Source organism: Furipterus horrens, unplaced genomic scaffold (genome assembly GCF_987537825.1).
Source record: "Furipterus horrens unplaced genomic scaffold, mFurHor1.1.pri manual_scaffold_3, whole genome shotgun sequence".
NCBI classification, from domain to species: Eukaryota; Metazoa; Chordata; class Mammalia; order Chiroptera; family Furipteridae; genus Furipterus; species Furipterus horrens.
In genome coordinates, this window is record NW_028327173.1 from 139,442,301 (window position 1) to 139,546,465 (window position 104,165).

General features: G+C 43.1%; 7 protein-coding genes across 9 annotated transcripts; 4 read left to right on the plus strand and 3 right to left on the minus strand.

Annotated features, from left to right (window-relative positions):
* Nucleotides 1-5,981: 5,981 nt before the first annotated feature.
* RNASE10 (ribonuclease A family member 10 (inactive)) lies at nt 5,982-6,632 on the minus strand. Its single transcript, XM_090271916.1, has one exon. It carries the CDS (start codon nt 6,630-6,632, stop codon nt 5,982-5,984), a length of 651 nt encoding a protein of 216 aa, XP_090128042.1.
* Nucleotides 6,633-40,126: 33,494 nt separating this feature from the next.
* PNP (purine nucleoside phosphorylase) lies at nt 40,127-47,140 on the minus strand. Its single transcript, XM_090271917.1, has 6 exons — nt 47,012-47,140; nt 45,079-45,248; nt 43,058-43,161; nt 42,692-42,867; nt 42,407-42,597; nt 40,127-40,800 (listed from the first exon to the last, which is right to left on the minus strand). Exons 1-6 carry the CDS (start codon nt 47,020-47,022, stop codon nt 40,583-40,585), a joined length of 870 nt encoding a protein of 289 aa, XP_090128043.1. The 5' UTR covers nt 47,023-47,140; the 3' UTR covers nt 40,127-40,582.
* Nucleotides 47,141-59,535: 12,395 nt separating this feature from the next.
* On the plus strand, nt 59,536-63,473 carry PIP4P1 (phosphatidylinositol-4,5-bisphosphate 4-phosphatase 1). Of its 2 annotated transcripts, none has more exons than XM_090270362.1 (7): nt 59,536-59,839; nt 60,156-60,346; nt 60,708-60,814; nt 61,216-61,321; nt 61,519-61,571; nt 61,674-61,764; nt 62,622-63,473. In XM_090270362.1, exons 1-7 carry the CDS (start codon nt 59,677-59,679, stop codon nt 62,763-62,765), a joined length of 855 nt encoding a protein of 284 aa, XP_090126488.1. In that variant the 5' UTR covers nt 59,536-59,676; the 3' UTR covers nt 62,766-63,473. The 2 variants fall into 2 exon arrangements, with proteins under 2 accessions (XP_090126488.1, XP_090126489.1); XM_090270363.1 differs by having other exon boundaries at nt 59,537-59,818.
* An 85-nt stretch (nt 63,474-63,558) lies between these two features.
* APEX1 (apurinic/apyrimidinic endodeoxyribonuclease 1) lies at nt 63,559-66,189 on the minus strand. Its single transcript, XM_090270361.1, has 5 exons — nt 66,104-66,189; nt 65,697-65,816; nt 65,299-65,492; nt 64,501-64,693; nt 63,559-64,357 (listed from the first exon to the last, which is right to left on the minus strand). Exons 2-5 carry the CDS (start codon nt 65,752-65,754, stop codon nt 63,840-63,842), a joined length of 963 nt encoding a protein of 320 aa, XP_090126487.1. The 5' UTR covers nt 65,755-65,816; nt 66,104-66,189; the 3' UTR covers nt 63,559-63,839.
* Nucleotides 66,190-66,269: 80 nt separating this feature from the next.
* Nucleotides 66,270-72,930, plus strand: OSGEP (O-sialoglycoprotein endopeptidase). Its single transcript, XM_090270360.1, has 11 exons — nt 66,270-66,855; nt 68,682-68,801; nt 68,984-69,159; nt 70,751-70,846; nt 70,988-71,037; nt 71,185-71,263; nt 71,830-71,895; nt 72,004-72,094; nt 72,330-72,405; nt 72,503-72,601; nt 72,744-72,930. Exons 1-11 carry the CDS (start codon nt 66,474-66,476, stop codon nt 72,781-72,783), a joined length of 1,275 nt encoding a protein of 424 aa, XP_090126486.1. The 5' UTR covers nt 66,270-66,473; the 3' UTR covers nt 72,784-72,930.
* A 13,361-nt stretch (nt 72,931-86,291) lies between these two features.
* KLHL33 (kelch like family member 33) lies at nt 86,292-94,883 on the plus strand. Of its 2 annotated transcripts, none has more exons than XM_090270364.1 (4): nt 86,292-87,474; nt 91,231-92,155; nt 92,276-92,443; nt 92,553-94,883. In XM_090270364.1, exons 1-4 carry the CDS (start codon nt 86,907-86,909, stop codon nt 93,103-93,105), a joined length of 2,214 nt encoding a protein of 737 aa, XP_090126490.1. In that variant the 5' UTR covers nt 86,292-86,906; the 3' UTR covers nt 93,106-94,883. The 2 variants fall into 2 exon arrangements, with proteins under 2 accessions (XP_090126490.1, XP_090126491.1); XM_090270365.1 differs by having other exon boundaries at nt 87,461-87,506.
* Nucleotides 94,884-95,171: 288 nt separating this feature from the next.
* On the plus strand, nt 95,172-96,187 carry LOC150016173 (thymosin beta-4-like). The gene has a single exon (XM_090270366.1). The coding sequence runs from the start codon at nt 95,653-95,655 to the stop codon at nt 95,782-95,784; it is 132 nt and encodes a 43-aa protein (XP_090126492.1). The 5' UTR covers nt 95,172-95,652; the 3' UTR covers nt 95,785-96,187.
* Nucleotides 96,188-104,165: the final 7,978 nt, after the last annotated feature.

The window sequence follows — 104,165 nt, forward strand, 5'->3', positions numbered from 1 at the left end:
AAATTTCAAGGTGAAATAAATTCAGAAATGCTGAAGTATCCTCTGCTTCTTAGAGACTCATGAGGCATGTTAATATTAAAGGTTGTGAGATCTGCATAAAAGAAACCTACTTCACTCTGTTTAACCCAGCATCTCCCAAACCATTTTTGCATCTCTGTTAATAGGTTTTGAAACACCAATTTACAGAAAAATTGTCATAGGAAGAGTAGTAACAGAAGCCCCGAGATCCTTGGGCTTCCCCTGATGCCCAGGTCCCAACCCAGCTTAATTAAATCAGTATCTCTGGAAGAACCCTGGGATTATACTCATGGTGTTTCTTGAGCTCCCCCAGAGTGATGCTAATGAGCAGCCAAGGTCGAGAAAAACTTGTATAGAGTGTCCTGAAGATAATATCTGAGGGTCTTGCGAATAGTAAGGGAGTCACTTTCTGGCTTTGGTTCTTCCCTCTCACTTGTCTTTATTATGTTCAGAGCTACATTACCCAACACTAGCAAAGCAGTGGCCAAAAAGAGAGCAAGAATGATAGTGAGAGAAAGAAGGAAGATAATTTTTTTTTAAAAAGTTTTGTATTTTAAAAAGGATTAAATTAGTAATCCTGGTAAAAATCCAAACTTTGTTGAATTTTCTTACACATATCCTGTGATCTAATTGTTTGTTTCTTTCTTAATATGAAGTTGGAGAGTACCCACAATCATCTAGAATGCTGGGCCTCTAAAGTCATACAATGGCACTGTGCTCACATCCTGAGAGAAGGACTCAGAACCTAGAGATTCTCTCCTGTGCCCGCACAGGCTCTCACTCCTTTTTCTATAGTACTTAGTACATATATACTTTGCACAATAAATGCTTTTTGACTGACACACAGGCAAAGAATCCAGAACCCAAATCCCAAACTCCATTTACAGTTGAATCTCACTCTTTGGGGTGCAAGTGAGCAAACTGAATGGGGCCTCAAATTGGGAAGCAGCCAATGGAGAGAAGGGCAAGAACCATCAATTAAATTACAGATCAGCCAGGTATGAGCTGTGTGATCTTGGTCAAGGTAAACTCGGCCTCTCTGAATCAGTTACTTATCATCTGTAGAATGGATGTAATATAATATCATCTCCTACAAGGATTACATAAAATCAAATATGTGACACTATTTAGTAGAGTACCCAGTATACAATCATAGTTTTTTTCCTAATTGTCTTGAAAATTATTCATATTGATCCCTCTGAACAAGGATTAGGCAACTCAGGTATTTTAATTCGACTGTGCAGTATTTGACAGGAGTCAGAAAACCCACTCCTCTTAAATAATTTTGCTTTATGCAATTTTTATAACTTCTGAGGAGGTACTGGATAATATCAATAAGCAGGTAATGACTGATCAATAAATATATTGAAGAATATAGTTGATCCCATTAAAAAAAACTGCTTATGACTTAACTAAGGTAATATACTGTACATGCAAATTAATTAAAGACTAATTAAATAATATGTATAGATCCATGATCCCTTACTTGAAACTTTTGGGGCCAATGCATTTTGAAATTTAGAATTTTTAAGATTTCAAAAAGCAGTATTATGTGAGTGTTTGTGTGTCATGTATTACTTTTTTCCTTTTTTATTGCATTTATTGGGGTGTCATTGGTTAATAAAATTATACAGGTTTCAGGTGTACAATTTTATAATACAATATCTGTATATTGTATTGTATGTTCACCACCCCAAGTCAAGTCTCCTTCTATCACCATTTATGCCCCCTTTACTTTCTTTTACTTCCCCTATTCTCCTTTCCTCTGGTAACCTCTATATTGTTGTCTGTGTTTATGAGTTTCTTTTTTCCTTAATCCCTTCACCTTTTTCACCCAGCCCACAAGCCCTCCTCCCCTCTGACAGCTGTCAGTCTGTTCTCTATCTATGAGTCTGTTTCTATTTTGTTTGTTAGTTTATCTTGTTCATTAAATTTCACATACAAGTGAGATCATATAGTATTTGCCTTTCTCTGACTGGCTTCTTTTACTTAGCATAATGCTCTCCAGGTCCATCCATGCTGATGCAAAAGGTAAGATTTCTTCTTCTTTTTTTTAATGGCTGAGTAGCAGTCCATTGTGTAAATGTAACACAGCTTTTTGTATCTACTCATGTACTGATGGACACTTGGGCTGCTTCCAAATCTTGGTTATTGTAATGAACATAGGGGTGCATATATTCTTTCAAATTAGTGTTTTGGGTTTCTTTGTATATATTCCCAGAAATGAACTCACTGGGTCATAAGGCAGTTCTATTTTTAATTTTTTGAGGTAACTTCATACTGCTTTACACGATGGCTACACCAGTCTGCATTCCCACCAACAGTGCACTAGGGTTCCCTTTTCTCCACATCCTTGTCAAGACTGTTGTTTGTTGATTTATTGATGATAGCCATTCGGACTGTGTGATGTGATATCTCATTGTAGTTTTAATTTGCATTTCTCTGCTGATTAGTGATGTTGAGCAGCTTTTCATATGTCTATGGGCCATTGTTATGCCCTCTTTGAAGAAGTGTCTATTCAGGTCCTTTGCCCATTTTTCAATTGGATTTTTTTGGTGTTGAGTTGTTAAGTTCTTTATAAATTTTGGATATTAACCCCTTACCAGACACATCAGAGAATATGTTCTCCCATTCAATGGGTTGTCTTTTCATTTTGTTGTTTATTTCCTTTGCTGTGCAAAACTTTTTAGTTTGATGTGGTTTCATTTGTTTATATTTTTGTTTGTTTCCCTTGCCTGAGGTGATATATCAGAAAAAAATATTGCTATGAACAATGTCTGAGATTTTACTGCCTATGTTTTCTTCTAGGATTTTTATGGTTTCAAGTCTAACATTTAAGTCTTTAATCCATTTTGAGTTTATTGTTGTGTATGGTGTAAGAAGATGATCTAGCCCTGGCTGGTGTGGCTCAGTGGACTGAGTGCCAGCGTGTGAACCAAAGGGTCACTGGTTTGATTCCCTGTCAGGGCACATGCTTGGGTTGCGGGCCAGGTCTCCAGTTGGGGAAGTGTGAGAACCAACCGATCGATGTATCTCTCAGTCATCGATGTTTCTCTCTCTCTTTTTCTCCTTCTCTTCCCCTCTCTCTAAAAATAAATAAAGTCTTTTTAAAAAGAAAAGAGAAGATGGTCTAGTTTCATCTTTTTGCATGCATCCATCCAATTTTCCCAACACCGTTTATGAGGAGACTATCTTTACCCCATTGCATGTTTTTGCCTCCTTTGTCAAATATTGACTATAAAGGCTTGGGTTTATTTCTGGACTCTCTATACTGTTCCATTGATCTCTATGTCTGTTATTATGCTAGTACCCAACTGTTTTATTTACTATGGGCTTGTAGTTGTCATGTATTACTTAAACACCCCTAGAAGAGTTTATCTGAGGCAGTATTCATAATCAAACACATTATTTCCTCAGTAAAATGTAGAATGATCATATAGTATAACTAAAGATAATGAGCAGCCTTGTTCATCAGTTCAGTCAGATTTTGCATCTAAATGAGTTTTAAAGCCTCAGTTTTAGAAACAGTGGATAAGGGACTGAGAAATTATATGACCTAAAACATATACACTGGAAATGCAGAGAAGGAGCTACATCAGAGCTGAAGAAGTTGGTGAAAGTTTTGTGAATAAGGCAGCATTTGGACTATAATATTAATTTTTTGTCCCTGATGAGTGAGGTGTCCACCTCTTGTTATATGTTCCATCAGCCGTAGAAACTGTGTTTTCCTGCTTAAGCCACTAGGTACCCTCTAAGTGTTCTGTAAGTTGCTTTCCTGAGATCGTATTCCCAGTCAGATAAAAGCCTGACCACTGATAATTGTCCAAAGTGGAAGCTGGAAGGGGGAAATAGGAGGACAGTGTGGGAATCCTTCCTGTAAGAGAATGTTGTGTTACCTGTGAATGAGAGAATCTAGGCTTCAATTCCTTGTTCATTCTAGGGTCTTAATAGTTCACCATACAATGAATCCTTTGGCTTTTGGTTAAGAAGAAGTCAAACTTGGAACCCTGTCACATTTCATTACCAATCCTAAATGCTTTTGATTTACCTACTGGACTAATTCCTAACATGGCTCATTTTCTCTTTCACCCTCCTTTCCTCTCCTCCTACCTCACTTCTCATTTTCTCCCTTGCCTTCCATAATCTTCTGCCTGTTTGCCCTGAAAGGGATTTCCCACCAGGAAGAGTAGGAAACTGCCTTGACCAGTTCCTCACCTCCTGATACTCCTCCACCAACATCTAAAATGTCAAGGCAGCCCACAGATGCAGACGTACCTCCTGCTCTACAACACTGTTTCCAAGAAGTCATTGCCAAGAGAGGAGAATCAGAGATATAAAGGGAAATGTTAAATCAGAGGAGTCTGAGAGGCTACTAGAGTCAGCACATTTAGGTGATTGCCTGCCTGCAAGAACAGGAAGGATAAAGGAAACTGGAGACTCAATGAGGAAAGTAAAAGCCAGGTTAGAGTAAGCCAAACCTTTTCTTCTCTCCAGTCTCCCATTTATCTATGTCCCTGACTCTTAAGTATGTTACAATCTAAGAAGGTGAAGCAGAGAAAAACCCTAAAGTGAGGATCTCAAAATTAAGTCCTTATAGCCATTTCCTAGAATTCCCTCCTACGCCCATACATGTCTGACTACACTATTTCCAGTTGATTTAAATTCAGAGATAATAAGCTAAGGGCAACCACTTACATCCTGTATTTATTCAACACCATAGCTTTCCTCCCTACCCCACTCCCCTTGAGTAGATGCAAACCCTCTCTGCTGAAATTATTCTTTCACCAACTTTCTTGTTCTTTAGAGCAAAAAAGGGGAAGAGGTGCTGAGTGAGAATGAGAGTCCATCTGATCTCATTCATTCTACATCTGTTGAGCTCCAGTGTGAACACCATTCTACTTTCTTGACCTAATGTGGAAAAATGGCTCTCTCTCTTCATCTCCTCATTAGTCTCTTCACTCACCTTCCCTCCAACCCCCTGTGGCAGACTCTTTGACTCTGTGACCAACATCTTCTTACATGGCATTCCACAAGCAATCCATGTTGGCTGACTGAATTTATAAACGTATTTGAAGAAAGCATAGGGAGGGCCCAAAAAGAGAGGAAAAAGAGAACAGAGGAAACAGAGGGAAAAAAGAAGCAAAGCAAAGAGACAAGTACTAAAAGATGAGAGGAAAGAGAAAAGGGTAGCGGAATGTCAAGAAAAAGAGGGCTTCCTTGCCCCAGCACAAGTTCTGTCTTCATCTGCAAGACCATAGAACCTTACTAGAACACCTAGGCCTTATATTCAGACTCAGGAAAGAAACCTGTTCTCTTTAGGGTGGTGAACACACAATACAGTGTACAGATGATGTGTTGTGGAATTTTGCACCTGAAACCTGTATAATTTTGTTAACCAGTGTCACCTTAATAAACCCAAATTAAAAAAAGAAAAGAAAAAAAAAGAAACTATCCCACATGGTTGTCCAGATGCAGTCAGAGATGTAATTACTTTCATTTGCATCCACAGCACAGAAGTGTCCATGTGGCAAGTCCAGGAAGTTTATTGTCCTAAAGGCTCAGGGTGGGTAGCAGGAAAGAACAAGAGTATAGGTTGCATTAAAGTCTTGTAGTCCACACCCAGAGGCAAAGAGACCAGGGAACAGACTAGTGACCAGGACCACAGGAGAGCCTAGAGCAGTTCCTCACTATTCTCTTTCCAGGGCAGGAGAGGATCTGAGAGAGGAAGACCCTAGAGAATCTAGATATTGTTAACCTATTCTGCCACTTCTAATGCCACGGAACAAAATGCAAGTTAGGTGAACTCTCGGGCAAAGAAGAATTGTATATTCATGGGGGAATGATAAAGAAGGTTCTTCCCAGGACCTTTTGTGCAGAATACCTAAGAGGAGGAAAACAATATGAGAAAGAGAAAGTAGAAAGAGGAAGAGGAGAAGGTGAAAAAAAAGAAGAGGAAAGTTGCTTCATTTTCCAGATGTTACCTGGACCTTCATGTCATTACAAGATATAATAATGAACTTTTCAAAAATGAAAGTTAGGTAATTGCAGTGAGGAGTGACTTGGCCTGGTTGGGATAACTTGCAAAATGTCAAATCAAAAGGACGGGAGCTTTTGTGACATTTGCCTCCCTGGAGTTCACAGGCAACAGCAGGACCATTACAGACAGCTCTGACTGTATCTAGCTCCTCATGGATGAACGTGTATTGGGTTACGCATGTGCGGTTCTGCTCCTTCATCTTGTGTGCCATCAAGGCATTGCAATCCCGGGCCATCAGGTCAAGCCTGGAATAGTCTTTGTTGCTCTGAAAGAGAGCCTCAGCTCTGAGCATCTTGTTTCCTCCAACTTCATCTTCACTGAGGATGGTGTCTTCTGGCCAGCCAGATTGTACCACCCCTCTGTTGCTAAGCAGCAGGGTTTCTGTTGTTTGGGTGTCCTCTCCTTCCTTCGCAGCCTCGGCCTTGTCCTGTGAGTCACTGGACCAAAATTCACTGAGTGATTGTTCACTATCCTCCAGGACTGCTGCGGCCATCCGAAGCCCCATCCCCAGGCCCACCCCAAGGCCCAGCAACAGCAACAACATTATGAAAAAGATGTGCACCAGAGTCAGCTTCATTTTGCCTGGAGGAGTGGAAGGAAAAGGAAGGACTGACTTTGAGATGAAACTTGGCTCCAGTAGAGACCTTAGACTCCTTAAACCCTGACAGCATAGCCTTTGGGGTTTCCTCTCCTTTACCCCACATTACCCCATCCCCCTCACGGCACTTCCTGTCCCTCCCCACCACATTCCCTGCTGCTGTGTAATAATGTGTGGATCCTGCAAAACAGGAAGGACCAGGGGAAACAGTTCTGAAATTGGTTCACAAGTTGGGCAACAGTGGCAGAAAGTTAACATTAACTGACTCTTAAACAGAAATTAGTTCCAAGTAACCTCGCAGACTGGCTGAGAAGACAAACAAGTAGTGTCACACTTGCCTTCAGAGAAGTTCTTGTAGATAGCCTTATTCTCAGTGAAGGACTAGAATTACCATAGGAGACCATTTTTATCCCAAATATATTGTTGTTCATTTAAGTCTCTATTACTTTCCTTGCTACCCACTCTTCCCAAAAAAAGATTAAAAGGAGGGGAAAAAGTACAATAGTCCATTCTTGCCCCTAAGCTGAGGCAAGGCAGGGAAGTAAGAGGTGGAGGTGAAAGGGGAGATGCTTAGTGTCACATCTCAGGACCCTTGTCACACCAGATCCCTTTCACTACTAAAGCTCTCTTAGCACTTGGTGTTTTATACTCAGTTTTGTGCTCTTAGGGGAGAATGGAATAAGAATGAAATCAAAACAAACCAAACAATTGACTTGCTGGTGTTCCTCTACTAATAAAGATGCGAATGAAAGCTGAGCAAAGGAGCTAGTATTTTTTTCCTACTAGGCCAGTCACAGTTCCCTATCAAAGAGGCCTTCCCTACTGAAAAAAAAAAAAAAAAAATTGCCATAGTCTGGTGAATAGGCAGAGATATAGCAATATTTGATGTACTGACTTTGAAAATTGTACTATTATTACTTAATATATTTGTCCTTAGAAAATGAACCCTGAATTATGAAGGAGCCAAGGGGCATGCAAACTATTCTCAAACCCCAAATGGTTCCAAATAGAGATTATATGTATGTGTATACATGTGTGTTTAGAGAGAAGGGAAAAAACTATTTTAAAAAGTGGGGAAAAGTTTTTTAACATAATATATCTGGATAAAGGGCATTCAGAAGTTCCTTATTATTGTAATTTTCTTTAAAGCTAAAAATATTTCAAAAAAATTTTTTTTAGTTTTTTTAAAAGAGAAGGAATAGTCCATGTTATTCTCTGGGGCACCCAAAACCACTGTGACTTACCTACTACACACTTAAGTAGCTTCAAAGATTCTTGTTTCCTCTTGTTGAACAAGTTCTTCCCTCCCAGGGTTTCCTTCCCTCTGAGACTTGCCCTGGAGGTTGGTCTTCAGAAAAATGATCATCACTTGTGTTCCATCTGCTCTTAAACCCAGACTTATTCCTCAGCCCACTCTCCTCCCACTCCCCCCACCCAGCACTGAATAAACACACTCACCCATGTCTCCTTTCTGCTCCCACAAATACTTTGAAGTAAGGCTATTTGGGTATTGAGACAGACCCAGACATCCAAGACAGGAAATGTCTCAAGTCTGGGAAATTGCTATTTAATTTTTTCAATAAGTTGATCCACTCCTTAGTTACACCCACTCAAGTACCCTGATCTTATGCATGAATTTTAAACCAAGTCATTTCCTTATATTCTCACTTCCTTAACTCTTTCCTGTCATTTCTGGAATTTCAAGGTTTTTGGCCTTTATTTGGGTCATCTCTCCAAAATGGCTATTTTGGGTGTTGTTTTTTATTAAAGAATATTTGGAGTATATAAGTCAATCATGAATTTTTACATACCTTTCTTATGAAGGCTATCTCAGCTTTTCACTCTCCACTCCCTCTTTCTAACTCTTAGCCAATAACCAGATCCCCATAAGAATATTCAGATATCTACGATCTGATGATTTGGCTCTAGATAAGAGAACATGCAAAGCAGCAGCAGCATTATCAGTCCCCATAGCCTGGGTGAGTAAAACCAGGGAAGTTACAATGTTGATTCTAGTCACTTCTTTCACTAAAAGTGACATCATGAGGTAATACTTTTAAAAGCACTCTGGAAATTATTAAAGCACTATACAAACCCTCTCTAGACATAAACAAGCCCCTTATAGGATGATGTTTTACTTTGTCATTCAAGCAGGAGTTTTCAAATGGTGGTCTGGGAGCCTCTTCTGTGATCTACAAAGTCTACCAAGCTGATCTTTTGCAGTGCTGAAATATATAATTTAAAAACAATAACATTAAAAACAACTATCAATATTGAGCACTTATTTCACGCAAGGCATTTATTGCATTTCACTTTCACAATTTGCTTGTACTATTCCTCTTTGGTGCCATTCTGCCCACTCATTCTGGTGAGGTCTATTTCAAATATGAAGAAGGAATGAAAAATCCTCTCCTGAATCCAGTAGTTGCCTAGAGTCAGCAGGGATAACACATTCAACTACATGAATCACCTGCCTCTTTATAATTGTGGCGGTTTTGTTCCTATTAGGGATTGTTTGAAAGTAACATTTGATTAAATATGAATAAAAAACCTATGTGTCTGTTCTAAGTATAACATTTAGAATGGACAGATTTTTATTTTTGTTTTTCCTCTTATGACTAGATGTTTCTCATCTCTCAAATTTGAGTAATACTTCATAGGGATGTTATTAATATTATATAATATAATGCATACAAAGGATAAATGTATTAGCTATTGTTATTTTTATTGCTATTATATAGCAGTTATTGACACATGCTCATTACTCTATCAATGCCATTTTCCTATTTAGAAATAGCATATACTAAGTACAGCAGCTACCAACATTGCTCATTGTTTCTAGAATAAGTCAACAATGTCCTAGAATTTCAGCAAAGTAATTAAGGCTCATATAGACTGATGTTTCATTTTACAAATAAAGGAAGTGACTCAGAGGGGTTAATATCTCAGATGCCATAGATAAGTAATGGTAATTCTGATAGTAGGACCCCTGACCTTTAACTAAGCAAAATGTATGATGATAGATAGATAAATAGGTAGACAGATAGACAGAAATATGGATAGTAGTCATATAGATACAGAGATATAGAAGAGATACTCTGATTAAAAAATGGACAATTAATCCATTTAAGACTTAGATTCTAAGCATAAGTACTATTTCTCATTGTAAATTAATCTAAAATATGGACTTCTGCTAACAGTCAAGATGGAATAACAGCAACTGGAATTTTCCAGAAACTCCTATAAAAATGAACAAAGTGTATGGAACAACAGATTTTCAAGACTTTGGAAAACAGGCAATGAAGGACAGCAATCACCAAGAGGTGGGAAACAAATCAACTCCCTGGAGTTTCTAGGCCATGTGGCAAGAGAAGGAGAACCTAAGCAGAGTCTGTCTGTCTCCCTAAGTTGAAAAGATAGATTAGCAGTCTAAGCAGGTCAATGCAATTAGAATTCACAGGGAAGAACACAAGAGGGGAAAAGACTACAGAGGAAGAACTCCAGAGATATCACTAAAAATTTTATCAGAATGGCTCATATTAAAAAGCAATTTAAAAAAATAGTGACAATATCAAACATGACAAGGGTGCAGGGAACTGGATCTCTCATACATTACTGTTGGAAATGTAAAATGGTTCAGTCATCTTAGAAAATAGTGCAGACATTTTCAGTTGTTATTAAGAATCATAACAGACTTCTGGCCAGAATGGGTAGAAACAGGGTTTACCTCCTCACACAACCACATCAAAATCATAACTAAATCATAGAACAACCATCACTCAGAACCATGAGAAATTGAGTTGAAGGAAAGTCTGACAACTACAGAATTAAGGAAACCACATCCATCCAGACTGGCAGGAGGGACTGGGGGACAGCTTTCTCCCAGACAGAAAGGCAGCCAGAGCCACAGAGCTGGCAGAGACATGGAACAGCCTGGGCCCACATCAGAAGGAATATTTCAAGAGTGAGGAGTTCCAGCCCCACACCAGGCATTTCACTGGATTGCATATCTGAGACTCCATCAACCTGGCTAACACTGCTTGTCTGGCCCTGGAGATCCTCTGATGCTCTGTCCCACCCAACTTACAGCTGTTAAAGGTGGATTTTCTGTATGAATGGCTGGTCTTACCTCATGCTTTACAACTTCCTAAATTATTTCAAACAAGCAACAGCCAGCCTCATTGAGCCCCTAGCCCCATACCTCTTGCTAAGTGGCCCCAGGCATGGCACTAGCAGAAGTTAGTCTAGATTTACAGCTTAGCTTCAACTGGGAATCTCCAAGCCCAGGACAAGTAGCAGCCATTTCAGATCGCTCTATAGCTCAGTCAGGGTGGCCCTGGGCAAAACGCAGATGAGGGCTGACCTTAGTCTGACCACCCAAGAAACCCCAAGGCCTATTTATCCAGTGGGAAGCTACAGACCACATCAGATTATCACCACCATGGCCCTGCACAGCTAAACCTCCACAGAAGGCAGAGGCTGCTGGTTAGTGATCACAGCCAATCCTTGCAGCTGACTGGCCTTGGTAAATCCCTCCCATTGACCTGCCAACAGCAACCAAGGCTCAACTACAGGAGGAGATCTACTAAGCCCACATAAAGGGTGCACCTTGAGTACCCAGCTTGGGTGATAGAGGAGGCTGTGCCTCTGGACCCTACAGGACACCTACTACATTAGTCCATGCTACCAAAACATGGAGTCAAAGCAGCTCTACCTAATACATAGAAACAAATACAGGGAAGCTGCCAAAAGGAGACAAAGGAACATGGACCAAATGAAAGAACAGATCAAAACTTCAGAAATGTACTAAATGGTAATGAAAAAAAAATACAATAAAGATTAAATTTTTTTAAAAATGTAATCTCCAGAAAAAGAACTAAACAAAATGGAGATAAGCAATCTGTCAGATACAGAGTTCAAAACACTGGTTATAAGGATGCTCAAGGAACTTGGTGAGGACCTCAACTGCATAAAAAAAGATCCAGTCATAAGCGAAGGATATAGTAATTGAAATAATGAATAATTTATAGGGAAAAAACAGCAGAGTGAATGAAGCTGAGAATCAAATCAATGATTTTGAACATAAGGAAGCAAAAAACGACCAATCAGAACAACAAGAAGGAAAAAGAATTTTAAAAAATGAGGATAGTATAAGCAGCCTCTGGGACAACTTTAATCTTTCCAACATTCACATCATAGAGATATCAGAGAGAACAGAAAGAACAAGAAATAAAAAATCTATTTGAAAAAATAATGAAAGAAAACTTCCCTAATTTGGTAAAAGAAATAGACATGCAAGTGCAGAGAGCACAGAGATTCCAAACAACATGGATGCAAAGAGGCCCACTCCAAGACACATCATAATTAAAACGTCAAAGGTTAAAGATAAAGAGAGAATCTTAAAAGCAGCAAGAGAAAAGCAGTTAGTTACATACAGGGAAATCCCATAAAACTGTTAGCTGATTTATGAGAAGAAACTTTGTAGGCTAGAAGGAATTGGCAAGAAATATTCAAAGTCATGAAAAGCAGGGACCTATAGCCAAGATTGCTCGAATCAGAAAAGCTATCATTTAGAATCAGAGGGCAAATAAGTAGCTTCTCAGACAATGAAAAACTAAAGGAGTTCATCAACACCAAACCGTTATTACATGAAGTGTTTAAGGGACTTATTTAAGAAAAAGAAGATCAAAACTATGAATGAAAAAAGGCAAAAAAAAAAAATACAAATCTCTCAACAATTGACTCTAAAAGACAAACTAAACAAACAAGAACAGAGACAGAATCATGAATACAGAGAGCTTTTTGACCGTTGCCTGATGGAAGGAAATGTAGGGGAATGTGTGAAGAGGTGAGGGGATTCAGAGGTACAAATAGGTAGTTACAGAATAGTCATGGGTATGTAAAGTACAGTATAGTAAATAGAGTAGCTAAAGAATTTATACACATGATCCATGAATGAACATGAACAATGGTGTGGGGATTGCCTGAGGATGTGGGCAGTGCTGGGTGGAGGGAGAGAAAATAAAGAAAAATTGGGACAACTGTAATAGCATAATCAATAAAATATAATTTTTAAAAAAGAATCATATCACTTCTTTATTTGTAAAATGAACTTACACAAGCCTGCTACAATCCACAGAACCCAGCCCTTCCTATCTCTGCCAGATCTTTTACTGTTATAATCTTTATATCCCCTCTATAATCACTGCAGTTCCCCTAATTTAAGCTCTTATTTGTTCAGGCCCTCCATATAGCCTTGATTCCATCTGTTCTATGACCCTCTGGTAGAGTTATCACACTACGTCTTGTTCTTTCTAACTCAGTGATGTTGGCAGTTTCTGTAAAGTTGGAGGAGTTTTGTTAATAACTTGTGATCAATAAAACAGACCACAACCACCCCACTAGTCAGGAACTTTCAGAACCAATAAAATCTACCAAGGGAGCCACCCAAAATAATTTCTAACCTATGAATCCCTGCCAAGTTCTCTGTCCTCTCACAACCTATGCCTCTGCTAAGGATGTTGGATAGCATGCTCTATAAAAGTTATAATCATTCATTTTTATGACTCAGTGTAACATTCACTGACTTCTTAGAAATAGGCTTAATAATTATCTTTAGGGACATTTTGTCTAAAAATATTTTGAAATGGATTTATTTATGAGCTGGTTTTGCGTGCCAAAGAAACAACTAAATTTTCCTAAAGTTGTATTATTCTTAGGAATTTTCATAATGTTTCACATTTGAAACTTATCAGATTAAATTAACCCGGACATTTTAAGAGTGTCATATACACATAGTTTTTGTTTGACTCTAATGTTTGACTTAAGGCTCTGCTATAACTCACAGGCCAGAATTTATGTGTGTCTTCAACAAAAGGCAGTCTCACAGTCTCAAGAAAAAGGACTGTACCAGATACTGCAAACTATTAATGCTTTGAAGCATAACTTTGAGTTAAAATCACTTAAACAACTTTCATACCAAACCAAATAATTAAGTCAAGATTTCCAGAACTCTTTTTAATCAAAAAGCAGATAGTTTTATGAAATTTCTAACTCAGGATCTGACAGAACAAGAATTGGTTCTATAGGACTAAATAAACTGAAAAGGAAAATTTGTGGTTATTTGTTAAGAATATTGTTTTAGTTTTCTGTTTTAATGTTAATGTTGTTTTAACAGTCTATTCTAAATATATAAATACAGGATGTTTTTTTCCCTTAAACTTTCTGTAATTCATAACAAATTGCTAGGTTCTGCTTTTTTTAAAACTGGAATAAACATTTCAAAATGATATCTGATTCTCACTGACCCACACACCCCAACCAAGAATTCAGAAACTCTTACCAAGGCTCCTTACTTGTCATCTCAGTATAGTTATTTGCATAGGTTCAGTAATAACTTGTCCTCCTTTTTACCAGGATATAATGGAAAAATCAGTTATGCAACCACAGTCTTGCACAGAATGTCATTTTTGAGAATGATGCTCATTTAATCCATTATAATGTACCAATTCCTACAAAGTCCTCTTAGGAAAACTTGCCTAGGACCTGGCTTATAGCACCCCAGCTTTGCAGGAGGTAAAGAAGATCACTTTCTGGTAGGCCAAAAACTTTGAGAAATTGTGGGGATTTTGAGAAGAAAAGTATTTATCCAGATTTATAGATTCTATGGGTGAAATCAGGTGGAAAGGGTTTATTTGGCTTGGTTTCTCTATACTCAAGATAGCAAATAATAGGGGCTCTAGCATATAATACAAGGTATTCACACCAGCATCATCTGTTAATAATATTCTTCACTGGTTAGTGCAGCTTTTCTTTATATTATGGTTGGTCTCATAACTAGGTTGAGGTTTTTCCTCTACCAAGAGGAAACTATTTGAGTTCTTTTCCATGTGGAATTTGTATTATAATAACCTTAGAGTAAATGTTGTCGGGGAGGGGCATATAGCTCCAGCTTATTGAATCTGCCAGTTAAAATAGCATTTAGTTAGGTTACATCTGATATATGGTCCTGGGAAAACCACTTTATAGAGATAGTCTTGCAAGTGGTTTTTAAATTTATCCTTCTATTGAAGTTTTTATTTTTTTAGGTCAATTATGTATGTTGACTAAATTTACAGATATACTTGTTTATCAAAAAATAAAGAAAAGATCAAGGAACTAGTGTAGATGACCCATGGACATGGACAACAAGGTGGGGATTGACTGTGGGAGTAGGGGGCAGACGGTGGAGCGCAACAGGGAAAAATTAGGACAACTGTAATAGAACAACAATAAAAAAAAGGGGGGAAAAAAAAGAAATCATCCACAAAAGTATTGACACATTTAATTGAGCTTGTAGTCATATTAACTTAGTGTGATTTCCTATAAGGCAATGCGTTGCCTCTGGGAGATGAAAAAAATAAGCACTAACATTTATAAAGTGCTGATTAAGTGCCAGGGAATTGTGTTAAGCACTTTGTTTACATTATTTCATCTCACACTGTGAGGTAACTGATACTCTATCCCCATTTTATAAACATGGAAACAACGCATTAGGAACATTCAATAAAATACCCAAGATCATATAGCTAGTAAATGACAGTGGCAGCATGTAAGCTCAGATCTGTCTAAAACTATTGTCTTGGAAGTTGCAATGTAAACAGGAAAAACTATAGAGATATGGAGACAGACTGTCAGGGGAACCCCAATGAGATTCTTGGCAATCCCTGAGGTACAGAATAGTACTAGACATAAGGAGTGAGAAGAAAAGAACACTAGCAAAGAAATGCCTCTGTGTGTGTGTGTGTGTGTGTGTGTGTGTGTGTGTGTGTGTGTGTCTGCCGGAGGAGGAGATGACCATTTGCAAAATAGCTGACAGATAATAGTAACACAACTTTTAAAAAATGGCCACAAAATACTGAAACAGTGTACTTCACAGAGAAAGGACAAAACTCTCAAACAGTTGTAACTATATATGACATTTCAATCTGAGGTAGACCTCTAGAACTTTTAGTGAAACCACACAATTCAATTGTCAGAAGCCTCTCAAGTCAAAAAAAGATACACAAGCTGAACTGATGACTTAGTCTTTTAATCACCAAAGACACTCCTTACTATTGGGTCTTTATAAGCTACATTTGTTAAATTACAATTAGTTCTCTTGCTTAGACTGAGGTAAGATAACAAAGGCATCCAGGAAGGGCTTCAGGAGGCGAAGGCAGCACAATTACCCAACCCACACTAGGTCCTGTTCTCAACTCACAGGTCCACACTTGATTTTTTTTTTTTTTTTGGTTATTTTTTTTTTTTTATTGATTATATTGTTACAACAGTTCCAATTTTCTCCCCCTTGCTCCCCTCCACCCAGCACCCCCCTCCCCCAGCAATCCACCCCAAGTCCATACCCCTGGTTCATAAAAATTAACTATCCCCCCCCTCTCAAATATTAGGACCCTTTGTAATCTTGTAAAGGACAATGGGCGAAGGTCTCAAGCTCCTCTAGCTGCTTCAAGCTGGACATGGTCGTCGTCCTACCTACCCTCGGGTCCAGAAAACCCTAATAAGAGTGGGAGTGCGGAGGGGAGGGTGGCCTTCCCACATGGGGAAGGATCGTGCAGACTCCAGGTCAGTTGGCTGTCTCCAGTCAACGGCGTGCTTGGTTTAACAGGTTGGTGTCCTTGTTGTGTTCTGGGGGCAACAGATTTGGCGAAAAGGGTTAAAAGACATTATTCACTCCATAACTACTAGATGACAAAAGGCAGGGATTAATTTTTCAATGTTCCATATTAGGAAAAAAAAGGGGAGGCTTCTTTGTAAGAGGGTGTGCTAGGCACATCTTACCTGTCTAAAACCCTTTTGCCCATTATACTTAGTTTGGGCTCAGGTAAATAGTTTAGGTTTTCCCCCTTTCAGACCTCTGGGCCTTTTCTGTCCAAGCCATTAGGATAGAAAAGAGAAACCAGTTTTAAAGTGAAGCCCACAGACCACCCCATTCTTCACCAACCCAGCCATTTAGTTCAGCCAAACCATTGAGTCTCAGGAGGCAGCGCTGCAGAGAGGATTAAGTGAGGCTTATGCGTACAGACAATCACTCAGGTAATGCGATCATAGGCTTATGTCCTTTGAAAACAGAAAACACGTGTTAATTTATGTAACATAACCCACAAACAAGTCTCTAAATCTGTAAGACTGTCTTATTGGGAAGACATCCAGTTGCAAGGCACTTGAAATTCTATTTGCCTGCAACTTGAATATCTTTGATGATATCACAGACATGGTTTAATTTTCAAGTGAAACCATATTTTAAATGAGAAGAAACTTTTAAGATGGTTAGTTGCCCTATTTTATAGTTTACTACTGATCATTGTGATTTTCCTTGAATAATAATTTTTCTCCCTAAGGTTACCCTCCTTGTCTTTAAAGGGACTACATTAAGTCCATTTTTAATTTATCCTGTTCATTTGCATAAACATAACAAGAGCAGCAAATGATCACTTATGATCTTTAGTTCTGCTTTGTTGGAACGTACCCAAGGAATATTTGGGGTGACCCTCAGTCTGTTCTTCAGGGCACAGAAGCTGAGCCACATATCTGGCATTCATCCTTGCCTGTACACACCTGTTTTTTCCAAGTCTTTCTGGTTTTTCATTGTGTCTTAAGGTCCCTTCTAGCCATCTTTCAGGAAAACAACCTTCGTTCCTTCCCTGGAAAGATTGCTGTGGACCGCACAACCAACCATGGTACCAGGCCTTTTATCTCACGGGCTTTTATTACCTTTGAAAGTCATTCCCAGTTCCTCAGGGCTTTTTGGTAACATTCTGAGCCCAAGTATGTTTCCTTTAGGCTTGACATTCCAGTCAAAGACTTGGTCAAAAAAATAATAATAATAATAAAATAAAAATAAAAAGGAACCTCTATTAACAACTGGTCTTATTAGTTCTATGCAAAGAAACTTATGTCATTACTTATTTGTTTAGAATGCCAAACTCTGGAGGGATCAAATAGGGAGAAAAATATACAACGTGAAGGAAAATCTTTGTCCTAATATTCACTGAACTGGCATTTCCATTTTTCATATTTTCATTTTTCCCCCACTAAAAAAAATTTTTTTGTTTGTTTTTCCATTACAGTTGTCTCACTTTTTTACCCCTCTTGCTTCCCTGCACTCTGTCCCTCCCTTCCCCCACATTTAGTCTCCACTCAGTTGCCCATGTCCATGGGTCATTCATTTTTTTTTTTTTACTTGACCCTTCCCCTTCTTACACCCTTCTCTTCCTACCCCCCTCCCCCCTACACACTTGATTTTGTTGTCCAACCTAATTCACAGGATTGACTCACACCAATCAATTCCAAATTAAACTATAAACTTTCAATAAAGAGCTACATTAAAAAAATATGTTCAATCGGAAACAAACCTGCTCCACCTATTCTCTCTCTGACCTAAGTGGGAGACCAAACCATAGAAATGTTTGCTTGATGAGCAGGGCTGGGAGTAATGTTCATTCAGGCCAGGATGAGAGTGGGGAAATATTTCTGACTCAGAATTAAGGTCTGAGTCAGCAGCTTACTCCTGAACAGTGATGGTTTATGAAGAAGCAATTACAAAAATTAGAATTTTTCTTTCTAATATCTAAGTCCTCCAAACTCTTTCTTAAAATATATTAGCATGCTTGTTAGTTTGTATTCTTTCATACTCTGCCTTGCTCCAAGACAGGTTTAAAGGGAGCTTGAAAAACCATCTATAATAAATCATGACATAAATCAAATTAAGGTAAAAAAATAATAATCAGGATACAATTTGATTGATTGTATTTAACATTTGAGAATGTTAAAAATCACTATACTTCCCCATGCCTGCATTTTGATCCCCCAACCTAGAGTCTGTGGGTTCTGAGTGCCCCCCACACACACTTTTTGGTGATAGATTAAGAGTTTGGGTGGCTTGATTTTACAAATGGTGGCTACTATTTACCAAATGCTGAACTGACCTGATTTAATTATCAGTATCAAAATTTCAAGTACTGAGGAAATTTTGCTGTTATACTTGTGAATAACCACAGTTTAATTTTCCCATTTGTATTAATTTTTTTAAAAAACTTATAAGAATGAGATAACCAGGGTTGCCACAAGGGTTGCTATAATTCAAATAAACTTAGTTGTAGCATGTTGTAGTCCTTTTCAGAGTAAATTTATGGTTTTCATTAAGATTTCTGAAATGTTAAAATTAGTCCACATACCTCCATGCTCACATTCTTACATCTAGGAACAATCTTGAAAGAATAGCCAACAACTGCCTCAAACAAAAATAAATAAAGCTTATGTCAAGAAAGTAGATATGGGTGCCACTCAATTTGCAAATCAGATCTTTTTCTGCACAAAAATCATCCCATGGGAGAGCAATTAAGCTGAAATTTCAAGGTAAAGAGACTTACTTTCTCTTCATGAAACTGTGTCTGGTGCTCTGGTCAGGTAATGATGACAGTCAGAGAATCTATATATCAAAGGAGCAGAGATTTTTTTTACATGAGAAACATCACCAGATGAACAAGCCAGTTATATGGGCATGATTCTCCTAAAGGCAGGTTACAGAACCAAGAAAAGGAACCACTCACCAAGGAGAAGATCTGCCTTTTCTACACATTTTGTTGAGATCAGAGACCAAGTTCACTTGGCTCAGCAGGCCCTGGTTCAGAAGTTAGCATTTGGTGAAGCACAAATAAGATTTATTAGCGCACAGTAAGTTATGGTGAAGGAGTGAAGAAAGGGAGGGAAGGATCCCCAAACTAAGCTCTCGCCCACAGCCCAGAGGAGAGCAGTTGAGGTGAGCTCAGGGAAAAGGAAGAATCCTGAACTGTGGGAGATGCCCTTCTGACAGGCTTCCAGGTTCCCATGCTCTTGGCTAGTCTCCTTTTTATGTCCCCCGGTATGCAGTTGCTTTGGTCTAGCTGGCCAACTAGACAGGTGATTGAAATGCTGCCTTCCAAGACGAGCAAGAAAAATAAGAAGAGGAAAAGCCCTTAAAATCTGTAGTAAGACATATTGATAAATAAGACATATGCTATGCAGATCTTACTGAATCAATATGGATCTTCTTAAGTGAGATAATAGTAACGGTGTTATGTAGGAACTGACCTTATTCTTAGAGATGCACACCGATGTATTTAAAAGTGAATTGACATGATGTCTGCAACAACTTACTTTCAAATGGCTCAGGGGGAAAAAAGGAAGTGTGTATGTGGCAAAAGGTTAACAATTAATGACTTAGATGGAAGATATGTATACTAGTGTTCATCACAATATTCTTTCGAATTTTCTCTAGGCTTGAGAATTTTCAAAGTAAAAAGTTGGGACAAAGTAGAGATTAGAAATTTCCAAAAAAGTATATCAAATCCATAGTAAGTACACCAAACTGTAAGAGTGAGGGAACATAGGAGCTCTTTATTTCTTTATATTATCCCATTGTTCTATAGCATTTTAATATGTATTGTTTCATAATCACAAAAGATTTTAATTTAAAATTTTAAATATGTTTATTTAAATCTATATACATTTAAAGGCCACAATTAGGACACGTCCTTCTGCCCCTGTGGCCTCTCTCATTACACCAAACCCAGACCCAGCAAAGCAAGTTTCCCACAAACCACATTTTTCAACAAGTGCTTTCATTCACTTCACTAGCCCCATAATCCTCTCCCTGACAAACACTTTCCTCTTAAACTACTACCCACACAAAACATCCTCCCTCTAAATTGCCTCCTGGAACAAATGACTCCTTTAACCATTGGCTGAACCTCCATGCAGGGCTTCTACCCATAAACCACTCCTTCCCCAAAGTTCCTGGTTAACCCTTCCTCCTTCCATCCTGCCTGAGACACTGCCTCCGACCCTCCCCGGGTGAATTCCTCCTGCTATGCTACTGCTGATTTTTCTGTTGCTAAATGAAATGTTGCCTTCCCTGCTAATAAAGCAGTGAATTGCTTCCACATTTGTCTAGGATCAGTTACAGTTCCTTACTCTTCCTAACCTAGCCAGCCTCTCATCCCCAACTCCCACCCCAGACCGTTCCTCTCCCAGCCTGCAGAGGATCTGCAGAAATGGACATACTTGGATATAAATTATTGCCACATGAAAGTACAGTTAAATATTATACCTTCCTTTTGAATAGCTAGAGTGCTGGGGAACTGTACTATTGTTATTCAGGCTTTTGCAAAGTTCTAATATTCCAAAAGACTTGATTTGAACAAAATTTTAAAGGATGTATGGTCAAAGATTTCCCTGTATAGTTTTGCCAAATATTCATCTAACCTCTGCTTCAACACTTCAAAAACATAATTCAACAACTTCTTTTCTGTGGAGATCTTCCTAATATTGAAATCCATCACCCTGTTCTAGTCCTAACGCTTCAGAGTTGCAGAGAATAAATTTGATTCTCCTTTTACATCAACAATACTTTTAAAATAATATAAGACAGTTCCTCACTATCCTGTTCATCTCTAATGTGCCTCCCAGCTTAACTCCCCTCAGACCTTTCATATTCAGCCTAAACATGCAGTGTGTGTTGACACATTATCCACCCACATCATTCTCTGTAGTTTCAAAGATACAAAGACAAAAGTCCTGAATCTGAGTCCTAGCTTAGCCACTCCTTTGCTTTGTATGATGGTGGAAAAGTCAAGTAACCTTTATCTATGCCTCTCTTTTCATTTGAAAATAAAAATGAGAATAATATTAATGATGCTTAATGGTCTCTATAAACATCAAAACTAAAAAGGATAATGAATGTAAAATCTTTTGTAAACAGTAATGCATTGTATAAATCTACATGCTGTGGTTATGATCTTACTTTACATAAAAGGTCCAGTGTCTTCCTCCCTCTCATCTTCCTCTTCCTCCACTTGGCCTTTTTGGGTAAATTTGGCCACACAGTTCTCAATTCAGCATCAATAGCTCTTTTGTGACAGTGATTACTCCCAGGGGAATCTGTCTATTTATAATATCAGCGGTACAGCCTCATTTTAAAAAATGCTTCAACAGACTTCCGGCCAAGATGGAGGCGTAGACAGACACGCTGTATCTCCCTCCACGACTAAGAAGGAATACAACTACCTAAAAACTAGAAATAACCAGAAGTTCCAGAAAATAAAACTACACAGAAGTCCAGCAAACAAAGATATAAAAAAGAAATATTCATCCAGACAAGTAGGAGGGGCAGAAAGAACACAGAGTGGTGGTGGCGGTGGCAGCGGTGGCAGCAGCAACAGCAGCAGTGGCTGGCAGCAGTGGCAGGCCAGCAGAAAGCGCAGTCACACATTTCTAAAAGTTGGGAGGCACACCTGGGGAGCATTCCCAGCTCCTCACCAGACCTCGCAACTCACGGTCCCAACACCAGGAAAAGTCAAGCCTCATTGCTTCTGACTATGCAGACCAGTGGGGGTTGGGGCGGAGGCAGAAACTGCTGGTCTTTCAGCAGAGTCCACTTGTTTAAAGGGCCCCCATGGTCCTAGAACATCCACAGTCCCACCCACTCTGGGAACAACAGCAGGACAGCATCTAAAGGGATGCCAGTCCAGTGCGGAAGTGGGAGAGGTGCCTGGAAAAGGGGCGAGTGCTGGGCAGGTGGCATTGTTCCTTCTCGGACCCCTCCCCCACATAAAGCGCCACAACGTGGTGAAACAGGTCGCCCTGTACTGATGAATCCCTAAGGCTCTGCCCCTTACAACGCAACAAGAGTGACAGCTCTACCTGGGACATGGAGGCAAACAAACACAGGAGCCTGTCAGAATGAAGAGACAGAGAAGTATGGCCCAAAAGGGGAAATGGATCAAAGTTCCAGTGGGAGAACTAAGTGACGAGGAGATAGCCTCACAGATGAGGAGATAGACAACCTAACAGATACAGAATTCAAAACACTGGTGATAAAGATGCTCACAGGCTTGACAGATATGCTTGAGTACGGCAAACGCATAAGAGAGGAAGTGAAGGCTATGCTAAATGAAACGAAGGAAAATCTACACAAAACCAATGGTAAAGGGAAGGAAACCAGGTTCAAAATAATGATTTGGAACATAAGGAAGAAGTAAACAGTCAACCAGTGCAGAATGAGGAAGCAAGAATTGAAAAAAATGAGGAAAACTTTCCAAATTTTGCGAAGGAGATGGACATACAGGTTTGGGAAGCACAGAGGGTCCTGGGCGAGCTGGATGCAGAGGGACCACACCAGGATGCATCATGATTGAGGTGCCAAAGGTGGAGAAAGATAAAGACAGAGTCCTGGGGGCAGCAAAAGAGAGGCAGAGAGATGCCTACAGGGGGTGCCTATAGGATTATCAGCTGATTTCTCAGAGGACACTTTGCAGACAGGAAGGGACTGGCAAGCAGTATTCAATGTGATGAAAGGCAACCTAACTAGGATTACTCTATCCAGCAAGGCTACCATTTGGAATGGAAGGGCAGATGAAGTGCTTCCCAGACAAGGTAAAGTTAAAGGAGTTCATCATCACCAAGCCATTATTATATGAAATGTCAAAGGGACTTATTTAAGAAAAAGAGGATCAAAACTATGAACATTAAAATGACAACAAACTCACAACTATCAACAACTGAATCTAAAAAATAAAAACAAAATTCAACTAAGCAAACCAGAATAGGAACAAAATCATAGGTATGGGGATCATTTGGAGGGTTATCAACTGGGAGCGGGGAGGGGGAGGAATCAGGGATTAAGAAGCATAATTGGTTGGTACAAAATAGACAGGTGGAAGTTAAGAATAATATAGGAAAGGGTGAAGCCAAAGAACTTATATGCACGACCCATGGACATGAACTAAGGGTGGTGGGATTGCTGGAGGGAAGCAGGGTACTGGGAAGAAGGGAGCAAAGGGGGGAAAAAATGGAACTACTGTAACAACATAATCAATAAAATATACTTAAAAAATAAAAATAAAAATGCTTCAACATAATAGCTACAACTTTTCTTTGTACTAGCCATTTCTACATACTCAATCAGCTTTATAATTGCCTCTTTCCCTTCAGATCTTAAAGCCTGGCCACATTATACAAGTACATCCCAATGTAAGTAGCATTGAGGTGCTGGGAAGGAAGGACCATGTTCCCTCTAATATCCTTGAAGAGTATATACCAGAGTCATTACCCACTGCAGGGACCACTTTGCAGAGCAATTTCTCTAGCTCTACTGTTCTCTTATGGACTGGTAACAAGTCAAAGCTAAGCTCCCAATGTGGACTCATTTCCTTGCATTATCAAGGATTGCTATCACACAACATAGTTGTAACTGTACTTTCAGCAAGTAATAGAGTACTATATCGATATCAATTAAACTTGTCCCATTTAACTTCCATTTTCTCTCCTCCTTCACTTCACACCCAAGTCCTAGTTGGTTCCTTTCCATTTCAAAATGTTTTCCATCAAAAAAATAAAAATAAAAGTCCTTCCCCGTGGCCCCTCTTTCTTCCTCCAGCCACTACTACTTATATAGTAAAAATTTTCAAGAGGATTGTTTGTACAGAAGTCTCTATTTCCTCATCTTTCAAACTCCTTTGCTGGACCCTTCTCTTTATAACTGCATAAGATTTTAATTTAAAATTTTAACTATATATTTATATGTATTTCTAATTTCTACCCCTGGATATCATCCAGACCGTTGCTTTAATGCCACCTATATTCTAATGACTTCCAAATTTACATATCTAGCTTAAATCTCTTCTCATTTATTCCAGACTCATTTGTCCAACTGCATAATCCACATGTCCACTAAACTTAACAGTTGCAAAACCACTCTTCCCTTAAGGGTCTCATCTCAGGACATGGCAACTCCATTCACCTGATATATCAGGCCAAAAATTGAGGAGATATTCTTGATTTCTCTCTTTTTCTCATTCCCTACTTTTAAGTCATGTCTGCTATACCTTCAAAATATCTTCAGAATCTGACTTCTTCTTACAACCTCCATCACTACCCCTGGTCTAAGCCAAAACCAGCCTTCTGCCTGGTCTACTGCAGTGGTCTCCTATTTGATCTTACTTCCATTTTTACCTCATACCGTTGATTTTCTACAAAGTAGCCAGTGAGGCTTCTTTCAAAAAGTCAATAAGTTAAAAATCCTTTCAGTAGACTCCTTTCATGCTGAAAATAAAAACCAAAACTTATCATGACCTACAACAACAGACTACATCTCCAACCTTATCTCCCACCACTATTCCCATTGTTCACTCTATTCTGATAACACTGGTCTCCTTGCTCTTGCCAAACTTTTATGCTAGTTGTGCCTTCTGCTTGAACCCTCTTCCCTAATCATTGCATTACTCACTGCCTCATTAATTCAGGCATCTGTTCAAATGCCAGTTCCTCAAGAAGGCCTCCCTGAGCCAGCCTTTTGAAATAACTTACTCCTTAATTACTTGCTTTTTAATAGCCTTACTGAGATATATTTTATATATCATAAAATTCACCTGTTTCAAGTCAACAATTCAATAATTTTTAATAACTTTACTCACTGTTGAAACCATAATCATAAATCAGCTAGGGAACATTTTCATCCCCCAAATTCCCTTATGCCCATTTACATTAATCTCCATTTCTACCCTGGGCCCCAAAAAACAACTCATCTACTTTTTATCTCTGTAAGTTTGCCTTTTCTGGACATTTCATATAAGTAAAATCATAGACCCTGACTGGTGCAGCTCATTGTGTTGGGCGTTGTCTACAAACCAAAAGGTCACCAGTTCAATTCTTAGTCAGGGCATATGTCTGGGTTGCAGGTCAGGTCCCCAGTTGGGGGCGCACGAGAGACCAATTGATTGATGTTTCTCTGGCATATTGATATTTCTCTTCCTCTCTTCCCCTCTCTCTAAAAATAAATAAATAGAATCATAGGATACATATTCTTTTGTATCTGAGTTATTTTATTTCACATGTTTTTGAGGTTCATCCATGACAAAGCATATGTCAGTAGTTTGTTCCCTTTTGTGCTGAACAGTATTCCATTGTATGAATAACATTTGTCTACTCACTCAGCTGAGCCCTGGCTGGTTTGGCTCAGTGGCTTGAGCGTCGGCCTGCGAGCTAAGTGTCGCTGGTTCGATCTTCCAGTCAGGGCACATCAGAGAAGGAAAACTCTGACTCCAAAAAACCTCCGCTGCCTTGCGGCATACCTCTTCAGGGGAAAGGCTAAGGGAGTAAACCCCGACAGAAAATCCGGAGCCGGAGTCCCTAAGGCGGTTTGACGTTGTAGTCAACACCGGCAACTCCTGCGGCGCACCTGAAGCCAAGCTGTATTGACTCCGTCTTTCCCTTGGACCCTTCAGCTGCGAAGAGAGGGGGGGTCTGCTGCATGGGCAACAGCAGACCCTCCATATCACCCTGCCCAGGCTCTGTAGCTTCAGCTTCACTGGAGAGGACACTCCAGGGAGGAGACAGATACCGTGTCACTCCCGAGTCGGACTGCACAGCCATTCTCGGCGGTGCAGATAGACTCTTAAGAAGCTACACCATCGTCTCTCGAGACGGACGGCTGCCGACGGCTCACTCAGCTGTTGTTTTCCGTTTGGCTATTATGAGTAATGTTGCTGCAAACATTTTTGTGTCAGTCTTTGTGTGAATGTGTTTTTATTTCTCTAGATATTGTGGTACTTTTATGCTTAGCTTTTTGAGAAATTCCTAAACTGTTTTCCAAAGAGGCTAATCATTTTACATTCCCACAGGTAATGTATGAGGGTTCTGTTCCTCTCTGTCCCTGCCAACATTTGTTAATGTCTGTCTTATCTATTATAGGCATTCCAGTGACTGTGAATATCATTGTAGATTTTTTAAAAAATTTTTAATTTATTTTTAGAGAGAGGGGAAGAGAGGGAGGGAGAGAAACATCAATGTGTGGTTGCCTCTCACGCACCCCGAAATGGGGACCTGGCCCACAACCCAGGCATGTGTCCCGACTGGGAATCAAACCAGGAACTCTTTGTTTCACAGGCCAATGCTCAATCCACTGAGCCACACCAGCCAGGGCTCATTATAGTTTTAAACTGTCTTTTCTTTCTCTATTACTTTCCATCCCTTTACTTTTATTTCTTCTTAACACTTATCATTACCTTTTTTTTTTCATTTATATTTATTTGTAGTCTGATTCCCTAAATTTAATGTTAACCCCATGAAGGCAGAGACATTTTCTGTTTTTTTCTGTATTCCCAATTCCTAGAACATTTGTTAAGTAAATGGGATAAACATACCCTCCTCAAGTGTTCATCTCTTTCTGCTCAGCAGCCTAGAAAGATAACGTTACAGGTGTTGTATTTGAGATATTGGAAAGCTTCAGGCTTCCTCAATGTTTCATAGACAGAGTTTACAAGTTGAGAATTTTGGGTTTTGCTTTGTATATGTATATGCATACACACACACACACAAACATTCTATATAAGCCTTAATAGATATAACTATCAAAAGGACAAAGTTCAAAATAAATGGGAAAATATGGACAAACATAAATGCAATACAAAGTTGTAAAGTAAATGTTATGGTCATTTAAGTGCCCATTATATTGAAAAATGTCAATACTAGGTACAGATTGATGACAAAACCTAACACAGACATCACGTGAATAAATCAGTGTTATTATCCACAAAGCACAAAATAAAGTCAGTTGGCTCAGAGTGACTAACAAACTTTCCAATTCAAACAACAGTACGAATATCCTGACTCCAACACCTTCACCAGAAGAGTGCATTGTAACTGCGAACTCTAAATGAAAGTCAATTAGACTATGGAAATGGAACAGTGTCTCCCAGTCTAGCCTACTTGTACTCATAAACAAATGCAAACATTCCCACAGCCCTTCCTTGGCAGAGGCACCTCATGTGTCTGAGAGTTATATAACACACAATGCTATTGCAGGTATAGTTAGGTTCTCTAAGGAACCTCTTTCAGACTCTCCAGGCTGATATATTCTGGTCTGAGAACATTGCTGAACCTGTTATTGTGGAAACAACAAAGATCAGCTTCCTAGATCCTTGGGAACCCTGCTAATAACCCCTTAGACCAGCCATAGAGCTGTCCCAAAGTGAAGAGTCAGTAGACAGAAAATATTTTAGAAACTGGGCAAAATTTAAAAATTAGAAAAAAGACAAAAAAATAAAGGAAAACTGGCAGAAAATATCCAAAATTACTCTTACCATAATTTCATCTTTGTTTGTTTTGTTTTGTTTTGAAAGAGTGGTTTCTATCCATTTGTGAGGAAGGAGGGAGAGTTGACACAGTAAGTATCCAAGGAAACCTAATAACTTTCTCCTGTTCCCCAAATTCATACACATATATAATCTTGCATTTCAAGGGCTTCACAGGATCCCTAACATCCTATCTATAGATGTCCAGAGTGAGTACTTTCCTAAAAAAAGCATATCAAGGACAACCACTGTGCCAAAAACAAATTTATTCCTTAATGGAAAATATTTTCATACTTTGTTTGATGGAGTTGGTGGGATGTTAACAGTGGTGGTAGCTATATATTATTACTTGGGGGGAGCAGTGAAGATTAATATTATGAACTGGAATTGACCTTAGACAACCTTTAGTGGTAAAAAGAACTTGATAGAACTAGAACAGGTTGGGTTACACATAAAGTAGTATTATATTCTTACTAATCTTTTATTATAAAATTATAGTAGAAGCTCAAGTAGAAACATTTCAAAATAAAATAGGGAAAGAAAAGACTAAGGTCAAAATCAAATAGCTAACAAACAAAATGGCATAAAAACCATGAATAACAGAGAGAAGAAAAGAGAATGAGAAAAAAGAGAGTCTGACAAGTGAGGTAAAGTAAGCTTCCTAAAATGAACAAACTCAGAATGGAAGTGAAAGTGAAAACCTGATGGAAGAAAGGGGGGTTCTTTGACCTAAATACAAGAGAACAAGGGCAGATTATCCCAAACAACATCAAACCTAATTTGGGTCAAAATTTAAAGATGGGAAAATTTTCACTTTTATTAAAATTCAAATTTATAATGACAGAAAAAGCAGGCAGATAGCCAGTCTTTGTTCAAAGGAAGGGTGTCTCTTAATACAAAAAGTACTTATGAAAAGCAGAGGCCTGTTTACAAAGAAAAAGGCAATGCAAATCTAAGCCAAACCAATTTAAACAGAAGGCACAGCACAGAATGAATGGTTCCATCCCCCCATCTTCTGGCTTTGAAGGGGCATCAATTAACATTATTTCTTTGTCTGTATTCCTATTAGTAACCAACAAAGTGGGAAATGGCTTTTTAAAAATGTAAGACCATGTTCTAGTTTTGCTTCTAAAAAATATGAGGTAACAGCATTGATCTAACTCATCAAGAAACACACTAATTTTTTATGTGAAAATATCTCCAAGTATATTAAGATAAAATAAAATAACAAGATGCAGAACAGCACATATATGTTAACTTCTGTGTATAATAATAAGAGGAGAAAAACTAATGTGTATTTTTATTTGTTCATATTTATCTAAATCCTGGAAGAACACACAAGAAACTAATAAAAGGCGTTACCAGCAAGGTGAGGCAGAAAGGCAGAGGGAGGACAGGATGAAGGTAAAATTTTTCACTGCATATATTTAATGTTGTTTAATTTTTTAAGTATATTTTATTGATTATGCTATTACAGTTGTCCCAATTTTCGCCCTTTACCCCCATCCACCTAGTATTCCCCTTCCCTCCAGCAACCCCCACCCTTCATGTCCATGGGCCATGCATGTAAGTTCTTTGACTTATCCATTTCCGATGCCATTTTCTTTCTTTTTTAAAGATTTTATTTATTTATTTCCAGAGGAAGGGGAAAGGAGGAAGAAAAAGAGAGAGAGAAACATCAATATGTGGTGGCCTTTCACGTGCCCCCAGCTAGGGAAGGCATGTGCCCTGACTGGAAATCGAACCAACAACTCTTTGGTTCACAGGCCAGCACTCAATCCACTGAGCTACACCAGCCAGGGTCTTATGCTATTCTTAATATCCCCCTGTTTATTTTGTTCTTACCAATTATGCTTCCTGATTCCTGCACCATTTCCCCCATTCTCCCACTTCTCCTTGCCAGCTGGTAACCCTCTAAATGATCTCCATATCTATGATTCTGTTCCTGTTCTGGTTGTTTGATTAGTTTGTTTGTTTGTGTTAGATTCAGTTGTTTATAGTTGTGAATTTGTTGCCATTTTAATGTTCATGGTTTTGATTTTCTTCTGTTTCTTAAATAAGTCCCTTTAACATTTCATGTAATGGCTTGGTAATGATGAATTCCTTTAGCTTTGCCTTGTCTGGGAAGTACTTTATCTGCCCTTCCATTCTAAATGATAGCTTTGCTAGATAGAGTAATTGAGGTTGCAGGTCCTTGTTTTTCATCACTTTGAATACTTCTTGTCAGCCCCTTCTTGCCTGAAAAGTTTCTTTTGAGAAATCAGCAGATAGTCTCATGAGAACTTCTTTGTAGGTAACTTTCTGCTTTTCTCTTGCTGCTTTTAAGATTGTCTCTTTAACTTTTGGCATTTTAATTATGTGTCTTGGTGTGGTCCTCTTTGAGTCCAACTTGTTTGGGACTCTGTGTGCTTTCTGAAATAGTATGTCTATTTTCCTCATCAAATTAGGGAAGTTTTCTTTCATTACTTTTGAACTAAGTCTTCAATTTCTTGCTCTGGCCTATGTAGAAAAGACACCTGTAAATTGTGTGGGGTGGAGCCTTAGGTAATTGCCAGGGTGGGGCAACCCACTTCAACACTTTGTACTCTATGTGAGTGGGGAGGACTCAGAGAGGGGGCAATGCTGCTGCCTGGATTCTGGAGGTTTGTACGGCCCTTGCCCCATTTGAAGTCACTTCATCCACTTCCTATATGTGACTGACAGCCTACCAGCTACTGTCCTGGTGGTGAAATCCAGAATGAGTTGAGTTTGTGTACATTCTAAGTCAATGTGGGCCCTGTAAACAGTGAAAATCCAGCAGTTTCTTTTGTTGTCCCCACCCCCACTGGTTTTACAGCCAGAGGTAACGGGGATTTATCTTCCTAGTGCTGGAAACCTAGTTGTGATGTCTGGCCTGGGGCCTGGATCTCTCTCTCCCAAGGTACCCCTCCTGATTTATCCACCTCTCCATACCACACTGCCTCTCTACCCATCTCCACAACTCTGCCCCTCCTACCCATCTAGATGAATGTGGCTTCTTTAAATCCTTGGTTATTGCACTTTCATACGCTTGATTTTCTGGTGGCTCTGGGTGTCATTAGTTTTGAGATCTGGTTGTAATTCTATCTATGGTTGCACAAGGAGGTGAAGTGTGTCTACCTATGCCTCCATCTTAACCAGAAGTCTGCTTAATTTTTTAATCCTGAAGTTTATCACAAATTTAGTCAAAATTTTAATCTAAAAAAGAGAAAACTACTCGTCGTCGTCGGCAGCCGTCTGTCTCGAGAGACGATGGCGTAGCTTCTTGAGAGTCTATCTGCACCGCCGAGAATGGCTGTGCAGTCCGATTCGGGAGTGACAATCCCTGCCGCACTTGGTACAGGTGAAGGCAGATGGCTGTTGTTGCTGCTGCTGACGCTGCTTCGGCCTCGATCTTTTCTGGACCGCCTCCTCGTTGCGCGCAGCCTCCGCGCGTGACGTACCTTGCCTGACCGCGAGCCTCCAGGCTAGGCGGTCGTCTGCTTGAACTTCCCATGTGTTGAGATTGATGGAGCATCGTGTCATGTCCTTTTTGCAGATGTCTTTGAACCGCAGTTTTGGGCGCCCTGTCATTCTCTTGCCTTCTGCTAGCTCGCCGTAGAGGAGGTCTTTGGGGATACGGCCTGCATCCATTCTTTTGACATGGCCGGGCCACCTGAGGCGTCTCTCACTAAGAACTGCATGCAAACTGCTCATATTGGCTCGCTTCAGCACCTCGGTGTTGGGGACCTTATCCTGCCAGGCGACATGCAGGACGCGTCGCAGGCACCTCATGTGGAAGCTGTTGAGTTTCCTTTCGTGCCTTGCGTAGGTGGTCCATGTCTCGCTGCCATAGAGGAGAGTGCTGAGTACGCAGGCTTGGTAGATGCGCAGTCTGGTTTTCTCAGTGAGGCTGGAATTGTTCCACGCTCGCCGGTTCAGTCTGGCCATAACTGTGGCTGCCCTGGCGATTCTCCGGTTGACCTCCAAGTCGACTGACAGAGAGCTCGAGATGGTGGACCCGAGGTAAGTGAAGTCGTTGACAACCTCCAGGGTGTATCCGTCGATGGTGATGCATGGGGGAGTCCCCGTGCCTTGAGCCATAACATTCGTCTTCATCAGGCTGATGGCTAGTCCGAACTCCTTGCATGCGTGGGAAAGGCAAGTGACTAGCTGCTGGAGTCCCTCTTCGGAGTGTGATGTCAAAGCTGCATCGTCGGCGAAGAGCATCTCACGGATGAGCACCTCTTTGACTTTGGTCTTGGCTCGTAGACGGGCCAGGTTGTAGAGCTTGCCATCGGATCTGGTGTGAATGAAGACACCCTCGCTGCAGTCCTTAAAGGCGTATTGGAGGAGCATGGAGAAGAAGATTTCGAACAGCGTAGGCGCGAGGACGCAGCCCTGCTTTACTCCGCTGCTGACTGGGAAGGCCTCAGAGGTTGCGCCGTTGTAGGACACCGTGCTGTGCATGTTGTCGTGAAAGGACATGACCACAGCAAGCAGATGTGGTGGACAGCCAATCTTCCGTAGCAAGCTGAAGAGTCCACTTCGACTGACCAGATCAAACGCCTTCGTGAGGTCAATAAAGGCGAGGTAGAGTGGTTTATGCTGCTCGTGACACTTCTCCTGCAGCTGGCGTAGGGAGAAGATCATGTCCACTGTTGATCGGCCAGCTCTGAAGCCACACTGGGACTCTGGGTAGACGCGGGAAGCAAGGGTCTGCAGGCGGGCAAGAGCGACCCGGGCGAATACTTTGCCGACGACGCTGAGGAGAGAGATGCCCCGGTAGTTGTTGCAGTCGCTGCGGTCTCCTTTGTTCTTGTACATGGTGATAATGTTGGCGTCTCTCATATCCTGGGGGATGTAACCCTCCTTCCAGCAGAGACAGAGTAGATGGTGGAGCGGCTGTAGCAGGACTGGTTTCCCGCTCTTTAGGATTTCTGGAGGGATTCCGTCGCTTCCTGGTGCTTTTCCGCAAGCGAGGCGGTCGATGGCTTTGCCGAGCTCTGCCGCAGTAGGTGGGGTGTCTAGCTCCTCCATGACTGGTAGGTCTGGGATGGCGTTAAGAGCAGTGTCTGTTACGGTGTTCTTCGTTGCATACAGCTCGAGGTAGTGCTCGGTCCACCGCCGCATTTGCTGTTCCTGGTCAGTGATGACCTCACCTGTCTTGGACTTAAGGGGGGCGATCTTGGAGGGGATTGGGCCTGTTGCCTTCTTGATACCCTCATACATTCCTCGTGCGTTGCCTATATCGGCGGCTTCCTGAATGCTTCTGCACAGGTTTAGCCAATAGGTGTTGGCACAGTGGCGGGCGGTCTTCTGGACTTTGTTCCTGGCAGCCCGTAGAGCTTGAAGTGTACTGGGAGTGGGCGTGACCTTGTAAGCCAGTAGGGCCTTCCTCTTAGCCTCGATCACGGGTTCCATTTCTTCCCAGTGAGCCTCGTACCAGTCAGCGTTCTTCCGCTCTTTCTTCCCGTAAGCAATAATGGCGGAGTTGTATATGGCGTCGCGGAGACGTGGCCAATTGGATTCGATAATGTCATCTGCCGCCACTCCCTCGCCGAGTGCATCTTCCATCTTGTTGATGAATTGCTGGGTCTTAACTGGGTTGCTGGCACAACTGGTGTTGATGCGTGGGCGACCCTTCATCTTGGAGTGGAGCAACCTCTTCGGCATTATGCGCACCTTGCTTACCACGAGGGCATGGTCCGTGTCGCAGTCTGCACTGTGGTAGCTGCGGGTGAGGAGGGTGCTGCCAATATCCGTTCTTCTGGTGATGACGAGGTCAAGCTGGTGCCAATGACGGGAGCGGGGGTGCCTCCATGACACCTGGTGGATCTCTTTGCACTTGAAGAATGTGTTTGTCACGCACAGGCCGTGGTGACACAAAAGCTCAAGCAGTCGCTGGCCATTCTCATTGATCTTTCCTCTCCCAAAGTTTCCAAGGCAGGTGGGCCAGGCCATGTGGTCGGCTCCTACTCTTGCGTTGAAGTCTCCAAGGAGATAGAGAGCGTTACTTCTGGGAATCTTGGATAACGCTTCGTCCAGTGCATGGTAGAACTGTTCTTTCTCTTCGGTGGTGGCGCAGAGGGTTGGGGCATACGCGCTAAGAATGCTGACTGGGCCGAAAGTTGTTGACAATCGGAGGGTAAGTAATCTCTCTGTGCCTCCTGTGGGTGGCTCTATGGAGTTAACAAGCGTGTTCTTCACAGCGAACCCAACACCGTGCTGTCTTGGTTGGTCCGGAGACTTCCCTTGCCAGTAGAAGGTGTAGTTGGTTTCTCTGATAGTTCCGTTGTCGGCCAACCGGGTCTCCTGTAGAGCCGCAATGTCGATGTTTAGTCGTGCCAGTTCCCTATCGATGACAGCGGTTTTCCTGGCACCCTTGATCCACGGAAGGTCTGCAGTAAGTCCGGGGCACATGGTCCTGATGTTCCAGCTAGCGAGGCGAAGAGCCGGAGGCTTCTTTCTTGTTGTTTGCTTGGAATTAACTGGTGCGGGTGTTTTGTGGCCCACTTTTCGAGAGGCGCCTCTCTGATCCCCACGCACCCAGTGGGGCAGGTGAGCCATGGCGAGACGGTAGCTGTCCAGTGAGGTGCGATGACCTCTCCCACCGTCAGAGGAGACCCCTGGCGCTCGTTTCCTTCGCCAATCGGATGAGCTTATAACCGGTATCTGTCTCCTCCCGTGTTGAGTCGACATCTTGCGATGACGCTGGAGTGTCCTCTCAAGTGAAACTGAAGCCACAGAGCCTGGGCAGGGTGATATGGAGGGTCTGCTGTTGCCCATGCAGCAGACCCCCCCTCTCTTCGCAGCTGAAGGGTCCAAGGGAGAGACAAAGTCAATACAGCTTGGCTTCAGGTGCGCCGCAGGAGTTGCCGGTGTTGACTACAATGTCAAACCGCCTTAGGGACTCCGGCTCCGGATTTTCTGTCGGGGTTTACTCCCTTAGCCTTTCCCCTGAAGAGGTATGCCGCAAGGCAGCGGAGGTTTTTTGGGGTCAGAGTTTTCCTTCTCCGATTTTAGAGATGTCCTTCCTCTTTCCTCCTTTACAGTCTTGAGGGCAGCATTTACAGGCTAAAATAGAAAACTGGCAGTGTAACCTTCTAAGCAGATACTACCAATACCCTGCTTGGGTATACTCACCCAACAATAAACATCTCTTAAATGTCCTCCAAGTGCCATGCCTCGAATTAGTAAATGGCAGTGCAATGGCAGCCAAACATTTGGATCAGTTTCACTAAGTAAACCACCAACACAAGTAGGTTTTTAAAACAATAGAATAGTGTCTCATTTTATTAAAAATAATAACTATTTTTAAGCAACTTACCAGCAACACTGAATAAAAACCTGGCTGTGTTTCCCACTGTTTCAACTGCTCCTCAGCTGGCTTTAACACAGCAGTATCCTGACTGGTGGCCTGAGTTAAGACTTGAAGAACAACAGTGCTGGCACTATTGAGATCCATGGAAACCAAATGGCTCAGTCCGAATAGCCCGGCTCTCCAGCTTCCACTGTCCAACACGAAGTGGCGTCGGTTGGTCCCGCGCCCCACGCTTGCAAGTCCACGCGCCGCCGCCCACTGATGCCGAAAGCGGCTTCTAGGAACGCGCCATGTTCTGAGTCGCAGCTCTAAACGATGCGGACGCTAGAATATCGCGTCACAGACATCCACAGCAATAAAAAAGATCAAAATACTGATACACAAAACAACACAAATGAATCTCAAAAAGCATTACGCTAAGTGAAAGAAGCAAAGCATAAAAGTCTACATGAAGTTCTAGAAAATGCAAAATTATAGACAGAAAGTAGATCACTGGTTGCCTTGGGCTATGGGGCTAGAGGAAAGGATGATACAACAAGACACAGGATAATTTTTAGGGAGATGGAAATGCTTTAATCTTGATTCAATAGTAGTTATGCTACCGAAAAGCAATTTGGGGTCCTGCTGCCTGCCGCCACCCTCTAGGCAAAATTCCAGAAGCAAAGGTTTGGTGATAAAGAAAGTCTATCCAGTCACAGCTTCAATTACTTAAGCCTATCAATTAAGGCTAAACTCTAACACCTGGGCCCTGCTATCATTTCCCCCTGTTTTAATCACCTTATTTCTATAGGGCTAGTTACAAACTAAAACAGCATAAAATACAAAAACTACACAACTTTGGAAGAATGACAGGCTTCTGCCTCATAGCCTGTTCCCTCTAGAACACCCAAAGAATAAACCAGGGACCCTCTGCCAGGCCAGCCCAATCCTTTAGAAAAATAGGAAGCCCCACACTTTGTTCTTCCACAGAGACACGAACTTAACAATATACTGTCTAAAAACGCTTTAAGAGAACTCCAGAAACCAGTTAAAAAGTCATAATATCCCAGGAAAGTGCAAAGCCAAAACCAGCTACATTAAGATGGTTAAAAAAATTATTTCACCCATGAGAGCCCCTCCCCTAAGCCAGCACAGAAACAACCTTAAAGAAATGAAGACCTAATAATTATGAGACAAAAATAAAAACGACCATCTTAAATAAGTTCAATGAACTTCGAGAGAAAACTACTAATTTAACCTAAATGTATATTTTCATTTCTAAGTTCTTGCACTTTGCCTTTACATTTTATTTTATAACAACATATTCTTTAAAACATTACAAAAGACCTCAACCTGATTAAAAATAGATACTTAACACTACCAATTATGTTATTCTATACAGCTATTTTGGCGTGAAAGTAATTCTACCATCAAAACAAGCCTTCCTGCTTCCAGTTAAGCTTCAATACATCAAAATACTACAGTGTGATTTTCACCTGCCAGTCCTTAGTTTAAAAGCCTCAAGAATAAAGTCCTTACTCCTCAGCCTGGAATCAGAGCCCTAAACAATGTAGTCCCCTCTCTACCTTACCTCCCATTTCTCCCATTCATGATTTCTTCAATTCAACCATTTCAATCTGTTAAATGGTTAAACATTCCTGAATTTGCTTGTATGTAATACCTTCTGCCAATCTTCTTCACCTCTTTCCTGTAAGACGTAACTCAAGTCTCACCAATCTTTTTCCTACTACTCATCCACAATGTTGGTTCTCTCCTCTGAATTCCTGTAGCACAAGCCATCATTGACACTTAGCATATGCTACTTTTCACACATTATTGCATTCCTTTTTCAGAAAGTTAGTCCCTCTTACTCATAGTTTAGTGGTGGAAGCCAATTCTAAACAATGACAATATAACATATGAAAAGACTACAAGTAGGCATAGAGGGCACAACTAATTAAGGCTTGTTTTTCTTTTTATAAATATATCCCCTCTCCCATCTAGATTGCAAGCCCTTTGTCTTATTACCAATTTATAGTATGGTTTTAGGGCAATGTTCCATTCAAAGTACACGATTAGTAAACATGATGCTGATACAAATGACCACGATGGGGTCAGTGAAGAAAGCCTAATTTCATGTAGAGTGTGTTTTGACACTTATTCTATGATTCAGGAAAAACAATCCATTTTACAGGCATTTTGCAGTCTCCTCCAGAGAATAGTCTCAACACCAGTTTTTTTCAAGACCAATCCTTCTTTAGGTGGCCCTCCGAGACATGTTTCCCTTGACTTTGTGCTTTTATTCTCTTGGTCACCTAAACTGATACAGTCATTTTAGGCTGGATTATTTGGCACTTTGAAATTGAAAACAATTGATAAACAAAATGCGGCATATCCACACAATGGAATATTACTTGGTCATAAAAAGAAGTACTGATACATGCTGCAACTTGGATGAATCTTGAAAACATTATGCTCAGTGAAAGAAGCCTGTAAAAAAGTCTGTAAGATTCTGTATATTATTCCCTTCACATAAAAGTCCAAAATAGTTCAATCTACAAAAACAGAAAGTTCATTAATGGTTGCTTGGATTAGGGAGATGGGGAGTGCAAAATGGTAGCTAAAAGGTACAAGATTTCTTTTTGAGGTGGTGAAAATGCTCTAAAATTGACTGTGGTAATGATTGTACTTATCTGTCAATATACCAGAAGTTATTGATCTATATACTTTAAAAGGGTGCACTTTACTATATGTGAATCATAGCTCAGTAAAGCTGTTTCAAAATAGAAGTTGAAGACACATTTTGTGTTCATGTCCTCTCTGCCTAACCCATACTTCCTCAAACCTAAATTCTAGGGAATTAACTTTAAATATTTATTATCAAAAATTGATTATCATTTGCCTATAGCTACTTTCCTCATCGTATTTCTTAGTGTGTATTATTAAGGATGCACAATTTTATTTTCTGTTGCTTTGGGGGTATATTTAATGCCCTGACATGAATATTGTAATATGTACACTTGTTATATGTATATACACATAAAGTAGAAGATGAGTCCTACTTTTTGTAGGGTAAGTTAGAAGAGATTAGAGTTTTGAATTAGGACATCAAATGCATAATTTTCTTCTTGAATCTAATGTTCTAACATAAAACAACACCCTCTACTAAATCTAAAAAGCTACAAACACCCTTAAATATTCCATTCATCTCTCATTTTTTAGGTGGCACCATTCTGGTTCTTGATCTATCTCATCAACAGGTAGATCGGGGGTAAGAAAGCCAAGCACCAAATGCAGTCCTCCTCTAACCTCCAAATACTTGTCTGCCATGTCTCACTAGAGCCCCTCATGTCCTCTGTTCCAGTCACACCTGTTGTGACAATGACCCACAAAACATGTCTAGTACTTTTTGTAACTGTGCTTTCCTCACCCTGGTGTGAAATCCTCTTCGTCCCTTCCACCCTTGAATACTAAGCTCAAAGTTGTCTAAAACTTTCCCTAAACAACCCACCCTCTTGGTCCAATTTATACAATCTATCCATCCTTTGGGCTTCCATCGCATGTGACATGTACCTATTTTATACTCTCTTGTATTAATAGTTAATGGTTTTACACATATGTCTCTCTTAAAATTATAGGCAGTTATAAAAAACTGAAATCATATCACTTGTGACAACATGGCTAGAGGGTATTAGTCTAAGTAAAATAATGCATAAGACAAATACCATTTCACTTTTATGTTCAATCTAAAGAACAGAAACAGAAACAGACTATGATACAGAGAACAAACAGATGACTGCCAGAGGGGAGAGAGGGGAGGGGACTGTGTGAAAGAGGTGACAAGATTAAGAAGTATAAAGTACAGCATAGGAAACAGTCAATAATATTGTGATAACTATGTATGGTGTCAGGTGGATACTTGAATTATTAGGGGGATCACTTTATAAATTATGTGGTTGTCTGGCCACCATGCTGTACACCCAAAACTAATACAAAAGTGTTGGATGTTGACTGCAACTGAATAAAAATTTTTTAAAAACATTGTTAGGCACTTAAAGACCATGTTTACATTCTTAATTTAACATTATCTTAGCTGAGTGTTATGCGGTGATACTCAGTAACTTGATTAAAAATGTCTATAAGGTATCTCATTAGATGAACAACTTATGGTTGTATGTATATCTAAAAGGCCTCACAGTACTTCCCTCAACAACTTGCTGTCTCAGAGACAAATGGCAGGTGCTAGCAGACTGCCTAGATTCAGGTAGTTTTAGAGCTGGGTGAAAGTACAAGAACCAACGAAAGGAGGAGTAGTAATAGGCCCACTCCGGGAAGCTTTTTCTTTGTGCTGGGCTCAGCTATGTAGGTCAAATAATCCAAACAAAGAATTATTTGAGTTTTCAAAAGCTTTTCATCCAAACTGCTTCTTCCATATTATACTAATAATTGAAATGTCACCATAAGAGGCTCATCCAGTATAATCCTTTCTCAAAAGGCACACAGGCCTGAGAGGGTGGTGTGGTTTTCAAACATGCTAGCCAGCTGAATGCAAGTTGATAAGCACAAAAAGTGCAGTGAGCCACCAACAAAGGGCTGTGCCCGGCTGCTGCGTCACAGGGAAGTTCTGACCAAGCAAAAGTGAAGGGAAAGACTAGAGCCCAGAACAGAAGCAATAGGGGGAAAGAAAGTGCTCAAAGAAGTTGAGTATGAGCCAACTTCACAGGTTGCCTGGGGTTGACAGAACTCTAATCAGCAGTGAAGTGGCTGGCAGCAGATAAAGGGATATTTGCCACAGTATTGTCAGAATGGAGTGAGGAGTACAGTTGCTATTAATTATGAAAGTTAGAGTAGCAAAGAGAGGGAAATCAAGAGGAAATATAATTAGGGCTTAAAAAGGAACTGGCAACAATGGAACAGAAGGAGCAGAAGTGGAAATCAGTAAACTAATTCAGATATTCATGAGTGTGGGCAGGAAAACAATCAGAAGGCAAGGGACAGAGCCAAGACTGGACTGAGAGAAGTAATAATTTCATCTTTATCTTTATTTTCAAAATATGATAATATTAAAGTCCAAGAGGTATTGGGCTGGTCCCTATGTGGTCTCCAGTACTTTGGGGGAGGTAAAACTGAAACCTCAGGAATGTGAGAGCATCATCTTAAAAAGCTAGCAGCAGCTACTACTGTGTCAAGTTCAGTGACCCAAGTCAAATTCTGGGAGCATTCATGGATGTGTAGTAGGGCTTGGCTTGGGCTCCAGTTCTTGAGAAATAATGGGGAGGGGGGGTACTGTTTTGAGAAGACAAAAGAGGATTAGCCACCAAAAGGGTCTGGTGGGAGGAGTGGGGAGTGTGAAGGATAGAGATCTTCCTCTCCATTCTGCTACTACTTAAGGCCAGAGGCATGTCACCGCAGCAAGAATCCAAAGTAGGTAGTAGCTACCTGGGTCTCATAAGGGTGAGGCCAGACCATTTCAGAGCTGGTTAACTGACATGGACAGACAGTGGAATGCTAGCCATAAGACTGAAGACAAACTGTTCCAATATCTGCGCAGCTTGTTTCCCGGTATTTAGTACTTCCTCATGATTGGCTTTCTCCAGGCTTTCATAATCCAAGACGACTTTGTTAGTGATGAGAGAGAAGCCAAAGACTCGAAGTCCACAGTGCTTTGCGACTATAACTTCTGGTACTGTGCTCATGCCTGATGGAAAGGAAAGCCAAGTGTCAAGATCCTCAAATGACTCTTTTCTCACCCTTTAACCAAATCTCCATTCATTACCTCACTGACAATTTGACATCTCAAAAAACAACCCTGGTTGCGAGGGTCCGGGAGGGGGGAGGACAGGATGGAGGTAGAAGGTAAAGCGCGCGTAAATGGTGCTGGAAGGAGACTTGACTTGGGTGGTGAACACACACTACAATATACAGATGATGTATTATAGAATTGTACACTGGAAACCTATATAATTTTATTAACCAATGTCACTCCAAGAAATTCAATTTTAAAAAGGAATTTACTAGGTAAGTTTTGGTGTCATATATTATAAGAATATCACCATAGCTTTAAAAAAACTTACAGATTCTTGAATAGATGTAAAGGATCAGAAGATAATCGTGCAATGAGAAGGAAGTGGTAAAACATAAAAAGTCATTTAAGTAAATATTATCCAGACATCAATGTCATATGACCAAAGTATTTTACAAGGGCACTCTTAAGTTGGGCTGAACTTTGGCTCACAGGTTAATTTGGTCCAACTGGCCCAGTTAACCCATTTTAGTAACCTAGAACAAATCTTTTTACTCAGGACTTTGTGAAAATAATAAAAGGATTAATGGAAAATGATTAATCTGAAATTGTGGAATGAGAATTCTATAGGTTATGTGATTAAGTCTGAATACCTAAATGTTTGCAAAGTTTTGAGCTAAATATGAGTTTATCTAAGCTTTGTTAATTCTTTTTTTTTTTTTCCGTAAAGATTTTATTTACTTATTTTTAGAGAGAGGGGAAGGGAGAGAGAAAGAGAGGGAGAGAAACATCCATTGGTGCATGCCCCGAACTGGGGACCGAATCTGCAACCCAGGCAAGTGCCCCGACAGAGAATCAAACCAGTGACTTTTCACTTAGTGGGATGGCACCCAAACAACTGAGCCACATTGGTCAGGGCCAGTTTGTTAATTTTTAAATTTTATACTTAGATAATTTTTTAACCTTTTAATTTCTTTTTCTTCTTTTCTAATATAAATACTAGTTTCCTCAAATACCACTTTTGGTTTAGCCCACAATATTTCATGTTAAATTTTTAATGAACAATATAAGATTTTCTGAAAAACAACCAAAGAAGCTGCTAAATTAATGTTAAGCCTGGGTTGTTCTGTATTCCTAAACAGTAAAGCTTCAGAGGGCCTTATCCATTTCTCATAAATGTTAGCACAGCAAGGCTTTATTTCTGTAACTGTCTGTGCTACTTTTGAAGTCAGTTCTAATGAGGTAGCTCCATCTTCCAGCCAGAGACACAGAAGGTAGCTATGACATTTGTTAGAATAATCCTTAGAAACAGTTATCAAATCAAGGATAGGTTATTAGCATTGCAGCTGTTAAAGCCCTTGATGCAGAGTGGGGAGTTTGATGTTACAACATGGCAAACCTCACCACCTTACTATCTTTCTAGAACTCGCTTTCTAGAAATTCAGTCTTCTTTAAGTCAGATCTCTTTACCCACAAATGATCTATAATCTTTTACTCCTTCCCATCTCTATTTTACCAGATCCGTCACTCTTCAAGACTCTAGCCAAGTGCCCCTTCTCACCAACAGCATCAGCACCAAGCTTCTGCAGCATACGACACTCTGCCACAGTCTCAAAGCTGGGGCCTGTCACCATAATGTAGGTGCCTTCCTGTAGCTCTCTCTGCTGCCCCATTTGTTTCCAGGTACTGTGAGCCTTCTCTCTCATCTCCCGGTCATAGGCATCAGACATGGCAGGAAAACGAACTCCAAATCTAGGGCACAAGTTGTATTATCTCAGATTAATGGAATCACTTCCAGATAAGTCCTTAAACCCCCCATCCATAAACAAAAGATCAAAATAAGTACCTTTCATCATTGGGCCCTATGAGAGGGTTCTCACCACAGAGACCAGGTAGGTTGATATGATCACGGATCAGCATGATATCTCCAACCTCAAACTTGGGGTTGAGCCCTCCAGCTGCATTGGTGACCACTAGGGTGTCCACACCCAAAAGTTGGAAAACCCTCACTGGGAATGTCACCTTAGAAGCAAAAGATAAAAGATCAGAAAGTGTTCTTTAAAATTTCACCAATCCACTATGCAGATATGCATGCTATACATACTGAAAGGAGGGAACCAAAACTCTACTTGGCCCGGGCAGTTAGGCAATAAAGTGGGATAGAGAACCTCTACCCCTTCCAGCTCCAACCAGACTTATTCCCCTAATTTACCTTCCAGAGTGGGTAGCCTTCATACATGTGGAACCTGCCCTGCATCATCACACAGGCTCTGCCATTCAGGAACCCAAACACCAGTCGACCAGCATGACCTGGCACTGAACACAAAGAAAGGAAGGGAAATTAAGGTGATGATGTTTTCATACAACACATATCCATTGAGCACCTGCTAAGAGCCAACTCATTGTGCTCAACATGTGAGGATATAATTAAGCAAAAGAAAACGTTATTATTGATATCTTCACTTTCAGAAATTTGAGGTCTGGTGGAGACAGAAATCAATCATAAACTTATAAATAAACACATAAGTACATCCTAAGATTATAACTTTGAGGGTAAAGAAGTTCAATGTGAACAAATATCAAAGGAGAAGGGGGGGAAGGATTTGTTTATTTTTAAAGAAATTTCAAAAGAATGAAAAAGCCATAATCTAAGAGAATAAAAGTGAAATTTTTTTTAAGTGGGTAATGAATGCAATAATTATAGACTACTTTTTCAAAATTTCCAAAATTCTCAAAATGTGTATTCCTATTTATTACTCTAACTAAACTATATGTATCCTCACTTCTGAAAGGGGGCTCATGGTATATCCTGCTTCCTAAAGAGGCTACTGAACAAGGGCAAGCAGCTGAGTTTAGACCCATACAAGCCTTCTCCTTTAGGACCCACAAAACAGTCCTGCGGGAATACATGCCCATGATGGAGCACACAGGGGCATGGGAATGCAAAGATAAGTCTTCACACAGACATAGTAACTATTATTACCATGTTCTTTATCTGGGATTTCTCCTCTCATGGACATGGCCAACTCATCCTTTAAGGAGTGGATGGTCTGGGAAAGGAACCAAAACCAAAGGGAAGAGTTGAGATATTCACAAATAGAGAAGTTTACTTATTTTTTAAATTACTAGTACTAGAACAGAGGTGACAGTTAGGAAAACTCAAGTGGAATATAAATAATAAGTTGATGAAGTTTAAAAAAATTAATCTATTTGTCACTTAGTGCAGTGCCCTTATCACTGGGGATAGAAGTGGCAGGTGGAGCCAATGTCAGTCACTGCTATCTCCCTTACAAAATTTTGCTCTCCGTCTCTTTTCAGTATTTCCTTCTCCAACACCTATTCCCACCTCCCTGTTCTGTCTCCCAGTTTTTCTCTAAAGGGTTTGAAAAGTAACTGAAAAATCTGTTAAGTCATAATTCTCCAGGAGAAAGAAAAAGAGAGGTAAAAATCCAAAAAAAAAGTGTTAAAATAAACAAGGGAAGTTAATTATCTGAGAAATTAATAAGTAAACCGAATAAGCTACCTTTGTCCTTTACTTGAAACTTGCTCCTATTTCACCTGGCCCTTTTCTAAGCCTTAGCTGTAGCACTTTCCAGCTGCTATTAGGATGCTGGGCATGTTATCCTCAGGTCCCTCAGAACTCCACTGTGTACAGAAGACATTTGCCATTTCCCCATCCAAAAGGTCAGGATGTCAGGTTTTGTGTATTCATGGATTATTTGTTTGCAAGAGCATGGTAGTCTGTGTATTCATTTGTTGCTGTTCACTAGGGTGAGCCATATCCCTGAACTGAAGCTAGAGCTGGGGAGATTAAAAATAGCAGGACATAGGACAAGGGAGGCCTGACTTTGTCATGGGAGGTTATAGGCACTGCTTTTTCCATTTAAGCTGCAGAGTGACAGACATGAGAAGGGCATGTGAGTATGTGGTCAATCATGGAGTGTATGGGAGAGGTGTTGTAGGCCTTAAGGAGCTCTGAGTCATTAAAGTATAGGAAATAAGTCATCATATGGTACCATTAACACATACATGCCCTGTCGATTATGGAATTTCTTTTATGGGAATTTCATTCTAATGTCATTCTGACTCACATGGTTTATTTTCATCTCTCACAACAGTTGTCTTTAGTCCAGTGCTATAAAGGATAACAGGTCTGGGCATAGAAGCATTGCCCTCCCATCAGAATCCCATCAATAGTCCTCAGTTCCATCCCTCTCTCCTCCTTGTCAGTACCTGTACTTTGGGGAAAGTTTGGTATCTCACTGTAGTGAAAGATCTGGGTCTGAGTTAATTTATCAGTCAGACCTCCTAAGCCAGAACCACAGATCACTGCCACTTGAGGTCGATGCTTGGTGTGGGACAGAAGCCATTCTGCAGTGTTCTGATAATCTTCATATGTAAATCTAGGGAGAAAAAGAAAAATCAAAATGAGTTTTGCTCCTATACCAAGGGCATCATAGACTAATGACTTTTACTACAGAAAGGCTAGCAGGTACACCAGGGTGGCAGAGAAGAGAATCAAGCCAAAGAGCTGCCCCAGAGCAGAAGATCCTCTCTCTCAGAAAAGGCCACACTAAGCTCACCCACCCACCCACTCCCCTTTCTGAATCAGACCCACTGAAAGTCTGATACGAAATCCATTCCAGATCCTGACAAAAGTTTATGTTTCCACCACCAGCCCCAACTCCAGTTTTGCTACCACTGTTAGGTATAATATCTTTCCTTATGACAAAGATTTAGAGAGGAAGCAACCACGAAGTCTACAGAAGTACGGCTCAAATCAAGGAGAGTAAGGGGCCCTATCTTATCAGCTCAGTTTGAAAATTAATTAAAACCTTGTGGCTAATAAGCTCCGGAGACCTAGGACTCCATAAATCATGGATCAGCTCCCCTGTTTTTGAATCTTTCTCCTGCTTTCTTCCCTGCTGTGTTCTTCTCCCTGCCTTTACCCATCTTCCTTTTTCCTCACAGAAGTTCTTTGCCCTTCAGAGACCTAAGGGCATACACTTACCCAGAACCCATACATTCCCCCACCCACCCACCAATCAACCTAGAATTTTTCTTAGAAGTCCAGTCCAATTCTCACACTCATCTGGAAAGACCAGATTGGGGTGGGGAATCTAACAGAGCTGAACACAACTAACTGAGCCTCTAGAGGAAATCCTATCCTTCAAAAATAGAGCCTTTGAAACCAAGATGACTCTGCACTACACCAGGCTACCTTTGGGAAAATAGCTGGGTAAGGGACAGGGGTGAAGGTAATAGAGCTGGGAACACAGGATGATGGAGAAGAGAAGCAATAAACTAGTAAAAAGTTCATCAGATGGCATCCTCAAGAGGTGTGAAAGAAAATGAAAGATGCGTTAAGCCCTGGACACCTAGCATACCTAGTCACAGCTTATAGGACGTCCTCATTGACCATCAGTCCCCCAAGAATACCCTGGATCCCTGGGCATCCAAAAGCCAGTGATTCCTAACGCTGGAGACTTGAACTAAGATTTCCAGGATCAAAGCAGAGATTAAGAGTTTTCAGAGTTGTGAGGTTGGGGCAGTGGGAGGGTACTGCTGCTCAGTTCACTAAATAAGGATTTCCTTCTCTCCTTGGAGACTCCATCCCCAATTTAATTGGACCTCCCACTTGGAGGGAATAGATATGTTAGCGAGTGACCAATATCTCTTCTGAAGGAGGAACTCTAGATATGGGCACAAAAAAAGTACCTTACGGCTTTACCTAGCCTCTAGAATGGGAATCTGTGAACAGCACATGGGGTGAAAAAACACTTCTTCGGGAGTGGAGGTACATGCCTCCCTCTACTCTTACACCCCAAAAGCGAGCGAGTGCGCGCGCGCGCGCACACACACACACACACACACACACAGGCTTTCTTTCTGAGTAGACTACACCATACTAACCCGTCTCTTTCCTGCTCTGGTAGCGCCACTACAACTCGATTCCCACGTGCGCCCCTGCCGGCGCGGGCAGCCCCACTGCGCCGCCGCCTTGTCCCTGGCTCCTGGCTCCGTGCCAGGCCTCTGCATCTCCAGGGCACTCGCTCCCTCTTTCGGCCACATCGGGGCCCAGAGTCCCAGGTTTCCAGGTCTCCGTGAGTGCCATTTCTCCTCCCCAGGGGCCTCCGAGGTTCCCCGGGCCTGGTGCCCGCCTCACCGGGTCTCCATGGTCCCGCCGACGCCTCCTCGATGAGCTCGACCTTCTCGACAGGGTTTAGCTCCGCCAAACAGAACTGCCGTCGCTGGTCCGGTCCGCACAGTTAGTGCTCTGTAAGCCGGGCGCTGACTTATAGCCTCAGCCCGGGAGTATCAGCCAATCGCAGCCAAGCACGAGGGCCGGCCCCATCTCCATGGTGACACACCCTGCTTCAATCGCCGGAGGCTGTGCTGTAAACCTGAATTCCCTTTCCTGCCCTGCGCTGGACCCTTTCTCGCGCCCCACCCACCGCCTCCAGCATTTCATCCCCAGCCCTCAAGGCCCAGTTTTCCGGTTTTCCAGTCAGAAGGAAACCTGTGCGGGAAGAAGGCTAGAAGCCAGGAGGGGACCGCTCCCCTCCCGCCCACCCGCCAAAGTGCACCCCCCCCTCCCGCCCAGTTATCTGCAACCCCATTCCAGGTTGGGTCTGCAGCACACCTTGAGAGTTTTGAAAAGGGAACATTTTAAACCTTAGAACGTAAGACCCCTGAAGAAAAATTAAATGAGTCATGTGTCTGAGTTGCTTACTGGACAAAAGAAACTGGGTAGACCCTAGCAACATTGCTGACCTGGAGGTTACAGGACTTGGGAAAACATATTAGGGATCTCGATCTAGGCCCAGATTGGGAGAAGATATAAGTCCTAGAAGAATTCCTGGGTCCTGGACACAGACACAGTGTGGAATGAGATGGGAAAACAGACAACCCCTTGATTGCACAACACTGGATCCAAGCAGTACAGAATTCTTTGTAAGAATTCAGCTATTTTCTGTCCCCAGTTTTACAATTTTAACAGCTTCACAAAGTCACAGATCAATGGCTCTTGCTTAGCTGTTGAAATCTGCCACCTGTTTCCACTCACCTAAACTCTAATTGTTCCTGCTTGCCACTTTACCCATCCTGACGGCCCAAGCCACTATTTCCCAACTCTGTTCCTATCTCATTCATTTAAGAAATATTATTGAGAATCAACTATGTGCCAGAATGTTCCAGTGTTAGGGATATAAGAATAAAGACAATATATAAAGAAAAAATATATATATTATAATTAAAGAACAGAGCTCAGTGCCAAATGAATGCTTTATTCTATCATTATTATTATTATTATTATTATTACTACTACTACTACCCTTATTAATCCAGTAATTTTAGCAAAGATAACAGGTTGATCTAAAGTAAATCTTAGTGCTCTTAGTAATGAGACTATAAACAATGGAAATAGCAAAAGCATAATATTAAATGATGGATAAGATCAGTCATAGGTCAAAATCAGATCGAGGAAATAGCTATCCAATTTGATTGCTGAGAATTTTTTTTAACACTCCATATCCAATCTAGTTTACACAAAAGACAAGATTAGAACATTATATCTAAGAAAGTGCAAATTTAATTCATTTTAATGGACTATTTAAAGTTAGTGTATGTAAACCAAAAGTAGGTGTTCTGCAATATATTTACAAAAGGAAAATTCGGGGACAAGTCTCAATATTCTGTAGTATTTCTACAGGCATCATATAGAAGAGTCTGCAGTATATATAAACATTCTGGTCACCAAAGTACTGCACAGTTAATGTGACATGCAAGGACAGTTTACCAGACCCCACCTTGGCCAGGTGGCATAACCTTCAGAACTACACAACATACTTTATTCTGAATTCAAGTTCAGCAACCAACGTTCTGCACAGTCACCTGAACCCCCAATCTCTTTAATCTCAGATTCACACACGACCCAGAGAGCAGTCTACCCTACTAGGCCCAGGAGATCTCAAACCACATCTTTATCTTGGTCTATTCAACAAGAGGGCCCAGAATCTAGTTTGCATCAAATCCTACCTTGGATCCTGTCCTTCCCCAAACCTTGGTTTGTTTACATCTCTTATCGTTTTCCTCACAGGTTTTGACCTTTAAAGGGTACAGATTCAAGTGTTGTGTGTCTGTGTGCATCTGCTGCACTATGAACACTGGTATACAGCAGATACATAATGGTCATAAATATAACATGTCCATTATATATCTTTAGGCCATGTTAACTTAAAGATAATAGTTTAGCGGCTCTCTAGAGAGCAGGCCAGTGCCTTTCCCTTCCCCCTTGTCTTTCCGCCAGGCACATTACCTTTTCCTTTCTCTCTGCTAAGCTCCAAGGGCCCTTCTGCCTCTGTAACCGGTTTCCTGAGTCCATGCAGCCCAGCAGGCTCACTTTCCCTGCCTCTGTAACTTTCTAAATAAACTTTCTCATATAATTTGAAAATAATAATAATAATAACAGGCCAAAGTGATAGGCAAACAAGCGTTTGAGGTCCAAAAGAGTAGCTATTCAGGAAGCACTGATTCAGGAAGTAACACAAATAGGAGGTGAAGGGAAGGGGATTAATGGGAAAGGGAAGGGAAACAATGACATAAAAAGAAGGAATTACTATAGGTGTGCCCTGGCTGGTTTAGCTCAGTGGATTGAGCGTCGGCCTGCGAGCTAAGTGTCGCTGGTTCGATCTTCCAGTCAGGGTACATCAGAGAAGGAAAACTCTGACTCCAAAAAACCTCCGCTGCCTTGCGGCATACCTCTTCAGGGGAAAGGCTAAGGGAGTAAACCCCGACAGAAAATCCGGAGCCGGAGTCCCTAAGGCGGTTTGACGTTGTAGTCAATACCGGCAACTCCTGCGGCGCACCTGAACCCAAGCTGTATCGACTCCGTCTTTCCCTTGGACCCTTCAGCTGCGAAGAGAGGGGGGGTCTGCTGCATGGGCAACAGCAGACCCTCCATATTACCCTGCCCAGGCTTTGTAGCTTCAGCGTCATCACAAGATGTCGATTCAACACGGGAGGAGACAGATACCGTGTCACTCCCGAGTCGGACTGCACAGCCATTCTCGGCGGTGCAGATAGACTCTTAAGAAGCTACACCATCGTCTCTCGAGACGGACGGCTGCCGACGACTATAGGTGTAGATAAGCTAATACAGTGATACTAATTCCAGAGAATGCTTTTTTAGTCTTGTAGTCAAACTATCTACTTTCTTCTTATTTTCGGAAACAGTTGTTTGAGATACAATGTTGCTTTAGCCCAGTCCAAAGATTATTTTGGCCATTTTAACATTTCAAGGATTTGAGAAGTAAAATATACAAGGCAGTCCCTTTGTGCTTGCAGCTTTGACTCACATGTAAATTGGCTCCATTTATAAATATTTTTTACAGCCATTTCAAGCAAAGGTCCCATACCCTACTCCAGTGATTTTTCAACCTTTTTCATCTCATGGCACACATAAACTAATTACTAAAATCCTGTAGTACACCAAAAAATATAGTTTTTGCTAATCTGACAAAAAAAAAATAGGTATAGTTTTGATTCATACCAGATAGCTATTGTTGTATTTCCTGTTGTCATTTTTTTATTTGACAGTTTAAGAGAAAAGAGGTCAGTGCCCCTGACTAAATAGTCAGGTATTGTGTGTTTTAAAAATTCTTGCAGCACACCAGTGTACCTGCTGCTGCACACCTGTTGAAAATCGCTGCTCTATTCCTTTATGACTATTTAGATCCATTTTCAGCACCCCGGCCAGAGGTTTCCAATTTCTTAGTTTATAGTGAGCTTAATATATTGGCTTTTTTTTTTTTTTAAAGATTGTATTTATTATTTTTAGAGAGAGAGGGAGAGAAACATCAATGTGTAGTTGCTTCTTGCATGCCCCAACTGGAAACCTGGCCCACAACCCAGCCATGTGCCCTAACTGGGAATCAAACGAGCGACCCTTCAGTTTGCAGGTTAACATTCAATCCACTGGGCCACACCAGCCAGGGCGCAATTGTTTGTTTGTTTTTTACAGCACCCTTAGATCAAAAGAAATATCTAACAGTCTTGCCTTTTAAGTAGTTGGTTCATAACAATTTAGTAACCATTTAAAAAACACATGCAAATTTGAAGAAAAAATATTGTTTTCTTAAATAGCCACAAATTATTACTAAAGGAATTCAATATGTTGGACATTGTGCAACTTCTCAAACCTTGAAATCCAACACTGCTACCTACCCCCATTTCCTTTTTGTGCTGATTTTCACACAGTACCTCTTTTTTTTTTTTAATTCAGAGGGATCTCTTAAAACCCAGTTTCACAAAGATGTGCTGAAATCAAAAGGAATGTAGCACAATCTAATGTTCAAATTGCAAATTACCTCAAGCTGGTCGTTTGCATGGTCTAGAAGAAATATTGACTATTGCTGTGTTTCCTTTAAGATTTTTTAATATTCCATGGTGCCTCTGTGAATTTGCACCTTGGCATAGAGTTTGGGAAGTATGGCCTTTGTCACTCCACGCCACTTTGTTATCTTGAATCTGTATAGTGTAAATGAGTGGACTCTGTAATCAGACTACCTGTGTATGAATACTATCTCCACCCCTTACCAGCTGTGTGATCCAAGACAAGTAAAATTTTCACTGTGCCTGTTTTCTCATATGTAAAATGGGATAATAATAGCACTTACTACTGTTGCAAGAATTATATAAAATGCTTGTTAAGTGTTTAGGTAATCACTGGAATCATAGTAAGCACACAGTAATTGTTGGCTGTTGTTGCTATTCTTCATTGTCTCTTTTTCTTTTTAGTTTCTCTAGACCTACCTAACTGTGAATTGATCAGAAAAAAAACAAGAGGTACACCCAGCCTATCAACTGCAATTCTAATCCTGCACTGTTTAAAACAGTAGCTACAAGCCACATATAATGATTTAAACTTAATATAATAATGATAAAGTTAAATAAAAATTCAGATCCTTAGTTATACTAATCACATTTTAACTGCTCCATAGCCACATGTGGCTAGTAGCTACCATGTTGCATAGTATAGATATATTTCTATCATCACAGAAAGGTCTACTGCTCTTATCTTTTCTAGTCACACTACCCTGTATCCACATAAAAGAAGCTGGAATTGTATTTTACTCTATGATTTTAGAGTTCCTGTAGTCAGGAATCAATCACAAAGGGCGATTATTGCCCATTTACTGCCTTATTACCTTTTCTTCTATCTTCTTCTTCTTCTTCTTTTTTTTATTTTAGAGAGAACAAGGTAAGGAAACAAAGAGATCCAGAGAGAGCACAGGAGAAATATCAGTGCCTTCCACACATGCCCTGAAGATGGAATCCACACCTAGGTATGTGCCCTTACCAGGAATTGAACCCACAACTTTCTGATGCACTGGCTGATGCCCCAACCAACTGAGCCACCTGGCCATGGTTCTTCTATCTTCTTTTCACCCCCTTCTAACTTCTGAGGGACTCCCGTGTCCAGGCACATACTCAGTAATACCCCCATCCCCCACATTCAAGATCAAGGAAAGTGAAGAACAGAACCAACAGATTCTAAGTCACTCAGCACTGCCTTATAGAATGAGAAGATGTCTCCAGATAGTGGCTGCTAACGTCAACAGACTCACTGCTCAGGATTCTTTAGGCAAAAACCAATCAAAGCCAATGCCAGTCATAACTGATGCCAGCTTCACTAAAGTGCCCACGCTGAATGTTCACCCTGCTTGATACTACAGCTGGCAATATTGCTTGGTACATAAACTTACTTCAAGATGGACTTAAGCTAATTAATTGATTGATATTCATTTATCAAGCAACTTCTATGTGCCAGGCATTGAGAATAAAAAGGGCTTCAGTCTGAATAACATGCATTCTTTAACCTCTGAGTCTCTGGCCTTTTCAATCTATCTAGCAGATGATGTGAATGCAAAAGCATTAAATGATAATCCCATTACAACCTATCTCTTAGTTTAAGTAACTTTAGCTCATGGAGCTTCAGTTTTCATATTTGTAAAATAAGGATATTCTTGCTTTCCCTGTCCGTCTCATACAGGGATTTGAACCTACTTTGTTTGTTTATTAAATTTATTGAGGTGACATTGGTTAATAGAATCACATAGGTTTCAAGTGTACATTTCTATAAAACATGATCTATGTATTGCATTGTGTTCCCTCCACCCAAAGTCAAATCATCTTCTGTCACCATATATTTGGCCCCCTTTACTCTTTACTACTGTTCCTCTGGTAACCACCATACATTTTCTTTGTCTATGAGTTTGTTTTATATACCATATATGAGTGAAATAATATGGTTCTTAGCTTTTTCTGACTAATTTTGCTTAGCATAATTCTCAAGGCCCACCTGGCTGCTGTGGCTCAGTGGATAGAGCGTTGGCCTGCAAGCCAAGTGTCACTGGTTCGATTCCCAGTCAGGGCACATTAATAGGTTGCACGTCAGGTCCCCAGTTGGAGGTGCAAGTGAGAGGCAACCACACAGTGATATTTCTCTCCCTTTCTCCTTTCCCCTCTCTCTAAAAATAAACAAAACTAACAGATAAATAAATAAATATTTAAAAAAATAATAATTCTCATAATTCTCAAGGCCCATCCACGTTGTCATAAATGGCAGTATTTGAAAATGGCAGGATCAGAGAGGGATTTGAAATGAATAAATATGGCTATAAAAGTGATTTTATTGACTGTGATCAAATTACAGATATCATCACTGCACTTTGCATTCCTCTGCCAATTGATCTACTCATGACAGAGCTCAAATCCAAGTTATCCATGAACAACAATATAATAAACCTTCATTATAGTTTTAAAGTTTTCTCTGACTCCTCTGACTAGAAATAATTTCTTCTTTCCCTGAACTTGTATTATACTGTTTAATTCATTTGTCATGAAGTATCTGTTGCATCATGTAATAAAAGGTTACTAGTACTGATATTTTATAGTGTGAATTTTTATATTATTATGTTGCCCTACCCAGAGTGTAAGTTTCTTAAGGAGTGCCTTTCACAAAGAGCAGATATTTAACAAATATTTATAGATGTATTGATTGCTGAAATTCTACCACTTATAGTAAGTTGAAAAATATGACCACAATATTTTGCAGCTCCTGCCATCAAGATTGGAAATCCATTTCCTCACACCTTGAAAATGTGTAGGCCTTGTGACTTAATATGACCCCTAGAATGTGGTAGGAATGAAGGAGTAATGATGCCTTTCATCTTCTCCCTTCATCCTCTTGGACCATCACTCAAAGTACCACGTTATAAAGAAGCCCAGCTAAAACAGCACATACAAGTGCTGGACATGTGAGTGAGACTGTCTTGGATCATTCAGGTTTTATTTTTTTGTTTGTTTGTTTGTTTTTAATTTTAATACGGTAATTTATTTATTTATTTATTTTCCCTTGGCTCCCCTCTGCCCAGTAACCCCTTTCGATTTAACAATCCCACCCCCCTTAGTTCATGTCCATGGGTCATGCATATAAGTTCTTTGGCTTCACCCTTTCACATATTATTCTTAACTTCCCCTTGTCTATTTTTTACCAAGCAATTATGCTTAATCCCTGCACCATTTCCCATTTCTCTCTCTTCCCCCTCCCAGCTGATAACCCTCCAAATGATCCCCATACCTATGATTCTGTACCTATTCTGGTTTGCATAGTTGGATTTTGTTTTTATTTTTTAGATTCAGTTGTTGATAGTCATGAGTTTGCTGTTATTTTAATGTTCATAGTTTTGATCTTCTTTGTCTTAAATAAGTCCCTTTAACATTTCATATAATAATGGCTTGGTGATGGTGAACTCCTTTAGCTTCACCTTGTCTGGGAAGCACTTTGTCTGCCCTTCCATTCTAAATGATAGCTTTGCTGGGTAGAGTAGTCTTGGTTGTAAGTCCTTGCTTTTCATCACCTTGAATACTTCTTACTAGTCTCTTCTTGCCTGCAAAGTTTCTTTTGAGAAATCAGCTGATTGTCTTATAGGCATCCCTTTGTAAGTAACTCTCTGCTTTGCTCTTGTTGCTTTTAAGATTCTCTCTTTATCTTGAACTTTTGGCATTTTAATGATGATATGTCTTGGTGTGGTCCTCTTTGGGTCTAGCTTGTTTGGGTCTCTCTTCACTTCCTGAACTTGTATGTCTATTTTTTTCACCCAATTTGGGAAGTTTTCCTTCATTACTTTTTCAAATAAACTTTCAATTTCTTGCTCTTTCTCGTCTCCTTCTTGCACCCCTATGATTTGGATGTTAGCATGTTTAAAGGTGTCCAGAGGTTCCTAAGCCTCTCTTCATTTTTTTTCAATTCTTGTTTCCTCATTCTGTACTGATTGACTGTTTATTTCTTCCTTATGTTCCAAATCACTAATTTTAACCCTGGTTTCCTTCCCTTCACCATTGGTTTTGTGTGGATTTTTCTTCATTTCATTTAGTATAGCCTGCACTTCTTCCCTTATGCATTTGCCATATGTAAGCATATCTGTGAAGCCTGTGAGCATCTTTATCAACAGTATTTTGACTCTACATCTGTTAGGTTGGCTATCGTCTCATCTGTTAGGTTGGCTATCTCTTCATCGCTTAATTGTCCCACTGGAACCTTGATCCGTTCCCCCTTTCGGGCCATACTTCTTGGTCTCTTCATCTTGACAGGGTCCTGTGTTTGCTTCCCTCTGTGTCTTAGGTAGAGCTGTCACACCTGTTACGTTGTAAGGGGTAGAGCTTTAGGTATTCATCAGTAGGGGCAACCCATTTTACCACGTTGTAGTGCTGTATGTGGAGTAGGGGTCTGAGAGGGAACAATGCTGCTTGCTCAGCACGCGCCCCTTTTCCAGGCACTTCTCCCACTTTCATATGGGATTGGCACTTCTCTAGCTGTTGCTCTGACCATTGTTCCCAGAGTGGGTGGATCTGCAGATGTTCTAGAACCATGGGGCAATTTAAACAAGTGAACTCTGCTGAGAGACCGGCAGTTTCTTCCTCTGCCCCAACCCTCACTGGTTTGCACAATCAGAAGCAATGAGGCTTTATTTTCCCTGGCACTGTAACCTTGAGCTGTACAATCTGGTCTGGTGCTGGGAGCACTCCCCAGGTGTCCCTCCCTACTTTTCAAAACATGTGACTGCGTTTTTTCTGCTGACCTGCCACTGCCGCCACTGCTGCCATCACCACACCGAGTTCTCTCTTCCCTGACTCTGCCCCTCCTACCTGTCTGGCTGAGTATTTCTTTATATCTTTGTTTGTTGGACTTCCATGCAGCTCAATTTACTGAAACTTCTGGTTGTTTCTAGTTTTGAGGTAGTTTAGTATTCCTTCTTAGTTGTGGAGAGAGATGCAGCATATCTGTCTAGGCCTCCATCTTGGCCAGAAGTCTCGGAATATTCAGTTTTTTACAGTTACCTCTGACTGCATGATCATGAATGAGCCCAGGGGAGACCAGCAAAAGAACCATACAGTCAGCTTGCAGAATCATGAGAAAGAAACGCAGCACTTTGTTTGGGTATTGTTCATTATGCAGAAATAGATAACTGAAGGCCAGAAGAGGCATTTCTCTCCTTCAAGTGGATAGGGTGTTTTTAATACATCTTTTATGGTCCTTCTTACAAATTACCTTGCTTTCTGGACATGTTTCTTCTGACCGCTACCAGATTGTTATGTCACTGGGGGTGAGACCGAATTTATTGATGTTAGCTCTCTCCTAAACTACTGTGCCCAGACTTGTAGGTAGCGGGTGATAAGTATATTTGCAAAATAACTAATGGCTCCTTATAAAGAAGCCTTTGAACTCAAGTCCCAAAAGAATTTATTATATTATACATATATTATTTATTATAAGACAGTTTCATCATGAAAGCATTTAGAGAGCCATTCCCTTAACCCTGTCCTACACCTATATGGGCAGAGGTTAATCTAGCATTAAAAGGGATATATAAAAGGGCATATTCAGAGATTGTTCCATCACAGCTTTCCTTCAGTGCTTTAGAACCTGTCAGAGAGAACAGTTTTCCCATTCGTTAACATTTACTTCCCTAGCCACATCCTTATATTTCGCCTGTTAGAGCTCAAACTGAAGAAGAAGAAAAAGAAGAAGAAGAAGAAGAAGAAGAAGGAGAAGGAGAAGGAGAAGGAGAAGGAGAAGGAGAAGGAGAAGGAGACGGAGAAGGAGAAGAAGACAATTCTACTCCTCCGTCCCTAGAAGATCCTTGGTACTGTATCAAATCCTCCATCTCCCCCACATTTTTATCCAGATAATACTAGATTTAAATGAATGTCAAATATGGTTTTGGTGAGGGTGGGAGAGTCACAAAAGGATAGGTTTTGGAACATGCATGACCAAGGTGCAAATAATGAAACTACTCCACCTCAAAGTGAACATTTGAGCATCTGTGTGCCAGAAACAGCAGAAAGAGCAGCTATATGTCTCCCCATATAGCTACAACCTTTTCCCCATTTTATATCCAGAGGTTCTACAGTTCTTTAAAGTGACTGTGGGACCTGATTGGTGGGTGCGTACTCACTTCTAAGTTGAAGCTGACCTGGGAAAGCTGTGTCTAAAAATCAAAATTCAGGTGAAATCTCCAGCCTCCATAGCAGTCACAATAGCGGGACATCAACAGCACCTTTATTATTAAATATCTGGGGAAAGCTGCACTTTACTCAATGATGGGCTTAATGGAGAGGCTTCTAGCTAAACTGGTCATGATCCTCAAAGTTGTTTTTCCAATTATTTGTTGCCTCTCTGGTGTAAGGCAGTCATAACTTGAACTATGACATGGGGGAAACCCAGGTGTGGTTCAAGCTCCCATAAAGGCCACACACGGTTAGGGAAGGGAGCTGGCAGGGACTGTCCCCAAAGGTTGGGTTCAGAGGTTACTGATAGGCTCTCAAGGTTCTGTTTTGATTTCTGGAAAGAAGTCAGATAGAACCCTCATCTGAGGCGCTCTTCAGGAAAACGCGGCCATTCCAGCATTGTTCTCAGTCAAGGAACCCCTACGTTTAATAGACCTGAGCTAAAATATTCCCATTAATAGGAATCAGATATTTTCCAAGAGCAGGAGCTGGAACCTTCTCCCTTTGACCTCCTGGTGTTACAGAGCGAACCTGGCTACAGGTTCCATTAGCCCATCTGGGGTCGCCAAATCTGTTACAGAGCAAAAGGGGGTTCTTTCACATGGCGCCGTGGTATAAAACCCAATAACTAGTGTTGAGGAAAACAGGTCTTTATCTAGAGTATTCCAACCTGGGGAGGGTAGTGAGCACTTCAGCTCAGAGCCCTGTTCTCCCATGGGACCCAGCACTTCCCTTGCTCCCCAAAAGGCTAGAAGCCAAAAACATGTCCAGAAGTTCCTCATCCCTTATCTGTCGGCTGTCTCCTTCAGGATATGGGGTTCAATGTCATCAGCCTCCGTATAACAGTCCAGGAAAACGTGTTTTGCCCTTTCAAAGATTCTTTAAAGTGACTCGCTTTTGAATTCCAGAATAATAGCTTCTTTACCCTACATTTACATAGTTAATGAAACCCTACTGTTCTTTCTATAACCAAGAGGCATTCACCTTGACTGACTGCCCCTGCTACACTCTGAAACACCCAATGAAGTTGAAACAACAAAAAAAAGTTCCCTTCTGCTAAGGAGGGTGGAACCTACTACACATTTCATCTCTTCCTGGCTATCCATTTAATACCCATTTCGTAGAGTAGCTATTAAGGTTTGAAAAGTAATCCTAGCTGCTGTGTAAGTTGATTGCAGAAGAGTGGGTAGGTGGATTGGCTGTATGTTTAAGTGCCTGAGCTGCTTAAGATCTTTTCCAATACTTGTCAAAGCAACCTCTATTGCAGTGTTCTGGCTGGGGAGAAGGTTGAGTTTTCAGTCTCAAGACTGTTTCCTCTGACAAACAAGGTGACGAAAACATCCTTGGATTTGGCTGATGTGTTTAGGGGACTCATAAAAAGCTAATCTCACAATTTAATTAAGGATGGGGAGAAAGGTCTCCTGGAGGAGCCAGTCTTGTGTCCTGTTCTATAAGTGGCTCCAGTACAAAAGGGGGAGGGTGATCGTCTTAACGTTTTAACCCATTTCTCCTCGGTACAGCATTTCGCTGACTTTTTGCAGGTACTTCTTTGACCAGTGTCTAAGCGCTGACTACCCATCCCCCGCGGGCTGCTCAGAAGGTCCCAAGTTCCCTCGCTCTCCCGCCGCAGGGTCCTTGAGCCACGCCCTCGGGTTCTGGCGCTAAATTCGGGCCAATAAAGGTGAGCCCGGAAGATCACTGGAAGAGAAAACGGAAGCCTCCAGCCAATGGGATGCCAATTATAACCGCAAAGAGGGAGCAAACTTTTTAATTCTGTCTTTGGACCAATGAGGAGCAACGATTATACGCCGCGCTTTGGACGCCAAACAGAGGACTAGCGGCCTGCCGACACGTGACCACTGAGCTGGAGCAGCCGGGCCCCACCTCCTGGTCTGGAGGTAGCGCGATGCGCCATGCTTCCAATGGTGCGCTGAACCTCTCATCACGTGCAGGTTTGGCAGGCCCAGCGACCTTTTGGAAGGTCATGTGACAGTTGACGTTATTGTGACGCTTCCCAATGGTAGAGAAAAACTGCATTCACAGGACTGGGAATTGGTGTCTCTACACAAATGATAACCGTGCGGGGGCGGGGATAGCCTATCACGTGCTGTGGGACGGACCGGGGAGGGGCAGGCCACTGGTTGCGGAGCTAGCTAGGCGCGCGGGGCGCAGGCGCCCTAGGGACCCGGTAGCGGCAGTGGCTGTGGCTGCGGCGACGAGCCGGATCCTTGGCTGTAGCTGAAGGCGGTGGTGGCAGCCATGGCGGCAGATGGAGAGCGATCGCCGCTGCTCTCCGAGCCCATCGACGGTGGAGCCAGCGGAAACGGACTAGCAGGGCCAGGCGGGAGTGGGGCTGGGCCCGGGGGAGGCCTGACCCCCTCCGCACCACCATACGGAGCCGGTAAACATGCCCCGCCCCAGGGTAAGCCGGGCGGGTCCGAGGTGTTCCCAGGGTTACTCTTAGAGGTGGGAGGGGGCGGGGCCCTGGACAGAGGGCGGGGCCGAAACGGAGGTGCGGAGCTGTTGCACCTGTGTGACTGGGTGAGGCTTTCTTCCGTCCTCAATCGCGACCGGAGCTTTGAAACAGAAGGGGTTCTGAGGAAGCTGATTGAAGCACGGATTTATAAGAAGCCTGCAGAGTTTGGTCGGCGGGGTTGAGGACCAGGAGATCTCTGACCCTGTGGAGCATCAGTGGGTGTCTGCAAGTGATGCCATCTCTTTTTACCTTCCCTCCCCAGCATTTACCCCGTTCCCCGAGGGACACCCAGCCGTGTTGCCTGGGGAGGACCCACCCCCCTACTCACCCTTGACCAGCCCAGACAGTGGAAATGCCCCTATGATCACCTGCCGAGTCTGCCAGTCTCTCATCAACGTAGAAGGCAAGATGCATCAGCATGTAGTCAAATGTGGCGTCTGCAATGAAGCCACCGTGAGTTTCGTATATATAAATGGGCCCTGTTTCCTGGATCCTCTTTCTTATTCTTTAATTCTAGACCCTGACCTTCAGCCAAGTATTCTTCATAAAACCCAGGTTTCAGTTCCATGTCTTTCATACAGACATTTCCCCAGACAGCACTCACCAAAGCTAGTATTTATCATCTTTCACCTTCCTACCTATCCCAGATACTTAAGCCAAGTTTCATTTGGCAGTCTTCCGCTGTATGCCTTTCTTTTATTTCACTGTCCCAACTAAAACCGTACTTATCTGATCTCTCCTCAGAACGGGTTTGGAGGAAATGAAAGGGATTGGGATTCGAGGTTTGCTTACCAATATCCTCGTTATTCTCTAGCCAATCAAGAATGCACCGCCAGGGAAAAAATATGTTCGATGCCCCTGTAACTGTCTCCTTATCTGCAAAGTGACTTCCCAGCGGATTGCCTGCCCTCGCCCCTACTGGTAAGAGGTATAAAGTGGGGAAGGGTATCAGTGGGGAAAATTGGAAAGCTCATAAAGGATGTCAAGGTTAGAGAGCCTGGTATTTACTGAGAAGGAGAAAAAGCTAAGGACTACTGTGCTTCTAGAATGTTACAGCCATCTTTCTCATTTCTTAGCAAAAAGATTAGGATGAAGCGGTGTGCTTTAGGAAGATGGAGAGTTTCAGGTACTGGGTTAGTTATCCTGAGATAAAACTGCTCTTCCTCAAGGATTCTCTGGGGTAGTCTAGTTGGGTAAAGTATGTTAAATGTACAGAGAAATACAGGAACTTTGTGAGGCAGGGAGCGGGGGCTTTGAAGGAGGGATAGTATAAGGATCCTTAGGATTAAAAACTTTTTAAATACAGTCTTTTCCTTGTACAGCAAAAGAATCATTAATCTGGGGCCTGTGCACCCAGGACCTCTGAGTCCAGAACCACAACCTGTGGGTGTTAGGGTCATCTGTGGACATTGCAAGAATACTTTTCTGGTAAGGAGGGGTATTGGGAAGTCCTGGGGGGAAAAAATCAGGAGGAATCATGAATATTTTTCTGATTTATGATTATGAATACTAAACAGGCCTGTTCCATGAGAATTCATTTCCCAACCTCCTCTGCCCCAGGATTGTCATTGAAGGTGACCCAGCTTGTACTATTAATTGGTTTCTCCCTTTTTCTTTCTCCATAGTGGACAGAGTTCACAGACCGAACCTTGGCTCGTTGCCCTCACTGCAGGAAAGTGTAAGTGATTAGAGTGGCATCATTGAGTTGGTAATCAGGTAATGTGTAGAGTAAAAATTAAAGGGCAATTTCAAGCATCCATTTTTGTTTGCTTCCCCACAGGTCATCTATTGGGCGCAGATATCCACGAAAGAGGTGTATCTGCTGCTTCTTGCTTGGCTTACTCTTGGCAGTCACTGCCACTGGACTTGCCGTGAGTAACTGTGGTCCAGTCCCTTTCATTCTTCAGCATCATTTTTATAAGCCAAGATTTGGGAATGACTAACTTAAAAAAAGTGAAATAAACCAAGAGCATTTTGCTTTTTTCATGTTTTAATGAATAGATGAGCTGAGGTTGAAGGTAACTGATAAACAGTCTTCATTGTTACTAGCCATCTTTTTTTTTTAAATTAATTAATTTTTAGAGAGAGGGGAAAGGAGAAAGAGAGGGAGAGAAACATCACTGTGTGGTTGCCTCTCACTCGCGCCCCCAACTGGGGACCTAATGTGCAACCTAGTTATGTGCCCTGACTGGGAATCGAACCAGCGACACTTGGCTCGGAGGCTGATGCTCAATCCACTGAGCCACAGCAGCTAGGGCATACTAGCCAGCTTCTTAATGCAGAGGATAGGACAATGGAGAAGTGGCTTAAATTAGGAGTTGCTATTTAGGAAACCTGGTGCAATTGTAAGATGTTAAGAAAAACTGACAGCCCTGGCCAGGTGCTCAGTTGATTGGAGCGTCATCCTGTATACCAGAAGGTTGGGCGTTCAATCCCTAGTTGGGCCATGTACATGTACGGGAGGAAACCAATTGATGTTTCTCCCTCCCTCCCTCCTTGTCCCCACCCCTGCCTCTCTCTAAAATCAGTAAACATATCCTCCGGATTGTTTAAGTATGCTCCTGCCTAGGGGAAGGAAACTGAACAAGTGGGCCTTTAAACAGGTCACTGAAGGTGGCTGTGCAAGAATAGGGAATGGGGACTGAAGCTTGAGTTGGGTTACTGCTACTAGGGGTCCTAGAAAATGACAACAGTAACCCCATCTTTTCTTCTTTTTTTCTTTTCTCAGTTTGGGACATGGAAGCATGCACAGCGATATGGAGGCATCTATGCAGCCTGGGCATTTGTCATTCTGTTGGCTGTGCTGTGTTTGGGGCGGGCCCTCTATTGGGCCTGTATGAAGGTCAGCCACCCTGTCCAGAACTTCTCCTGAGCCCCACGATGACCCACAGACTGTGTCTGGCCCCTTCCTGGTGGGGACAGTGACACTACAAAGGGAGCCATGGCAAAAGGCTCCGAGCTTCTCTTACGAGGAGCCAAGCAGCTGCCTTCCTGTTCCCTGGGGAGAGGTAGGAGGGAACCAGGCCCTCACCCAAGTTTGGAGGGGTAGCTTAAGACCAATGCTGGCCATCTGTTTTCCTCCAAGGGTTGCTGTGTTTAGGGTGAAGTAGGTGAAATGTTGCCCTTAAACCTGGGTCTTAAGACGGTTTTAGCCTTGTCCTTCCTTTATGCTCCCTGAGAGCCATTCCTGTCCCTTACACATTCCAGGGCAGGGTTGGGGTGGGTAGCCCTGGGGGTTCTCCTCCCTCTTGTGCACCGTTAGGACCTTGCTGCTGCTATTGCACTTCACCAGGGGCTGGCTCTGGCCTCAGTACTCAAGTCTCCTCTCCCCCCATTCCGTGTGCTGTTGGGGTGGGGTCAGCTGCTGCTCTGTACAGAACCACAGGAACTGATGTATATATAACTATTTAATATGGGGTATGTTCCCCTAGTCCTGTGTTTCCCTTAATTCCTCCTTCCAACCTTACCCTGCACCCCCCCAGTTGTAGTATTTCACTGGGCTAGGTAGGGTTGCTGTGTTGGGGGAGGGTAAGGGACTCATCCTGTGCTTGTAAATAAATAAGGTCACAACTCTACACTATTCTACTTGTTAATCTCTTAAGTATGAAAAAGTGAGGAGGGGGGATATGTAGCTCCACAGAAGGCTATAATACAGACAGCAAGGCTGAAACTATGGCTCTTTATTTTCACTTGGACAGTTCAAAGCAAGTCCTCAGTAGCTTTTGTTTAATGTAAAAAAAAAAAAAAAAGGAAGGAATAAAACACCCATACACATACGAAGAAACAAAACCTTAGGCTTAAAGGAAACCCATGTCACTAGGAGCCTGGCTAGAGGCTTCATATTTTTAGAAGGGAAATACAGTGCAGAATTCTCTAGAGAGCAAAGACATTTTAAAGCTAGTTTAAAGGGCTTATTTCCCAGGCTCAAAATGATGTGGGGAAGGTATCACAGTGCTAGGTACAGGGTAATGGGGCAGTGGTCACTGCCCAGGGCCTTGGAACGGATCTTGCTGTCACACATCGCAGGTAACAGAGAGTGAGACACCAGAAAGTAATCAAGGCGCCAACCAACGTTTTTGGATCGAGCATTCATCATGTAGGTCCAAAAGGTGTAGGCATACGCGGTGTTGGGGTAGAAGTGCCGGAAACTGTCAACCAGTGGCACAGCCTGCAGCAATTCCCCAAAGCCTTGACGCTCTTGCGGAGTGAAGCCAGCATTCTTCTTGTTTCCCTTGGGGTTGCGAAGGTCAATTTCTTCATGAGCCACATTGAGGTCCCCACATAGCACAAGGGGCTTGCGGGAAGCCAAGCCCTTTAGGAACTTGCGAAAGGCTTCATCCCAGCGTTGTCGGTACTCAAGACGCACCAGACCTCGGCCTGCATTAGGTACATAGGCTGTTACCAGCACAAATGCATCATATTCAGCCACAATCACTCGGCCTTCCTGATCATGTTCCTCCTCGCCTGCAAAAATGATAAAAATATATCAATATAAAGAAGTATTAAGAAAGGTAAGATAGAAAATAAAGGAATCAGAATTGGGGCTGGAATGGGGTATTGGCAATTGGTCTGGAAGAACTCAGGCATTAGAATCAGTAAGGTCTCACCAATGCCATAGGAGACTTTGAGTGGGCACTGGCGAGAGAGTAGGCCCACGCCACTGTACCCTTCCTTGTCTGAAGGAGCAGACCAGTACTGATGGGATAATCCAGGCAGCTCTTGAAGTTCAGCTGGTAGTTTATTCTCTGAACATTTGGTTTCTTGCAAGCACAGGATATCTGGGGCTTCTTCCTTTACCCACTGAGTGAAATGAAAGGTATAAAAAATAGTATCAATCAGCTGACATTTACTGAAGAATCTGTGCTAAGTGCTGGAGATACACAGGAGACAGGGTCCCTGTGCATAAGGAGTTTAACGGTCTAAGCAGCATAGTATTTAGATAACTAATGGACAGAGATAAAACTTATATGCAACCCTAAGGAGATTGTGTTTTTTCTATAGGCAATAAATAGCTAAGATGTTTTTAAGCATAGTTTTAAAAAATATTAAGTTTATTGGGGTGACATCAGTCAATACATCATCTATAGTGTTATGTGAGCACTGCTTTAAGAACAATATGCTGGAGATTAAAAAGAAGCAAATAGAACCAGAAGACTTTTTCGACATGCTAGGAAAGAGGACATTAAACATTTATGACAACGGCAATGTAATGGAAGGAATGGATATGCAGGAAGCAGTCGGTATGATTTGGTGAAACCCCTCCTACCTCTCCTACAAAAAAACTATAAACAAGGGAAAAATAAAACCTATATGTTAGGGACTAAAACAGGGGAAAAGTGATTAATCCAATCCAAGATCATTAAATGCTAAAGAATGTCTCTTCCCCCTCCCTGAATTCCACTCACATCTAAACCTTTCTTCTTAATCCAGGCTCGAAGCCCATCCACATTCCAGGAGCAGATCTTGAGGGTGGCTGATTTGCCACTGGGTGAGGTTTTTTTATCTGGGGGATCTTCATACAAGACTGACCCCTCTCCTGCTGCCTCTTTTTCGTTTTTCTTTGCTCCTTCACCCACCTTTCTCTTCTTGGCCTCTGGCTCTGTAAAATAAGTAATACCTAGTGATAAAAGTTGGCGATATCCAGCTGTTCATCGTGAGTTAACTATAGGCCCACTGAGAGCCTGCAGTTCCAGCGACTTCTATACAAACTGCAAAAATGTGATGCGTCGCTCCGTACTTTCTGCTTATCGAGGAAAGCACCAACCACCATTACAGCCTCCAGGGACACATTTCGTTCTCTTACCAGTCTTGGGCTCCTCTCCGTCTTCTGCCACCGCTCCCCTTTTCCCACGCTTCGGCATCACTGTAACGAACGCCCCGCTGCACCACGTTGTCCAGCGAAGCAGTATTTTTACTGCGTTGCCTACAAACGCAAATAAGTGGTAAAACCAGCTAACGCTAGGGAAACGACTCTTCCCTTGCGTGGCCTGTTATTACCTCTGAATTCCTTCCCCGCCTCCATGCGCCATAAGCCCTTTTGCCCCTCACCCACAACACTAGATCATTTCAGAGTGATCTACGGATCCTGCTCACAAGATCCTCCCTCGGGCCAATCAGAGGCTTTAATTAAGGGTCCCAGATTACGCTAGCTCATCAGACGTTCAGAGAAGCCCCTCTGATGGGCAGAAGTACAGCAACCCGATATCTGACCTGTTAAAGTTGGAGCCCGGATCCTTCTTAACCCAGCACAAAGAATGGAGCACGCTGCGCTCCCACGTGGGTAACTGGCGTGGTCATGTGATCTGAGGTGGCACCACGTAACGGAGAAACGCAGGTGATTAGTCTGTCCGGCACCACGTGATGAAGAACCTTGGCCTTCCCTCCCTTCTCGGATGTTCCCAGAGGACTAAAGGCCCCAACCCTCCATTCTTGGAGTGTTTATCGTTGTGCCCGCTGCGCAACTGCTTCTGCCACCCTCACCGAAGATCTGGCGCTGTGTAAGAGAGAAGAAAATCAGTGGAGAAGTCTGGGCTAGACCTCCGGAGAGAGGCAAAGGAACGGATAAGAATGAAAGGAGCAGATGCCGGCTCAACGTCCCTGGCAGTTAGGAGGACAGTTTCTTGAAGGGGCCTTGACAGGTCGCCGTGACGACGGGGGCGGGCCAGCGGGGGCGCGCCTACCGGGGGAGTTGTTCTATGTTGGTCTGTATGCTGTCGGCCTTGTAGCGGTTCCAGGCTTGTTTTGTTCTTCTGCACTCCGGAATCTGCTTTCAGCACGGACTGGTGAGGATCCGACGACTGCAGTGGTAGCTGGGAGCCCTGCCGGCGTTTTCTCCCAGTTTTCGGACATGCCAACGGTACTGGGCTTTGAAGGCAGCGCCAACAAGATTGGTGTGGGAATGGTTCGGGATGGCAAGGTGCTGGCCAACCCGCGGCGGACTTACGTCACTCCTCCAGGCACAGGTGAGCCCGGAATTTACAACTTGCAGAGCGCTTCTCCGCCTAACGTCGTCTGTCATCTTACTCAACACTGGCGAAGTAGGGCGTGGAGCGCATTGTCCCCTCGGAGTTTTTGATTCGAGTCTCAGGTTATGTGACGTTTATTAACGTCATAATGCCTATGGATAGAAGAGTTAACAGGCACTTGGACCTGGATCTTCAGGGTTCCTTCAGCCTTTATTGAGCGCTGTTGGATTCAAAAATAGTTGCGCACAAAAGTAGATGTGATTAGCCTGCTATGGAGTTGGACGTGTAAACAGAACTTTACAGTATGATAAATAGTGTAATATAACATAGATGCAACCCAAATATTCTAGAATGAGTGTAAAGACTCCCAGTTTAGGTGTCAGACAGAACTGGCTGGCTTTGGCAATATTCATGTTCAGTATATGTTTTGGGGCTTCTTTACTCGTAAAACGGGATTAATACCTGCATCAGTGGGTCTTGAGAATTCAAGTACCAGACACGTTACAACTTTTAACAAATGTAGTTTATAAGTTTTGATGTTATATCATGCCTACCCTTCCCCAGAACACGTGTGTGCGTGCAACTGACTTGCACATCCCTGAAAAGCCTCCCTGAACAGGTGATGGACAGGTTACGCAAAAGAAATATATGTATGTTTAGCAGTCACTCTTCTAGGTATTTTTGCACCAGGAATACGAAGATGAATAAGCTAGCCGTTGTTTTTGAGATGCTCACAGTTAAGCTGGGGAAACTACAGCTAATTATGATGCTGTAATTGTTACATGTTAAATACAGTCCTGGGTATTTATGCCACAAGCATTTTGACTGCACAGCTAATTGACCACAAGGCAGTTCCACCGTAAAAGATTAAAATAACTGGTTGACAGTTTGGTTTCACTTTTCCATTGAGAAAGTTGTTTCAGTTACTCCCATTTTTATATGAAATAAATCATAGTCCTCATAATGGTCAGTGATAAGTAGATGTGGTAGTCTTAAAACAGTGGATGATAACAAGTATGTGTAAGCCAGATTGCATAGCTATGAGAAAGTCAGAGTGCATACTCTACTAGAAAATGATCACTTACCAGTTTGCAAATTTGTGAGCAGTCTTCCCTTCCACTTCTCAAAACCAAAGTTTACCAAGCAATGGCAAACATAAAAGAGGCAGCTACTAATTCACAATAGTCTTCGAGAGCATTAATTATCCATTTTTTTTTGTTGAAATTGATACTTCTCTTAATGAAAAAAGAATTATAGAGAAAAAGAAAAAATGTGATGCCAAATAAGGAGATGAAATCAACAAGCAAAAAACAAGTGCAATACTCTGAGCAAAAGACAATATGTTTTCATTTTTCACAATAAAGGTTTTTTTTATTCTGTTATTAATTTTCATGTTCCAGTGTCCCTCTTTTGTTCATCATTATTTTATCTTTTACTTTGAAATTGCCTTAAGTCCCACTAGTTGTCCCACAAAAATGCGGAGAAAATGCTTGTGGCAAAGATGTTATAGCAAGCAGGCTCACAATGAAAATACTGGGCGTGGTTAAATACAGTTTGTTAAATACAATGATATGATCATGCAGAGGGTTTGTAGGGTCATAGTCCTGAAGGCTGAGTAGATGCTGAGTATGAAGGAGGGCATTTCTGAGGGGCTGTTCAGCCTAGCTGAATAGGCTGGAAATAGTATGTCTGAGCACCTGGAAGAAAGGATGCCTGAGGAAAGTGAAAGGGACTCTTTCTATTAGTAAAACACCTGTCTTGGATTTCTACCTACCTTTGCTACAGAAAAAAACTATGATCTCTGACTTGTGTTCATCTCCTAGGATTTCTTCCAGGTGATACTGCCAGGCACCACCGAGCCGTTATCTTGGACCTGCTGCAAGAGGCATTAACAGAGGCTGGATTAACCTCCCAGGATATTGACTGCATTGCCTACACTAAAGGTATGGCTGGGTGAGTGGTGGACAGTGGAAGAATATACCTAGAGCTTGGCTATTTCAGAATAGTGTGCAATTTGTCTGTGCTGCCATCACTACTGCAGCCCCACCTCTCACATCCCAGGCTTCCACCAGCTCTCTTTTCCCCATTCTCTAAAGGATTCTGGCTCCCATTTCTATCTCCCTAGGCCCTGGCATGGGTGCCCCACTGGTTTCTGTGGCTGTTGTGGCCCGTACTGTGGCTCAGCTGTGGAATAAGCCATTGCTAGGTGTGAACCACTGTATAGGCCACATTGAGATGGGCCGCCTCATCACTGGAGCCACCAACCCAACTGTGCTGTATGTCAGTGGAGGAAATACACAGGTTTGTAAAACACTTCACCATTTCTTCTTAATTTCTCAGGCACTGTACAAGCACCTTTCATGTTCTACCTGAGTGGCAGGAACTACGAGAACAAAGCTGGGCTCATTTGAACCTAAAACGTGACCCACTAGAAAGTCCACAACAAAGTTTGTAACATTGCAGATTTGGGCAGGATAGTTAGAACATAAAATGACTTGTATGTATGTGGTTATAAAGATGAGGAACGTCTTAAGAATCTCCTTACAAAAGGAAAGAATGGTAAGAATTGAAGTCCTCAAAATAATTAAAGAATTTTCACTGTCATTTTGAAGCTTATTGTTTCTACGGATTTTAGCAATTAAAACTAAGGAGCACTACCTAGTTTGTTTTTTTTTATGATGGTTATGTTTTGTTTTGCATTACTGGTAGTAAATGTATAGAAGCTGTTATTCTAAGGTATGAAAATGTAATTTCTAAAACACTTTATAAATAGTAGAAGACATTTTAAGTTTATAGGGTGAGCCAGGGTTATTTGGGATACCTTTACAAGACCTTTTTAGGTTGGGATTGGAGAATTCCACCTGTTTTCCCAAAGAACACCTGATGAAGTTATTGTCAGTAATAGTCATTGTCCCCAGTCTATGAAAAGGTTATGTTCTAAAACTTCATTGTGTGAAATAGTTACTTAAGAGGAAACACACATTCCCGTGAAAACAATGTGAGAACTTGAACAGGTAGAAGGCACATAGCTGGTTGAGGCCTGAAGGATGACATGCAAGGTCAGGGACTCGGGGTGTGGAAAGCAGCAATGGGGGTTTACTAGTTAAGAGGAGCAGTGATCAAGTCTCCTCTTTTCTTCTTCCCTGCTTTGGTATAAAAAGGAGGGAAGATGATGGGATGGAGAGGAGTAGATGATAGAAGAACAAAGGCAGCAATTTTTCCTTCCCCTTTTGTTACCAGCCTTTTGAGGCAGAATAAGATCTGCATCAGAACAGAAGGAAATCCTGAGCAGCCCCCCAGGGGAAAGGACTTCTTTGGTAGGCAGCACTCACTGCCAGACATGTGGAGCACGTGTGTCAGTGGGTGATACACACTTTCTATGCTAGAAGTTGGTCACATCTGAAGACTGGACATAAGTTGATTGCCAGTGTTAAGTTGGGCCAGCCATTAGTCTGACCCAATACGTGATTTTTGAGTTTTTCAGCTCTGCCTCTTCTCATGTTTACAAATAGTGCTGCCCTGGTAAGATACTCTAAAAGGATTCTGGTTACCTACCCACTAAGCAGGAGAGCCTATTCCCTGGTCTACACTGTCAAGACTGCTTTTAAGTGATACATCAGGAACCTCAAGCTAGAAAAATGTATTTGAAATGAGAATTTGCTTCTGCCCTGACCTAGGCTGTCTTCTGTAGGTTAGGAATCTGCTCTGGGACTACCCAAGGTATATGTGAACTGCTTCTCAGATAAGAGTTATAAAAAAGGCCCACTCAGGGTTTGGCAAAGTACATTTCTTGTTGGAAGCTCTAGTGGCCATGATGATCCTCTGCTCTTCCCCAAAGCCAATACTCCTCTTTACAGACTTGAGGTTTCATGGACATCCTCATCACCCTTAGGTGATTGCATATTCAGAACACCGATACCGCATCTTTGGGGAAACCATCGATATTGCTGTGGGTAATTGTCTGGATCGTTTTGCTCGAGTGCTGAAGGTAAGCCGTTGGACTACAGAGAACATAAGATGTGGGTGAATTTCTGGGGAGCTGTGGAAATGGAGGGAGAAAGTAGTAAATTAGCTTCTTATGTTTCCTGGATATCTCACTTCATTCTCTTCTTCTTTTTCTATCTACTAGATTTCCAATGACCCGAGTCCAGGCTACAATATTGAACAGATGGCCAAGCGGTAAGGGGACATAAGGTGGAAGGAGGCTGACTGGTGGGGCGGCAGGGGTTTTCATGCATATACGTTAATGAGGTCTGGAAGGGTCTTTGGAGGGTCAACAGCAAGCTGACTGCAGGCTTAGTGCCTCACATATTCACTTCCACACAGAGGCAGGAAGCTAGTTGAGCTGCCATACACTGTAAAGGGGATGGACGTCTCATTCTCAGGGATCCTGTCTTTCATTGAGGTGAGTGTGGGAGAGGAGGAGGTGGGCACCTGGATGTCTGTTTGGCTCATCGTTGTATTTCCTGCATATAGCACAGTACTAGCCCATAATAGATGCTGAATAAACTTACTTAGCAAATACTTACTGTATGTCTTTGGTGTGCCCTGTATTCCCCTAGTCAGTAGCCATGTAGGATGGAGCAAAGAAAAACCGCTGCCTACTTGGAGCTGGCACTCTAATAGAGGGAGACAGATAAAGAAAAGAGAAAAAAGGAAGAAATAGGGGAAAATAATAAAAAAAATAAAGGGTTAGATAGTGGTAAGTGTGATGAAGACAGATTCATCGGGGTAAGGGTAGGGTGGGGGTGGGGGTGCCAGGGCAGGTATTCATAATTATTGATTCTTGAATGAATGCTGCTCGTTCTATAGTTTGGTGCCAGTGAGGGGCCAAGTGTGGTATGGGATGTGCTGGCCGGTTGGATTGTGGTGAAATGTGGTGATCCTCCAAGTGCACTGATTTTTATTCTCATGACATCTCCGAAACCACTAGTCATAGTTTTATCTGTTTGTTTTCCTTTTTAATTATAGGATGCAGCCCAGCGGATGCTGGCCACAGGCGAGTGTACTCCTGAGGATCTATGTTTCTCCTTGCAGGTAATGAAGTAAAAGTCTGGGACAGAATGTTGGGGCTGGAGGAGCTTTTATATAATAGAGCTAAGTTGGGATTCCTTCTGATGTGTCCACCTTGTCTGTCCCCCACAGGAAACTGTGTTTGCAATGTTGGTAGAGATCACAGAGCGGGCCATGGCTCACTGTGGCTCCCAGGAGGCCCTCGTCGTGGGAGGTGTGGGATGTATGTATCATGGGACTGTGTTCCTCTTTCCTATTCTTGGGCATGTGCATCTTTTTCCTGATAAACCCTTAAATCTCTAAAGGTTTGGGGAAATTAGTAGTTTTATTTCTTATTCTGTGCTTCCCAATCCTTGCCTCCTAGGACCCCAGCTTCATTTTCCTAAGTAAATGCACACACAATATACAGCCAGACTGGAGAAATGGTTAAGTTAACCCTACCTGTTACCTTGTCATAGGTAACATGAGGCTACAAGAAATGATGGAGACAATGTGCCAGGAACGTGGAGCCCGGCTTTTTGCCACAGATGAGAGGTAAAGGCCCTTGTCCTTTCTTGATTTTTTTTTTTTTTCTCCAGTTGCTGTGGTTTTCCACCTTCCCATCCCAAATTTCATATCTTTTCCTTTCCAGATTCTGCATCGACAATGGAGCCATGATAGCCCAGGCTGGCTGGGAGATGTTTCAGGCTGGACACAGGACACCCCTCAGTGATTCTGGGGTCACACAGAGGTACCCTTGGGGGATGTAGATAGGATTATATAGGAGGTAGGCAAAAGTCAGGAGAGCAAAGGGTCCAGAATCATGAGGGAAGAGAAGAGTGGAAGATGCTAAGGGATAGCCAACCACCAAGTTTTTTGTATTTTTTTCACAGGTATCGGACAGATGAAGTAGAAGTGACCTGGAGGGACTGACAGGGTTAACAGGATCTGAATAGTTGGTGCCCTAAGTGGAACCCATTATCTCTGTCCTGACATGGGAGTTCTGGCCAGGATATGGACTCCTCTTCCCATTATTTGAACCTCAAGATGACTCAGCAATAAAATATTTTTGTTTTTCTATGTTGGTAATCAGCTTGTGTTGTTCAGGAACAATACAGAGATGGCACTGAATAATACATTGTTGTTGATGGGGTGAACAGATAAGGAGGCAAGTGTCAGCAGTGTCCCGACTGGCTGTGCAGGTAGTGTTAGGGGCTGCTGCTCTGGAGCTAAGCTTGAGGTGATATTTTAAGTACTCTTGTAACATCCCCTTAACAATGGTAGTATCATAACTAAAATTTTAGTATCAGGTTGTGCTAACTGCTTTACATATATCATCTCATTTAAATTCTTTGAAGTAGGTGCTCAAGACTTCCCTCAAAGTAGCCTGGAGCCAGGTTTAATTGTATACTAGTTAATAACTCAAGAATAATACTGTCCCAAGCCCTGGCTGCTGTGGCTCAGTGGATTGAGTGTCAGCCTGCGAACCAAGTATTGCTGGTTCGATTCCCAGTCAGGGCACATCACTAGGTTGCATGTCAGGTCCCCAGTTGGGTGCACATGAGAGGCAACCACACAGTGGGAAAAAAAAAAAAAAGAAAGAATAATACTGTCCCTCCTCCATGCACTTATTCCTATATGCACTACTATTGGCAAGTGGGGGGGGGGGCAGATACACATCCCTCCCTTCCACACCCACCGTAATTAATGGGTTATGACCTTTAACTTTTTTTTTTTCATCTCCACCTGAGGACATTTTATTTTTCATTGTTTTGAGAGAGAGAGAGAGAGAGCAACATTAATGTGAGAAGCATTGATTGTTGCCTTTCGTAGGCTCCTCGATCAGGGATCAAAGCCACTACCTAAGTATGTACCCTGACCAGGAATCGAACCCTCAGCCTTCTAGTGTACGGGACAATGCTCCAACCAACTGAGCCACACTGGTCAGGGCTTTCGTCATTTTTCCTTACACCGTTTTTAGACTATTCTCTCTTATCCCTAACACACTTCAGCTTTGAAACACGTCATTAGACTATACCATGCCAATACTGCTCCTGTCACTATTGATGATTTCATGACATGTGGATTAACTAATGGTCTGATCTCTCAGTGCTTTGCTCCTTCAGTAATCTTGTCCTCCCCTACTTCAGCCACTCTTTCCCTTTGTCATATTCTAGACCTGCACCCACTCCATATCTCATTCTCAAACATCCCACTCCCACCATTACCTCCTATCTTTCCAGTTTATTCCCTTTAATGCACTGAATCCAACAATTCATCCCTTCACCAGGACCTATAATCCACTGGTCTTCCTTCCGCTGACCTCATCCCCTCCATGTCTTCATTTCCCTTCTCCATCTAAATTCGAACTATGAGCACTTTGTTGCAAACACTTCACATGCGTCTTTCAGTTTTGTAATTGCTAACTCTTCACCTACTTTACACCTAGACCCACGCTGCTGAAAGGGGTGGCCATAAGGCTGACTTGTTTTTAAATTCATCACCATAAAACTTAAGTGGGTCCTTTATGCTACCTAGCAATATTCCCTAGTCTTTTCATTTGCCCTCTTTTGTGACAACTCTCATACCCCTGACCCCTCAAATCTCCAACATCTCCCCCTATTCTCACTCTTCGGTTTTTATTTTAGTGAAAAAATATGATCAGAAAATATTCACAAGCTCCCACCACTACATTGAGCCATCTCCCAGCATTCATACTGACATACTCTGCTTTTTCTACTGTTACTGTATACCAGTGGCCAGTGACCAGAGATGCTACAAAATACCCTACAATGCACAGAACAGCTCCCCACAACAAAGAGTTGTTAAAATGTCATTGATGTCAAGGTTGAAAAACCCTGCTATAAACAAACTATCCATGCACTTCTCTCCAAATATTTGTGCAGTAGACCCCATCCTCTAGCTTTGAAGGGCATCTCTCAGCAAGTCTCCCTCCTTTTCTGTAGTCAATATGTCCCTTTCTTTCCTGGATCTTCCTATCAGCACACAAAGATGCTATCATTTTTCTCATCTTACAAGTGAACCCCCTCAACCCCTTCCAATTGCTTCCCATTTTGCTGCCCCATTTTACAGCTAAACATCTTAAAAGTTGTCAACAATTTCCTATTTAGTCCATTCCACCCAGACTATTCGTATCATTGTCACCAATGACTTGAACAAACAAATCTAATGGCACATTCTGCTTCATCTTACATAGGCTGTCAGTATTTGACTCCCCTCTGAAACATTTTATTTACTTGGCTTTAGGACATATGCTCTGGTTTGCCTCCTAGCTCACTGACTAATCTTTTAGTCTCATTTGCTGTTTTTTCCTGCTCTCTACAACCTATTAACTGTCTAGAGTTCAGTCCTTGGACTGCTTTTCTACACACATACCTGCAGTGATTTCATTCAGTCTTATATATTAAAACCATTTTAATGTGGATGACTCCCAATTTTTTAGCTGCAACCTGGACTTCTGTCCTGAATATCTAGCTGCCCATTGGCATCTAGACTTGGATGGCATCTCAGATTTAACATTGAAGTTGAACTTATTTTCTCCCCAACTTAACTGCTGCAGTCTTTCCTGTTTCAGTTAATGGCAACTCCGTCCTTTTAGGTGTTCATGTCATAGCACCTTGGTATTATCTTTGACACCTCTCTTTTGTCTTCTTCAATTTATCAAATCATGTTGACTTTACCTTGAGAATGTATCCAGAATCTCATTTCTTTTCACTTCCCTGCCCCCACCCTATACCAAGACAGAATTATTGCAGTAGCTGGTCTATCTGCTCTACCATTGCCTGCTTATAGTCAGTTCTCAACAGCAACCAGAGGGAACAGTGTTAACAAGGAAGCCAGGTTATGTCATTTCCATGTTTTCCTGTATTAGAGTAAAAACCAGAGTCTTTTAAAGGTCTGTGAGATCCACCAGGGCTATCCCATCCTTCCCCACTTACTGCTTGAACTCATTTCCTCACCTTGTTCATTCTGCTCCAGCAACATCAGCCTTTTTCTTTTCCTTCAACACTGGCAGTGTGCTGACCGCTCATGGTCTTTACATTTGTTGCTCCTTCCTGACAACCCTACTTAAAATTGCACTCTTCCAACACTATCTAGCTCTCTTTTGTTTTATTTCTTTTCAGAGCACCACCTTCTAATAGTTTTAGTTATGATCATTGTCTACTCCCATTAGAATATGAACTCTCAGGTTGCTCACTTTATAAGATATACTATGTTGTACACCAGGAACTAATACTGTACATCAAATGTAATTGAAAAATAAAATTTAAAAAAGTATAAAATTCATGAGAGGAGGTGACTTTTATTTTATTCATTGCCATATTATCTCCCAGTTTGTAGAGTGGCCATTCAATTTGTATTTGTTAAGTGATGCATAAGGCGATGGGGAAGTAAACTGAAGAGATAATCAAAGGACTATAAAGTAAGACTTGGGCCAAAATAAAATTAACAAAAAAGAATTGGGATTTTATGAACTTCAGAAAAAAAGTTGGTTTCTGATTACTCACTAAGTAGAAAGTAGTGACAGACTCTGAACAGACTCAAATGGGTTCAAAACATGCTAAGACAATGAAGTTTAAAATCAAACTTTTGGGTGGATAATAGTGTTTGGGATACAAGTATAAAGAAGATAAATTCCTCCTGAATATATTTGAGGACAGGAACAATCTCTGCCTCTCTAGGCTTGGGCAGTTAACTTTAATTGGGGATCAAGTGAGTTATAACACATTTGCCTGGGGTATTTATGTGTACCTTTTATTAATATTATGGGGTGGAATGGATCTTGAAGAGAGGATCTCCTTTGGCCCTGTAGTAGGGGCATTCTTACCTTAGCAAAGTTCGGGCTCTTGCTTCAGGCCTCTCAAGAGTAACCTCAAAGTTTGTGGAGCCAAGAGATAAAATCATGACTTTGTGAGTCTTAAATTGCGGGCTCCTCCTCCTAGCTCAGTCTCCTTAAGTCTCTTACAGCTTCAGCATGTCCCGCTGATTCACAAGAATGAAGGCAATGGGGTTGTCAGAGCCCTGAGCAGACTGACTGAGATTGCAGGTAGACTCCTGTTGTGGAAGGCAGTGGGAGGAATGGAACCTGTTCTTCAGTTTAGCCATTGGACAAGCCCTACCCCTGGCATCTATGCCCTGCAGTTTGGAATTTTTCTTGAAGTGTTAAATATGGTCAGGGACGCTGAGATAATTCCAGCAAGCAGGATGAATGGCCAGTACGCTCGGAGTACTGTGGCTCACTCAGACCATCAGCGGAGAGTGGGAAGCCTCATCCTCCTTTTATTAGGATTTCTAAAGTTACTAAAAATAGAACGGGGTGTGAGCTTTACAGCCAACAATAAAAGAATTTTTACAGGTGAAAAAATTCTTACAAAGTATCATTAATATGTAAAATACAGCCAGGGTAACTTCTGGTTTTGATAACATCTATCAGGGAAACAAAGCAGATCCACTAATCATCAAGGCCAGCCCCAATTTAAGACTTTATCTTCAAGGAGGAAGATGGAGTACTCAGCATATCTCTTTGTCCTCAGGATTCCATGACCCAGTGGCCTTGACAGCCTAAAGCTGCAGGTGGAGACAAGATTAGCTCATCATCTCCTGAGTCACAGGACACCTGGGCAGAGGGACATGGGAATGCCCCTACCCAGAGATCTGTGTTCCTGCAACATTTTCTAAAACTCACATGACTAAGGGCAGCATCCTAAGGGAACATTGCTATAGGACTTCATGAAGACACATGTGCCCCTCCAAATACATGACTAGGAAGAGCAAGCAGAGGACAAGGTAGGTGCCCCTGTCAGTCCCTACTCTGGGATAATTGCCCCACTTGCTGGCCCTTTTCTTTCATACCTGTTTTTTGTTTGTCTACAGATCCTGCTCAGAGATGTAGCCTAAAGGAGCCAGAGTGTTGAGAGAGGTAGATTCCAGGTCTCCCTTTGGTGGTGGCTTCTGCAATGGGTATAAGGCCACCAAGTCTTCAAAAGCCTTTTGGCTGCAAAGAAAGGAAACCCTGGATTTAGCAAGGCGCGCGGAGAGTATCTGTCATCCCCTGACATTTCTGTCCTTGGGGATTTAGGAATAATAGGATTTCTTCACTCTTCAGCTTTTCTGTTTTGTTGCCTAAACTTGAACTTTTTCCAAACTGGAAACCATAAACCCATTCAGGTGTTGGGAGAGACTACAGCTACTCTTTCCCACAGCCAGTACTCCCCACTGCAGCCAGTTTCATCAGATTCCGGCTCCTCCTCCCTCTCTCTCCTTTGTTTGCCAGAATAGTTAGTGAAAGTATAGCTTCTCCGGCACTTGCTCCTTTAGGTACTTCGCTATGAAGAAGGAAAGAGGACTGGAAAAGGGTAAAGGGGGTTGGTTCTGAACCCATCTCTTGAGGTTTGCCTGTGAGCTCAGGCAGTAGTCACATGGAAGCCAAGCCTGAACGTTCTGGGGAGGGAACGTATCCCAGGGCAAGACAAGAGAGGAACTGAACATTTTGCCTACATTTCCCAGTACCTTTTCCTGTCCCTCCATCTGAAACAAGTGGCCCAGGACCCTCCCCCACCTTCCTGTCCTCTGTATTTTAGGCCATAACCTTGGGTTTTCGTGTCCTGCTTACTCCTGGTGTTTCTCCTCCAGCTGCTCAGGGGGACTGCTCACAAAAACTCCTACAGGACATTGAGCCCTTTTTTTCTTGTTGTGTGCCAGCAAACAGGAGATCAGCACAGTCAGCCCTCTGATGATAAGAGAGCAGATGGGCAGCCTCCCTGCCTGCCTTCTCTTGGGAACAAGGGCACAAGCTGTGATGGCCTCCTAGGTGGAAAGGGTATTGAGCGCTTTGTATATGCAGAGTGTTCTCAAGTCCTCTCTTGTCTTTATGTCCCTGTTCTCCCTTTCCTGTTCTCCTCTGGAACTTGTAGAGGAGTTGGGGCTTTTTAGGGAGCCAGATTTCCCACCTCCGTCATCACTGAGCCAGTTCATGTCCACTGTCCACTGACCCTGCTTGGACTGGAATGGGGTTTGAGGCTGCCAGTGTAAGGATACTACCCAAGAAAAGAGAGGAAACGGATGAGACAAATCCCTTATCCAGCTGAGCAATTGCCCCCAACTCAACAGCAGACCTTCCCTCTCCCAGAAGAAAATTGTTGCTCTCCCAGAGAAATGTCATGTGGCTTTTCTCACATTCCCTTTTGTCTTCACTTTACTGGGTGCCTTGCTCCTCTATCCCCCATCCCCCAATTCTATTTCCCGTAAAACAGGACCTGTTTTAGACCTGGTCTCCTCTCCCTTCTGATAATCCCTGTGGTATCCAAAAACCTTGGACTTACTGGGAAAGGTAGGAGTGTAACACAAAAGAATGTTGTCTTGTATCCTTTGTTGAGCCCACCCAGTCAGTGAGGACACCCAAGTGTAAGCTAGTTAGATGTGTGCTATTATTAGAAATGAAGTAGTTCCAGAAACCCTGCTCTGGAACTGGGCCTTAACCCTTCCTGCCCACACTCCAGCTCTCCCTCACCCTGCTATTTTGTATCTCTTCATCCACATTTCCACCATCTAAATTTAGAAGAAAATTTCAAAGATTTTCCCCACCCCCTAAGGTTTCAGGAGAACTTAACAGGTAGGATCTTTAAAGCAAAATTCATTTTTCTCACATTGTGATACCTATTCAATCTCAAGTCTTGGTAGCTAAATAAGTTCACTTACCTCCCATGACTGTCTCTGACTGCCAATTTCTATACCTTTACACCTAACCTTTCTCTTAGGCCCATCCCTTTTTGACACACTTTGAGCTTGATGTGGGATGGCCAGGCTTAACCCCCATGGCATCCCTAAGATGCAGACATCATAGTTATAGTCAAAGTCCTTTATGGGGAAAAAAGAGAGTAAGAGCAAGAGCTGAAGAGAAGGGAGCTCCCCTTCCTGGGGACACGGGTACTGCTGGGCAGCTGGAGGGAACAGGGCTTCACCATGATTATATTTCTCCTCTTCCCCGGGTTTCTGGCCATTTCTAAGCCCATCTTTAACTTCCTTCCCACTCTACCCTCCACTTACTATAGAATGCCAACATAGTCCTCCATAGCAAATATCAGCACCTCCTGCCAGTTGTGCTTATATTCCAAGACCAGCACAATGGATTTCAGCAGCCCCAAAACTGTGACCTAAAAGGAGAGGCGATGAGGAAAGAAGGGAATATAGTACATCAGGCACAGGATGACAAGAAGTGATACAGCCAGACCTGCATAAGGCTCTGGGCCCCAGATCATAGCCTGGGCTTAGATATGATTGTAGAGCATGGCTCTTGCAGACATTTAGCCAGTTGACATGATTCTCAGAACCTTGAATGGCTTGGGACTTTTAAGAGGGAGAGACAAATGTAGTCTGTAACTGTCCCTCCCTTAAAACATCCTTCTACATGACCCTCATTACTCTCCACATTCTCTGAACTCACTCACTGACCTGTTGATCTCTCCACCCCTTTTTCTTCCCTGTACTCAGTCCTCTCCCACTGAGAGTCCATTCTCTCTTCTCTTACCAAGGCTACATTCCCACAGATCATGAGACTCATGTTCTTGGTGAAATCCCCCTCTATATCCATCAGGGGTGGATGCTGACTGAGGGAGCCACTTAGCACCAGGCACTGTGGCTTGTGGCGAGGAAGACAGAGATAATGTTCAAAGCAGTGGTCAGCTCTTTCCCACCCATGGGAGGATTTTAGAGAAGATTTTAAAGAGAGAGCAAGAGTATGAGGCTTCTCCATGTCACAGCACGATGAAGGAAGCTGGTCCCTGGGGCATCTCTCCTGCCATGGAGCACCCCCTCCTCAGAGAACCCTGATCTCTCTACCCCACTAGAATTCTGTTTCTTTTTTCTCCCTTGTTCCTCCCAGATTTTAGGAAGCTGGTTTCCTTTTATGTCTAGAGCAGGGACTGAAAAACTCAATCCAGCAAGAACTAGTCATATCAAAGAATAAAGTAGACCAGCTGGGACCTGTGGCAACACGGAAGGCACCTGCCCCGGCCCATGGGACAGCAGTACACAGTTAAGTGTGTCATGTGGGATGGAGGCCTGGGACTACCAGATGCATGTAAAATGTTGGTGATTATTTTTTTAATTGAAAATGCTGTGCAATCTGAACAAAACTCACTTATTTGCATGCAAGATCCAATTCAGAGGCTACCAGTTTCCAACCTCTGGTCTAGAGACTCCCTCACCATAAGTTTTTCATATGGTCCTGAATGTTGGTCAGGCTCACTGAGTAAGACAGTGTCTTGTGGTAGGTGCCTAAATGGACCAACGAGCCCAGTTCACATCTGTGCAGAGGAGGAGGTGTTGCAGAGTGATCAGAGGTGGGCCCTCTATGGTCAGATAGGAGAGGAAATGAAGATTTACTGTTGGTAGTTCTGGGCTTCTTAAGGGGGTCAGCCTCTTGCTGTACCTCACTCCCTTATCCACCGGCTGACCACTCCCTAGGCTTCTTGTAGAATGGGTAGAGCAGCAGCAGAAGGATGAGCAACAGAGCAATGAGTGCTCCCACAAAGTGAAGATGAACACAATGTGCAGGTAGAGCAGAGCCTAGGCAGGAGAGCCAGGGACTGTACCAGGGAAGGAAGGGTGCCAGCCTACAGGGGAGAGTGAGTGCAGCCCATTCCCCATCCAAGCCTCAGTACCACCCACCCTCGTACCCCAAGGATGCTCCTCCAACTCCCCCAAATCCTCCTAGCCCTGGGTCGGACCCCAACACCTGCCCATACTAGCCAGGTGTGGAGGTGTGGAAACAGCCCAGGTTGACAAGGGCATAGGAGCAAAGGAAAAAGTTGGAGGTGATGGGAGCAGTGGTGTTCAGACAAGCTTTGGGAGAGGTGAAATGTTGGGGTCATTTTCCAAACTGGAGTCATAGGATTCACATCTGGAGAGTCAAGGGCATCATCCTCTGGCTTCCCTTTCCCTATACTCACTATTCCTTACTCCCCATTCCACCTTCCATCCACACCACTACCACCACCACTGAATAGGCAGATCTCTTTATCCACTCTCAATACTGGAGAGATGGAAAAGAGGCTTTAGGATCAGGCCTGAAAACTCAGGTCGGGGAGTGAGGGGCGCAGGATGGTGATTAATGAAGCCCCATGTGGAAGGTGGAAGTGGAATACTCACCAGTAAGGATGGAACCAACAGTGAGGAAAGTGAATGAATAGCCTTGCAGAGATTGTGTTCTTGCCATAGCCTTTCCCTAAAAAACCAATGACTGGGTGCAGTTTATCCTGGCACAGCCTCTATAAGAAGCCATTGTAATCACTGGGGAGGGTCCCAGGAAGAAGGAGAATGATAGCCTCCTACTCCTATATAGGCAGCAGGGAGTGTGGAACACAGAGGGAAGAGTTGAGGGAGCTTAGGGATCTTAACAGGAAGAAAGGATAGGAGGAAGAGGTGGGGGCTACCTGCATATAAAATGCATTGAATATGTCTGATGAATGCTCTTCCTCCTTTCATCACTAATACCCTAGCACCTCAGAGAGGCAGAAACCAGGGCGCTATATGTTATTCTGCATAGAAGACAGCAGTGGAGGGCCTTACCAATGGTGGCAGAGATGCCCAGGTGGGAAAGTGTGGCCCACATGATGGCAAGGAGGATTCCTTTGGTCCTGGAACAAAAGTTGAGCCATTAGTGGAGAGAAAGCATGTGCTCTATGCCTGGACATGCTTCTCCCCTGGTGGTCCCCAGAGATATTGGTCCCAGGGAATACCCCATGGTGGAGAGGAGATGGGAAATTTCCCCCCCAAAAAACTGCCCTCTGGACCATGCCACTATTTTCCAAAAAAAAATGCTTCCAACATAAAAATACAGAGAGAAAAGACGGGGTTTTGAAGAGCACCTCCTGGTCTTCATTCAGCCAAGATTATTACCCCTCTACCCAGATTAGCATCAGTTACTTAGGTGAGGCTGGGAAGAGTAAGAGAATTTTGCAAATTAGCCAGCCCAGGGACTTAATAGGACTCTCTGAGTGGTCTGATGGTCAATTTGCAATAAACATACAGAATCAGAAGTCAAGGGGTATTTTCCAAGGCGGTTTGGGCTAATGAGATCCCTGCTCCAAGGGGAGGTGACATTTTGAGCCATTTGTTCCCTTTAATGCATTCCTCATTTATTAGCCATCTTCCCACTATCTCACCTAGGTACCCAAAGAAGCCAGTGGCTTGTCTGCTGGGGTTGTGGGGAGGAATGTCCCAAGCTGGTAGTTGATAAAAGAGAGGAGAACAAGATAGAAAATTTGGACCTGGAATATCGTAGGTGGCAAAAAAAAAAAAAAAAAAAAAAGACAGGAGAAATGTGAGTGGAAAGTAGGGAGTAAGCATAACTCCACCTCCTCTCTCTCTTTGTCTCATCTTCACTCCTCTCCCATCCTCTATCTGCCTTTCCCACCTGCCTCTTCCATAAAAGAGTGTGACTTAATGGAGTCTTTTTCCTTCTTGCCTCAACCGAAATGTGGCCCCTCCCATTCCAGAGGAGTGAATCTCAAGATAGTAAGTACCTAGGAACAAGAAACAAATTTCTCATCTTGTAGTTTTATCTAGAATGAATCCTTACTGCCCCCTTGAAGAATTGACATGTGGAGGTTCTCCCAACAAAACCATCTGGTTTCAGGTCTGGGTCCCTGGAAATCTGCTCTGCCAGCTACACAAACACACATACACACAAACACACATCTCCCCACATTGGGCCACTCCCAGTCTAACTGGTTCTCACAGCCATCTCCCCAGCCTTCTCAATCACCCCCCCCCACCTCAATTCCCAGCACCTGCCTTAGACTTCCATGTCCAGAAAAACAGTCACAGTCACCACACCCACCACCCACAACTCATTTTCGGGATCCATGCTGCATTGCTGCACCTCATGCTCCTAGAAGGGCAGAATATAGAGATATGTGGGGCACAGAGATTTAACTGATTGACTTGATGCCTTCATCTGATTCTTAAAATAACTCATCCAGGTTGGAGTCACAAAAAGTGCAGGCTGGGTGGTTAGCTGGCTTGAGAAAAGGACACACCAAGGGAGGCAGTACCCTGAGCAGGTACAAAAGGGTGTCCATGAAGCCCACTGTGAACAAAGCCATGGCTACTGTGTTGCTAAAAGTGAAGATGATCCTGATGGAACCGTCAAGTCTGGAACCCAAGCTCTATGGGATAAGGAAGTATGTGCCACCTGATTAGGAGCCAGACTGTGGTTCCAGCAATTCCTTACAAGACTGGAGGCCCTCAGATAACAGAGTGGTAATAGACACATCAGCCTTGACCTTGCCATTGGTGGAGATGGCTGAGATAGGCTGGTGATAGTGACAGATGCTGAGAGCAGGATAATGAGCCACATAAGCCCTGGGGTAGAGATAGGAATGGGGCGCCTTTAATTAACTCATGCTGAGTCCTGGAATCCCTTTTGCCCAGCAGCGCAGTGATCCAAGGCAGCTGCAAGTAGAGGATGATGCCCCAGATGCTGAGCATGCAGCAGATCTGGTGGAGCAGGATGGTGAGGGAGAAACTGAGGTCCCCCTCAGCCCCTTCTTCCGTCCCTAGAGGTACCCTCTGAGAACTCTGGAGTGAATTCTTTCTCCGCCGCCTAGATCCTCAGCCTTTAGCAACCCTGAGCCACCATGACTACGGTGACCCAACAGAATTCCGGACCTGGCCCCACAGTCTCCCATCATCTTGGGAATGTGGCTTGGTGTGGGGATCCTCTGCAGAGACGGAAACCAGGCTAGCCCCTGACTGAGACAATACAGATGAAGCTGTCTCCAGCCAGCACATCAGCAACCAGGAAGAAGGCTGTAGACCTGGAGGTGCTGTGATGTTGGGTGTGTTAGTCTCAAGGCTTTAATGGAGAGTAGATGATGGCCCAGAGGAGAGGGTTTATCCAGTCCTGGTGTTTGCTCTGGGGCATGTGTCTCATTGTGGCACAGCAGCTGCTGCAGTCCCCATACCAAGGAGTTGGTATAGAATTCAGAGTGGGGCCCAGCATCCTTGGGTAGGTGGGGCGGGAGCAGAGACTGACCTTCAGTATATTTGGGTTCAAGATGCTGACCTCCTCTCGCTGGGAGGAATTCATGAAATGTCTGAACTGGAGGAGAGGGTACAGAGGCTGGTCACTATCACCCCTTTCTCCGGCCAGGACAGTGACTGGCAACCACTGGCTGCCTTTCTCTGTCAAACCATTTTGGGAAGTACAGCCCTGATCAGTAGGGTTACCCATGTGTCAAGTGGAGAGCAGGGGCCGCTCTGAAATCCAGAGGAGTGCTGTGACCTTCCTGCCCCTCCCCCACAGGAGCACCACCCCTCTCACCTGAGTCTCAAGGAACAGTCTGGCTTCACTCCCTGGTTAAATCCGCTTGTCAGGTGATTAGCTTTGAGGTGAATCTGTTCAGCCTGGACCAGCCTTTATGTTACCGGCCAAGGAAGCCCCAGCAGCCCTTGGCCTGTCCTGGGGAAGGGTGATCACTGCCCTCTCCACAAGGATACCTGCAACTGCATGGATTTAGAGGTCTCAGGATGAGAAAGGGGCACTGTCCCAGGCAGAGGGAGTGAATGTTGGTGTCCCGCCTCAAGCAGAGAATTCTAGAGCCCCCACAGCCCAGCTAGTCCAGGACTCCACAGCAGCAGGAGAGATCAAATCCACATTCCGCACTGTGTCCTCATCCCAACCACCAAGGTGTGTGAGGGGTAGAATCCTCTATACTCTGTTTTTATTCTTAAATATTTATTTATTTACTTATTTTTAGAGAGAGGGGTGAAAGAGGGGGAGACATCCATTGGTTGCCCTGGCAGGCCTCCAGCCTGGGCCACCCACAACCCAGGCATGTGCCCTGACTGGGAGTCAACCGGCAATCACTCAGTCCACTGAGCCACACCAGCTAAGGCTCTATACTCTTAAGAAGACAGAGGGCTGGGTTTCCCTCTCTCACCTACCCCAGGACATGGAGGAACCCCCTACTGGGGGTTGGTCACCTAGGATGGTAGCCCTGACTGCTCCCTTCACATTCCCCATCCACTCCAGGCTCCGGGGACGCAGCGGGGTTAAGTATGCATTTCACATCAGTACTGTTCACTCCAGGGTTCCAGCTTTATTGTGCACAGAAAATCAACAAAAGCCCAGGAATGACCCCAAACAGGTTCACTCCTCTCGCTCCATATTTCCGCAGGTCTACGCACTCCGGACTCTTCGCTTGCTCCCTTCAGCCTGGTCAGATTAACGCACCCTTTCTGTCCTGCTCACTGCACCCGATCTCCGCATCCTCCTTGGCATCCGAATTTGCCTCGCTCAGCAGCAGAAAAGGACCTAGAGGTGGAAGAGGGTAGGAGGCCACGTCGGGACGCGGCCCAAGGGGGTTGGGTGTCGGACTGCAGGCACCCGGAGCCAGACCCAAGCTTGCCAGCTCCGGCTATAATTAGCGGGTGCGGCTGCTGACGGCTGTGCGGGGCGAGTTCCCTCTGCTTCGTAGTCCGAAGCAGAGCAAGCTCAAGTTAGAGGGCAAGTGGAACGCTGGGGTCCTGGGAGGGTGACTACTGGGCTGGGGACAAGACAGGCGGGGTACGGCCCCGGGTACTGGATCTTCACACACGCTCCGTGCTCGCTTCGCTGCACATCCTGAGCCCCGCAGTTACACGGTGTAGCCTGGCTGCTTGAGCCTCGGAGTGGAGTGCGGGGTGGAAGGTGCGAGGAGGTGGACAGGCGGTGGTTTGAATGGTTTGAAGTGGGGAGAGACTGACACGCCGCCGGGCTGGAGACAGGGGTTCCTCCGACCTCTCTGGGTTCAGCTCTGACTCCCCTCCTTTCTTTCCTCTGGCATCTGTAGCAATCCAGTGAACTGGGGCCATGAGCCTCTCGGACTCCGAAACCTCGTCCCTCGGACCCGGGGCGCGTTTCCCTTCCTATCCCGAAGGATCGCCTTGACTTCCCTTTGCCCGGCCTGAGAAACGCCACCTGGCCTTGGACCCCGGACGAGGATCCTGGTTTGCCCCCCTTTCCTCTGGAAGAGCCTGGCCCCAGGTCCATGGCCCCAGGGAACCTTCCCTCTCCGGCCTTGTCCTTAGAGGAGGAGGAAGATGAGGACGAAGAGGACGCGGCGGAGCCGGAAGGGCTGCGCAGCGAGGAGCATCCGAGCCAGTTTTTCGCGGAGGCACAGCGGCTGCGGGAGCAGAGGTTGTTACTGGATGAAGAGGTGTCGGTCGCGGGGCGAGTGTACGGGGTGCATCGGGTGATCTTGGCCGCAGTGAGCAGCCTCTTTCGAGGCAGACTTCTGAGCGGCAGTGGTCCGCGACCCCCCTTCAGCCTCGGCGTGTCCCCCAGGGCCTGGGAGGCCGTGGTGACCTTTGCCTACCAGGGAGTGCTGAGCCCCGCCCCGCTGAGAGATGTGCTGGCAGCCGCAGAGGCCCTGGGAGCGCCCCGGGTGAAGGCGGCGGCCCAGCGGCAACTCCAGAGGGCTGGAAGCGCCCAGGACGATGTAGAGCAGCCCAACCAGGCAGAGGAGCTGAGAGAGAACCTGCGCAGCATCGAGGTCTTATACCAAGAGGGCGTCGGGTGTGACCTGGAGCTGGAAGCAGGCGGCTGTCGGCTGCGGGGTGAGGGCCTGTGGGACATTATATTACTGCAGGTGCAAATGCTACCGGAATGGTGTGTGAAAGCAGCAGGTGGTTTGATCCCTACTACAGTGGTTTTGATTCCTGCTGCAATGAGAATTTCCCTGGGGCGGGGGGGGGGGGGGGGGGGGGCTTTGGTGCCTCTCCTGATCCCCTGAGAGTGGGGCATGCGCAGTTGAGTTGTTTTCCTAGGAGCACTGATAAATTTAACTTGACTCTCCAGGCTGTGGCTTTCCCGGGGCCCAGTAACAAGGAATTAACAGCCAGCTGGCTGGAGCTAAGGTGCAGCCCATGCCAGTAGGACAAGCAGAAAGTGATGGCCTCAGGCAGGCATTAGCCAAGGGCTCTTCTTGGTATCTTCATTTTGGACACAGGAAAGCCAGAGGAACATGGTAGAAAAACTCTGTGTGTCCTTTCACCTAAATGTGCTTGACAGCTTGGCTGATGTGGTCCTACAGCTAATGAGCAAGGTCTGGTACTGTTTTGCCAGAATCTTAAGGCTACCAGACCATGGTTCTTTGAAGTTAATTCTGCTCATCACCAGGAAAGCTAAGGAGGGTTGAATAAGTTGAGTTCAGATTCCACTAACCTTTAGAGAGATGCTGTGTACCATGAATTGTTACATATGCCATCTCTTTTAATTCTCATTGAAAAGTAGTGCGGTAGGTACCATTTTTCCTAGGTGCAGATAACAAACATTAAACTAAGAGATATTAACTGGTGAGACCCAGGATATAAGCCTATATCCACTAGCCCAGCCTACTCTCATTAGGCCATGCATTGCCTCCTATGCAGCCAAACCAAAGGCTCATAGGAACTGGCAAATGGAGTTAAAATGCAGACACACAAATATTTAAATTAAAAGGGATTAGTTTCAAGATTATCTAGTTCAGCTCTTATACTTCACAGATGAAGAAATCAGACTTCAAAACTAGACCAAAGTCACTTAGCTACTGCTGGTCAGAGGAATGACTGGGACCCAAAGTGCTTCTGAGACTTCCAGAAGGAAAAGCATCCTGTCTTAGACAGTTTTGGCTGCTATAACAAAAACAGCAACAAAACAAAACACATAAACAAAACAACCAACCATAGATTGGGTGGTTTAACAACATAAATTTATTTCTTACAGTTCTGGAGGCAGAAGTTCAAGATCAGGGTTCTGCTATTGTCAGGTTCTGGTTAGGACCCTTTTCCTGGTTTGCAGAAAGGCACTTTCTCACTGTATTTTCACATGGGGTGGGGGAGAGAGAGAGATGGGTTATACTCTCATACCTAATCACCTCCCAAAAGCCCTACCTACAATATCATCACATTGGGGATTAGGGTTTAACATGAGTTTGGGGGGAGGGACACAAACATTCAGTCCATAGCAGATTTCTGATGTGTTTGTTATCATTTCTGATAACAGTAGATGGAGTAGATGGAGAGGGAATGTAAAATTCCCACTAGGGTTTGGAATTCAAACACTGTTTTCATTTCCCTAATAGACATTCCAACTTAATGATGGGAACCTGTCACTTAAAATTTTAGAGACAAATGATGACTAGGAGGAGGAATACAAATGGTTGTTAGCTCTTCAACAGTTGGCTTTGAGCTAAAGGTTGATTGATAATATGGAAGATGCGACGGTTTACCTGCTTCGAGAAAGGCTGATTTTTCCCAGGCGATACACTGTATCTGAAAGCCGTCATTGATGTTTACCACTTGGGAAGCACCGAGCCACTATGGGTTGCTTAAAAAGGCAATTGAAAGCCATATCAACATCACCTCCCATTGGAGACAAGCAAACATGCCACCGTTGGTCAAAGCAGCCTGAGGCTCATAAGCCTCACTGGGAGCTCGGCCCTATGTCACCTGCCTGAGAGGACTTTTAGCAGCATTTCCCCCTCTTTTTATATGAAGCATTTTAAACAAATAGCAAAGTAAAGAGAATATTAAGATGAACACCCTTCACCATATTTAACAATTAACATTTTAATTTATTTGCAAATTTGTGACATTTCACTCATAAAATACTTGGGTATGTTTCTCTTTAAAAGAGGATATTTTCTCATTTAACCACAATACCTTTATCAAATCTAATAAAATTAACAATAATTCCTTAATATCACCTAGTCCACATTGAAATTTCCCTGCTAGTCCAAAAAAAAGTCTTTTAGAACTGGGTTGCTCAATCTGGGAGCCAGTCAAGGACTGTGCTGTACTCATAAGTATGTCTCTTAAGGTTTCTTTATTCTTGTACAGTCTGCTTTCTCTTTTTTATGACTTATTGAAGAACAAGGTTAGTTATTTTCTAGGTTTGAATGCATTTGCCCTCACGGTTTTGTTTAACTTATTTCGTTAGTCTCTCAATTTCCTATAAATTTGAATTTAGAGCTAAAGTCTTAATTAGATTTAGGTTAAATATTTTTGTCAGAGTGCTCCATAGATGATGCCAAACACCTCAATTTGAGTTATGTTAGGAAGCATATAAAATCTAGTTGTTGAGCAGCATTATTTCTTAACAGGAGAGTAACAGTGTCCTGAGGGCCATACAGATAAGCTGGGTATCAATACACAAGTATGCTCAGAGCAGCCTGACATCAATGGCAGTGGATGGTAAAGATCTGCCCAGAAAGCCACTTCATGGAAATAGAAAATAAATCACTTTTTCCTAGGATGCAATTTTCTTATCTTAAAGAGACTAACTGAATTAGTTTATGATTCCATAAACTATACCAAGATGCAGAGTGGGGATGTGCATATGAAAGCTAGAACACATGGGAAATCTTAATAACTAAATCTTGGGCAAGAGGAGATGGTAGGCCAAGTAGCCTGGCTCATAACCATTCCTAAGTGTCATAACACTTTCTGAGTAAAATCTGATGAACAGAATGGCTGATGTTGGTGGCTCTTAAAATTGTAAAAGAAAGAGTTTTATTCTGTGCACAATAGAGAGAGACCTATATAAGTTGCACATTGTGCCCCCTCTTTTTTAATTTATTGGTTTTAGAGAGAAAGAGAGGAAGGGGGAGAGAAATAGAGAGCAAGAGAGAGCGAGACATTGATATATTGTTCCACTCACCTATGCATTCATTGATTGATTCTTGCCTGTATCCTGACTGAGGAGCTAATCCATGCCCTTGGCTTATAGAGATGATACTCTAACCAACTGAGCCTATTCTGTGCTCCCTTTTAGCAAATGTTCTCTATAGCATTTTCTCAACTTGATCCATCAGACTTTTTTTCTTATTGACCTTGATCAAAAAGACTAAAGCAATGTTTATCAAAGTGTCTTCAGGCCACTAGCAATGAGTCATGCAGGCTGCTTGAGAATGTTAAAATATAAAAAGCCTAGGAACTTCATTCAGAGATACTGAATCAGCATTTCCAGGGGTGGATTCCTGAAACCTGCATTTTAACAAGCACCACATGGGCCCTGGCTGGTGTGGCTCAGTGGATTGAGTGCCAACCTGCAAACCAAAAGGTCGTCAGTTTGATCCCCAGTCAGGGGATATGCCTGGGTTGCTGGCCAGGTCTCCAGTTGGGGTTGTGCGAGAGACAACCGATTGATGTTTCTCTCACACACCTGCGTTTCTCTTCCTCTTTCTCTCTCCCTTCCCTGCTCTCTAAAAATACTTTAAAAACATGATGCACACCAGTTTGGCCTGTGGCCTTGGGTGGTTGGCCCAAAGTTGGGACAGTGCCTAGCAGTTTGCAAAATGCTGGATCCCCCTCTGCTTCTTCTCCCTCTTCCAGTGCATCGAGCAGCCCTGGCATGCGGCAGCGAGTTCTTTGGGGCCATGCTCCTGAGTGGGATGAGGGAATCCCAGGGCACAGAGGTGTCTCTGCATACCATCTCTGCCCAGGACCTGCGACTCCTTGTCTCTTTTGCCTACTCTGGGGTTGTGCGGGCAAGATGGCCAGGACTGCTGAGAGCTGCCCAGGCTGCTCTGCAGTACCAGAGTTCTTCCTGCCTGGCTCTGTGCGAGAGAGCCTTGGCACGCAGCCTCAGCCCTGCCAGTTGCCTGGCTCTCTTCCCCATGGCTGAAGCCCCCGGATTGGAGAGACTCTGGAGCAAAGCTCGTCACTACCTCCTCACTCACCTGCCTGCTGTAGCTTTGTGCCCCACTTTCCCTTCTTTACCGGCTGCTTGTCTAGCTGAACTCCTGGATAGTGATGAGCTACACATGCAAGAGGAATTTGAGGCCTTTGTGGCTGCACGGTGTTGGCTAGCTGCCAACCCTGAGACCCAGGAGCCAGAGGCCAAGGCCCTGCTTCAATGTGTCCGCTTTGGCCGTATGTCCACCAGAGAGCTTCGGAGAGTACGGGCAGCTGGGCTCCCTCCACCCCTTTCCCAGGACTTGCTGCATCAATTGATAGTGGAGTCTGAGGTTCCAGGTAAAGAGAGGCGGAGGGAGCCTGACCAGGCTTTAGTAGTGATTGGCGGAGACGGGATCAAATCTGACTTGTCCTCAACGCAGCCATCCCGAGGAGTGTGGTGGGCCCGGGCTTTCCGCTGCGGCATAGGACTTGTTCGAACTGTGGAGTGGGGGCGGTTGCCTGCCCTGCCTGCCCCAGGGCGCCTCCGGCATGGGGCTGCAAGCCTAGCAGGAAATGAAATCTACGTGTGTGGGGGACAGGATTACTACTGCGACTTCAACACCTTGGCTTCGACTCTCAGGTATGACCCTCTTCAACAGGAGTGGTAGACCCCAAGTTGGGCAGCTGAGGGAAATTGCTGGCCCAGTCAAGCACATACTCCCACAGTCACTATTCCCATCTCTTGTCACACTGTGTACAGGTGGGACTCCAGTCAAGAAGACTGGGAGGAGATGGCACCTTTGTACCAGGCTCGGAGTTTTTTCCCTCTGGTAGCACTGGATGGACTACTTTATGCCCTAGGTGGACGAGCCAATGGCGTTGCCCTAAACTCTGTGGAGACCTATAACCCTGAGCTCAATGTCTGGAGGTAAGCAGGGAAAGGGCTGCGGTTCCAGGCATCAGGGAAAGACTAGGAGACTTGGAAGGGGAGAGTTGAGGGTGATTGTTGCCTGATCATGTGCCTTGTTCTTCCTCAGGCCAGCACCTGCACTTCCGGCACCACGCTTTGCCCATGCAGCAGCCATTTTGGAGGGCCGATTGTACATTAGCGGTGGCTGCAACGGGACTGGCCAATACCTGGCCTCGTTGCTGCACTATGACCCCAAACTTGAGAAGCCAGGGACACTTCTGAGCCCTATGGGCATACCTCGAGCTGCCCATGTCATGGCTGCTCTGGGTGGGCGGTTGTATGTAGCAGGTGGGCTAGGTGAGACTGGTGACCTGCTAAGCTTTGAGGCCTATGAACCAAAGACTGATAGCTGGACTCGCTTGGCACCCCTGCCCTCCCCACATGTGGGAGCTGCAGGTGCTGTACTGGAGGGGGAACTCCTGGTGCTAGGGGGCTACAGCCACCTTACTTATGCCCTCTCCTACCTTATCCATGCTTACTGTCCTGGCCTGGGCCGATGGCTCTGCCTGGGAACTCTGCCAAGGGCTCGGGCTGAGATGCCTGCCTGCATCCTCACACTGCCCACTGTGCAGCACATAGCTTTAGGTCCCACACAGCACCAAACTAAACCTGCTGGGTGAGGCAGGAGCAGCAGCAGTGGATGGGGGAGGAAGGGAGAAGTCACATCATGAGACAAGGACAGAGATGATGGGGTGGGGGGAGAGAAGGCTTTATTCATGATATATATATTTTATTTTAGTACAATGCTTTACAACTCATAAACTGCTTTTGAATATATGACTTTTGTGAAAGAAAAGGTGGCTCTAGAATTCCTGGGGAAAAGGCATTGAGAAAGGGGAGTAGCTGAATACCTAGGTAAGGAGAGGAGACCCAGGAGCAACTCTGCAAGATTTAGGGACTCTGGTATTATTCTTAGCGGGAAAAGTATATCTAACTGGGAAGACAGTCAAGAAACTCCTGTAGCCAGGGTGTATGGGCCATGAGAAGAGAGCTGGACAAATGGTGATTCTGACCCATGGACCAAGGAGAAAAACATGGAAAGGCCATCCATGAGTTTGAGGAGTCGGGAAGGAGGACTATAATTGTTCAGCACTTCCTTTTCCCAGGCTTTGCTCCTCTCTACTATCCAGTTGCTCGGACACCTGAACCCTCTTGACAATATTCTTTCTCAGGTAACTTGTGGGTCCAGCCTAGTGTTTCCTCATCGTGGACACCACAGAATGCCCCTAGGAGCCTCTTGGTTTTCAGTCTGAGGCAGAAGTTCTGTCTGGAGCTGGCACAGCACAGGGGCCTGAGGTGCCAGAGCGATGAGGTGGGGAGTGCTGTATGTGGGGAAGATGAGGAGGGCAGAGGCAAAGTGGAAAAGGGATGATGCAAGGTCTGAGAGGATGGGGTGGAAGAACTCAGAAGCCTACCTGGCTTTTTTCCTTCCCTCTGGAGTGAATTGAGGGATTAGGAGTGAAAAGAGACAGTTCTGTGAGGTTGTGCGAGGAAGTGGTAAGGAGAAGAGTGAGAGGCAGAGACCTGGAAAATTGATTTTCCTCCTTTCTGTGCCCTTCCTCCAGACTTTTCTGAATCCATTTCCCTTTTCCTTGGCCAGGAAACACTGAGTCAGATTCTTTCCCTCTCACTTCCTCTACCCTGCTCTTCCCTTTTTTCCTTCTTTCTTTTCTCTCCTCATTTCCCCATCACACTTATTATCTTACTACGTGCCAGATGCTATATCAGAAACTAAGGATACAAAGGCGAGAGAGCTCCTGACGAGCAGACAGACTTGTAAGCATATACAAGTTTTTCAGTGGACTTAGAAGTGCTTTACAGCTCATTAACTGCCTCATACCTTATGCCTCTCATACATATTGTATTGTACTTAGTGGGATGAGAGCCCAGAGGATGGAGATGGAGGAGTGAACTCTGCCCAGGGAAGGCTTCTGTTACAGAAGGCATCATTATCAGATGGGTGTAATGGATCTTCAAGACTGTCTGATTCACCAGTCAGAGAAGGAGGAAGGCATTCCTATCAGTGAAAGGAAGCAAGTGGAGAATGTAATACCCTGCATCTTCATAAGCAAGGGGGAAGTCAGAATTCCAGCGATTCTTCAGAGAATTCTGCTGCTGTGGCCGCCTACTGTCTTCTCTGGAGCCTTTTTTGAAGACAATGGCTTTCTCTTAATAATTGTATATGCCCTCCCTCCACAGCTCCCCTAAATCTTTCCTGCCTGGCATTTCAATTTCTGAACCCTGAGCAGCTTAGGGCAAAGAAGGACACATTCTTTGCATAGACCAATCTTCTATTATCACTGTTTGTTAAGCTCTCACACTCCTATGGATGAGATGAAGGAACCTCCCTCAGAGGTACTGGCCCCAGAGGTAGTCGGAAAAAAGATTTTTTTTTTTTGTTTCATTATTTTATCAAGTTTTTTTTCTAATACTGTTTTGGAACATAGTTAAAAATGAGGAGGGGTATATAATAATATATGAGAAAAGAAAGATTGAAGAAGACAGGGAAGAAAGAAATTGGAAGCATTGAGAAACTATAAGAATTAAGTCTTTAGGGTTAAATGTGAACACTTTTTTTTATGATTTGTAAACAAACAGGAGCTTAAATAAACGTTTCACCATGATTGGATCATTCTTGGATAAGTTTCTTTATCATAAAAAGCACTTAGAATTCCCTGTAACTTGACTTCTATCATCACCACAATACTGAAGCCATCCTCCCTCATTGTTACTGTGACCTACTTCGCACCAAATCAAATGACGTAAGGCCATTCTCATTTTTCTTCATCTTTTTGTAGGAATTTACTGGCTTGAAAACTGGCTCTTACTCTAAAAATGTCTCCTCCCCTGGCTCCAGATATAGCACACTCTCCTGAGCTTTCTCTTACTTCTCCAATCTGAAGAGGTGACAGAAAGCCAAATAATAGTGTCCAAGAGGGCATGGCTCTATCCCAGGTGGAACTGACAGCAAAGGGCATGAAAGTATACAGATGGGAGCAGTCAGCTGTAGAGGTCTATGGCTTTTGTTATTTGGTTTTAAAAGTGGAGAATGGAATGAGAAAAGAGGAGGTCTCTCATTTGAAAAAGGACCCCGAGCAGAATCTTGATCACTGAGCAATATCGAACTCCTCTCGTTCACCGCACCTTGCCCCGCTTCCTCCGCTACCATGTCTGACAAACCCGATATGGCCAAGATTGAGAAATTTGATAAATCAAAATTGAAGACAGAAATGCAAGAGAAAAATCCACTGTCTTCCAAAGAAACTATTGAACAGGAGAAGCAAGCAGGCAAATCGTAATGAGGCCCGCACCACCAATATGCACTGTACATTCCACAAGCACTACCTTCTTCTTTTCTTTCTTTTAGCTGTTCAACTTTGTAATATGAAAAGACATTGGACAAGTTCAAATGACTGCTGCCCCTTCTCACATCAGAGAACTTTTGAGAAAGTAGGCCACACCTGCCTCTCCCATCTGCCTGTCCAGCTGTCAGGGAAAGGAAAGAACTTGCATGTTGGTGAAGGAAGAAGCTGGGTGGGATGACAGTGAAATCTAGACTAAAAACCAAGCTGGTCCAAGGTGTCTTGCAGGCTGTAAAATGCAGTTTAATTGGAGTGCCTTTTTTTTGTTGTTGTTAATGTGATTTTAATTTTTGGAATGTACAATTTTTTAATATGCAAATAAAGTTTTAAAACCTGAAAGAAAGAAAGGAAGAGAACAAGAAAGAAAGAAAGAAAGAAAGAAAGAAAGAAAGAAAGAAAGAAAGAAAGAAAGAAAGAAAAGGAAGGGAAGGGAAGGGAACGGAAGGGAACGGAAGGGAAGGGAAGGGAGAAAGAATGGACCCTGGTCAATGATCCACTATTGAGTGAGAGGGACTTGACATAGGCCACTTGGGGCTCTAATAACCAAGTGGACTGAGATTCAGGGTAGAATTTTGACCCCAGAAGGGCAATATAGTAAGAATCAGAAATTGAAGCAGAAACCATTCCTACATACTGGGAAATCATAGCAATCCAGGGGTTAGGCTAGAGCTTGGTGAATGTGTAGAGGCCCAGGCTAGAGCTTGGTGAATGTGTAGAGGCCCAGGATTCTTATCTTTGTTAAATCAGATAATGAGTCAAGGTGTTTTAGATATTCCCATTCTGGCTCCCCAACACTCTCCCTTCAAATTCTTTTGTGCGTGAGGGTAAGCTTTCGTTTATTGCTCCCATCTTTTCAAGAATGTCCCAAAAACTAATAGACTGGTATGTAGGTTAATGTTCAGTACCAATAAGTGTGTTGTACTACAAAGATCCTTTGTCCCCTATGCTTAATTCTGGGTTGTCTGTGTTATTTTTTTACCTCATTTTATGCTCCTCTTCAGAAAGCTCACCTCTTCTCTATCTCAAGCCTTAATGACTCTCCCGGGTTTTTTTTGTTGTTGTTGTTCTATTACAGGGGTCCCTATGTTCCCCCATTGCTGTCCCCTGCCCAGCCCACCTCCCCCTTCTCCCACAGTCTATCCCCACCCTGTTGTCCATGTCCATGGGTCATTTACATTAGTCCCTTGACTAGACCCTTTCCCTTCTTAGCCCCCTTACCCCCATCCCCCCTCCACTCTGGCCACTTGTCAGTCCCTTTTTCCTAGACATGAATCTTTGTAATCATCTTGAGTTTGTTCTCCCCTTACCTTTTTCTTCCCTTGATTGATCATGTAATTCTGAACTACTGAAATAGAAACCTAACTTGTGTATTGTTTCAATACTTTTTTCTGTCAAATTCACTATATATATTATGTCCTGGACACCTGGAAAATTGATAGCAGAAAAGGTGTAAAAGTGGAAAAAGAAAAGGAGCTTAAAAAGGTCACATGAAACTCCTCCTACCATTATGTACCTAGACAGACCGTCTGAGCTGTAAAAGCACCAATGTCCTACCAGAAGAGTGAAAAATTGCACAGAAAGACTGTTTAATAGAATCATGGAATGAAGAGAATTTGGAGACCATGTACTTCAACCCCTTCCTTATATAGTGTAGGAAGCCAAGGCATGCAGCAGTCTGAATAATGAAGAGGAAGGCTTTTCATGAGTGCATTCTCCAAGGACCAAGAGGCTGAGTGGGACAAACATCACAGGTTAGCTCTATGGGCAGGACAGTCATATTACTCCTTCAGGGGCACAGACTACATTCCAAATCGCGGCAAGCCCTTGTAATCAAGGCGTCATAGGTGGAAAAGTGTGAATTTACCAAAACTCCTGGTAATACAATCATATATGTATACACACATATACTATTCACATGCAGGCATATGTGTATATATTCATGAATACATGTAATACATATCATTAGTGGTGAGGTTATAGTTTTTTTTCTCTGAGAGCCAAATGCTCATGGTACTATTAGTATCACTGATAATGATGATTCAAGTTTAGAATAATGAAAAGAAGTACATATAGCTTGAAAGTGTGTATTGAATTAGAACCAATAATTTGGGTTTGAGCTCCCAAATGATTGCTGTTTTGGTAATGATGAGTAAGTCCCTTAATCACTTTGAATACCAATATATTAATCCATAAAATAGGCATAACATCTATACTATAAACATCATAGTGTTATTACAGTCATGAGCCCCAGAGCTTGGGACAGTCCTAAGCTCCTCTCAGACACATTTGGAAAAGTGTACCCTGGTAGTCTGTAAATCAAGTTCCCATGCCACATCCTTTAGGTCAGCAAGCTAGACAACGCCAAGCAAGATGGCTAAGTGTGCGGTGGTGAAAGGCTCCTGAGACCATGAGGGCCATGCAGAGGATTACAAGGTTCATCCCCAACTACTCCAGCCTCACACTGCTCCTGAGTCCAGTTCATCTGTACTCTAGCTGTGGCCAAAGCATTTAAGAAGCTAGAGGTCTTCTAACTATACAGCAGCTTGACTCATTACCATAGGCAATCCAAGCCCCAGTACATACTTTTCAAGCAAACTGTCACTAATGAAAGCCAACTCTCTCACAAGAACTGCTTTTTTAGGTTATAGCTCACACTGTTTTAAGTGCTTGCTATGTGCCAGGCAGTATGCTGAGTGCTTTATATACATTAACTCATTTAAGTGCTACTACAACCTATAAAAGTGACTACTGTTATTATCCCCATTTTACTGATAAGAAAACTGAAGCTTTGAGGAATGAATTTATTCCCCCAAGGTCACGCAGTTTGTAAATGTTGAGCATGCATTTAAACTCAGGTAGAAGGACTTCAGAGCCTACTTTATTATTATTGTTTTTTAAATTATGCCACTATTCCAGTATAGATCCACCTCCATGGAGGTGGCAGCGTTAATTCATGAAACTCACACTTGGAAACTCATACAAGTGGGAGCAATTAAAAGGTATAAATGGCATTGGAGGCTTAGAGACATGGTCTTGAGGAGTCTAACATCCAACTGCTATAACTAGCTGTGAATTTCAAAGATGTTCAGCCAGAGAAAGGTTCTTTTTCCTTCCAATAGTTTGTTTTCTTTACTAGAATGTGTGAGCCAGGGATTGTTATGAATATGATACACAAGGTAAAACTTTTTTTCTCCCCCTTTTTTTAGAGAGATGGGATGGAAGGGAGACATGAGAGGGAGAAAAACATCTATCAGTTGCTTCTCAAATGCCCCCAAACTGGACCTGGCCTGCAACCCAGGCATGTGCCCTGACTGGGAATTGAACCGACAACCCTTTGCTTTGTGGGATGATGCCCAACCCACTGAGCCACACTGGTCAGGGCATGAGGCGAAGGTGAATCTTTTCAAATGAAGGGTCTTGACTGGCCCCTTTACTTTATCAGCATCATCTGATCTTATTGCAGACTCAGGACCAGTCTCTCACTCCGTTCAGGGTTTATGAGATTACCTACCTTATTTTCTTCTGCAGCCTAGCATTTCACAACTTAGCAATAAAAGAGCAGGATTTTAACATAAATCTGCTGGACTCCAGAGTACATACTTAATTACTAAACTATATTATGCCATTTCCACTCCCATTTTAGATTACTCTAACATAATGCCCAAGTATTCCAATCCTCCTGGGACTATCCTAATCCACATATTTTGTTTCATTATTCCTACTGGCCATTAAAATATTCCCCCAAAGTACACTATGTTGACATAAAAAGTTTACTTTGAAATGCCCCATATGCCCAAGAGTTAGCACTCAAATCCTGTGTGTTATCAGGTGTCCTGATCATGTTTCTATTATGATTACTTCTTGGAAACAAGTCTGTACTCCTCAGGTAGGCCCTGTCTTCAAAGACTTGTGAACTGCTGACATACACTTTTAATGTGTTCATGAAAAAGGCCTCCAGGGTAACAGTTTATTTTAATAGTGGCCTTATGTAGGCAATACTGTTAAAAAAAGTCAAAGGAAGCAGTTGCTATTATGGCCAAGCACTGGACTGGGAATGGCTGTCCAACCTGAGCAAATCATTTGAACCTTTTGGACTAACTGTCCAGTGAGAAATGAATGAGCAGTTAGTAAAGTGATACCAGCTATTTGTCTCCACCTGCTAAACTGTGGCTAGCAAGCTATGGGCAGGATTCTTCAGGGGCTGTTTAGAGCCTCTAGGTTCATTAGTCCACAGCATGGAACTCACCTTCTCAGGCCCTCACAAAAGGCAGTGCTAAGAAATTATCTGATTGAAATGTGTTCTAGTCTATAGATCAAACAGTTACACTTTCTCTTTATGTATTTGCCAAAAGCTAAAACAACCATACCAGCCGCTCATCACCTGAGTGACTGCATAGGTCAAGCAGGTCTCCAGTAGCCTCCAGAGTGTGCCTAAGAAAGGGAGTTCAGAAGCTAGGGCTCTGATAATGAGGTTGGCTACAGTGCCTGGCCATAGTAACTTTTGCAGTTAATTTGGGTAGATTTCTATTGTGGCTACACCTAGAATGTTGCCATCCCAAATATGTAAGGAGCAAATGGGGAACATAACTGTTGACTGAGTTTTAGACAGCAGTGGTTATTAAGTACAAATACTCTTTAGCAAATGCCCAAAGAGGGCATGAAAGTTGATATTGAAATTTTATGCAGACTTCCAGTAAAGTTGGCAGTGTAGGCAGACATGGCTTGCCTCTTTGCACAACCACATCAAAATTACAACTAAAATATAAAACAACCATGACTCAGAACCATCAGAAATTGAGTTGAATGGACGTCTGACAACTATGGAATTAAAAAAGCCACATCCATCCAGACTGGTAGGAGGGGCACAGATGCAGAATGGGCTCCTCACACGTGTGGTGGATAAAAACTCAGGAGTGATATCTCGGGAGCAAGGAGTCCCAGCCTCATACCAGGCCCCTCAGCCCAGGGTTCCAGTGCCACGAAGGTAAGTCCCCACAACTTCTGGCTGCAGAAACCAGCAGGGATTGAGTTGGTGGAAGAAACTGCTGGACCCTGAAACAGTTCTTCTTAAAGAAGCCACACATGGACTCACCTACTCAGACTCACTCCCTCTGAGCTCCAGCACCAGGGTAGCAGCCTGAAAGGCACTGGTGGCACACAGGGAAGAACTGAAGTGTCTGGCATCAAGCTGAGAAGAGGCCATTGTCCCTTTTCTAAACCCTCCCCACACAGACAGCCAGCAAGCTGGTGCCATATCGAGACTACATCAACCTGGCTAACACTGTTTGAGCTGCCTTGCAGATCCTGAGAGACTCTGCCCCACCCAACTCTTGGGCCCACCCAAGCTGCTTTTTCATATGAATGGCTGGTCTTGGCTCATGCTTCACAACTTCCTAAATCCTATCAAAAAAGCAACTGGCTTCAGTGAGCCCCAGGCCCAGTACTAGCAGCAGCCAGCCTAGATTCACAGCTTGGCTTCACCTGGGGATCTCCAAGTCCAGCACAAGTAGCAGCCATCTCAGATTGCTTTATAGCTCAGGAAGGGTGACCCTGGGAAAAACACAGGAGAGGGCTGACCTTGGCCTGCACCACCCAGGAAACCCCAGGGCCAGCACACCCAGTGGATAGCTATAGACCACAGCGGAACACCACCACCCTGCCCCTGCACAGCCGATCCTCCATGGAGGGTGAAGTTTGGTGGTAAGTGGTCACAGCCAATCCTTGCAGCTGACTGGCCTGGGTAAATCCCTCCCATTAATCTGCCAACATCAACAGCTCAACTACAAGAGGAGGGTGTACTCAGCCCACATGGATTGCACACCTTGGATGATAAGGGAGGCTGTACCACTGGACCCTACAGGGCACCTACTACATCAGTCCACACTACCAAGACACGGAGTCAAAGCAGCTTACCTAATACATAGAAACAAACACAGGAAGGCTGCCAAAATGAAGAGACAAAGAAACATGGCCTAAATGAAAGAAGAGATCAAAACTCTAGAAAAAGAACTAAATGAAATGGACATAAGCAATCTATCAGGTACAGAGTTCAAAACACTGGTTATAAGGATATTCAAGGAACTTAGTGAGGACCTGAACAGCATAAAAAATATTCAAAAAAAGGATACACTAATTGAAATAAAGAACAATTTACAGAGAAACAAAAGTAGAGAATCAAATCAATGATATGGAACATAAAGAAGCAAAAAAGTACCAATCAGAACAACAAGGAGGAAAAAGAATCCAAAAAAATGAGCATAGTACAAGCAGTCTCTGGAACTTCAAGAGGTCCAACATTCACATCATAGGGATGCCAGAAGAAAAAGAGTTAGAAATTGGAAATCTATTTGAAAAAATAATGAAAGAAACCTTCCCTAATTTGGTGAAGGAAATAAACATTCAAGTCCAGGAAGCAGTCCCAAACAAGATGGATGCAAAGAGGACCACTCCAAGACACATCATAATTAAAATGCCAAAGATTCAAGATAAAGAGAGAACCTTAAAAACAGCAAGAGAAAAGCAGTTAGTTACCTACAGGGGAGTTCCCATAAGACAGTCAGCTGATTTCTCAAAAGAAACTTTGCAAGCTAGAAGGGATTGGCAAGAAATATTCAAAGTCTGAAAAGCAGAGAACTACAGCCAAGATTGCTCTACCCAGCAAAGCTATTATTTAGAATCGAAGGGCAGATAAAGAGCTTCCCAGACAAGAAACTAAAGGAGTTCATCACCAAACCATTATCATATGAAATGTTAAAGGGACTTATATATGGAAAGATCAAAACTATGAACAATAAAATGGCAAAAAATACATATCTATCAACAACTGAATCTAAAAAACAAACTAAGCAAACAAAAAGAACAGTGACAGAATTGTGGATGGAGAGAGCATTTTGATGGTTGCCAGATGGAAGGGGGTGTAGGGGAATGGGTGAAGAGGCAAGGGGATTAAGAAGTACAAATAGGTAGTTACAGAATAGCCAAGGGGGTGCAAAGTACAGTATAGTAAATGGAGTAGCCAAAGAAGTTATACTCACGACCCATGAACATGAACAATGGTGTGGGGATTGCTTGAGGGAGTGCGGGGCGCTCAGTGGAGATGGAGCAAAGGGGGAAAAAATCAGGACAACTGTTAGAGTATAATCAATCAAATATAATTGTAAAATATTTTTATGCAAAAGACAGAACATATGAAACCAATATCTTAAATATGTTCATTGTCTTATGTCAGAACCTCTTCCCAGTCCCTCTATAGGCTGAGAAATAGGGCCATTTCTCTGAGTACAAAGACAAGATACTAGGACTTAAGGGAGAGAGGGAGTAATGAACCTTATATATAACTACAGTGTTTCTTTGTACTTGTCCACCTTAACATAGGGCTGTACAGCTATTAGGGAAATGTGACTTCACTGCATACATCCTAGGGGTTGGTTTGGATGTTAATTAATTTGACAATACCATAACAAACATTTGTTGAATGTCCAGATATATTTGCCACATAAATTGGCATCTATCTCAGTTAACCCACGTAGCAAAATGAGCAATTCCAATACAAAGAACTATTGCACAGTACTAACATGTTAGGAATTAGGTGATTTGAAAGGTTTAGGAGAGTAGGATGACAACCTAATCTGACGTAAACTAGCATTAAACATTGCAGGTCTGTTGTGCCAGCTATCTAATGCTGCAAAACAAACTGCCCCAAATTTAGTGACTTAAAACAACAATAATTTTCCTACATCTCTCATGATCTATGTGTCATTGGTTTCACTTAAATTTAGACAGTGTTCAGTTAGGTGATTCTTTTGTTCCATGTTCATTGATGGAAATTACGTGGTTGTACTAAAGTGGTCGATGGGCTGGTATGACGGGCCCAAGACAGCTTTGTTCACATGTCTGCTGCCCTGATGGGGATGGCTGGAAAGCTGAGTTCAGCTGAGACTAACTGAGGCACCTGTATGTGGTCTTTTCAGCATGACAATCTAAGGTAGTTGGACTTACTTGGCAACTCAGGGCTCCCAGAGGGAGTATTCCAGAGTCTTGTGTGGAAGGTCCAAGAAGTTTCCTTTGACCTAGCCTTGGAAGTCCCAGGATGTCACTTCTGCCACATATATTGGTTAAGCAAGTATTTTGGTCAGTCCAGATTCAAGAAATGAGAAATCAGATTCTACTTTTCAATGGGAAAAAAAAGCAAAGAATACATGGCCTCCTTTAACCTACCATACCCGGTAAGGAAGACTAGTTAGGGAAGGATGGCTCACAGGGGAACATGCCCCTTGAAGGAAGGTGAAGAGAGATGTTTGTAAATGTCAGAAGGCCAG

Coding starts and splice junctions, on each gene's coding strand:
- RNASE10 (XM_090271916.1), bottom strand. CDS start 6,632: ATGAAGCTGACTCTGGTGCACATCTTTTTCATAATGTTGTTGCTGTTG.
- PNP (XM_090271917.1), bottom strand. Junction 43,162..45,078: donor AAACTTTCCCCAAAGTACAG/GTACTGACAAGG, acceptor CTTTGTGTTCAG/TGCCAGGTCATGCTGGTCGA. Junction 42,868..43,057: donor AAGGCTACCCACTCTGGAAG/GTAAATTAGGGG, acceptor TTTGCTTCTAAG/GTGACATTCCCAGTGAGGGT.
- PIP4P1 (XM_090270362.1), top strand. CDS start 59,677: ATGGCGGCAGATGGAGAGCGATCGCCGCTGCTCTCCGAGCCCATCGAC. Junction 59,840..60,155: donor TAAACATGCCCCGCCCCAGG/GTAAGCCGGGCG, acceptor TTCCCTCCCCAG/CATTTACCCCGTTCCCCGAG. Junction 60,347..60,707: donor GCGTCTGCAATGAAGCCACC/GTGAGTTTCGTA, acceptor GTTATTCTCTAG/CCAATCAAGAATGCACCGCC.
- APEX1 (XM_090270361.1), bottom strand. CDS start 65,754: ATGCCGAAGCGTGGGAAAAGGGGAGCGGTGGCAGAAGACGGAGAGGAG. Junction 65,493..65,696: donor CGGAGAGGAGCCCAAGACTG/GTAAGAGAACGA, acceptor CTTATTTTACAG/AGCCAGAGGCCAAGAAGAGA. Junction 64,358..64,500: donor CAAAGTCTCCTATGGCATTG/GTGAGACCTTAC, acceptor TCATTTTTGCAG/GCGAGGAGGAACATGATCAG.
- OSGEP (XM_090270360.1), top strand. CDS start 66,474: ATGCCGGCTCAACGTCCCTGGCAGTTAGGAGGACAGTTTCTTGAAGGG. Junction 69,160..70,750: donor TCAGTGGAGGAAATACACAG/GTTTGTAAAACA, acceptor CATCACCCTTAG/GTGATTGCATATTCAGAACA. Junction 71,896..72,003: donor ATCTATGTTTCTCCTTGCAG/GTAATGAAGTAA, acceptor TGTCCCCCACAG/GAAACTGTGTTTGCAATGTT.
- KLHL33 (XM_090270364.1), top strand. CDS start 86,907: ATGGCCCCAGGGAACCTTCCCTCTCCGGCCTTGTCCTTAGAGGAGGAG. Junction 92,156..92,275: donor ACCTTGGCTTCGACTCTCAG/GTATGACCCTCT, acceptor CACTGTGTACAG/GTGGGACTCCAGTCAAGAAG. Junction 92,444..92,552: donor CCTGAGCTCAATGTCTGGAG/GTAAGCAGGGAA, acceptor GTTCTTCCTCAG/GCCAGCACCTGCACTTCCGG.
- LOC150016173 (XM_090270366.1), top strand. CDS start 95,653: ATGTCTGACAAACCCGATATGGCCAAGATTGAGAAATTTGATAAATCA.